The sequence below is a fragment of the Rana temporaria genome, chromosome 5 (assembly GCF_905171775.1).
Source record: "Rana temporaria chromosome 5, aRanTem1.1, whole genome shotgun sequence".
Classification (NCBI taxonomy): Eukaryota; Metazoa; Chordata; class Amphibia; order Anura; family Ranidae; genus Rana; species Rana temporaria.
In genome coordinates this window covers 200,901,002-201,045,180 of record NC_053493.1, presented here as the reverse complement: position 1 = coordinate 201,045,180, position 144,179 = coordinate 200,901,002, and the positions used below count along the sequence as shown (strand labels likewise).

The window sequence follows — 144,179 nt, the reverse complement described above, 5'->3', positions numbered from 1 at the left end:
GTGTCTAGCGTATTTTGCGCTTCAAGATGCGCCGGTGTAATCATTTTAAGTAGGACAGAAAAATCTGGATTTCAGGCGTATTTCGTTTTGAGGATCAGGCGCAAAGATACGCGCGGTGCATTTTTCAATTACGCCACGCAACTTTAGATACGTCGGCGTAAGGGCTTTGTGAATCTGGCCCTTAGTTTGCACTAAGCGGGCAAATAAGGTAGAGTAAAACCTTGGATTGCGAGCATAATTTGTTCCAGAAACATGCTTGTAATTCAATGCACTTGTATATCAAAGCAAATTTTCCCATAAGAAATAATGGAAAATCAAATGATTCGTCCACAACCATTTATTCAAAAGTTCCTTCAGTTTATAGTCAATATAAAAAGATTATAGCAATGTGACCAGGTTGTTTAACCATAAAATGTCCATCCACAAATGGAAGCCTCCACAAGGGATTAGAAGCAAAATCCAGCAGAAGCTACAGAGAGGCGCCTCTAAGGCCCCATACACACGGGAGGATTTATCCGCGGATACGGTCCAGCGGACCGTTTCCGCGGATAAATCCTCTCGAGGATTTCAGCAGATTTTAATGCGATGGAGTGTACTCACCATCGCATTGAAATCCGCGCCGAAATCCTCTGGCGATGACGTGTCGCGCCGCCGCCGCGATTATGACGCGGCGACATGCGCGACGCTGTCATATAAGGAATTCCACGCATGCGTCGAATCATTACGACGCATGCGGGGGATCCCTTCGGACGGATGGATCCGGTGAGTCTATACAGACCAGCGGATCCATCCGTTGGGATGGATTCCAGCAGATGGATTTGTTTGGCATGTCAGCAAATATTCGATCTGCTGGAATCCATCCCAGGGGAGAAATATCCGCGGAAACAGATCCGCTGGAGTGTACACACCATAGGATCTATCCGCTGAAACCCATTTGCTGGGATTTTTCAGCGGATGGACTCTATCGTGTGTACGGGGCCTAAGTGTAGCAATATGTTGCTAAATGTTGTACCTTCATTAATTGTAACCATATTGCTACACTTAAAGGCGCCTCTCTTCTCTTTTATACTCGCGTGTATATCAAGTCCAAATTTATTTACAAATGTTGCTTGTCTTGCAAAACGCTCTTAAACCATGATACTCTCAAACTAAGGTTTTACTGTATTAACTTTACAAGTCTGTCATTAGTAAACTTTTGTAGAACCAAAAAATATCAAACAATATTGCGCAAACCACTAGTTGTCGTGGGTCAGGCTGCCAACATAACAAAGTGGATACTTCGTGAAAACAATGTGAAAAAAATGTAGCGCCAAAAAATAAAAAGTGAAAAAATAAATAAAAACAACTAAAAAAGATAATATAAAAGTGAATGTGACAGTCAAACGACTTGTATCATCGACTGCTCTAGTGACACAAAATTGTATAAACCTGTGAGGTAAGATCAAACACATGTAACTCAAATGAAAATACCAATGTGGATAGTGCAAAAAAGATTACAAGTGATCTAATCAACTACAAATGAATGAGACTAAAGCATCTGGTCTCTCATGAACACACACTAGTATTGGATGAATAGTACAGATATCACTCAAATGTACAAAAAATCCTTGGCTATATAAACCATACGTGATAATGAGCTTAAAATAATGCCCAAAAAGGGTCAGTGTAGGTACACCTTAAATGAATAAATGACTGAATGAATCAATACAAAAGTGAACAAAAAAAGTCCTTAAAAGCACATATATGTTCTTCAAATGTTGGGGTGGAGCAAGAAATCTTCAACACAAATGACTCTCTTCACACATGGACATCAATTAAAAGGGTGGGTACTCTTACCAGAAAAGATGGACCCTCAACCTCACCATACGGTGGGAGGGTCGTCAGGGCTTTGACAGACTATCGTCTGAATCTGGGAGTCTCCACTTGGGATGGTCTGATCCAAAGGTAACCTCAGAAGGTCTTGATTGTCCGGAGAGAGTGTTGCAGAAGAAAATCAGCCCGTCAAGGTTGCTCCAAACACCCCGATTGGTATGCAAAAGAAAAACAATATAGAGGTGCTCCTCATAGTGTAAAAAGTTATTTATTATAAAATTTCAAATTGCACACAAGTGGCAAAAATCAAAATGAAGTGAAAGGCTGGCAAAGCCACACTTAGGTAAAAAAATGTAAAACAGCAGCAAACTTAAAAGTCAATAAAAAACCACAGCAACTGAAAAAAAGCAGCAAGTGCTCCCACCTTGGAAAGGTAAAGGAGAATTCCAATAAGTCAGCAGTAGAGTTGCAAGAGAGCTATCACCCGACCGGTTTCGTCGCTAGAGGACTTCAACTGGGGATAGCTCTCTTGCAACTCTACTGCTGACTTATTGGAATTCTCCTTTACCTTTCCAAGGTGGGAGCACTTGCTGCTTTTTTTCAGTTGCTGTGGTTTTTTATTGACTTTTAAGTTTGCTGCTGTTTTACATTTTTTTACCTAAGTGTGGCTTTGCCAGCCTTTCACTTCATTTTGATTTTTGCCACTTGTGTGCAATTTGAAATTTTATAATAAATAACTTTTTACACTATGAGGAGCACCTCTATATTGTTTTTCTTTTGCATACCAATCGGGGTGTTTGGAGCAACCTTGACGGGCTGATTTTCTTCTGCAACACTCTCTCCGGACAATCAAGACCTTCTGAGGTTACCTTTGGATCAGACCATCCCAAGTGGAGACTCCCAGATTCAGACGATAGTCTGTCAAAGCCCTGACGACCCTCCCACCGTATGGTGAGGTTGAGGGTCCATCTTTTCTGGTAAGAGTACCCACCCTTTTAATTGATGTCCATGTGTGAAGAGAGTCATTTGTGTTGAAGATTTCTTGCTCCACCCCAACATTTGAAGAACATATATGTGCTTTTAAGGACTTTTTTTGTTCACTTTTGTATTGATTAATTCAGTCATTTATTCATTTAAGGTGTACCTACACTGACCCTTTTTGGGCATTATTTTAAGCTCATTATCACGTATGGTTTATATAGCCAAGGATTTTTTGTACATTTGAGTGATATCTGTACTATTCATCCAATACTAGTTCATGAGAGACCAGATGCTTTAGTCTCATTCATTTGTAATTGATTAGATCACTTGTAATCTTGTTTGCACTATCCACATTGGTATTTTCATTTGAGTTACATGTGTTTGATCTTACCTCACATGTTTATACAATTTTGTGTCACTAGAGCAGTCGATGATACAAGTCGTTTGACTGTCACATTCACTTTTATATTATCCTTTTTAGGTGTTTTTATTTATTTTTTCACTTTTTATTTTTTGGCGCTACATTTTTTTCACAAACTTTTGTAGAATTCAGTAGATTGTACCAGGATCAGGTCATATATATTAATGGCAGTCTGCCATTTCCTTGATAATTAGTTTATTGTGTTTGGGACTATGGCATTGGTTTACTAAAGGCAAATAGGCTGTTAACTTTGCAAGTGATGTTCCCCAGAACTTAGTGAATGTGATGAAACTTTACTTTGCAAAGAATATCCAATCACGTGCAAGGAAAATAGAAAAAAAATATTTTGCTTATCCCTTTCACGCCGAGCGTACGCATATTATTATGCTTATTATTATTTGCCATGAGCTAACGAAGAAGTCAGGAGAGCATCTACAATCCTAAGTGCGGTCACACATAATCTTCAACGTAATGCCCTGAAAAACACTGAAGGACAGGCAGCCCTTCCTACTAATGGACAGTGAAGTTAAAAGACAATTATAAAAATAATGTTTTTTGGTCAATTTTATTTTTACATTGAGAGTTTACAAATTTGTATAATCTGCAGATAAAGTACACAACTGTTTAAAATAGGCTACAGCAATAAACTACACACTTTGGAATCTCTACTCAAGCATCTGTGGAGCCTCGCATCCTGAGGTAATACATTAAGGAAATGCTAAGAACCTTCTTTTTGAAATACTTTAAATAACAAAAAAATACAGCATACTTGTTTTGAATTGGTCAGACTTTGGGACATCAGGACATTGTTTGCAATACTGCACCTAAACAAACATCTATAATCCTGGATGCCTTTCAGTTTGTATTCGCTCTATTTATATTTTATACAGGTACGTACCAAATATTTTTTCAAATTATATACATAGTTTCTACCCTGCCACCATTCCTTGTATCCATTAATTTTCCATACAGAAATGTATAGTGCTTTGAGAATATTGTTGTCTTTTCTGCCTACCTGCCTACTGTTAGTCAGGACTGTCAACTGGTATCCTGTGGGACTGCTTCTGCAGCTCATAAGGCAGGGACTGGCAGAGCCTAAAGAGGCACTTGCAGAAGCCTCTCTGACCCCTCATCACCCAATTGCATTGTGCAGTTGTGGGGACAGACCTGTCAAACTGAAAGATTAGCATGATTCTCCCTTTGTAATCAGTGGCACTGCATAGGATCAAAGGAGCAGAAAGAACACATGTCATGAAACCCTCATAAGTACGCATGGAGAGAATGTGATGATAATGAGGTCTGGACCACCCCAAATGCAAGTCTGGAACACTAGGATACCCTTATGCCCTGTACACACGATTGGATATCTGATGGAATCTAATCTGATGGATTTTTTCGTCGGATATCTGATGAAGCTGACTTTCATCAGTCTTGCCTACACACCATCTCACACCACTCCAACGTGGTGACGTAAAACACTATGAAGTGCTGAGAAAAATTAAGTTCAATGCTTCCGAGCATGCATCGACTTGATTCTGAGCATGTGTGGATTTTTGACCGATGGAGTTCCACACAGACGATCGTTTTTTTCTATCGTTTTTTTATCCATAGGAAGATTTTAAAACATGTTCTATTTTTTTCACCGATGGAAAACAAACCCGATGGGGCCCACACACGATCGGTTTGTCCGATGAAAACGGTCCATCGGTCTGTTTTTATCAGACAAACCGATCGTGTGTACAGGGCTTTACTCTGATAAAATTCATCAGGTTGTGATACAGCTTAGATTCCGATTGATTTCTGTCTGTAGGGGTAACATGGAATGGATTTCATAATCCCCTCAGAGAGAATACATCAGGACTACATATCCCATAATAAACAACTTTTTAGCAGCATATCAAAAATTCATTATGTGTACACTGACAGAACACAACAGAACCTCTTACCTATCTTAACTAACATCAAGACAGAGCCTGACAAAACAGATAGCCTTTTAAATTAGCCCAACATAAACTCTAAAAACAAGACCTAAGCAACTTAGGGAATAAGCATCTGGAGTTTGGTATTTTAAAGCAAACATAAAACATTCCAGTTTTCATTCTTAAGTCATTAGAACTCTTAAGTAGATATCACTCCTGGCTAATAGCATCAGGTTGACTTTATTGCCCTTTCATAAAATAGTTTAGCTTGTAGAAAACAGAATATGTATTCCTGACTGACTATCCCTTTTTTTAGGGTCAAAACTTGAATGTGTTTCATAACTTTTGAGCAGGAATAAGAACACTTGTATCTGTGTCAACTTTTTTCCAGCATTTTAGCCATAATACAACTATATTAGAAGGTACCAGCACATTCCATTCCATCACATTCCATTTCTCAGGTGAAACAGGCATTTGATACCCATTGCATTTGCATAGATTCAAAAGGTAGTCCCATTCTGGATGATATAATATATAGTTTATCAGAATGTAACCTGTAGGTATTTATATATATTAATACATGTAGAAAACTGCATCTGAGGGAGTGGCATCTGCATAATCATACACATTATGACCTCACGTTGGCCACTCCTCATGCCTCTTGATTGGTCAGGTAATTTCTGTCCACACCCACCAGAAAAAGAGGTTTCAGGGTGAGACGAAGAGTGTCTTCACCACTGGTGAAATTGCAATGTGAGTTGACACCATGTTCATCATAGAGATGTTCTCCCTGTGTAATCCATGAGAATGAGCTATCAGTTTGACAGTTAGGTCCTGCTCTGCATTAATCTATGAATTAAGCTACTGCTACTACAAATGTATTCTCACTTTGGCATCCTCTCCTTGGGTGCCTAAGAACCTTGTCCAGAAACTTCCTGCAGGCTTTGTATAGCATGAAAGAGAAGTATAGCAAAAGTGTTGATTAAAATGCAGCCTGCCGCTTAACATATAGATACAAATGTGGCCATTGAGTCCTGCTTCACGCAAGCACAAATCTGGGGATAGTTTGCTGTGTTCAGAGGCGAGTAAACACTGTCTCTGGATGCACTAACACTCTGTAACTAGTTGCGGGCAGTTTTTGTGGGGACAAAACTACTGACCCTGGACGAACATTGTTGCATCCAGGAGGCTTTATTCACATGTAACTGCTCAGATGACTCAGTTCTGAAGTTTCTCACCATTTTATGGGTGCACACAATTTAAAGCTTGACATGTTTGTTTTCTATTTACTCTTGGTGGCCTCATCTTTTCTGTTGCCAAAAACAGGTAATATATTATATTTCGGTGCACTAAAATTTATTTGTGTGTATTTTTGTTGAATCAATGGGTTTTTTAAACAGTATCAAGTAACATATAAACTGTGCTGCTGTAATTTTATTCTCCAGAGTCTTTCTGGTGAGTGTCCATTTCACTGGTGTGTGGTGGCTGATCTTGGAGCACTTCATTGGGTCACTTTTCTTCAACTCAAAATACACTAGTAATGTTATTGTACACTATTACACTGGATTTGCTTTCACATGCTTTATCCTTTCATGAGGATTCTGTGCATGAGCTTTTATGGTTCTGCTGAAAGGACTTTATATAATATTTTTTGGACTTTATTTTTTTCACCTTTTATCACTGTTTGTCATATAGGTAATTATTTGGCGCTACACATTTTTGAATATTGTTAATAAGCTAGGTATATTACTTATCTGTGGAAAAAGATTTGGGAGCAACTGCGCTAATAAACTAAAATATAAACAAATCAATGCTCATAAATAATGCCCATGTGTAAACAAGTGAAGCTGCACCTTACTGTGAGTATTGAACAGTGGTAACATAGGGAAAAAAACAACATGCGCTAAAATTTAAAAAACAGATAAATAAATCCAAAAATCATGTCACAATTGATTGTCCATGAGTATTGCAAAACGTGAAAACAGGAAAAAAGTGATCAAAGTCTTTAAAGGAACAATGTAGATCCTATTCACCAGTGCAATGAAAGGAAGAAAAGAAAGGTCCACAGATATTTGATCATAAACTGTAGTGACAATCCAGTAGAAAGAGATCCTCCACCATATGATTATTGCATCTGCTTACCAGATTTCCAGCGGTCCCTTAATCAAAAGAGGACCTCAAAAAGCATGTAGGTTCACACTGTGGCAATTGGAGTGTAGATGGGCCGAGCTTGATGCCAATCCCCGTCTCAAACCAATGGATGGAAAACTTGGTAACCGAGTATCATGGAAAACACATAAAGGGCCGCAATAGTGTAAACTCATAGATACATTTATTAAAAGAAGACAAAAACACACTTACATAATAGCAGTGTTAAAAAGGCATGTCAGTTTGGAGCTCCGGCCGGAAGCAAACCAAAACAACCCGTCCAATAGGTATGGAAATAGTGCAATCAACGGGGGGTGGTCCGATGCGACACACGTTCCGCCCAGGGCGGCCGGCCGGAGCTCCAAACTGACATGCCTTTTTAACACTGCTATTATGTAAGTGTGTTTTTGTCTTCTTTTAATAAATGTATCTATGGTTTTACACTATTGCGGCCCTTTATGTGTTTTCCATGATACTCGGTTACCAAGTTTTCCATCCATTGGTTTGAGACGGAGATTGGCATCAAGCTCGGCCCATCTACACTCAAATTACTTATCTGTGCCAGTGGCCATGTCATCACAGTACATTTTTTACTTTAGAACAAACATAATGCATGAGGGTTTTAAATAATCTTCAGGCCTTTTTGCATGTGTGCAAAAAATGAAAAAAACTACTAAACTACTTTTCATAAATTGAACTGTGGCATACATTTTCAACATCTGAACTGTAAATAGGTGCACACTTTTTGCATTATCATTTTGACCAATGATATAAATCCTAACATGTTTTGACATTTTAAGCAGAACGTAACTCTTGAAAGTGAGTTTGGCCTGTTTTAACCCTCTCAAATGATTTTTTTTCCGCTTACTCCTTTTTTTTTTTTCTGGTACTGCAGCCTTCTGGAATACTCACGTCACATCTCCCAGGAGGCTGGACCTTGTACATCATTGGAAGATAACTGGCTGCCTGAATCTGGAAGAGACAGCCAGCTAAGGTAGGCAAGATGCCACCTGAACAGGGAATTACAGTTAGACAATGTTGGATTTGCTGTGAAGGTGAGTATGTGTTTTGAACCCAGCAATACAGGTAAGAGTGGGGAAAAACATGGGGGAAGTTAAGTACCGCTTTAAAGGAGGGGGCAGAGCTGATGGCATCAGACATGTCCTGCTGAGGCTCCATTCTTCTCAGGTCTTCAAGGCTTCCACGAACACCTGAATGACAGGGTAATTAATCAAAACTACTCCATAATCTTCCCTAACGCCCTGGGAACATAATACTATGGTTTTTGGAGGGACCCGCAGGAAAGCCAAGACAAAACACACAAGGAAAAACCCCTCAGAGACTCTGTTGTAATGGATCTGTCTAATTCACCTCACACATCTAAAGCCTGCGCTGACAGAAAACAGCTGAGCTCTTCACAGGACTCAAATTACACAGAATATGAACAAAGTGCCTGTTGTTTATCACAACAAACTAAGACATTACACCCAAATATTTTTAAACAAATAGAGAAGATGCTTCATAAAGCTCTGCAACAGACCTCTGACCAAATAACAGAGAAATTGACTAAAGAGATTCGTAACTTAGACCAACGTACTGCAGACTTAGAATGCAGAATGGATGACATTGAAACCAATGTAGTTTCCCATGACAAAGAACTTGAGCTACTCAGAGATGAAAATTTTACTTTGAAAACGCGTTTGGAAGACTTCGAAAACAGAGCACGATGGTCAAACCTCCGCATAAGAGGTATACCTGAATCAATCACTGATCTTCAATCGTCCATGACAGTGCTCTTTCAGGAATTGTCCCCTTCCATCCCTATTGAGAGACTGGAATTGATAGAATTCACAGGGCCACAGGGCACCACGCAAAACAGAAGGACCTCCATGTGACATAATTATTAAATTCCATTTCTTCCGTACTAAGGATCAGCTTATGACCGCAGCCAGGATTAAAGAAACCCTCACTTTTCAAGGACATTCTTATCAAATATTTGCAGAATTATCGCCAATAACAATAGCCAAACGGCATGAGATGAAACCTCTACTTCAAAATCTCCAACACCACCACATCCCTTATCAATGGGGATTCCCATTCGCTGTTCGATTCACCCACCAAGGAACCAAATACACAAGTAGATCCACTGAAGAACTACAGACCACACTGCAAAAACTCCAGCTATACAACAAATCATCTACAAGTCCTCGCCGGCGCACACTATCCAGCTCTCCGCAAAATTCATCAAAACCTGAAACTGACAGAAGCAGACAAGCTACATCCAAAAGAGGTCACTTCAACTCCCCAGAATTGGATCTTCCAGACTCCATGGACTGAATAATCTCTACATTATACTAAGAACTCCCTCAACTTCATGATTATATTATCTAAACTCTAGTTTGGCCTATGTATTGAACTCAAAACAAATCAGTTAAGATTTCCTAATCACAAAGGTTAAGTATAAGAGTATATGTTCACATATCCCTTATTCACTTTTAATCCCTCCCTCTTTAATACCTGTCCCCTTTTCCTACCCCTTATTCCCCCTCCCCACTTAGCTCCCTAAACCCCCTCCCCTCCCCTCCTACTCCCCCCTCCCCTACCCCATCCCCTCTTTTTTTTTCATTATACTCCAAATGCTCCATCTACTTAATTGAATAATTTCAATGAATACTCTATCTATCACTAATCTGACTCCAAAAGTATACCCTACCTTTCCCACCTCTGATAACCCTAGGGCAATTAACCTAATACTTCTGAATAGAAGTATACGATAAAACACACATTACTGAACTAAAATAGTAGTATCTACTTTTTATTTAATTATTTTAGTCATTAAATTGTCAATTATCTATTTTTTGCTCTCATATAAGTTTTTATCTAACAATATTACCAAAAAGGTTGTCTAAGTTTAACTGTTATATTTTTTGATTTTTGCTGTGAAGAACCTGGGAAGCGTTCACTGCATCCCCTATTTTTCTGTCTTGGGACTCTCCTCCACTTCAGTTGTGGTGGGGGGGGGCTCCCCAGACAGACTTTGTGCCTCCAGGTCTGCTAGACATGCACACCTGGTACGCCAACATTTTCATTTTTATCTCATATTTAATTTACTACAAGTTGACTATATATATACTTCCTATTTCCTTCTTCTTCTTTCATATTCTGCTTCAATTTATTTATTTCTCTCTGTCCTTCTCCGGGGGAAGTCCAATGGTACAAGCTATATCTGATATGTTTAATTATAACATACTTAAGATTTATATATGGCTCCTTTAAATGTACTGACATTGAATGTACAAGGTCTAAACATTCCCCAGAAGCGAACGAAAGTGTTCAGGTCATTGTCTTCATCTAAAGCTCACATAGTGAGTAATAGACACATTTTACTGATTCTTCAACACCTAAATACTTTGGTTCAAGTTACCCCCTGGTTTTTACTGCCTCAGCCAAATCCAAACACTGAGGTGTAGAAATCAAGGATCCAGAAGGCCGTTACCTTATACTCACGGGTCATCTATGTGACATCCCAATTACAGTAGTCTCTTACTACGCTCCAAATAAGAAACCAACATCATTTCTCTCCCATTTACTTCAAGTAATAGACACTCACAAACAAGGTACACTCTTGATATGTGGAGATTCAAACCAAACACTATACCCTTACCTTGATAAATCCCCAACTCCAGCTACATCTAATTCTCAATCCAAATCTTTCCAAAGACTCCTCCTGAAAAAATTCATTAATAGACTCATGGCATGAAATTAACCCAACCAGACGTCAATTCTCATTTTACTCCCACCCGCATAGATCATTCTCACGCATTGACTATATATTAATTTCTATGAGTATGTCCCCAGAATTAATAGCCTCATCTATTAAACCGTATACTTGGACTGACCATTGTGCTATTATATCTACTTTAACCTCACCTAATCCCCAAAAAACATGACCCCATCTGGCATATTAATGACTCATTGCTGTCTCACCCGTCAAATTCCGCTGAATTAGAAATCGCTATAAAAGATTACATTGGCAACAATAAATCTCCAGACACATCTCCAATAACATTATGGGAAGCACACAAGCCTGTTCTTAGAGGTTATTGTATACGCCAAGCATCATATATTAAAAAAGAGAAACAAAAATTACAGCGAGAACTAGAAAATTAGTTTAATAAATACCACTATTATTTTTCAATCTAACCCTACTCCAACCACAAAGTCACAACTAGATAAAGCTAGCTTAAAACTTGACCTCTTCTTATCAGAATCAGTAGACAAGACACTACGTAAATCTAAACAAAAATTGTATTTTAAAGCAAATAAACCAGGTACCCTCCTTGCCTGAGACAAAGAAGGATCTTTTGACCAATCCAACGCAGAATCATTTTTCTCACAATTAAATCTCCCAACTCTATCTCAGACACAATACGACAGTCTTGAAAATCCCATTACCCCTAGTGAAATTGAACTGGCAATCAAATCCCTCAAACCACACAAAAGTCCAGGACCTGACGGGGTCTCAGCCCTCTACTACAAAAAATTCTCCCATGTATTAACTCCCATGCTGACAGAAGCATTCAACTCCCTTCTCAACAATCAATATTTTAGATCAGAAACCCTTACAGCAATAATAACTAGGGTTGTCCAGATACCGATACCAGTATCGGTATCGGGACCGATACCGAGTATTTGCGGGAGTACTCGTACTCGCGCAAATACCCCCGATACCTAAATAGAATACTTTCCCCCCCCTTTCCCCCCCCCGCCGCTGCCGCCGCATCGCGCCTCCGCATCGAGGGACATGGCTAGAGGGACATTGCTGCATATGTGAGGGACATGGCTAGAGGGACATGGCTGCATATGTGAGGGACATGGCTAGAGGGACATTGCTGCATATGTGAGGGACATGGCTAGAGGGACATTGCTGCATATGTGAGGGACATGGCTAGAGGGACATTGCTGCATATGTGAGGGACATGGCTAGAGGGACATGGCTGCATATGTGAGGGACATGGCTAGAGGGACATGGCTGCATATGTGAGGGACATGGCTAGAGGGACATGGCTGCATATGTGAGGGACATGGCTAGAGGGACATTGCTGCATATGTGAGGGACATGGCTAGAGGGACATGGCTGCATATGTGAGGGACATGGCTAGAGGGACATGGCTGCATATGTGAGGGACATGGCTAGAGGGACATGGCTGCATATGTGAGGGACATGGCTAGAGGGACATGGCTGCATATGTGAGGGACATGGCTAGAGGGACATGGCTGCATATGTGGGGGACATGGCTGCATATGTGGGGGACATGGCTGCATTTGGGGACACATTTAAAAAAAGTATCGGTATTCGGTATCGGCGACTACTTGAAAAAAGTATCGGTACTTGTACTCGGTCCTAAAAAAGTGGTATCGGGACAACCCTAATAATAACAATGATCCCTAAACCTCAGTCAGATGACTCAGCCTGTTCAAATTATAGGACAATATCTTTATTAAATTTAGACATAAAACTACTAGCGAAAGTTATGGCATTTCGGCTGAATAATATAATTGGTTCCCTAATCAACAAAGATCAAGTGGGTTTTATCCCTTTGCGCCAAGCTTCAGATAATGTCCATAGAACAGCATTATTGATCCAAGCAGCTAAATCTAGACGAATATCTACATGCCTTGTATCACTCGACATCAAAAAAGCTTTTGACACGGTATCATGGTCATATTTACATTTCGCTCTACAAAAATGGGGTTTTGGCCCCCACTTTCTAAGCTGGGTTTCATCATTATATAATAAACATAAAGCTTATGCTAAATACGCAGGATACAAATCTGACATGTTTGATATCAATAGAGGTACACGCCAGGGATGTCCTCTCTCCCCACTCCTATTTGCCCTAATAATTGAACCCCTTGCCCAATCCATTCGTGCAGATCCCTCAATCAAAGGTATAGAATTAGCAGGTCATCAACATAAGCTTTGCTTATTTGCTGATGAGATCTTAATTTTTATGACTTCCCCACATATTACTGCCCCTAATCTTATCAACAAATTAGACCAATTTGCCTGAATATCAGGTTTAAAAATAAATCTACAAAAATCTACAGCTCTAAATATTTCTCCAGATACATTACAGCAAGCGAAAACGTCCCTCCCTTTTACTTGGTCATCTACACACCTCACTTATCTAGGTATTACTTTCACTCCTGATCTCACCGACATATTCTCTGCTAACTATCCTCACTATTACGAAAAATTACTAATTATCTAAAACAATGGTCTACTCTCCCAATATCATAGATAGGCAAAATAAATGTCATGAAAATGACTAAACTCCAAAAAATATTATACCTTTTTCGTGTTTTACCCATTCCAATACTCTCATACTTCTTGAGAAATCTTCAACACAAAGCACAAGCATTTATATGGAACTCTCTAAAATCCTGCTTACCCTCACACACTCTATATCTCCCAAAATTGAAAGGTGGACTAGGCTTTCCCAATTTTACCACCTATTTCCATGCCGCACAAATAGCGAATATCCCCGAATATCATACAAAACATGAAATCCCTCTTTGGGTAGCAATTGAAACAATGGATAGCAACCCAACATCCTTACCTAATCTAATATGGTCTACCTCTTCTGACCATAAAATAATTGAAAATAAAATAACCAAACATACAATTACCATTTGGGATACATTTAAAATAACCAAAGGTTTGCAATCTCCACATACACTTTTAATATCATTTACCAGAAACCCCAAATTTTACCCAGCCCACATATACCCTAATACTTTAAAAAAAATTGACTTCTGCTGGCCTAACACAATTAGCTGATTTTTTAACATTAACCTCATTCAAAACATTCCCTGAAATATGTGAACATCACAAACTCCTGGCTTCTGAACTCTTTCGCTACTTACAAATCAAAAAAAATGTTGAACCTTATTTACATGATACTAATCAATTAAGTAATATGTCACAATTCAAACGTATATGTAAACAAGACCCTCATACCAAAGGTCTTATTTCAATGTTATATAATCATCTGATCACTACTTCTGACTCAGAGCTACCTTCATATGTGGAAAAATGGGAGAAAGAACTTTACAAAAATGTCTTCTCAAAATATAATTGCTTTGGAAACAAACTATAAAATAATCATGCACTGGTACTTGGTTCCTGTTAAAATTGCAAAATATGCTCCTCAATGCTCCCCATTCTGTTTTTGTGGCTGTGGTGGTCTGGGAATGCACTTACATACATTCTGGGATTGTCCGATTGCAAGAAAATTCAGGAATGAAATTTTCCTCATGGTATCTAAAATATTTAAGATAGCCATCATTCCAGACACGACTATTGCGCTTTTAAATATAAAACCAATTTATATTTCTTACACTCAATTTAGGCTCTTTCTCCAGATCACCACAGCCGCAAAGCAAACCATTGCAAAAGCTTGGAAAACCAATACAATAATGATCTCTGAAGCTAAAAACAGAATAAAGCAAGCAATGATCCTTTCCAAATCAGAAGCCATAACCAACGATACTATACAAAATTTTGAGAAAATATGGAATCCTTGGATGACGTATTTTTTTCCTATGATCCCTGACAATTCCCTATTAAGACCTTGATATACTATAATACTATAATATTATACAGCAATATGAGTGGAAACAAGTACTAAACATGAACATTTGTCTTCTGTACTAACTTAATAATATTCTTACAATATAGATGCTCCGGGGGAACTTTCTTACCCTAGACTCTTTTCTCTCTTTCTTACCTTCATTCTTTCCCTTTTACTATTACTCTGTCCTTTTGTTCTATTTGCCTATTTTTTTGTATTACCATATTTAAATGGTACTGTATTATACATAAATACTATATTTAGTTATTACTTACAATATTTATACATTTTTGAAGTTTTTATTAAATTAGTTGATTTCCAATTAGCTTTCTTTCCATGGTGACTATATATTAATTGAATATGCTTGGAACTAAGTGTATGAGCACATATTTACATATTACATTTTTCAATTGTTTATATTAACTTAACATTTCATTTTCGAGTTGATTACCTGTTTATGTAAAATATCTAATCTTCAGATATGTATAATTCCATCCAATTTATTATCATATACTTAACTAATATTACCATTTGTTGTAACTATTTATTACTAATTGTAACTGTCTTTATTATTTAATATTCAATAAAAAAAATTGACAAAGTACCGCTTTAAAAAAAAAATGCTGACAAGAATTGCATATAATGAAAATGAAGGCTCTTAATATAATACTATGCTTTTTATCAAAGCTTTTTATCAGAAATGAACTGTTATGTTTCATCCTTCTGTGTGATGTCTCTGAAGAGCATAGTTCTTGCTTTTATTCAGTAAGCAAAATAAAAGCAGATGTCGGGATAATTCCACCTGGACTGCTGAATCAAACATTGGCTTCTGTTTTCCTTTGATGACACCCAGTTTTGCTGCTATGAGAAATGTTACTCTTTGATGTCTGTATACAGAATATTGTCTAGGTAAAATGCTCAACACTTGCAATGAAGAACAAACTGAGTGATATTTACTTTCAAATTATTGGGGGGAAAAAACACAGGGAATATTGTGCTGAAACGTGTATGCATATGGTATTGTATGCATGCAGCTGGAATTGTGAGATATTTCACAAGACAGTATTGTGCCTTATTATAAATATAACTGAAGAGCAAAATTAAGAATATTTATTAAGCTAAACTTGTGAAAATAAAAATGTAAACCTTTCAAACACATTTGTATGTCTACTGAGCGGTGAGATCCAAGCTAAATTGAGAAAAAAAAACGGTATTATTAGTTCCATTATTCATTTTACATAAACTCTATATTTAATCATTCTTCTTTTTCTAAAATGATAATGGCTGGGTGCTCTGTGATTTACATTTACAAGTCTTTCAGACACCTCATTTACCCTTTCAATCCTTGCCATTTAGTATTTGCAGAATTATTTGTCTGGGACAGACTTCAATGTCATCTTGAAGGTAAGGAATGACTGATGAATCAAACATTAGAAGGTGTATAATGGGTTTATTAATAAACATGAAGACTACAGTTTAGATCAGCCTCACCTGGATGATGTTAAAAGTATGACACAGTGGTCCTTTGTATATAACATTGGCATTTTCATACCACAACACATTGAAAAAAAGCAGTAAATTTATTAAAATTTTTATTACAACAGGCTTTGTGCTATAAACTATTGTGGTCAATAGAGTTACAGAGACAGGTGCAGGTTGCACAATCAGCATAACATCTATATACATGTACTAAAAAATATTAATAGCTAGAGATAAGTGAATCAGTGCACCCAAATGGAAATCCAATTTAGACTGCTGTGATTTGCGGATAGAGGATATATTGTATCTCAAATCTTTTTGTTATTGGTTTAACTCTGATATGTAAGTTCTAGAGTTCACAATTAGTGGTAAACCATTTAACCTCAAAGTTTACTATTGAGTAATTTTTATAATAATGAATGACAGAAGGCATCTGGCAAAATTCAATGTCACTCATAACAGTTATAACTGTGCAGTCATTGGGTAAAGATGTGAACTAAACTTTTTAAAGTGTACTTCCACCTTAAACACTCCTCGCTCCCTTAAATGCCACATTTTACATGTCATGGGGGGGAGGGGAGTGGGTACCTTACTTCCTGTCCCACTTCCTTCTTCTTTGGCTGCCTATGCAACTCCTCCCCATCCCCTCCCTCTCTGCAATCTTCTGGGACACGTCATAAGTCCCAGAGGATTGCCTGTCTACTAGGAGAGTGCAGCGCGACTCCCTTCTTCTGGCCTTGTGCTTGACCTTGAGGCTTACCTCCTGAACCCTCTTGAACGGCGGAGGCCGTCACATAGTTACATAGTTACATAGTTAGTCAGGTTGAAAAAAGACACAAGTCCATCCAGTTCAACCACAAAAAATAAACAAACAAAATAAAACACACAGTACAATCCCATACACCCAACTCCTATACCCACAGTTGATCCAGAGGAAGGCAAAAAACCCCAGCAGAGCATGATCCAATTTGCTACAGCAGGGGAAAAAATTCCTTCCTGATCCCCCGAGAGGCAATCGGATTTACCCTGGATCAACTTTACCTACAAATCTTAGTACTCAATTATTTTATGTACATTTAGGAAAGAATCCAGGCCTTTCTTAAAGCAATCTACTGAGCTGGCCAGAACCACCTCTGGAGGGAGTCTGTTCCACATATTCACAGCTCTTACTGTGAAGAAACCTTTCCGTATTTGGAGGTGAAATCTCTTTTCCTCTAGACGTAAAGAGTGCCCCCTTGTCCTCAGTGTTGACCGTAAAGTGAATAACTCAACACCAAGTCCACTGTATGGACCTCTTATATATTTGTACATGTTGATCATATCCCCCCTAATTCTCCTCTTCTCAAGAGTGAATAAATTCAGTTCCTCTAATCTTTCCTCATAGCTGAGCTCCTCCATGCCTCTTATCAGTTTGGTTGCCCTTCTCTGCACTTTCTCCAGTTCTCCGATATCCTTTTTGAGAACTGGTGCCCAAAACTGAACTGCATATTCCAGATGAGGTCTTACTAATGATTTGGGCAAAATGATATCTCTGTCTCTGGAGTCCATACCTCTCTTAATACAAGAAAGGACTTTGCTCGCTTTGGAAACCGCAGCTTGGCATTGCATGTTATTATTGAGCTTATGATCTACCAAGACCCCCAGATCCTTCTCCACTACAGATCCCCCAGTTGTACTCCCCCTAGTATGTATGATACATGCATATTCTTAGCCCCCAAGTGCATAACTTTACATTTATCAACATTAAACCTCATCTGCCACTCAGTCACCCAATTAGACAGAGCATTGAGGTTGCTTGTAAATTGGCGACATCCTGCAAGGACGTTATTCCACTGCATAGCTTGGTGTCATCTGCAAAGACAGAAATTTTATTTTTGATCTCAGACCCAATATCATTTAAAAATATATTGAAAAGTAAGGGTCCCAGCACTGAACCTTGGGGTACTCCACTGATAACATTGGACCATTCAGAGTAAGAATCATTAACCACGACTCTCTGAATTCTGTCTTTCAGACAGTTTTCTATCCATTTACAAACTGATATATCCAATCCCGTAGACTTTACCTTACACATGAGCCGTGTGTGCGGAACTGTATCGAACGCTTTTGCAAAATCCAAGTATACCACGTCCACAGCCACTGTCCAAGGTTTTACTAACCTCTTCATGAAAGGAAATCAGGTTTGTCTGACAACTTCTGTCTTTCATGAATCCATGTTGTCTGCTGCTTAAATAGTTTTTTTTCCAGCAAGAACTCATCCATGTGGTCTTTTATTAAACGTTCCAGTATCTTCCCAACTATAGAAGTTAGTCTAACAGGTCTATAGTTACTTGGTAAAGACTTTGTTCCCTTTTTAAATATGGGCACCACATTGGCCCTGCGCCAATCCAGTGGTACTATTCCTGTCATTAATGAGTCCCTAAATATTAGATACAGCGGCTTTGAAATGACAGAGCTCAACTCACCTAGGATCCGTGGGTGGATGCCATCAGGTCCAGGTACAGTCACGACTGTAGGCTGTCACACCTGGTGTCGGGGAGGAAGAACGTTTAAATAAAGGACGTCTACTTCTTCTTTTAACTGGTAAAAGGGCACTTTTATCACCTGAAATCTTTTGGATATATTTATCTAAATCATCCACGAACAACCTTTCCCCATGAAAGGGAAAATTTGCCAATAGCTTTTTGTGTGGCAATTCAGCTGACCAATGCTTTAACCAGAGAATTCTATGCATATGCACCAAATCCCTATTGCTCCTACTGCAGGCTGTGCTGCTGCACCAGCCACAGCAAAGGAAGCTTTAAGCAAAAATTCCAGCTTCTTGTCGTCTGGATCCTTAAAAACCTGAACATTGTCTACTGGACAAGTCAGACTCCTATTCACAGAAGAAATAACAGCATCTACTGCTAGCAAGCTCCACTTCTTAGTGAACTTTTCCTCCATAGGATAAAGAAGAGAAAATCTTCGAGGGGGAACAAAATATCTATCTGCGTGATCCCAGTCAGCATATATCAAGCGTTCCAGCAATGGGTGTACAGGGAAAGCATGTGGGCCCTGCGGAGGCCTCAAAGAACACAAAGCGGAAAAGGGAGCCTAAGTCACCTGTGCTGGGGGCAAATTGTATCCAGAATGGACCAACTCCGTAAGGGATTGAATTAGCAATTTTTGAAATTACAAGGCTGAGAAGTGCTCCTATGATACTGAATCCTCAGAGGAGGAGTCACCTGCCTGCCCTTCTTCCTGGTCACCCAACGGTACCTCAACATCACCTGCCTATTCCTGATCTAATACTGGAAGGCCAGGAGGAGGAGAAGGGGATTTTTCTTTCTTCCCGGACTGGGAGGAAGACGCGGACATGTCGGCTATTTTTCCTTCCAAACCAGCTAATTCTGAATCCAGATCGTCCCTGGTGATGTAAGCAGAGGCTGAAATGTTGGCAGTAGCCACTATGCCTGACAACCTAAATTATTCAGACTGGCCAGCCACCTCTGGTCTTTCAGGGGAGGATAGTACTGTAGAAGTGTGACTAGGATCCTCCCTGCTGTAGTCCCCCTACCTTTATTTTGGGAAGACATATTTCTAAGCACAAAAAAAGGCAGAGGTACCTACAATATGCATCCACTGCCGAGCTATAGTCCACCAAAGAAATATATACCGATATTACTGCTCAGCCTGACACCGGGTAGATGTGCCTTTAAAAATGCCTGTATCCAACACCCATACAGTGCTTACATGCCCTTGTATGCGCTGTGTCCCTCTGCCAGCCACCAGACTCTTCCCAGAGCCCTAACTTTATAGGCAGTAAGCCTTGAGTCTGCACCATGTATTACATGCACGTTCGTTTCCACGTGCTTGCCGGCCGCGCCTAAGCCACGCCCCCGCATCCTACAGTGACTCTGAACAGAGCTGATTTCCCTGCGTGCGCACGTGGACAAGGTGGTCCCGGCTATCGGGGCAGCAGGGGGGAAAGGGCTACAAACACCAGGGGGATGCCTACCACCTCGCTCAGGAGGTGGGCGATCCCCAAGCCCTTTGGCGGCACTGCAGTGCAGGATAAGAGGCATAGCTATCCACAGATGCGCTGCCAGACACTGAGACAAAAACAAAAGGGAGACATGGTAATGTTAAACACCAGGTATGTTACAATACACCCTCTAGTGGTAACAGACAGGCAAGGCCGCAGGATACTGCTGGAAATACAGCCAGGCCCAATCTTCACCCATCACAGCGGGCCAAGTCACAACAGGCCTTCAAAGACCGGTCCCCCTGCATACTGGGGTCCACACCCTTGGACCTGTATAGCACCCTGCCAGGACAACCTTTGGTTTAGCCATGTTATCCAAGGGCCTGGATCCCAGGGTCCAGCACTCAAAAGAGGAGCATTACAAGCAAAAAACCTTAGCATTACAAGCAAAACGCTTCTTGCTCCTCGACGTTCGGGTACCATCCATCTTTGGCCATTTTTTTTTTTGCAACTTTGAATGGATCCGACTGTATAGCCCCTTGATCCTGCTTAAGGATTTCCACAATGGGGCTGTTCTTTAGAATAGCACTTCATCTACCATGACCAACACCTTGAGACACTGGCAAAAAAACCGAGGTACTTCCTGTATGGGAGGGGTTATATAGAGGGGGACTCCCTGTCTTTTAGGTGTGGTGTATAACCCACACAGTAATGCCTGTGTCCATTCACCTATAGGTGGTGTATAACCCACACAGGTGTGCCTGTGTCCATTCACCTATAGGTGGTGTATAACCCACACAGTAATTACTATGGCTGCTCTGTGTCCCATGATGTACGATAAAGAAATAGGTAATTGTATGGAGAAGACCGAATAGACACATGTACTGAAATAATATTTGTTTCTCACACCGCCTTGTAATGAGAATCAGTTTATCATTTGCTTTCTATAACAAGTCCAATATATTTAGTAAACTTTAACCCACAATGAAGTTTAGAGGACTCACCGCTCCAAAGATACGGCTAGCAAGACATTTTTTACCGTCCTGCTAGCGCACTGCTCCAGTGTGAAAGCCTTCAGGGCTTTCACACTGGAGAGACAGCAGCGGCTGTTTAGGGTCGGTTTGCAGGCGCTACTTTTAGCGCAATAGCGCCTGCAAACTGCTCCAGTGTGAAAGGGGTCCAATACTATAAAACTGGAGAATGCAAAATCTGGTGCAGCTGTGCATGGTAGCCAATCAGCTTCTAACTTCAGCTTGTGAAGTTGTTCACCCCCTTTCTGCGCAGACCAATTTTCAGCTTTCAGGGCTCTCACACTTTGAATGATAATTTCTCACTCAGTCATGCTACAATATAACCAAACAAAATTGTTATCATTTTTTTTATATATATATATACAAATAGAGCTTTCTTTTGGTGGTATTTAGAGTTGAGCGAACCCGAACTGTAAAGTTCGGGTTCGGTACGGACTTTGGGTTTTTCCCGACCCCGGACCCGAATAATTGCTGAAAGTTCGGGTCCGGGTTCGGAGTTTAGGTCTGGTATGGATATTAAGGGGAACCCCGCCGTCAATTTAAAAAAAAATGACGTGGGGTTCCCCCTAAATATCCATAACCAGACCCGTTATCTGAGCACGTTGCGGCCCCCCTCTCCTGAACCGCACCAGGCCACATGCCCTCAACATTGGGAGGGTGCTTTGGGGTGCCCCCAAAGCACCTTGTCCCCATGTTGATGGGGACAAGGGTCTCATCCCCACAACCCTTGCCCGGTGGTTGTGGGGGTATGCGGGCAGGGGGCATATCAGAATCTGGAAGACCCCTTTAACAAAGGGGACCCCCAGATCCTGCCCCCCCCCTGTGTGAAATGGTAATGGGGTACACTGTACCCCTACCATTTCACAAAGGAAGTGTAAATTCTTGTAAAAAAAACACACACACACCGTAGAAAAAAGTCCTTTATTAATAAAAAAAAAACTCCAGCGGTGATAATTCACTCATTCCCGGCTTCCTGCTCCAACGTTGTCCTGATCCAGCGACGGGTGCGGGTGAGGGTTGTGGGGATGAGACCCTTGTCCCCATCAACATGGGGACAAGGTGCTTTGGGGGGCACCCCAAAGCACCCTCCCAATGTTGAGGGCATGTGGCCTGGTGTGGTTCAGGAGAGGGGGGGCCGCACTCTGTCCCCCCCTCTTTTCTGCGGCCGGCCAGGTCAACGTGCTTGGATAATGGGTCTGGTTATGGATATTTAGGGGGAACCCCACATCATTTTTTTTTAAATTGACGGTGGGGTTCCCCTTAATATCCATACCAGACCTAAAGGGTCTGGTTATTGAATTTGGGGGGACCTCCGCGCATTTTTTTTTACTAAAAGTCCATGTCCCATTGACTTCAATGGGGTTCGAGTTTTTTTTTAAAGTTCGGGTTCGGGTCCGAACCCAAACATCCAGGTGTCCGCTTAACTCTAGTGGTATTTAATCACCACTGGGCTTTTTTTTAATATAAGCAAATAAAGATGCATCATTTTGAAAAAAAAAATAAAACTTTTTTAACCACTTCCAGACCTGCGCACGACGATGTACGTCCTATTTTTAAAGATGGATATCTCGGTAACGGCAGCAGCTGCTGTCACAACCGAGGTATCCATTTTTAGTGTGCGCGATCTGGAATCCGATAATGGCGGTCTCCGCGGCGGATTCACAGCGAGATCGCCGTTATCGGTGGCGGGAGAGGGGCCCCCCCTCCCGCCGCTCTCCCGCGCCCTCCGCCGCTTACCGGAGCCGTCGGTAGCGGCGGAGGCGATCGGATGCTGTCGGCTGGTGAGCGGGGACGAGACTGAAGGAAAAATCTCCTTCGCCCGTCCCCATAGCTCGGCTGGGCGGAAGTGACGTCAAAACGTCAGTCCCGCCCAGCCTCTTAAAGAGACAAAAAAAATTTTTGGTCATTTGAAAAAATGAAATTTTTTTTTTTTTTTTTTTTTTTTGCATTTAAGCCCAAATATGAGATCTGAGGTCTTTTTGACCCCAGATCTCATATTTAAGAGGACCTGTCATGCTTTTTTCTATTACAAGGGATGTTTACATTCCTTGTAATAGGAATAAAAGTGATCAAATTATTTTTTTTTTTTTCAGTGTAAAAAATAATAAAATAAATAAAAATAAATAAGAAAACAAAAAAAAAATTTTTTAAAGCGCCCCGTCCCGACGAGCTCGCGCGCAGAAGCAAACGCATACGCGAGTAGCGCCCGCATATGAAAACGGTGTTCAAATCACACAAGTGAGGTATCGCCGCGATCATTAGAGCGAGAGCAATAATTATAGCCCTAGAGCTACTCTGTAGCTCAAAAAATGCAATCTCTAGAATTTTTTAAACATCGCCTATCGAGATTTTTAAGGGTAAAAGTTTGACGCCATGCCACGAGCGGGCGCAATTTTTAAGCGTGACATGTTGGGCATCATTTTACTCGGCGTAACATTATCTTTCAAAATATATAAAAAAATTGGGCCAAATTTATTGTTGTCTTATTTTTTAATTAAAAAAAGTGAATTTTTTCCAAAAAAAGTGCGCTTGTAAGACCGCTGCGCAAATACGGTGTGACAAAAAGTATTGGAATGACCACTATTTTATTCTCTAGGGTGTTAGAAAAAAATATATATATAATGTTTGGGGGTTTTAAGTAATTTTCTAGCAGAAAAAACTGTTTTAGTCTTGCAAACACCGAATCTGAAAAACACCTAAGGTCTGGAAGTGGTTAAAGATTCTATTTTAGAATTTTTGCAAATAAGTAATTTTTCTTCAGAAATTTAAACCAAAATGTATACTGCTACATATCTTTGGTAAAACATAACCCAACCTTGTGTATATTATTTAGTCTGTGTGAAAGTTATAGAGTCTACAAGCTATGGTACCAATCATAGAAAATTGACCACACCTGATGTACTGACTGACTTTTTTTTTACACAAAATTGTCATATTAACAAGTTATTTCTCAAGCACAGCATAGGCATACTTACAATTACACCCAAAAACACATTTTGCTACTTGTCATGAATATGGCGATACCACATGTGTGAGACTTTTTCACAGCCTAGCCACATACAGAGGCTCAACATCCAAGTAGCACCTCTAGGCATTCTAGGGACATAAATTACACATCCAATTTTCTGTCTACCTATCACATTTTTGAAGGCCCTGAAGCACCAGGACAATGGAATTACCCACAAAATTACCCCATTTTGGAAAGAAAACACCCCAACGTATATTCTATTAGGCCTTATTAATCTTTTGAACGCACATTTTGGAAACTGTGGGGGAAAAATGAAAACGTTGTTTTACACAAAATTGTCAATTTATAAGATATTTCTAACACATAACATGTACATAGCAAAAATGACACCCTGAAATACATTCTGCTATTCTTTCTGAGTTTGGCGATACCACATGTGTGAGACTTAAACACAGCCTAGCCACATAGAGAGGCTCAACATCTAGGTAGCACCTTCAGGCGTTCTAGGAGCATAAATTACACATATAATTTTCTGACAACCTTTCACATTGTTGAAGGCCCTTCATATTTTTAACACATAGCATGTAAATACCAATTACACACTAAAATACATTCTGTTGAGCAAAGGGTAAACAAAAGAATACCTGTGGTTTTAGTAGTGCAGTGGTCCACAGAGGAGAGCATTGGTCCAGGCAGCAGGCAGAACGGTGGACAGCAACAGCGAAAGGATTGTTCAGGCAGCAGGCAGGAATACATAGTCAGTGCAGGCAGAGATATTGTCAGCACAGCGAAAGCATTGGTCCAGGTAGCAGGCAGGGATGTGGTCTACAGCAGCGAAAGGATCGTCCATGCAGCAGGCAGGAATACTGTCCATAGTCAGTACAGGCAGAGATATTGTCAGCAAAGCCAAAGCATTGGTCCAGGTAGTAGGCAGGGATGTGGTCAACAGCAGCAAAAGGATCATCCATGCAGCAGGCAGGAATACTGTCCATAGTTAGTATAGGCAGCAGGCAGAGATACGGTCAGTACCAAAGTATTGGTCCAGGCAACAGGCACATGGTCCATAAAAAGCCCTAGGTCAGCGCAGGCAGAGATATTGTCAGCACAGCCAAAGTATTGGTCCAGGCAGCAGGCAGGAACGTCAAGCTTAGAGCCTCAGTTGGGAAACAATAGGGACAAGGGTAAAGGCTTCTCCCAACCAAATCACAGCATCCGGACTCTAGACCCTGTTCTGGGAATTGCAAAACCCAGAGAAAACCAAAAACTGTTTTTCTAAACTCAGACTGCTATTCTGAAGCAGATACCACTGTATCATCTTGAATACCACTACTACAGTAGCAGAGCGAAAGATCAGTCCAAGTGGAAGGCAAAAAACATTGTTGATTACCATGCAGTTGCAGGTAAAAGGCAGAAATAGATGGTAGGCAGAGGCATAGTCGATAAACATTCCAGAGTCAGTTCACGTGAAAGGCAGAAACATGGCGGATAAACAATGCAAAGGGCAGGCAGAGGTATAGTCAATAAACAGGCCAGGGTCAGTTCACATGGAAGGCAGTGGTATGGTTGGTTGAGGCAGCAGGGAAATAATCAGCACAGAAATTGAAAACGGGGAAATGGCAGTCTGTTAGAAATATGGGCTAATAGTTTAGGAGTGTGACAATGTCTGAAGCATTTTCCGATGCATAGACCAGGTTGGGAGGCACATTGGGGACAATGAAAACTTGTGTCTTTCTTAACTCCTTATTTGCTGCACACCCGAGATTTTTTGGGCGTCTTCTTCCAGTTTCTGATGGTGGTATATTGTCAGGGAAATGGCGCTTATGCAGTCTATGGACATAATCGGAGCGAATACTTTCTGGGGGGGATCCTTAATGGTAGATCAGGGCAGTGACAATATCTTCAAAAAAATGTAGGAATATGTTGGGTATTTCCTTTGATTTTTGATGGGTGACGTATGCGTTATAAATGGCCAAATGGAAAAAGTAAATGGCAACTTTTTTATACCAGAAGAGGACTTTCATGTTGATAGATAGGGATAAAGCATTTGATAGTTTATTGTAATCGTGGGTAAACACAGGCTTTTGAACAGGACCGTGTCTTCTGTAAAATTCAACCAAGGTGTCATTGTGGATGGTGGACATAACGTACGCATCTTTCCTATCCCTCCACTTCACGGCCAACACTTCCTCGTTCCTCAGGCTTGCTGATTCCCCCCCTTCATAGCCTTGTGGTGACTAGTTGCTGTGGGAAGCCCTTCCTGTTTTTTTCTTGCTGTACCACAGGCCTGTAGAAGGAGCTGTAGTTTTGAACGCATAGCCTATTCAGCCCATTCCCTGTCTGCTAAACCCGGACATTTGTTGTTCCGGTAACATCATTTCCAGCCGTGTTCCACACTGGTTTCTGGCCACAGGATATAGCAAGGATTTTTCATCTCTCCCTGGAAAGCCCTGAAAATGCCAGAGAGCCTACATGGACACTGAGGCATGGCACCCCAGCTCCACTCTGGATTTGATGAGCTTGAAATACCTTGTATCTTGTAAGTGAATTTTATCCTTGTGCATTAAAAGATTGTTTTAACCACTATACTTAGGTGGCACTTCCCTTCTCTTCCCCCTTCTTGTCTTGACACAGAGCTGGCTATACTCTGAGGATAGCTGCTGCCTTCTATGTTATACATATACACATAGATACATGTGTATTCATTCCCCATGTTTTAAAACAGACTAATACGGACTATTTACATACCATTTGATTTAATTGTTTTTAGATTCAGCTCTGACTCTACGACAGGACACTATGCAATTTTGACTCTGATGGGTTCACAGATAGATACTCTGATGAGCTGGTGACAGGTCCTCTTTATTTACTGGGGCAATATGGGCACAGTAATTCACACTGTAATATGATAACCCACTGTTTTGTGATCTCCTCCTTACACTGGGTTGGTGTGAGGAGGAGAACCCGGTAACAGGCAGTTACCCCGGTTTGTTTACATTTATGACCAGATGTGATTTGATACAGCCAATTATGCGGTAAAAGACCAATTTCATTGGCACTTTACTCTGATCGGGATGGGCTTTGTTAGATCATCCCAGATCGCCCCCCTGGAGGCACGCACCAGCGGTGTTCACAGAGACCTTGCACGTGACCAGCTGTGATTGTACACAGCCGGTAATGTGGTAAAGAGACATTTTTATTGGCTGTTTACCCTAATTGGGGATGAGCTGTGTGCGAGTCACATGCCTCTACCCAGATCACTGCGCGCCCCCGGGAGCATTCACTAGTGGTGAGAACGGATGGACGTCATATGACCCCAACCCAGAGGGGGAGCTGTTCCTGCTGACTTGCTATTACAATGCGCCTGTAGGGAAGTGGTTAATCTTCAATTGCATAACACCATTTCTGAACTCCTGCAGCCTCATTTTTAAATGCAGGCACGCCAGTAACTACTGCATGTAGGGCAGGTTTCTTGATGGTGACAACAGTTGAGCATGTCTGTGTGTTGGTACAGTTGCTTTCAATCTCCATTAGAATAGTGTGTTACAGATGGACACACACTTTGTGTGTCCTTCTGTACAGAATGATACAGTGTGTTACAGAAGGAACACAATTTGAAGACAGGGACAGAGTTAAGCTGGGTACACACATAATAAACTGTCACCACTTCAGCAGGAACCAGCAGAATTTGTAGCCCTTTTTGTTCAACAGAAGAAGCAACTGATCACTGTATTCTGAAAGTTAGATGGGGGGGGGGGGTGACCTACTGTCAGAATACAGTGATCAGTGGCTTTTGTTGAAGCTTGTGTGGATGCAGGAATCTGTGAGTTTTTTTCATTCAGCCCCCCTGTAAGCAGGTGCTTACTAAGGTGTTACAGTGTTGGCTGTGTTCAGTATTTCTGGGGTTAACGCGTTACTAACTTATGGACCTTGATTTGTGCACTGGTCCGAATCATTTGGTGGAGGGGGATTATGCCGTGGGGTAGTTTTTCAGGGTTTGGGCTTGGCCACTTGGTTCCAGTGAAGGGAACTCTTAACGCGTCAGCATACCAAGACATTTTGAACAATTTCATGCTCCCAACTTTGTGGGAACATTTTGGGAATGGCCTTTTCCTGTTCCAACATGACTACGTGCCAGTGCACAAAGCAAGGTCCATAAAGACATGGATAAGTGAGTTTGGGGTGGAAGAACTTGACTGGCCTGCACAGAGTTCTGACCTCAACCCGATGGAACATCCTTGGGATGAATCAGAGCAGAGACTGCAAGCCAGGCATTCTTGAATAAAATCAGTGACTGATCTCACAAATGCGCTTCTGAAAGAATGGTCAAACATTCCCATAGACACACTCCTAAACCTTGTGGATAGCCTTCCCAGAAGAGCGAAAGCTGTTATGGCTGCAAAGGGTGGGCCAACTCAATATTGAACCCTACAGACCAAGACTGGGATGTCAATAAAGTTCATGTGTGTGTAAAGGCAGGTGACCCAATACTTTTTATCTAAATGCGTCTAAACCTGCGTTAACGCAGGAGCAAAAATACAGGGAAAAGTGGTCTGGGAAGCATAAAAGTTGTTTATACTTCCAGAGAACTTCTGTGTTTAGAAAAACTAAGATCTATTTCTCTTGCATCTAGATGTATTTGTGTTTATGTGTGTTTTCATGCGTTTATACATATTTCGCTGCAGAAAGTCAGGCTAAACTGTTCCATGAAGCACAAAATGTTTGTTTGTGTAAACACCGCAAGACTGAATGTACCTAGATACAGCTGAACACCTAGGTGCGAATTTAAACATAGCAAAGCATTACACAATACCAGATGCTTAGAAATGAGCTCCAAACACATCTGGATGCCTTCATTTTGTAGCCTGTGTGCATGGGGCCTAATAATAGTTTAGATACGCTTTGAGCAATTGGGTTTTCTTATCCTTTAGTATAAGGAAACATTTACACAAAGCTTCCTAACCCTTTCCCAAGCAGATGTTGTCTATGACTTTCTAATTGACTTACTTATACACCTTATGGCCACCCACCTAACATTGAGTATGGCCCCCTTTTTCTAAAACAGCCCTAACCCGTTGAGGCATGGACACCAAAGTAACAGTCACATGAATGGCATGACACAAGGTTTCCCTGTAGAACAAAACATCACACTGCCTCCGATGGCTTGTTTTCTTCCCATGGTGCATCCTGGTGTCATCTCTTCCCCAGGTAAGTGATGCACACGCACCTGGCCATCCACGTGATGTAAAAGAAAACTTGATTCATCAGACCAGGCAACCTTCTTCCATTGCTCCATAGTCCAGTTCTGATGTTCATGTGACCAATGTAGTGGACTTCAGAGTCTCGTACACTGCAAACTGCAATGCCCATTTTTTTGCTTTCACCACATCAACTTCTTGAACAACATGTTGGCTTCCTGCCTAATATATCCCACCAATTTTCAGATGCCAGTGTAACGAGATATTTCCTTTACCCGTCAGTGGTTATAATGTTATGGCTATTCAGTGTATATAAGGTCTCATAAACATAAAAAAAAAAACAAAGGAACGTATGTATTATACAATCACATCTTTGAAAGCAGATTTTAATTACATGCATTAGTGGTTACATTTTGTCTTTTTGTACCCACACAGTACATTAAATAATAATACAAGACAGTTATTGCATCATGCCTAAATGCTATATATCAGGGATCCTCAAATTACGGCCCAAATTACACATCCCATGAGGCATTGTAAAACTCTGACATTAACAGACATGACTAGGCATGATGGGAATTGTAGTTCCTGAACAACTGGAGGGTCATAGTATGAAGATCCCTGCTATATATGATCTCAAAACGTGACTGATTTGAAAGGTTTATTTTATTGTAAAAAAAATGGGTTGTGTTTTTTTCACATTTGTTGATAATGCCACAAGATAGAAATATAATGACGCTACACCACCAAGGGTGTTTGGAGTCACTATATGTGTATATTTTGCTAGTTTCTAACATCCACTGTGAGCAGTAAAAAAGAACGATGGTCTGTAAAACACTGCAGAATGACATGAAAATGGTACTTCATTCATGATTCATTCTGGTGGGGACCACCGCTTAGTTTTAGGAAATATATTGTGGTGGAATATTACGCACAGTCTAGCCCTGAGTCTGATCTATTTGATGGAGACAGTAAAAAAAATATTACCCACACCCATTTGTTCTGTGATCTCATTCTTTTAGAGGAACTTCCAAGTAAGTGACATACATGATGAGTATACATGATATTTCTGTGAGGGAAGTTTGTACAAAAATATCTTATATTTGTGTTTACACATTATGAACTGGATTTATTAAAGAATGACACTTTTTAACAGTTGCTAAACTACTACTACTTATGAACCCCTGCCAATATTTACTATACCTAAAGCTCACAGCACATTAGCCTGGTGGTCAATGTTTTTTACATTGGTGGTCATGGGAGAATATATAAAAAGATCATTGATGGCAGTTATATATCTGAGAAGCAGAAATATGCTTATTGCTCAAGGGACCATTAGTAACCCCTGCAGGAAACCTAGTTAAGAAAAGTTAAAGTGGAGTTCCACCCATTTTTTTATGTTTGTCTGTGCTGCATGCTCTAATCTCATAGTGTTCAGAATGGACAATTTTTATTTAATTTGTTGCTTGTAAATACCTGTATTTTGTAGTCCTTCATTACTTCCTCCTCCTTATTTGCCTAGGCTATTTGCAAGGGTTTCTGGGATAGGCATCATGTTTCCCAGTAGTCCTTGCAAACCTGACTGAAACCTATTACATTGCTTGTGCACTGAGCATGTGCGAGATATGCAAAGCTGAAATCCAGGAAGTCATACAGTCTGGTTTCATGATGCCCACACTTAAGATGGCCACGGTCTATTTCTAGATTATAAGCTAAATGCTGTAACAACCTAACAAAACGGACCTTAGTTTACAGACTAACTTTACTAGAATACATTAAGCTTGTGTATTACAGGGGTATTTATATTTAAAAAGTGAAATTGTGGGTGGAACTCCCCTTTAATACATGCAGTATTTATTTTTATTTGTTTTAAAATGTAGACTTTTTAAACCTAATGGTGCCCATACACTAGACCAGGGATCCTGAAACTATGGCCCTCCAGCTGTTACAGAACTACACATCCCATGAGGCCATGTAAAACTCTGAAGCCTCGTACACACGACCAAGAAACTCGATGGGCGAAACACATCGTTTTGCTCGTCGAGTTCCTTGTTAGGCTGTCGAGGATCTCGGCGAGCCAAATTTCCCCATTTCCGTAGAGGAAAAAGAAGACATGCTCTCTTTTTGGCTCGACGAGATCCTCGACAGTTTCCTCGTCGAAAAGTGTACACACGACCGGTTTCCTCGGAAAAAAAAAACAGCAAGTTTGTACGAGGCCATGACATTCATAGACATGACTAGGCATGATGGGAATTGTTGTTCCTGAACAACTGAAGGGCCGTAGTTTGGAGACCCATGCACTAGATGAAAAATTGTTTGAAAATATGCCATTTGGACAGTTCTATTGTTTTTTTGTCCAGTTTATCTAAAATCTAAGGAAAAGTTTGAAAACTTCTGCCGAACGGATGATAAATTGAAAGGTTAATTTGTTTCTCGCCCATTAAAAAATGAACTGTTGGTACTGCACATATGTGACCCAGAAGGAAAAAACAAACAAGAAACTGATTCATTTATGTCCATTGAACGATTTATCGTTTTAGAAATTTGGTCATTACATGATGACAATATCGTTCGCTCCCACGACCATGTGTTCTCTTTCCGAAAACAGATTTGATTGATCTTTGGCATGGTGCATGGCTAGCATAAGTGTATTTGAAATAACACACAAACATCAGCACAAGGGACATCCATAACTTACAGTCAGTAGGATATGTTCCTCTTACTGACAACTCTTCTGTTAGCTTAAATCCTCCTCAGCCCCTACCCCTGCAATCTTTAAGTGTAGCTGGTGTTTTTAAAACTGTAGGAGCCATCACAGATTTTCAACAAACACAAATTTCACATATTGAAGAGGAGCGTCAGCCAGGTTTCCAAAAATGTATAATTAGTGGCTATAAAAACAAAAATTAATGGTGGCTACAAAAACTTTTAATAAAGAGACACTCACCTTTCCAGGGATCCAGCACCGTCTTTACCTTCTTCGCCGGTCTACAGGTCCGCCAGAGACCTGTAGACTGGCCAGGGACTGGCTTGTTAACTGTGGGATGCTGGCTGTAACTCCTTGCAACTTCCCAGCTGACTTTCCACTGAAAATGCACGACTTTACATACCACAAGCAGCATACAATACATACCACATACCACAGGCAGCATACAATACATACCACATTGCATGTAGTATATAGTCAGGTGCTTTTTATTATTTGTGGTTATTTGGGTTGTATTTATGAGAAATCTGCAGTAAGTCAAAGAGATTGATTTACTAAAGGCAATGAGATTGTTCACTTTGCAAATTACCGTATTTATCGCGGTATAACGCACTCTGGCGTATACCGTGCACCCCCAAAGTGGCCCCCAATCCTGTGGGAAAAAAAGATTTTTTGTTTTTTTGTACTTACAGTTTTGGTGTCTTGCGCGGCGTCCATCTGCGGCCTCGTCGGGTCTGGCGTCCTTCTGCGGCTTCGGGTGTCCTCTTCGGCGGGTCCGGCGTCAGTCTTCGGCGGGTCGGGCGTCCATCTTCGGCGGGTCGGGCGTCCATCTTCGGCGGGTCCGGTGTCCATCTTCGGCGGGTCCGGTGTCCATCTTCGGGGGGTCCGGCGTCCTTCTGCGGCGGGTCCGGCGTCCTCCTGCGGCGTCCTCCCGCCACGACTTTGAATACTGCGCCCGCATATAGCGAGCGCAGTACACTCGTGAATCTTCGGGCAGGCTCGGGCGCCTCTCGCACTGACGTCCTGTACGCTCAGGACGTCAGGATGTCAGTACGAGAGGCGCCGAGACTGCCCGAAGATTCACGAGTGTACTGCGCTCGCTATATGCGGGCGCAGTATTCAAACTCGTGGCGGGAAAGCGGGTATCGGCGTATATCGTGCACCCACGATTTTGCCCTGATTTTCAGGGCAAAATAGTGCGCGGTATACGCCGATAAATACGGTAAGTTGTAAAACAGTTTTTCCCTGCACAGGTATTCTTTGCAAAGTGAAATTTCACCACATTGAAGAGGAGCGCCAGCCAGGTTTCCAAAAATTAATAATTAGTGGCTACAAAAACTGAAGCTTCTGACTTTTAATAAACAGACACTCACCATTCTATGGATCCAGCACCGTCCTTATTTTCTTCACTGGTCTACAGGTCCCTGGCACTGGCACGTTAACTTTGGGATGCTGGATGTAACTCGTTGCAACTTTATAACTGGCTCTCCACTGAAAATGCACAACCTGTGTTGCGCCCTGTGAATGGGACATGTCCCAGAGGTTTTTGGCCAGAAAGGGGGGCTGAACTTCCACTTGGATCACCAAGAGACAGTGAGAGCGGGTACCTGACAAAAGTTTTCTCTATGAAATATTTATCTGAACATTTTTAGCATATTTCTAAGGTAACCATATTCCATTCTGCACTCATTTATTAAACATCCTCTCAACCCTCAAGTGGCAAATTGATACTTTAAAGGTTAGAGATTTGTGACCTGTGGAAAATATAGTTTTATAATTATCAGTGAGCTGCTGCACCTGCAGGGTACTAATGAGGCATTTGAGAGGGTCTTCATCCCTTTTGGATGTGATTTCCCTTTGTGAGTATCTCACCAAAAATGTCATTTTTGTTGCAGGGGATGCCCAAAATTGATTTGTATCTTAGTACTGACTATCAGCAAGCCAATAACACAAGCAAATTATATACCTGAGGGGGGGGGGGTTGTTCTGTACACCATCTGTGTACAGAATGCCTCCAGGTAGCCACATTGCATTGCATTTTTGCAGAAAATTACAGCAGCTCCAGATTGGAAGGGAAAGGTAATTTTTCATACCATTACTTGTGTTGTAATTGTATGTGCTTTATATTTTTTTTTCTGCAAAATTTATCAAATTTAAATAATAATGGGAATAATGCTATCCAGCATTGCATTTGAATCACCATCCCCCTTGCTCAATTATTCAACTAGCACTTGAATGTGACTTTTCGGGTACATTTTGATTCTCATTTAGAAACTCATATAACAATGTTCAACTTTATTTACATCATATAAAACAATTATATGTTAAAATCACAAGCTCTGGCATGTACATCTGTTTCTTCAGTTATTACCAATAGTTAAGGTTTGTAATCACCCCTTTTTTTACCCAGTTTCAACTTCACATTATATGTAATCTGAGATTCCAATAGAACATTTTTAATCAAAGTAGAACTAAAGCTTGCAATACTTCTCCTTCAATGGTCCAGAATCTATTGTAGACACCAGCATATTCCACCTGGCTTCTTCCAGGTGCTTGGCTACGATCGTCTTCATTGAATGGTGTGGGATGATGTCTCTCATGCACATGTAGGATCTACACTGGAATGTACAGGCAGGTTGGTTTATATTATGGCATAAGAGACATTGGGGATTATTTACTAAAGGCAAATCCACTTTGTACTACAAGTGCAAACTACAAGTGCAAAGTGCATTTGAAATTACATCAAAATTGCTCTTGGAAGTGCAGTCGCTGTAGATCTGAGGGGGACATGCAAGGGAAATAAAAAAACAGCATTTTAGCTTGCACATGATTGGATTATAAAATCAGCAGAGCTTCCCGTCATTTCAGATCTACTCCTCAGATTTACAGCGACTGCACTGCCAAGTGCACTTTCAGTGCAATTTCAAGTGCACTTTGCACTTGTAGTGCAAAGTGAATTTGCCTTTCGTAAATAACCCCCATTGCGTGTGTCTTCTGCAATAAAGAGCCTGCCTAATTAATGTTTTTTTAAATTAGACTTTAGTTTTGCTTTAAAGATTGCAGTTCACTTTAGAAGTGACATCCTCTGTGGGGTTCCACCTCACATTCTTCCCCACTATTTGAGTGGGCTAGGTTCCCATGCAAGAATATAGTACAATTGTTTTTAGAGTGTCTGGTAACTGTTCTAGATTCATACCCACTGTCAACTTTCTTTCAAAGAAGTGAACTTGACTTGATTAATTGAACATATAAATCTTTATAGGAATAGAATATGAAGAAAAGCTTAGAAGTGAGAAAAAGTAGAATATTTCAAAGAAGAATATAGTTTTAAGTTTATTCAACTCATCAAATCTTTAACTCAACTTTTTTTTTCAGTGATACAATGATCAAGTCTGATGGAAGGGTGTTTTCATTAACTTCTCGATTATCTTGAAATAAATGAAAAATAGGTCATAAATTGAGCATTAAGCAGGTAAATGAGTATAAGTCCAATTTAGCAGACAAGCAATGGCACAATGTTCAGATTAATTTCCTGCACTAGGAAATGAAAATACTTTAATGGAAAATGTTATAAAAATAGAAACCTGAATAGAAAAATGAAAAAAAAAATGAAGAAAAAGGTCACGTTTTATTATAATTGCTAATACTGAGAAAATACATTTCTTATATGCAATTTATTTTTTGCAATATATGGATGGTTACAATATGTAAGCCAAAAGTAACAGTATAAAGACTCAGGAAATAAACATATTACCGTATTTATCGGCGTATAACGCGCACTTTTTCCCCATTAAAATCAGGGGGAAATCGTGGGTGCGCGTTATACGCCGATGTCATGTTCGTTTACCAGTGGGGGGGGCGGAGATTGGGCGGGAGTGTCGTTCCGGCCGTCCCACCTCGCATTGGACAGCCCGCCGGCTTACTAAGAATATTAACAAAATATTCCCTTCTCTCCTCTTCTTGCTCCTCCTCCCCCCTCCGAGTGTAGCTTCAGATTGGAGGAGGAGGAGAGGAGGAGACTGTTTGTTTCGCGCGGGAGACTGTGTAGTTTGATGCCGACCTGATCTGCTTTGCGGGCATCCGTGGGGACCCAATCCGGCTTGAACGGGTATCAACACCCGGAGACCTGATCCGACGTGATCGCTGAGACGTCGGGACTGCTGACACTGACGCCGGAGCTGGGTGAGTGGAGCGGCTCATGGACTGTGACAGGAGAAGCAGGTAGGAGGACAGTGTAATGTCATGTGCTGGAATCTGTTTCTAATATCATGTGCTGGAATCTGTTTCTAATATCATGTGCTGGGATCTGTTTCTAATATCATGTGCTGGAATCTGTTTCTAATATCATGTGCTGGGATCTGTTTCTAATATCATGTGCTGGGATCTGTGTGTAATATCATGTGCTGGGATCTGTGTGTCATATGTGCTGGGATCTGTGTGTCATATGTGCTGGAATCTGTGTGTCATATGTGCTGGGGTCTGTGTGTCATATGTGCTGGGATCTGTGTGTCATATGTGCTGGGATCTGTGTAATGTACAGAGGGGCTTTGGAATATAAAAGGGGCTGTTGAAAGTTTTTTTCCTAAAACTTCCCTCCTAAAATTAGGGTGCGCGTTATACGCCGGTGCACGTTATACGCCGATAAATACGGTACATTAATAGTAATGAGTAACATATTTTTGGTCGATGTTATTAGGCCTCTATTGCTGATATTCTTTGTTTAGTTACCACCTCTTTTTTATAAAATGCGTTGGTCTTCAAAGCCTAGTACTTAAAGAGGAGGTCCACATAAAAAGTGAACCTCCGCTTTTTGGGAATAGACTTCCGTGGGAGTCATGCCCCCCTCCCCCCGCTGTCTTCTGGGAAACACACTGGTCCCAGGACACAGCAAGGTCCAGTGAGGACTGTCCACGCCACTCGCGCTTGCGCAGTAGGGAACCGGGCAGGAAGTCGCAATGCTTCACTTCCTGATTCCCTCACCGAGGATGGTGGCAGGGGTAGCCGAGAGACGAGCAAATGTTAGGATTCGGCTGCCGACATCGTGGGCACGCTGGACAGGTAAGTGTCCATTTATTAACAGTCAGCAGCTGCAGTATTTGTAGCTGCTGGCTTTTAATATTTATTTTTTCATGCTTTAAATTTAGGTTTTACTGGAACTCATGGTAGACTCAGACCCAAACCTCATCCCTAGTTATGGGTTAAGGTTAAGGGGAAAGATTGTAAAGTCTCGTTTTAAACCCATGCTATACTTACCTCCTCTGTACAGTATTTTTTTCCCTCCTATCAAGTACCCCCACAGCAAGCAGCTTGCTATAGGGCCACTCAAGCCGAGTCACAGCTCCCTGTGTCCATTCAGACACAATGCCCTGACCCAGCCCGGTCCCCTATCTCCCCTGGTGGCTAACTGACTTTGATTGACAGCCACAGGAGCCAATGGTGTCGCTGCTGTGTCTCAGCCAATCAGGAGGAGAGTCCCGGACGTCTAAGACACTCATGGACATTAATGGAGAGAGATAGGGCTCAGGTGAGTAATTAGGGGGTGCTGGGGTGGATGCAACACACAGAAGTTTTTTTTTTCTTAATGCATAGAACATTAAAAAAACTTCTGCCTTTACAACTCCTTCAAGTTTCAAGATAAGGGTCACAGTTAGAGTAAAGATCAGTGATAATGAAGTTGCACAAAATATAATTTGCTAGAGATTTTCGACACAGAATGTAAATTTAGAGGTAACGAGAATTAAAGTTAATGGGAGATGAGCTTTGATAGACCAATGGGGACACCTGTGGAGCTGCTGGGCAAGCAATTGTCAAACAAATAGCATTGGGAAGCCAGGCACTGTTGTAGGGGACATTCGCCAATTGAAAAAAATTACAGTCAATCATTTTTGCCTTTTATATCTGCCTGGAGGTCCTGGACCTTTACCATTCTAAGGTATCACTACCTAGGTACTGTCATACCTGCTTGCTTGAAGTGCCTGTGTTTAAACTTTTATGTTATCTCAAATTATTTACCAAATGCTACTAGTGTCCTAAGAAATGATTATGCATTTTGACCATACTACACCATGGGGTTTATTTACTAATGCTGGAGAGTGCAAAATCAGGCTCACTTCTGCATAGAAACCAGTCAGCTTCTAACCTCAGTTTTTTTCAATTAAGCTTTGCCATTAAAACCTGAAAGCTAATAAAATACTCAACCCACAGAACATAGAAGATGTCAGATTGATGGATCCTATCAGAACCATCCACTTACATTTAAAACTTTGTCACGAAAACTGCACAGCAGAATCCACTATTATACAACCTCAATCTCCACCCTTCTAAGCCCTGGCCCCAATGTGGGTGCACTCATGTTTTTTGTGCGAGTTACCCACAGTTTCCCACAGACTTCTATCAGATTGCTAATTTTGCTGCGTTTTCTGAAAGCGCACCAAATGTCCAGCATGCTGCATCTCTGGTACGCTTTCAGAAAACACAGCATCTAATAGAAAAACCATGGATACACTGCACTGCAGCCAAACCGCAGGTATGGCAGAGGTTCTACCAATTCACCACTCTATCCAAAACAAAATGAAACTGTTATGGATAAAAATACACTTTTACATCACTCTTCATCAAAACATTTATTTTACATCTCTAAATAATAGTGGTCTCATCATATTCATGTTCTTCTTTTATTATTAAAAATGTTAGGTAACCTGTAGTTACAGAAATATGTTAGATGACAACGCTGAAAAAACTGCAGACCACTAAATCGGAAAAGAGTGAATTTTTTTTCCAACAGTACTACAGCATGGCAAATAGCACATGAGATCCACAATAGCAGACTGTATATTTCAGATCCACAATAGCACATTACAATTTTCTTTTTAAATATTCTGTGCCAATATGGAGTTATTTATATTGTTTTATCACATGCACACACAGCCCTCTAATCTTTTCATGCTAATAATGGTATTGATGTAGTTATCTCATCTACAACTTTTGCAATTACAGTGTGGTAACTTATGTGGGTTAATAAATGTGATAATGATCAGCTGTAATGTGAATGTGGAAAGAACATCAGTAGAGACATAAGCATAGGAACATCTTTTTGAGCATGAATATTTTTCCTTTTCTTTATGAAATGATCAACAGCCAGCAAGAAACATTTTATCTCACGCATGAAAAAATGATAAAATAAGAGAAAAATTGTTTTCAGGCCCTATGTACCAGATTTATAATAAAGAGAATTAAAATATAAGGAAAAATGATTGCTCTCAAATTACTTATTAATATATGAAAAAATAAAAAGGTTTATCAAGATTTCCTTCACGGTTACTCTTGGTGAAATGTATATATACAGTATAATTCATAGAGGATAATATTACAGTAATCCCAGTTGGTTTACTAATCCTTTACAAGGGCATAGGTCATTTCTTTAATAAAATGAGAGCCATTTTAGGCCTTTTATATCAGCAATGTAATTATATGCGTAGATAAATTCAACATGTTCATTTGTTGTACTGAAATTACTATTTTGCAAAAAATTTAATTGTGCAATATTGTCACTATTAATAATACATTTATTTTCATATGAAATTGTTCCATCACAGTACTGAATAATTGTAATACTTCTTCTTATATTGAAATATGCTAAATTTCATACTGCATTATTCAGAAATGCACATACTTGAACTTTAAGTGTCATAAAAGCATCAAAAGCTTAGAATATGATATGGATATATGATAATTAAGCTTTCCACTTAAAGCTGTTTTATTTATACCTACAGGTAAACCTATAATGAGGCTTACCTGTAGGTACAGTAAATATTTCCTAAATGTGTGATGCATACTAGCACATTATGCTCCTAACTTGCAGGGGGAAGATTTTCTTTTTGTTTCTTTTATGGTTTACTACCTCTTTTAATTACGGTAATAATTTTTTATTTATATAAAGCACCACATACAAAACAAAATTATACATTAAATAATAAAAGGTCTGAATAATAGACTTCCAGATAAATACAAGGTTACAATTTAGGAGACAGAAGAACATCAAATAAAAGTGAAAAGGTGCGTGGAGATTTTGGGACTTGGTTTCTCAGTGATACATAGTTAAGAGTATAGAGGAACATTCAGAAGAAGTGGGTTATGTGGAGAAGGTTCATAGTTAGTAAAATTAACTTGCTATAATTGCCTATACAACAGAAAGTGTACTGCTGTGTTGTCAGTGGCGATGGGTAAGTCAGAGAAGAGAAATTGAAAAAGCAAGAGAAAAACTAGGTGATCTGCAAACATGCAACAGTGTTACTAAGAGATGGCACAAGCAAAAAGAGAGATGGGATTGAATGGATAATGGTAATCTGTTAATAATGCATTTAACAAAGAATGTTTCATTAACCACTTCCTAAACCGGCTCTTATAGATATTCAGAGGCAGGGTGTCTCTCCTGCGTGAATTGACATACTGTATATGTGTCCCTTATTGAAAATGTATTTGATGACGAAACACGTCTGAGGGGGTACGTGCTGACGTCACCACATTCGCAGGATGGGAACTTTTGTATTGTAGCCGGACGGCTTAATTTTTACACACTATCCATATCGTGTTTTTAGTAAGTGTATTTACTTTTTTATATTTAAAGTATTGATGGTATTATACTATTAGTCCTTCATTTCTTCTTGGGTACTTTTCGCATCCACGAGTCATACGAAGGTTACGGTCATAGCAGTGAGAGTCTGCATCCATCAATACATCTATTAGCCTGCAGTTGTCCTATACACATTTATGCGCTTAGTTGCTTTGATCTTGTAAGGAAATTCCATGTATGGTGGCAGTTCACATTGCGGTGGATTTGTATGCCTTCCACTTGTTTCGTTCCTATTGCTGGTTAATATCCATTGTTTGGTAAGGAGACACTTTATGATGTGGTGGTACACTTATACAAATTGTGAACACTGGGTGTATTTGTGTCTCCCATACCCCATAGCATTGATCCTATCATAAGGGTCACCATTTTTGCCAGGATCACGCTATGTTTTTTCTTTTTCTACATGTCCTGTAGAGTCAATTCCGCATCTGCTGAAATCCATCAACATTGGAGTAGTTAGTACTGGTGTACTAGCCAAAGACCTGGGCTGGGTTATAGCCATCTGCCATATTGGCTTACTTTCTGGTAAGCATTCAATTTATCAGGTTGATTTAGGACCCAGGAAGACTTTGTGTTTTTTCTTACCAGCCTTTCCTATTGGACTCAATATTCCAGCACTTCTTTGGACTCATAGTGCAATTTTTTATTTATACTGTATATGTACACACAAATCACTGTTCTGCCAGGGGAGGAGAAACAGATTGTCTGTTCCTACTAAGTAGGAACAGCGATCTGGCTCCTCTTCTAATCAGTCACATCCCCTGACAGTTAGAAACATACCTAGGGAACACACTTAACCCCTTGATCGTGTCCCCCTTCAATGCCAGTGTGATTTATACAGTAATCAGTGGCTATTTTTAGCTCTGATCACTGTATTAATGTTAATGGTCCCAAAAAAGTGTCAAAAGTGTCTGATCTGTCCACCGCAATGTTGCAGTCCTGATAAAAATCGCTGATTGCCGCTATTACTAGTAAAAAAAAATGCCATAAATCTATCCCCTATTTTGAGCACACCAATCAATATATGAGTATTATGTTTTTTGTTACTAAAGAATGTAGAAGAATTCATATTGGCCTAAACTGATGAAGAAATTTGTTTTTGTTTTTTAAAAATTGGGATATTGATTGTAGCAAAAAGTTAAATATATTGTGTTTTGATTTTCTAAATTGACGCTCTAATATTGTTTATAGCGTAAAAAAAAAAAACGCAGAGGTAATCAAATACCACCAAAAGAAAGCTCTATTTGTGGGAAAAAAAAGGACATACATTTTGTTTGTTTGTACAACGTTGCACGACCACACAATTGTCAGTTATAGCGACGCAGTGCCGTATTGCAAAAAAATAGCCTGGTCAGCAAGAATAAACCCCCATTTTTCCGGGGCTAAAACACCATGTTATTAATTAAATTTGTCAGCAAAGTATAGGAAAATCCAAACATTTAAACACAAGAAGGTAATAAAAACAGAAGAGAAATTGATAAATCAGAAAAGATAAAACAAAAAGAAGGTGGTAAAGATGGTTAGCAGTAAAGTGAATCATCAGAGAAGCATGTAAGGTGTGATAGATGCGGGAACAGAGAAGCGTGTTGCACAGTATGCTAAAATGTTTAAAAGGAAATTGTTGGCCCTTCCCTTGGTCCCTGTCAAACATTACCAATCACTACCCTACCATTGCCGCAACAATAGAGGTAATGCAAAAACTTTCTCTCAAGGTGTTATGCCCTCATCCCTCTCCGTTAACACCAATGTTATTTAATACAGCTTCCCACTAGGTACTGATAATAGACAGCTATTGAGCTTAGCAGAGTTTGGTAGATCTAGATGCATACACTATACAACCCAATATAGCTGGAGGACATTACAGGACATTTGTGCCCTGGTTCAGCCTCCTCTGAACTCCTGGTCAGCATATCAATTGTGCCATTTTCTACAGTTGATACCCAATCCAGGCCTGTATACCAATATGGGTTGGGTATTGAATGTGTCTGTAAGCCCTGGCTATGTTTTTCAGTATTAGACAATGTTGTCATACTTTTTTTATTGAAATGTGGTGAAGTTGTTTGATGTGGTATTCATTTTCATATTTTTTTTTTAAATAAATGCCGCAGCCTGTTCCTTTATGGAGCTTCTTCTGATATGGACTTACCTTGGTTCTAATCAATTTTTGCTTAAAGAGGAAGTAAACTCAGTTTTTCTTTCTTCCCTGCATAAAGGCATAAGGTACTAGTATGCATTGCATACTAGCACATTATGCGACACTTACCTGCAAACAAATGCCCATGTTGTGCCACATCCATCTTCACCTGTCTTCTTTCAGGGGCCGCAGACTCCGTCTATGTGAAGGGCACGGCACAAACTTCTGAAGAAATGGCACAGGCTGCCATTCCTTCAGAGCGCATTTGCCGATGACATCATCGGCGCAGCATACAGTAAATCTCACCTAAACGGCAAACGTACAGTCCCTATAGGTATGCCTTATTCTAGGCTTACCTATATGTACAAAGTATACAGGAAGGTTTACTTCCTCTCTAAGCTGTATACCAGACTGATGACTCCCTTTGAGCATCTATGTCAGGGGTCCCCAACCACCGGGCCACAGACCGCTACCAGTCTATAGCCTGTCAGACACTGGGATGCTCTGACACTGGGAGGAGAGAGGCTGCTTGTTTACATATTCTTGAGAATCTAATGTCAGCTGCCTGCTGATCTGGATCAGTCGGCAGTGCTGGGGAGAGGCTGCATAGCCATACATTGAGAGGTTTTACTGCAAAGAGAAAATTACATCTGGAAGCAGGCTATGGGTGGCAAGTGACTCGTTGCATCTGGTGGCAGGCTATGGGTATCAGGTGACACACTGCACCCTATGGCAGGCTATGGGTAGCAAATGACACGCTGCATCTGGTGGAAGACTACGGGTGGCATGTGGCACACTGCATCTGGTGGTAGGCTACAGGTGGCAAGTGACACGCTGCATCTGGTGGCAGGCTATGGGTATCAGGTGACACGCTGCACCCTATGGCAGGCTATGGGTAGCAAATGACACGCTGCATCTGGTGGAAGACTACGGGTGGCATGTGGCACGCTGCATCTGGTGGTAGGCTATAGGTGGCAAGTGACACGCTGCATCTGGTGGCAGGCTATGGGTATCAAGTTTGGTGGCTGGTGGCAGGTAGGGATGAGCCCGATGTTTGAGTCGAACGTAAGTTCGACTTCAACATCGGGTGTTCCTCTGTTTGTGGAACACCGAACATTATGGGGCGTTCGCGATTGCGAGACCGCAGTGCATTGACGGCTGCTGATTGGCCAAAGCATACACCTGACCTGATTGGTTAAATGTAGGGTGGCTTTGGCCAATCACGGCTCAGAGGGCTGCGTCTATACTCCACACTACGTTAGGCTGCTTACATAGCGTCCGTACATAGTTTTATGAATGAGAGCAGCAAAATTACATTTGTAAAGGAATAAATGTAATTTAAAACTGCTCACGGCTGGATCCTAGCAATATACATAAACATCATTGAAAAAAAAACGGCATGGGTTCCCCCCAGTCCATTACCAGGTCCTTTGGAACGTCACATGATGTCAGAAGGGGCGGAGTCACCCGTTTAGGTCACCGCGTGGCCTTGCCCTCAGCAATATAATGGCTGTCATTTCAAAAAGTCTGCAGTTTCTTTCTCCTCGGGTCGTCGGCGCTTGGATCGAAGATAAATGGACATCGCAGGACATTTTATTTTTTTTATTTTTTAATAAAGGACTTGTCCCAAACCGTCTACTGTCATTTTTACCATTTCGACACTTTTTTGGTAAATGTATAGGGGTACAATAAACCCAATACCCATTCACATAAGTGGTCAGGGGGTCTCCTTGTTAAAGGGGGCTTCCAGTTTCTGATAAGCCCCCTGCCCTTAGACCCCCACAACCACCGGGCAAGGTCTGTGGAGAAGAGGTCCTTGTCCCCATCAACATGGGGACAAGGTGTTTTAGGGGAACCCAAAACACCCTCCCCATATTGAGGGCATGTAGCCTGGTATGGTTCAAGAAGGGGGGGCGCTCTCTTGCCCCCACCCTTTTCCTGCGACCTGCCAGGTTGCATGCTCGAACAAGGGTCTGGTATGCATTTTTATCTTATTTTGGCACAGGGATCCCCTTAAAATACAATCCAGACCTAAGTGGCCGGTATGGATTTTTTTTTTTTAATCTTAATAAAGTTTAATACATTTCTTGGTTCAGTGCTCAAATGCCATATTTCTTCTTTATTTTTTTTTATTTTTTTTTTGCAATGTCTATATATGTTTAGTTATTTTGCTTGAAGCTGCACCATTATTACAACAGAGTAACAAATATCCAAGCTGCAATCTGTGTGTACTTAGCACATGACCTGGCGTGCTTTAATTCGCAGGTTACACTTTATTTTTTATTTTATTTTTTCCAAATTCTTTTATTATTTTTTCCCTAGACATTACAATAAATACAACATAAAATCAACATATAAACTGACAACATACATGGTCTCGAATAGGTACCCCTTACCCTAAGAGAGATAAAAGAGATAAAAGAGAAGACATCTTCAGACAGTACTTCTTCTAGAATATTCCTTCCCATTTTGCCTCCAGGTCTAATTTTCCCATTGTATTCTCTATGGGGAACACCGGGGGAGAGGGCTCTAAAGCCCCTAGTGGAGGGGGGGCGGGATAAATGGGGGAGATGGGGGCATGGGGTAACGAAACATGAAAGAGATAAAAAAAAAAAAAAGAGGGGAAAAAAGAAGAAAGAGAGGGGAAAAAAAACATACATATATATATATATATATATATATATATATATATATATATATATATATATATATATATATACACACACATATATTCCAGTTCCTTCCCCTTCCATTCCCCCCTCCCCTAGATCATGAAAAGTGAGTACTCAGAAAAGATTATTCTAGGGGGAATAATTCCCCTTATTGTGTAAATACATTAAATGTGAAAGAGAAAAGAAAAAAATGAAAAAATATATCTAATAAGAAGGGGAGTAGAAAAAAGGGCAATTCCCCTATATTGTGCTAGACAAAAAAGGACATAATTAACATAATTAACATATGGGGGGATAATTCCCCTTAATTGTGTATATTCTACTAGAAGGGAGAGAAAAAAAAAAAAAGAAGGAGTTTAAACATCTCCCTTCTCTTTTCTCTTTCCTTCCCCCTTTCTTTTAAGGGAAGTCAAGTTCCCCTACATTGTGAAAGGTGAGAGGGGAAAAAAACATTATTCATAGGGGGAAAAATTTCCACCTATTGTGTAGAAGGGGTGAGGTGGGGGAAGGGACCAATCCATTATATGATATAATAATCCTTGTTGTGTATATCATCAATATTATTAAAGTGCCATATTTCTTCTTTAGAGCATCAAAAGAATCACTTGTCTTTAGTGACTGTTTTACAAAATTAAACAGGGCACGGACATCTTCTTTCTCAGATTCTGATAAAAACATCACTGCCATATCAAATCTTCTAAGTTCAGACAATCTTTGTAAAATTTCCAGAATTTTAGCTGCATCTTCATTTGCAATGTATTTAAGCCGTAGAATCTTTATCATTTCATTAAACACATCTAGGTCCAATGCTTTTTGGAAGATTTTAGTGTACATGGATGGTTAAATTTGCTTGATGTACTTGTATAACATTTCCTGGTTTCCCTTAAGACTCCTGAAATCTGATTCAAGCTGAAATGAACTTGTAGGGATGCCTGGAACGTCAGTGGTCATGGGCGGCAATAATGGTGGCACGTCATTTATTACTTTCGGCAGCGGTGTTTGAGGCGGAACATGGTTGTCTGTATTGCTCTGCAAGGTTGGTGCATCACCAATTTCCTCTATCTTTATGATCTTAGCACTGGGAATATCAGGCGATATCGAGATTTGTTCTTGAACATTCAACTTCTCTTTTTGAGGTTCCTCAACTTGGCTGACAATTTTCACATTACAGGGAGTATTTTCTGTCAAAACATTTACTGGATTTATGGCTATGCCTCCAAGTTCTTCAATCTCCACCCGCCTTAAAGGTTTCGTAGACCTCAGATCTGCAGGTTTTTCTATTGGTTTTACATATTTCCTTTCATCTTTCCCTTTACTTTGATTGGCAAGATCATTCTGGCTGAGCATTACTGTTTTGTCACCAAGTTCCTGAGATATTCTTGCCAGTTCTGATGCTGCTTGCTTGTTACCAGGCTCCAGTTTTAAAACCGTTTCAAAATCTTCTTTTGCTTCCTTCAGCTTTCGTAGCATTACCCTTGCAGTATGGATTTTTGAGGGGACACCCACGCAATTTTAATTAAAAATTTTGCGGGGTTTTGCGGGGTTCCCCTTAATATTTATACAAGACCCAAAGGGCCTAGTAATGGACTGGGGGGAACCCATGCTGTTTTTTTCATTGATTTTTATCTTTATTTATATCTATCTTGCCGGGATCCGACAATTCATTAAAAGCTGCAAACAGTTTTAAGTTACATTTTTTTTCTTTAGAAATGTCATATTGCTGTGGTACTGTTCCAAATATGGGAAAGAATAGGAATATTTCATTTTTATTGTTTCACTTTAAGCCCTATTAAAATCACTGCTCCTGAAGAAACAACCATTTTTAAAACTTTTTTTTTGCATTGATACATGTCCCCTGGGGCAGGACCCAGGGGACATGTACAGTGCCTTTGCGAAAGTATTCGGCCCCCTTGAACTTTGCAACCTTTTGCCACATTTCAGGCTTCAAACATAAAGATATAAAACTGTAATTTTTTTTTTGAAGAATCAACAACAAGTGGGACACAATCATGAAGTGGAACGAAATTTATTGGATATTTCAAACTTTTTTAACAAATAAAAAACAAAAAAATTGGGCGTGCAAAATTATGCAGCCCCCTTAAGTTAATACTTTGTAGCGCCACCTTTTGCTGCGATTACAGATGTAAGTCGCTTGGGGTATGTCTCTATCAGTTTTGCACATCGAGAGACTGAAATTTTTGCCTATTCCTCCTTGCAAAACAGCTCAAGCTCAGTGAGGTTGGATGGAGAGCGTTTGTGAACAGCAGTTTTCAGTTCTTTCCACAGATTCTCGATTGGATTCAGGTCTGGACTTTGACTTGGCCATTCTAACACCTGGATATGTTTATTTGTGAACCATTCCATTGTAGATTTTGCTTTATGTTTTGGATCATTGTCTTGTTGGAAAACAAATCTCCGTCCCAGTCTCAGGTCTTTTGCAGACTCCATCAGGTTTTCTTCCAGAATGGTCCTGTATTTGGCTCCATCCATCTTCCCATCAATTTTAACCATCTTCCCTGTCCCTGCTGAAGAAAAGCAGGCCCAAACCATGATGCTGCCACCACCATGTTTGACAGTAGGGATGGTGTGTTCAGGGTGATGAGCTGTGTTGCTTTTATGCCAAACATAACGTTTTGCATTGTTGCCAAAAAGTTCGATTTTGGTTTCATCTGACCAGAGCACCTTCTTCCACATGTTTGGTGTGTCTCCCAGGTGGCTTGTGGCAAACTTTAAACAACACTTTTTATGGATATCTTTAAGAAATGGCTTTCTTCTTGCCACTCTTCCATAAAGGCCAGATTTGTGCAGTATACGACTGATTGTTGTCCTATGGACAGAGTCTCCCACCTCAGCTGTAGATCTCTGCAGTTCATCCAGAGTGATCATGGGCCTCTTGGCTGCATCTCTGATCAGTCTTCTCCTTGTATGAGCTGAAAGTTTAGAGGGACGGCCAGGTCTTTGTAGATTTGCAGTGGTCTGATACTCCTTCCATTTCAATATTATCGCTTGCACAGTGCTCCTTGGGATGTTTAAAGCTTGGGAAATATTTTTGTATCCAAATACGGCTTTAAACTTCTCCACAACAGTATCTTGGACCTGCCTGGTGTGTTCCTTGTACTTCATGATGCTCTCTGCGCTTTAAACGGACCTCTGAGACTATCACAGTGCAGGTGCATTTATACAAAGACTTGATTACACACAGGTGGATTCTATTTATCATCATTGGTCATTTAGGTAAACATTGGATCATTCAGAGATCCTCACTGAACTTCTGGAGAGAGTTTGCTGCACTAAAAGTAAAGGGGCTGAATAATTTTGCACGCCCAATTTTTCAGTTTTTTGGTTTCAATGGTGTTTATTAAAGAATTTTCAAGTTTACAAAATTATACGTTACTTTCACAAAATTTGTTTAACAATACGACAGTAACCTCGCAGGAACAGCATACTGCGGTCCAAGTGGCCAAAAACGGCATTATAAGGCACAACCTCAGGGGCAGGCCCTGCAATAAACAAACTTGGCAAGTTCAAATTAATGTCCTCTGGGGTCAATTATCCCCCGGGACCAGCACTGCCCCTGCAGGGGCCCTCCCGACACTAGCGGACCCCTCCCCCCCACCCAAATGAGTAGGGGAGAGGAGCAAATCCCCCAGGCCGAGCAGGCCCAGAGCCCTTCGGGCAAAGCTAACAGCAAACCATTGTAACATTACTTACTAGATTATTAGGTAAGATAAAGAGTAGATGGACAAGAAAGAAACAAAGGAAAGTCGAGAGGAAGATAATAGAGTACCTGAGAGAAAGGGAGGGGGGGGTCTTGGTCCTGCACCCGTAAGGTTGACTAGGGATAAACTAAGGTGTGAGCCTGTTAGGGTCATTAGTTAGGTACGAAATCCATGGGTCCCACACTTTATTAAACAATTCCATGTTATCTTGCGACAATGCTGATAACCGTTCATTTAGCATCAACCAGGTAAGTTTACGTTTGAACTGGTCAAATGGGAGGGCTGCGGTCTTCCAATTCCTAGCTATTGTTATCCTTGCGGAAATAAATATGAAGGAGATTAGTTGTCTAGTGGTTTTTGAAGTATCAGCCACTCTGCTCCCCAGTAATGCTTGTTGTTCCTCTTTCCGCAGATTGACCTGCGTGAGCGAGTAAAGGAAGTTATAGATCCTGATCCAGAATCGTTTAACCTTTGTGCACGTCCACCAAATATGATGGGCAGTGCCTCTATGGCCACATCCCCTAAAGCACAGGGGGGATGCCCCCGAAACCAATTTTTCAGTTTTTTATTTGTTAAAAAAGTTTGAAATATCCAATAAATTTCGTCCCACTTGTTGATTCTTCAAAAAAAATTACAGTTTTATATCTTTATGTTTGAAGCCTGAAATGTGGCAAAAGGTTGCAAAGTTCAAGGGGGCCGAATACTTTCGCAAGGCACTGTATCCCCAAACAATTTTATGGCAATAACTGGGTGGTGTTCGGCTCATCCCTAGTGGCAGGCTATAGGTGGCAAGTGACTTGCTGCATCTGGTGACAGGCTACGGGTGGCAGATCACATGCTGCATCTGGTAGCAGGCTACAGGTGGCAAGTAACAACAAAACCTGGGGAATGCCCAGGTAAAAACCAAGCCTACTTACCGACCAGCTTGCAGAACAACCAATTAACCTGTCTAACAGTATGCGTTAAAAACAGGGGTTTTGTCCTCACACATTTGCAAACGCATGCGTGAGCCACAGAGCCGCGCCAAGGCACCCTGTAATCTGTGGTCCTAACATTAAACAATGAGTGTCCCCACAATGGAGGCACATGCATTCTGATGGATAGATAGGGGCAGGTGGACTGAAGGGGAGCCACCCCTCCTTAAAGGTGCAGAAGCACAGCAAACACCCAGCATGTAGCACAATGGCTGCAAAGGTGTTGGTGCGCTGCTGGACCAATACAAGCACCACAGGTGAAACATAAACGTGTCCACCACCCCATCTATAGCTGGCCATAGCAGTAAGTAACATTGGAAGGCTAAAGCAGATAACAACAAAACCTGGGGAATGCCCAGGGAAAAACCAAGCCTACTTACCTCCCAGCTCGCAGAACAACCAGGTGGCAAGTAACACACTGAATCTGGTGGCAGACAACAGTGGTAAGTTAAACACTGCAAAGGGTGGTCAAGACTACCTGATGAAGGCCCCAAACGGGCACAGAAAGTCACAAAGTGACAAAGAAGAACAACTTGTTGCAGAAGAGAGTGCACAAGGAGTGATTGATTATTTAGTGCAAGAATGACTGGGTCCACAGTGGGAACCATTTGTTTCTTCTTAAACTCCCCTTCTATAGGATACAAGTCATAAACATTATCAGGAGAGGGGAATCACCTCTCTGAGTTGAGCCAACCATTATAGTCCCAATAAGCTTTACTAAGGAAAGGCTTTCTGAAAATATCCTTCTTTTTGTGCTACAAAGAATATGCACAGCCTTTGCTGAAAAGTCTCCTTGCCATCTGCAAATGAAGCAGAGATTAAAGGGGTTGTAAAGGTACAATTTTTTTTCCCTAAATAGCTTCCTGTACCTTAGTGCAGTCCTCCTTCACTTACCTCATCCTTCGATTTTGCTTTTAAATGTCCTTATGTCTTCTGAGAAATCCTCACTTCCTGTTCTTGTGTCTGTAACTCCACACAGTAATGCAAGGCTTTCTCCCTGGTGTGAAGTGTCATGCTCGCCCCTCCCTTGGACTACAGGAGAGTCGGAACGCCCACTAACACACAGCTCCTTTCTCTATCTGCAACGTAGAGAGCGTCCTGACTCTCCTGTAGTCCAAGGCAGCACGACACTTCACACCAGGGAGAAAGCCTTGCATTACTGTGTGGAGTTACAGACAGAAGAACAGGAAGTGAGGATTTCTCAGAAGAAATAAGGATATTTAAAAGCAAAATTGAAGGATGAGGTAAGTGAAGGAGGACTGCACTAAGGTAAAGGATGCTATTTAGGGAAAAAAAATTGTACCTTTACAACCCCTTAAACTTCCCATAGTGAGCTGGAAAAAAAGACACTGCTAGATTTTAATAGGTAAAAGCTATAATAATGGTGACATAGCACCCTCCTAGAGTAGGGTGCTGTGATTGTTTATCCTGGTCTGTTAAGTGTTTCGCAGGCTGTGAGTTTGATTGTGTCTCCCTGTCTCTGGAAGAAGCTTCCAAAGCTTAGGAAAGGAGATGCAAATAACCAGTCTGAATATTTGTTGTGCTCCAGCTAAACACTAGAGATGAGTGTCCAGTAGGGGTCTGGAAAGCTGATAAATAAGTCTATAGCACTGGAGAGCTGGGTTCTCTTTCCACAGGAGGGTTCCCCAGCCTGAGGAGCTGCTGTCTTCATGCAGACCACGGACTATGCAGCTGTTTAGAAGCCTCAGCGGTGTCAGGGCTAAGGGCCTGGATAGACCTTATTTGAAGTAGATTGCAGGACCTCACCACAAGGGATATAGGACTGTCTCATTCAATGGACCATGTCTGGAAGAAGCTGGAAGGTGACAGCTGTCCTGAGGACTTGTGACTGTGTAGTGTTCTGGAGATTGCACTGGGTATCAGCAGTTGTGCATTGGAACAAAGTAACCAGATGCCAAAGAGACTTGCCTCATGGTCTTCAGCTGTGAGGCCTTAGAATAATTGTTTGAAGTATCTCATGCCTTAACCCCTCTCCTGTCAAAGTTTCTTTAAGCGATACATCTTGAAAAGACATGCCTTAGACTATGTTATTTAAGCCAGTGTGAATAGACTCATGCTTGATGGGACAGGCAGCCTGTCCAGGGAAGAGCCAAGTAATACCAGCAGCCCCTATGGGAGTAGCTCTATATTACCCACATAGGAATTGACCACACTTTTAACTGGTTAACAGCTATATCAGCAAGGGGAAGGAACTGCTGAGCAGGATAAGTTCAATAGCGTCAGGCAGCACTGCAGTGCATGAACTATAGTCCAGAGTAGAGAGACTCTACTGTAATCAAGAGCTTTTCAACTGCATTTCCCAAAGAGAAATTACCAGGAGGGCAAAAAGCTGCATTTTCTCAGGCTGTACAGGATACAGCTTCCTTTTTTGCCACGAGGAAGACTGGAGAGTGCACATTGCTGTCCAGTGTGCACCCTTACTGCTGCATATCTGTGGCCTGAGCAGGATCTGGCATGCTGAGTTTGGGAGTGCCAACATCCAGAGTCACCTGGGTGCAGAGCAGAGAGTGTACTGATCACTGTTTGTGCCTGGATGGTGAGCTACAATATTGCTGAGACTGGTGAGCTGCTGCTGTGGGAATTTACTAACTGTTGCTAGAGAGACTGAACCCTTTAGGAACTGACCATACAGCTATCTAGTAGCCTTATTTCTACCTGCAGGCTTGACTGGGACTGTTTTGATGTGCATCAACAGTACAACTGGGCCCCAATGCTACTAGGATAAAGAGTTAGGACTAAAGACTGTTCCTTTCCAACTGCTAAACAGGGATCTTCACCTATTGCTTATGCTTAAAAGGTACATTGTAGGGGACATTGCACCATACCCTAGCCATTCTCTGAGGCTACACTATAGACTAGGTATAGTATTATATATTAAACTTGCAGTTAATGCTTATATACATTGTAAAAATTTTGATTTTGCTGATTTATGTATTAATTTCAGTCTAGTGGTCAAGCAGATTGTGTTTGGACCTACCTTCTGTATACTTTTATGCTTTAACCACATTTTATTCTAACCTGTACCAGTACATTGAGTTAATTTATCACTAAAAGGTCTTGTGTCTATTTCCTGGTTGCTGCCTGCAAGCTTGACGGGGACTGTTTTCATGTGCCTCAACAATACTACTGGGCCTCAACGCTAATAGGATGAAGAGTTAGGACTAAAGATTGTTCCTTTGCAACTGTTAAACAGAGATCTTCACCTATTGCTTATGCTAAGAGGTACCTCTTAGGGGACATTGCACCACATCCTAGCCATTCTCATAGGCTACACTATAGACTAGGTATAGTATTAGTACTAAACTTGCAGTTAATGCTTATATGCATTGTTAATTTTTGATATAGCTGATTTATGTACAGTATCAATTCCAGTCTAGTGGTCAATCAGAGTGTGTCTGGACCTACCTTCTGTATACTCATATATGCTCTAACCACATTTAATTTTAACCCGTACCAATACATTGAGTTAATTTACCACTAAAAGGTCTATTTCCTGGTACTAACCCACAACCAAGTTAATGCATCTATATTAGTGCTTGCGGTAACATTCATTCAACCACGTGTGTTAGAGGCTGAGGTTTCTTCAGGGGGTACATATTTATGTTGATCTGAATACTGCAATGTTTGTGCATTATAATGCTACCATTATAAATCTTTTCACTCTGTATCTCATGCTTCTTTCTCATTGTTCTTTCTGTCCTTGAATATATCTATCACTGTGATTTTGTTGTGATTCTGTACAGTGTATGTGTTGTTTACTGCTACACCAAAGATCTGTTACTATACTTGTTTCTGACTACAACTATTTTTCCATCTTGTTTTTTTTGTCTCTTCACTCTCTAAACCTTGGCATATTCTCAATTAAGTTTTGTTCAAAGCTAACATAATCAAAAGCCTTTCAGTTTTTAATGTGTTGATGGCACCATGAATGTCATTTGCATTCATGGACATTCATCCCATTCGAATGAAAATTTTAAATGCAGAATAGGGATGAGCTGAACACCCTCCAGTTCGTTTCGCATCAGAACATGTGTACAGGCAATACATTTGTTCGAACATCCGAACACCGATAAAGTCTATGGGACTCGAACATGAAAAATCTAAAGTGCTAATTTTAAAGGCTTATATGCAAGTTATTGTCATAAAAAGTGTTTGGGGCCCGGGCCCTGCCCCAGGGGACATGTATCAATGCAAAGAAAGTTTTAAAAACTGCAGTTTTTCCGGGAGCAGTGATTTTAATAATGCTTAAAGTGAAACAATAAAAGTGAAATATTCCTTACATTTTCGTACCTGGTGGTGTGTATAGTATGCCTGTAAAGAAGTGCTTGTTTCCCGTGCTTAGAACTGTCCCTGCACAAAATGTAATTTCTGAAGGAAAAAAGTCATTTAAAAGTACTCGCGGCTATAATGAATTGTCGGCTCCCGGCAATACAGGGAAAAGTCATTGACAAAAAAAAAATGTGCGGGGGGTCCCCCCAAATTCAATTACCAGGCCCTTCAGGTCTGGTATGCATTTTAAGGGGAACTCCGCGCCAAATGTAAAAAAATAAATGGCGTGGAGTTACCCCCAAAAATCCATACCAGACCCTTTATCCAAGCACACAACCTGGCAGGCCGCAGGAATAAAGGGGGGGACAAGAGAGCGCCCCCCCTCCTGAACCGTACCAGGCCACATGCACTCAACATGGGGAGGATGCTTTGGGGGTCTGTGACCCCTGAAAGCACCATGTCCCCATCCCCACGACCCTTGCCCGGTGGTTGTGGGGGTCTGTGGGTGGGGGGGCTTATCGGAATTTGAAAGACCGCTTTAACAAAGGGGACCCCCAGATCCCGGGCCCCCTATGTGAATTAAAAATAAAAAAAAGATTCCAGCGGTGGTAATCCACTCTCGGTCTCCACTCCAGCGCTGTCGGTATCCTGCGATGGATGATCTCCTCTCCAGCGATGATGTCCAGCGCTGCGAGGAACAGCATCCTGTCTCCACCGGAGACACCCCGGGAATAACGTTGCGACAGCCTGACAGGTCTCTTATGTAGCTGAGGACGGTGCCCCCCGCCACGTGACCCTGTCCCCCTCTGATGTAAGGGGAAACCTGGGCTTACCCAGAGACGTGACGGACGACCCCGCCCCTCTGATGCAACGGGAAACCTGCGTTACATCAGAGGGGGCGGGATCACCCGTCACATCACTGGGAAAGCCGGGGTTTTCACCTTGCGTCAGAGGGGGACGGGTCACGTGACGGGTGGCCCGTCCTCAGCTACATAAGAGACCTGTCAGGCTGCCGCAACGTTATCCCCGGGGTGTCTCCGGTGGAGACAGGATGCTGTTCCTCGCTGCGCTGGAGCCTGAAGAGGAGATCATCCATCGCAGGATATCGACAGCACTGAAGTGTAGACCGAGAGTGGATAACGACCGCTGGAATCTTTTTTTTTAAATAAAGGACTTATCCCAACTGTCTGTGTGTTTATTTTTTACACTTTCTTTGTGAAATGGTAGGGGTACAATGTACCCCTTACCAATTCACATGGGGGTGTGTGATCTGGGGGTCCCCTTTTGTTAAAGGGGTCTTCCAGATTCCGATAAGTCCCCCGCCCGCAGACCTCCACAACCACCAAGCAAAGGGTTGTGGGGATGAGGCCCTTGTCCTCATCAATATGGGGACATGGTGCTTTGAGGGGTCACAGACCCCCAAAGCATCTTCCCCATGTTGAGGGCATGTGGCCTGGTACGGTTCAGGGGGGGCGCTCTCTTGTCCCCCCTCTTTTCATGAGGCCTGCCAGGTTGCGTGCTCAGATAAAGGGTCTGGTATGGATTTTTGGGGGGAACTCCACGCCATTTTTTTTAAAATTTGGGGTGGAGTTTCCTTTAAAATCCATACCAGACAATTCATTATAGCTGCTAATACTTTTAAATTACTTTTTTTCCTTCAGAAATTACATTTTGTGCAGGGACAGTTCTAAGCACGAGAAACAAGCGCTAACTTATAGGCATACTATACACATCCCCAGGTACGAAATTTAAAAGGAATATTTCACTTTTATTGTTTCACTTCAAGCATTATTAAAATCACTGCTCCTGAAAAAACGGCAGTTTTTAAAACTTTTTTTTGCATTGATACATGTCCCCTGGGGCAGTACTCGGGTCCCCAAACACTTTTTATGACAATAACTTGCAAATAAGCCTTTAAAATTAGCATTTTAGATTTCTCCCATAGAGGGTGTTCCGCAGCTTTTCGAATTTGCTGCAAACACCCCAAATTGTTCGATGTTCTGCGAACGGGCGAGCAGGCAATGTTCGAGTCGAACATGAGTTTGACTCGAACTCAAAGCTCATCCCTACTCCTCACACAGCGAGTTACTGTACAGGTCTTTGTCGACAGTCATGATGGGCTGTGATTGAACACAGTGATCATGTGGTATAAAGCCAATGTCACCCTGATTGGTGATGCGAGGGACACAGCTCACTGAGGAGCGCATGAGCGATGAGACTGGGAGGACGTCATATGAAGTCTACCCGGAAGGACGAAAGCCCCCCCAGCTGTCAATCTGCTAAAGGTTGGGCGGGAAGATGTTAAGAATTAGACGAGAGGATCAGCTACAGTAGAAGACCACTTTTTAGTAAACACCTTTTTCACTGTATAGGAAAGAATTTTGGAGAAGTGAAAAAAAAAAATTCTGGGGCGATCCATTTCTCATAGAGTGCACATTCTATTTTTTGATGAACAGGTAATGTATTTATGGATTTTACAGGTCTCTTTGTACCCAAGATAGAGAATCAAGTTGTACTAAGTGCCTAGGCTTATCCACATTCACAAGCATGCTGCGTAAAGCTCCCACTTCAGGTGTAAAAGTCTTCTGCAGTCTCCCCTAATGCCGCGTACACACAACCATTTTTAATGTCATGGAAAAAACTTTTTTCTCGACGTGATTCTTGTCAAGCTTGCCTTGCATACACACGATCGCGAAAAAAAAAATGCTTGAGCAAAGCGCGGTGACGTAGAACGGCACTATAAAGGGGAAGTTCCATTCGGTGGCTGTCTCGGCTCCTCCCCACTAAAGCTAACCCCCTCTGGGAAGCTCTTTCCCGAAGGGGTTAGCTTGCGGGCGCGCTCCCGTGTCATACAGTTGGCTGCCCCCCGGCGTCCGCGTCATTGAATGTGATTTACAGCAGCAGGAGCATAGGATGCATTAAGGTGAAAAAACACAAATCTTTACAACCCCTTTAATCTGTGATAGTGGGCATAGCACAAAAGACTCTTCAGGGCTGGGTTTCATAGACATGAAGTGTGACATGAAGAGGTGAGTGCCCATGCAGGATCCAGTGCCCAGAGCAACATTACAACATTACAGGCCATTCCCACAGTGTGGGGTCCAGATAGGGCTCCTAACATTTTATCGAGGTTATTCAGGTCCGGATACACGGTTTTCTATTTTTGGCAAATAAAGGTATTAAAAGGAGAAGTTTGAATAGTTGATTGAAGAATACAAAGATGATATAGTAAACTAAGAAAAGAGTGAATTCTTCACAAGTGAGAAATAGTAGATCAGCTTAGGACTGGAGTGGAGCAGGGTTATAGGGGAGGCATCCAATCACCTGAAGGTATGAGCCTATAATCTAGGCTCTATAAAGACTCTGCCTTTGTACCATACAATAGGGGTTTAACCTCTGCATTTGGAAAGGCTTCCTCATAGTGACATGAGGTTTGAGGCTGGGTTCACACTGGTGCGACACGACACTAGGTACTACTTTGGATCCGACTTTGCCTGTGACTTGAAGCTGAGATACGTCTGACTTTCAATGAACAGGGACCCGACTTGGATCCCTGTCAATACCAAGCACTGTGTTTGATATGAGTCTTGAGGGGAAACTCCACGCCAAATTTTAAATAAAAAAAAAAAACGGCATAGGTCCCCCCCCCCCCAAGAGCATACCAGGCCCTTGGGTCCGGCACGGATTTAAAGGGGAACCCCTACGCCGAAAAAACTGCGTGAGGGTCCCCCCAAAATCCACAGCAGACCCTTATCCGAGCATGTAGCCCGGCCGGTCAAAAAAGGGGGTGGGGACGAGCGAACGCCCCCCCCATCCTGAACCGTACCAGGCCGCATGCCCTCAACATGGGGGGTGAGTGCTTTGGGGCAGGAGGGAACCCTACGGCCCCCCTGTTCCCATGTTGATGAGGACAGGGCCTCTTCCTGACAACCCTGGCCGTTGGTTTTTGGGGCTCTCAGAATCTGAGAGCCCCCTTTAATAAGAAAGCCCCCAGATCCTGGACCCCCACCCTATGTGAATGAGTATGGGGTACATCATACCCCTACCCATACACCTGGGGAAAAAGTGTCAAGAAAAAAAAACACACACTACACAGGTTTTTAAAGTAATTTATTGGGCAGCTCCGGGGGTCTTCTTCCGACTTCCGGGGTCTCTTCCGACTCTCCGCTCTCTTTTCCGTGCTTTTTGCCTTCTGCTGGGCCCCTCCACTATCTTCTTGCAGCTATTTTACTAGCGGGGGCCCGGTCTTATCCGGCGTCTTCTTCCCTCTTCTCTTGTCCCGATGTTGACTCGACGATCTCTCCCGCTGTAATGTAATGTGCGCGGTGCGCAACCATTTATATATGCATGAGGCGTAGTCACTGGGTGATGTCACCCGGTGACCCCACCCATATGTTGTCACAGTCTTATCATGCCCCGGGACTGTGACGTCATATGGGCGGGGTGACATCACCCGGTGACCACGCCTGCATGCCTATATCAATGGTTGCACACCGGGCACACGGAATTACAGCGGGAGAGATCGTTGAGTCAACATGGGGACAAGAGAAGAGGGAAGAAGTTGACGGAGAAGACCGGGCCTCCCGCTAGTAAAAGAGCTGCAAGAAGATAGTGGAGGGGCCCGGCAGAAAGCACGCGAGAGCGCGGAGAAGAGACCCCCAAAGTCGGAAGAACCCCAAAGTCGGAAGAGACCCCCGAAGTCGGAAGAAGACCCCCGCACCTGTGTAGTGGGTTTTTTTTGTACCCCATACTCATTCACATAGGATGGGGGCCGGGATCTGGGGGCCCCCATATTAAAGGGGGCTCCCAGATTCCGATAAGCCCCCCGCCCGTAGACCCTGACAACCAACGGCCAGGGCTGTCGGGAAGAGGCCCTGTCCTCAACATGGGGACAGGGTGCTTTGGGGTGGGGGGCCCATGTTGAGGGCATGCGGGCTGGTACAGTTCAGGAGGGGGGGCGCTCGTTTGTCCCCACCCCCTTTCCTGACCGCCCGTGCTGCATGCTCGGGTAACGGTCTGGTGTGGATTTTGGGGGGAACCCCCACGTCGTTTTTTTGGGCGTAGGGGTTTCACTTTAAATCCGTGTCAGACCCAAGGGCCTGGTATGCTCCTGAAGGGGAACCCATGCCGTTTTTTAATTTAAAATTTGGCGTGGAGTTCCCCCTCAAGATCAGCAGAGCACATGTTGCATGCCAAAGTCGGATCATGCAAGATGGCGTTCCGACTTTGATCCAACATGCTATTCAATGGAGTGAAGTAGGATCAAAGTCGGACCAAAGTAGTACAGGAAGCATTTTTAAAGTCGGTCCAACATGTGTCGGACCAGTTAAGACGGCTCTCATAAGGAAACATTGATTTTCACACGTCATGCGACATGAGCTCCCAATATCGGAGCGTTTGTCGGACCAGTGTGAACCCGGCCTAAAAATGTGGAATGGATTCCCTCAGAAATTAATTCTGGCCATCTCTTTGGCCGAAGAAAAACAGGAGTTGGATGCATTCTTTAACCTTTTCACTACCAGGGCAATTTTTGCACACATTTAGGAAAATCATTTTAGGCCTGAAGATTAGTTAAAACCCCAAACATATATTTTCTAAGAAGACACCTTAGAGAATAAAATAGCAATAGTTGCAGTTTTTTTATGTTACAAGATATTAGTTCAAAGGTTTTTGAAGCAGAATATTTCAATAAAAAAATACACAAGTTAATTTTAGAGCACATTCACGCAATATATTAACCATTTATTGTACATTATTAAAGATGGGATGGCTCAGAGTAAACAGATACCGAACATGTCAAGGCTTAAAATTGCATGTACCCTTGAAACTGCACCAACCTTCAGAACCCTATCATTTCCACAGGCAACAGTTTAAAAAGTTTAACACTACACAATTCCCAGTTTCCTTACAGTTTTACACTGAATACTATTTTGGAAACCTGTAATAAGTGAGGCTAGAGTATCAGTCTAGTACAGGGTAAACCTGTCTTATCTGTCCATGCTGCTGGTCCATAATCAAAGGTTCAGGCTTTGCCTGTAACGGTGGGTATAGCCCTGGAGAGGTCTTCAGGGTCTGGGTTTCATAGGGATAGACCACAGCCCTGGACCTGTAGAGCATCTTGCAGTTAACTACACATATCATACAAAGTGTCAAGGTGAGAGTAAAAAAAAAAAAAAAACACACAGGTGCCTGAAGCAATATTACATGCTGTCTGTCCCCCACAACATTTAGGCTAGATACAACACCCAAGGTTATATTGAGGTTGCATCAATCCATATGCAATGCTTCTAGTGTTGATTTAGAAGATAGTGAGGAGCTGATTAAAGAGTTGATTGAAGAATATAAAGTACATCAATAAAGTGTTAAAGCAAGTCATTTCGGGAGAAGAGGTCCATCACCTCAGCAGCAGTCTTACAAAATGGGGTAGAGCTATAAAGGTAAACCCACAGGCTGTGTCCAAAGCTTCGCCAGTGTCCAATCACCTGACAGTATGAGCCTATAACCCAGGGTCTGTGAATACTTTGCCTACCTCCTATACTGTACAATTAAGATAAGGCTTCATCACAGTACGAGCTGTGAAAATGTGGAATGAATTCTCTCAGGAACTCATTCTGGCAATCTCAGTTAGCTGTTTTAATAAAAGAGCTGGATGCATTCTTTAATGCACAGAATATAACATAATTTTACCATTTATAGGGAAAGAACATCCAGAGATTCTTGATCCAGGAAATATTCGATTGACTTGGAGGATCAGAAAGGATTTTTTCCCTCCCGCTAGAGAAAACGGGACAATTCTTCATAGGGTTTTTTGACTTCCTCTGAATCAGTAGGTATAGGGTTCTGTATATGGAGGCTTTTCTATTTGTTTATTCATTTTTTTATTGGTTGAAATAACATGTCTTTTTCTATATGTGCCTCCCCACTTCAAAACACATAACCCCCACAGTGTTTGGTGCCTGACCAACCAATTTCTGTTACACTGAATTGGGGTGTGCAGCTTCTTAGTCAAAATTTGCATATCACTAACTTCAAACTTGCACATATTTTTTTTAAGTGGCCTGGCAATAGAGGAGCATGGCAAAGGCAAGTGCAGCTTATTTACACAGCAAACCTTACTTTGCCTAGTATGCTGGTGTACACTAAGTTCAGGATTGCTGAATTGGTTGGATAGCTATGAAGCAAGACATTGTCCTTTTTTTTTATATACCGTATTTATCGGCGTATAACACGCACTCTAACTTTAAGAGGGAAGTTTCAGGAAAAAAACTTTCCGCAGCCCCCTGCGTATAACACACAGGCACAGTTTACCCTCCATTTTCAGGGTAAAAAAGTGAGCGTTATACGCCAATAAATACAGTAAATGCCCGACTCCTGTTTTTATTAACAATCTGTACAACGTGATTCAGTAGAACCTCAGCTGAGATTTTATTGCTGCCCGTGTCCATAATAGGGACATTATGTTTTGTCCGACTTCCTGTCCCGATAACAGGATGTAGGGATTCAACCAGTGTTCTAATTCTTCCCTCTAAGCGGTGTTACTGATATCTTTTTCTTTTGAAGACATTTTTGTTACTTACTTCTGAGACAAAATAAATCTTCTCGCACCAATAAAAGCTGAGAAAGGTTTTCGCCCTTTCCATTTTAGCAAAAACGTAAAAAATAAGAGAGAGAGAGAGAGATCTCTCGTGTATACCCCATTTGACAATATTTTTCCCACTCAAACTGCTTTGCAAGTACGACTAATTTTTAATCATTGAAGGCACTTTCAATTGCCTAAAGTGCTAATTTTCAAAAGTTGGTCAGGTGAATACATTCTAAAAACATTGTAATGACTAAAGAGTGAAACTATACAAAAAGGGATTTACTTTTAATAGTAGTTTAGGGGAGATTTACTAAAACTGGTGCACACAGAATCTGGTACAGCTGTGTAATAACCAATCTTATAACTTCAACTTGTTCAATTAAGCTTTGACAATAAAACCTAGAAGCAGATTGGTTACCAGGCACAGCTGCATCAGATTCTGTGTGTATCAGTCTTGGTAAATCTCCCCCATTGTGTTCATATTGAACTGGTACACATCAGATTATGGCTCTTGGACCAAAGGATATCATTCTCAAGACCAGTAAAATGTATTTTCTGTACATCTATGTTGTGTGGCTTATTATTCTATAACACACGTTTAAAAAAAACGATCCTGCATTTTAATTTACAAGGAGCATTTAAAGTTCAACCCTAGACTTTGTTTTAGAGAAGGGTATTTTTCACTGAGTTTTTTTCCCCATCACTTCCTGATGCTGTGACAAAAAGGACAACTAGTAGGGTAGCAGTTGTCACCAGGGCAATAAGTCACACAAACAGCAACACAAACATTAGAACTCTTCCCCAATATGCAAAAAATGTGGTTTTGTCTATGTGCCAAGGCACAGACTAAATGGTGATGTGGGCAGATGTGCACTGAGTAATGGCAAGTATGTGGGAAATGTTCAAAACTAAACATTAAAAAAAAAATACAGCCTGACAATAAAGAAATGTAAAACCAAGTGAAGTGTGAGCGGTGTATAGTTGTATCATGAAAAAAACTGTAATGTTAAAGGTGTTGTAAAGGTACAATTTGTTTTCCTAAATAGCTTCCTTTACCCTCATGCAGTCCTCCTTCACTTACCACATCCTTCCATTTTGCTTTTAAATGTCCTTATTTCTTCGGAGAAATCCTCACTTCCTGTTCTTCTGTCTGTAACTCCACCCAGTAATGCAAGGCTTTCTCCATGGTGTGGAGTGTCGTGCACGCCCCCTCCCTTGGACTACACAGGAGAGTCAGGGTGCTCTCTACATTGCAGATAGAGAAAGGAGCTGTGTGTTAGTGGGCGTCCTGACTCTTCGGTAGTCCAAGGGAGGGGGCGAGCATGACACTCCACACCAGGGAGAAAGCCTTGCATTACTGTGTGGAGTTACAGAGAGAAGAAAAGGAAGTGAGGATTTCCCAGAAGAAATAAGGACATTTAAAAGCAAAATCGAAGGATGAGGTAAGTGAAGGAGGACTGCACTAAGGTAAAGGAAACCATTTAGGAAAAAATGATATATTGATATATTATTTTTTTCAGACACAGTAAGACTACATTGCAGTTTTAGGTTTGTTTTGGCATTAATCTAATGGTAGAAGTAATTAATTTAGGACACAAAAAAATGGTGAACCCAAAGGAAAAAAATAAGGAAATCATTTAATGGTATACATGTACAAATACATATACATTTTACAGCATAAATTCTATAATACAGAATATTTTATAATAAAAAAATTGCATTTCTAGATGTCACGATACTATACTGGTTGCTTTTCTTAGTGCCAAATATCCAGTGACAACATCAGTGGGAAGCATCCTGATGTAATTGAATTCTTCAATTGTGCTGAATCGAAGCTTACTTTGAGGGTCAGTATAATTGGCCTAGGAAACACAAAGAAAAGTAAAAAGGTTGTATAATTCAGCTTTATTTAGAGATCATTTTAGCAATTTAGGAGTATAATGCTTTACACACCTACTTAACCACTTGCCAACCAGGCCAATTCTGAAATTTCTCACACATAAAAATCTGCATTTGCTGGAAAATTACTTAGAACCCCAAAACATCATATATTTTCAAAAAGTAAAGTCCTTGGAGAATAAAAGGGCGGGTTTCACAATTTTGTGTGTCACACAATAATTGGGCAGCAGTTTATCAAATGCATATTTTCAAGAAAAAAATACACTTTAATGAATGTTACTGCACACAAACACAATATAAAATACCTCGTTTTTTGTCAAATCTAAAAGTAAATCGATACCCAACATTTCACACTTTAAATTTGCGCATGTCTGGAATAGGGGAAAACTATGGTACATTAAATTATCCATAGACATCCCCTTTAAAAGCCTTCACAGGTAGAGTTATACAAGATGTCTGGTGCTAGAACTATTGCTCTCACTCTGACGTTCACAGTGATACCTCAAATGTGTGTTGCAATCACTGTTTACATATGCACATGGGACCTAGGCCCACATTCACATTTGTGCACGAGATGGGGGGACAGGGGTGATTTAATCTCTTTAAAGTTGAACTTTAGACTGAAAATTAAATACGGATAGTTCAAACTCGCCCCCTTTGCAGGTATAGCCATGTAAAAATAAAAAGAAGTGCCTATACAGTTTAAAATCCAGTATTGTACCCTGCTCTGCACATGCTCAGTTGCTCTCTATCCTCAGCACTGTGCCTAAAATTAGAGCCACTAGAAGCCGATCAGCTGACAGCTTTAAGATTTACTATTGCTGAAGATTAGGGAGGGAGAAAAGAAAACCAGTTTTTGAGAGCAAGGAGAGAGGAGAGTTTCTAATAAGGAAGTAACTGCTCTGGGTTTCAACAAAATGGCGGTCTCCAGCAAGAAGCAACAGTAGCAAAGCTGGAGACAATTTAGATCATGAACACTAATTTTGGTAGCATAAATATTAATCTGGAATGCAAGTTCTTTTATTAAAGAACAGTACTTTTTATGAAACTGTTGCTATGTATAAAGTTCTGCTTTAATTTTTTTTTTAATTAAACAATATTGCTATTACAAGGGATGACCAACAACCCTTGTAATAGCATGGGGACATACAGGTTCTCTTTATGGAAAGGTCTAGGATCTTTTGGCCCCCAGATCTCTTCTTTGTTCTGCAAAGCTGCTGATAAAACGGTTTGATTGGCTGCTTTAAAAAAGGTAGTAACAACCAACCAAAACCTAAAGTGATGAAATCCCTGCTTTCAGGTTTCTAACTTTCGGAGGGGGGGGGGGGGGAAGAGAACAATGGAAGTTCCTCCCACTCTTTCTAGTGCATCGGATGTGACAGGTAGCATTGGTCTCGTGCTCCCTGTAGAACCACTTGGATCACATTTACATGAAAGCTTATCGTCTGCTCTAAAAAATACCACAATTATGGCTGCAGCCATGATCCCGATATCACTGCACCTTTCCAAAGACATATACAGTGCTCAGCATAGATGAGTACACCCCTTTTGAAAAGTATGATTTTAATCAATATCTCAATGAAAAGTTTGCAACATCTATCTTTTTCCATTCTTTAAGAACAACCTCTTTTAGAACCTGGATGCTGGATGCGAACATGCCTCCTGTAAAACCCTGTGGAGAATGACTGACAACAGCTGCTGTCACCAAAACTGGTCGGATGCCATGGCCCCTGCTCTTCTCATGAACGATAAACTAGGGCTAACACTAACACCAAAAAAGTAGGTGTTTGGAACACTAGCATGTATTTACTAAAAGATAAATAAATACTGTAGGTTGTTCATTTTCCAAGATACATTTTGCCAAGAGCTTAGTGAATGCGGTGAAATATCACTTTACAAAGAATACCCAAATCCTGTGTAAAGAAAAAAAATAAAAATAAAGCAGCCAGCCGGATGCACTGTGAACACAAGAGGTTGGTTGCTCATTCTGAATTAATGCAACACATTCTCTAATTGGTCAAGGTAGAGAGCAATTTTGAAATTTGCCATGACTGTCCCAAGCTCTCACTAGAAAAAGGATACTGACTGATAAAATCTGTTAAGCACCCTTCTAACAGTCATATACATAGGTGTTGTTAATAGGGGGCTATTGTTCCTTTAAAGTTGAACTTCAGTAATTTTTTCCACCTATTAAATTGTCTGCTCTTGTTTTAACCCAGGGTCTGTGAATACTTTGCCTACCTCCTATACTGTACAATTAAGATAAGGCTTCATCACAGTACGAGCTGTGAAAATGTGGAATGAATTCTCTCAGGAACTCATTCTGGCAATCTCAGTTAGCTGTTTTAATAAAAGAGCTGGATGCATTCTTTAATGCACAGAATATAACATAATTTTACCATTTATAGGGAAAGAACATCCAGAGATTCTTGATCCAGGAAATATTCGATTGACTTGGAGGATCAGAAAGGATTTTTTCCCTCCCGCTAGAGAAAACGGGACAATTCTTCATAGGGTTTTTTGACTTCCTCTGAATCAGTAGGTATAGGGTTCTGTATATGGAGGCTTTTCTATTTGTTTATTCATTTTTTTATTGGTTGAAATAACATGTCTTTTTCTATATGTGCCTCCCCACTTCAAAACACATAACCCCCACAGTGTTTGGTGCCTGACCAACCAATTTCTGTTACACTGAATTGGGGTGTGCAGCTTCTTAGTCAAAATTTGCATATCACTAACTTCAAACTTGCACATATTTTTTTTAAGTGGCCTGGCAATAGAGGAGCATGGCAAAGGCAAGTGCAGCTTATTTACACAGCAAACCTTACTTTGCCTAGTATGCTGGTGTACACTAAGTTCAGGATTGCTGAATTGGTTGGATAGCTATGAAGCAAGACATTGTCCTTTTTTTTTATATACCGTATTTATCGGCGTATAACACGCACTCTAACTTTAAGAGGGAAGTTTCAGGAAAAAAACTTTCCGCAGCCCCCTGCGTATAACACACAGGCTCAGTTTACCCTCTATTTTCAGGGTAAAAAAGTGAGCGTTATACGCCAATAAATACAGTAAATGCCCGACTCCTGTTTTTATTAACAATCTGTACAACGTGATTCAGTAGAACCTCAGCTGAGATTTTATTGCTGCCCGTGTCCATAATAGGGACATTATGTTTTGTCCGACTTCCTGTCCCGATAACAGGATGTAGGGATTCAACCAGTGTTCTAATTCTTCCCTCTAAGCGGTGTTACTGATATCTTTTTCTTTTGAAGACATTTTTGTTACTTACTTCTGAGACAAAATAAATCTTCTCGCACCAATAAAAGCTGAGAAAGGTTTTCGCCCTTTCCATTTTAGCAAAAACGTAAAAAATAAGAGAGAGAGAGAGAGATCTCTCGTGTATACCCCATTTGACAATATTTTTCCCACTCAAACTGCTTTGCAAGTACGACTAATTTTTAATCATTGAAGGCACTTTCAATTGCCTAAAGTGCTAATTTTCAAAAGTTGGTCAGGTGAATACATTCTAAAAACATTGTAATGACTAAAGAGTGAAACTATACAAAAGGGATTTACTTTTAATAGTAGTTTAGGGGAGATTTACTAAAACTGGTGCACACAGAATCTGGTACAGCTGTGTAATAACCAATCTTATAACTTCAACTTGTTCAATTAAGCTTTGACAATAAAACCTAGAAGCAGATTGGTTACCAGGCACAGCTGCATCAGATTCTGTGTGTATCAGTCTTGGTAAATCTCCCCCATTGTGTTCATATTGAACTGGTACACATCAGATTATGGCTCTTGGACCAAAGGATATCATTCTCAAGACCAGTAAAATGTATTTTCTGTACATCTATGTTGTGTGGCTTATTATTCTATAACACACGTTTAAAAAAAACGATCCTGCATTTTAATTTACAAGGAGCATTTAAAGTTCAACCCTAGACTTTGTTTTAGAGAAGGGTATTTTTCACTGAGTTTTTTTCCCCATCACTTCCTGATGCTGTGACAAAAAGGACAACTAGTAGGGTAGCAGTTGTCACCAGGGCAATAAGTCACACAAACAGCAACACAAACATTAGAACTCTTCCCCAATATGCAAAAAATGTGGTTTTGTCTATGTGCCAAGGCACAGACTAAATGGTGATGTGGGCAGATGTGCACTGAGTAATGGCAAGTATGTGGGAAATGTTCAAAACTAAACATTAAAAAAAAAATACAGCCTGACAATAAAGAAATGTAAAACCAAGTGAAGTGTGAGCGGTGTATAGTTGTATCATGAAAAAAACTGTAATGTTAAAGGTGTTGTAAAGGTACAATTTGTTTTCCTAAATAGCTTCCTTTACCCTCATGCAGTCCTCCTTCACTTACCACATCCTTCCATTTTGCTTTTAAATGTCCTTATTTCTTCGGAGAAATCCTCACTTCCTGTTCTTCTGTCTGTAACTCCACCCAGTAATGCAAGGCTTTCTCCATGGTGTGGAGTGTCGTGCACGCCCCCTCCCTTGGACTACACAGGAGAGTCAGGGTGCTCTCTACATTGCAGATAGAGAAAGGAGCTGTGTGTTAGTGGGCGTCCTGACTCTTCGGTAGTCCAAGGGAGGGGGCGAGCATGACACTCCACACCAGGGAGAAAGCCTTGCATTACTGTGTGGAGTTACAGAGAGAAGAAAAGGAAGTGAGGATTTCCCAGAAGAAATAAGGACATTTAAAAGCAAAATCGAAGGATGAGGTAAGTGAAGGAGGACTGCACTAAGGTAAAGGAAACCATTTAGGAAAAAATGATATATTGATATATTATTTTTTTCAGACACAGTAAGACTACATTGCAGTTTTAGGTTTGTTTTGGCATTAATCTAATGGTAGAAGTAATTAATTTAGGACACAAAAAAATGGTGAACCCAAAGGAAAAAAATAAGGAAATCATTTAATGGTATACATGTACAAATACATATACATTTTACAGCATAAATTCTATAATACAGAATATTTTATAATAAAAAAATTGCATTTCTAGATGTCACGATACTATACTGGTTGCTTTTCTTAGTGCCAAATATCCAGTGACAACATCAGTGGGAAGCATCCTGATGTAATTGAATTCTTCAATTGTGCTGAATCGAAGCTTACTTTGAGGGTCAGTATAATTGGCCTAGGAAACACAAAGAAAAGTAAAAAGGTTGTATAATTCAGCTTTATTTAGAGATCATTTTAGCAATTTAGGAGTATAATGCTTTACACACCTACTTAACCACTTGCCAACCAGGCCAATTCTGAAATTTCTCACACATAAAAATCTGCATTTGCTGGAAAATTACTTAGAACCCCAAAACATCATATATTTTCAAAAAGTAAAGTCCTTGGAGAATAAAAGGGCGGGTTTCACAATTTTGTGTGTCACACAATAATTGGGCAGCAGTTTATCAAATGCATATTTTCAAGAAAAAAATACACTTTAATGAATGTTACTGCACACAAACACAATATAAAATACCTCGTTTTTTGTCAAATCTAAAAGTAAATCGATACCCAACATTTCACACTTTAAATTTGCGCATGTCTGGAATAGGGGAAAACTATGGTACATTAAATTATCCATAGACATCCCCTTTAAAAGCCTTCACAGGTAGAGTTATACAAGATGTCTGGTGCTAGAACTATTGCTCTCACTCTGACGTTCACAGTGATACCTCAAATGTGTGTTGCAATCACTGTTTACATATGCACATGGGACCTAGGCCCACATTCACATTTGTGCACGAGATGGGGGGACAGGGGTGATTTAATCTCTTTAAAGTTGAACTTTAGACTGAAAATTAAATACGGATAGTTCAAACTCGCCCCCTTTGCAGGTATAGCCATGTAAAAATAAAAAGAAGTGCCTATACAGTTTAAAATCCAGTATTGTACCCTGCTCTGCACATGCTCAGTTGCTCTCTATCCTCAGCACTGTGCCTAAAATTAGAGCCACTAGAAGCCGATCAGCTGACAGCTTTAAGATTTACTATTGCTGAAGATTAGGGAGGGAGAAAAGAAAACCAGTTTTTGAGAGCAAGGAGAGAGGAGAGTTTCTAATAAGGAAGTAACTGCTCTGGGTTTCAACAAAATGGCGGTCTCCAGCAAGAAGCAACAGTAGCAAAGCTGGAGACAATTTAGATCATGAACACTAATTTTGGTAGCATAAATATTAATCTGGAATGCAAGTTCTTTTATTAAAGAACAGTACTTTTTATGAAACTGTTGCTATGTATAAAGTTCTGCTTTAATTTTTTTTTTAATTAAACAATATTGCTATTACAAGGGATGACCAACAACCCTTGTAATAGCATGGGGACATACAGGTTCTCTTTATGGAAAGGTCTAGGATCTTTTGGCCCCCAGATCTCTTCTTTGTTCTGCAAAGCTGCTGATAAAACGGTTTGATTGGCTGCTTTAAAAAAGGTAGTAACAACCAACCAAAACCTAAAGTGATGAAATCCCTGCTTTCAGGTTTCTAACTTTCGGAGGGGGGGGGGGGGAAGAGAACAATGGAAGTTCCTCCCACTCTTTCTAGTGCATCGGATGTGACAGGTAGCATTGGTCTCGTGCTCCCTGTAGAACCACTTGGATCACATTTACATGAAAGCTTATCGTCTGCTCTAAAAAATTATACCACAATTATGGCTGCAGCCATGATCCCGATATCACTGCACCTTTCCAAAGACATATACAGTGCTCAGCATAGATGAGTACACCCCTTTTGAAAAGTATGATTTTAATCAATATCTCAATGAAAAGTTTGCAACATCTATCTTTTTCCATTCTTTAAGAACAACCTCTTTTAGAACCTGGATGCTGGATGCGAACATGCCTCCTGTAAAACCCTGTGGAGAATGACTGACAACAGCTGCTGTCACCAAAACTGGTCGGATGCCATGGCCCCTGCTCTTCTCATGAACGATAAACTAGGGCTAACACTAACACCAAAAAAGTAGGTGTTTGGAACACTAGCATGTATTTACTAAAAGATAAATAAATACTGTAGGTTGTTCATTTTCCAAGATACATTTTGCCAAGAGCTTAGTGAATGCGGTGAAATATCACTTTACAAAGAATACCCAAATCCTGTGTAAAGAAAAAAAATAAAAATAAAGCAGCCAGCCGGATGCACTGTGAACACAAGAGGTTGGTTGCTCATTCTGAATTAATGCAACACATTCTCTAATTGGTCAAGGTAGAGAGCAATTTTGAAATTTGCCATGACTGTCCCAAGCTCTCACTAGAAAAAGGATACTGACTGATAAAATCTGTTAAGCACCCTTCTAACAGTCATATACATAGGTGTTGTTAATAGGGGGCTATTGTTCCTTTAAAGTTGAACTTCAGTAATTTTTTCCACCTATTAAATTGTCTGCTCTTGTTTTAACTTTGGATAGTAAAACATTTTTTTTTCTGCCAGTAAATACCTTATACAGCCCACTTCCTGTTCGTCTGGTCATTAGCCTAGGCTTATGACATCATGCACAGCTCTCTCATTATTGTGAAAGTTTGCCAGAAAGGGAGGGGGGGTGAGTCCTAAGAGGGCCAATGAAAGCTGCAGAGCTGAGACGTACCTCTTTGTAAATTCAGGAAGTGAACATGCAGCAGCTTCAGCTGCCCACAGTTAAAATGGATGCAGACCGACTTAGTGGGGGGAGATTTCTGCAGCATATTTGGCAAGTACAGAATCACAGTATATATAAAATAACATGCAAAGTGGTTGGAGGGAAGCTTCAGAATGGAAAATAAGAAATTAATTCTCCCAGATGGACTTTAAAAAGGCATAGATCTAGAAAAATATGTAGAATGCACAGTATTATAATGAAAAAATATTTATTTATACAACAAGATAAAAAAATAATCGGAATGTATCCAAATCTGTATTAGAACACCTATAATCAAGCATAGAAGCAGATGTCGTCTTTCACCCGACGCGTTTCAAAGTAAACAACTTTTTCTTCAGGGGTGTGTTTTTAACAGACATAGGCATAAATCTACAACACTGTATAAAAATGTATATTCAGGTAACATTATTTTTGAGTCAGTTGAATTGCGCATTACTTGTTGTAAACACTTACATGCATTGTTTGGTGTTAACATAAAATTATTCCAAGTATCGTTTTTGTAGTTAAAACCAAAAGTAGAAAGAAAAAAAGGTAGTGTTCCTCAATGATGAATGATGAAGAAAAATTGTTATAGTCTGTTAAGATATTTCGTAAGACCTATATAAGTGGATTGCTCGACATGCCAGAGGGGTAGGTACAAAGACACTGAGGTCGGCAGAAAAACCTACAACTTAACTGATAGTATATATATTTATATTTTGACATGTAAATCTAGTATCATATAGTAAATAAATGTTATATATTAAATTATCCTTTACATCTTGACAGCATGATAGGTGAAGAACCAGAGACATACCTTAAGTTCAAACAGTTTTGGAGAGCAAACAGTCCTGACATCCAGCCTGAAAGGTGTGAATGCCAAGACTGCGTCAGGCCCCTTTCACACGGGGCAGTGGAGGTGCTGTGGCGGTATAGCGGCGCTAAAAATAGCGGTGCGGTATTAACCCCCGCTAGCGGCCGAAAAAGGGTTAATACTGCCTGCAGCGGCGCATTGCGGGCAGTATTACCGCGGTTTTCCATTGTTTTAAATGGGAAGGAGCAGTGAAGGAGTGGTATACACACTGCTCCAAAGATGCTGCTTGCAGGAGATTTTGTTTCTCTCCTGCCAGCGCATCGCCTCAGTGTGAAAGCCCTCGGGATTTCACATTGAGAATGCTGGGGCAGGAGTTTTTCAGCACTATACCGCCTGAAAAACGCCTCAGTGTGAACGGAGCTCTAATCTGGAGTATTTGAGTGTTTGGAAATCTGTGTTGATTGTTGTGTGAGAGGCCGTGTTGTCCTCTGCCACACCCCCTGAGCCGCGCATGCACCCAATCACACCAACCTCGCATGTGTGTGACATCAGCGCAGTGGGATAGGAGGAGGCGCGTGCGACCCACCGGCACATACAGCTTCTCCGCCGGAAATGTGCATGCCCACCAGAGGAGCAAAGATGGAGGACAAGTGCTATGGAGGCCCATGTGCTCGAAACAAGTGTGCCTCAGGTTATAAAACATGGGTATGCGCGTGCCGGGAGGCAAAGCACTGCCCATCCTAACACTGCCGGGTCCCGCTCTCTCCTGTGTATGATTTAAGTGTATAGGAATTGTGCCAAGCACAAATTTGCCCCCTAGAGGACAAAAAGTATATTGTAAAGACCAAGGAAATAAAAGCAATATATAAATAGTGGCGAACAAACATTGAGGAACTGAAAAAAAACAAAAAAAAAAAAAAAAAGTGAGGAAGAAAAGAAAGAATAATTATTATAAATAAAAGTTGTGCACTAATTACAATATAGCAGTCAAACAATACTTTAGAGCATAATGTCATGTTTTTTACTATAAAAAGATCAATGTCGTCTCCCTGGGTAAATAACCATAGGGATATGATACAAAAATGTTCTTACAAGTAGTGTGTCCATACTCAACAGGCACATCACAATGAAGAACATAGGGCTATATTGAAATGGAAATTTGGATAGAATGAAATATGAACAAATCATTTTTACAAAATATCAACGTTGTTTACATATTTTTTCATGCCACCCGAGGTGAAACCCTCAAGAAAGGGTTTGAAGCAAATTTAACCTTGGGGAATTTTCCTCCATGTACTATTGATGTATGCCGACCAAGCGGGAGTTCTGGATCGGAGACCTGCATACTTCTGATGTGCCTGTATGCACGTCTCCAGAACTCCAGCTTGGCCTTCCCAACATAGAAGCACCTGCAATCGCAGCACAAAAGATAAATAACGCCTATTGTCCTGCAATTTGCAAAATCTTTTGCCCGAAAGAGTTGGACATTGGGGAGAATATGATTCCTGGTAGTTCACATGAATTTTAAATAACTGCAGGCGCCACATATAAAAGGCACCACTACGTTTGCAAGAATCTTTTCGAAATTCCCCTTTAAATTTGCTTGTTACAAAAGGTAAAGGATGGATGTTGGGGGACAAATTGACCGAAGAGTGGGTCCAAGGATAACATATGCCAGTACTTGGATACAATAGATTTTATTTTCTCTTGTTGATTAGTAAATTTAGTAATTATTCTCAAACAGTTAGTGTCTTTGTTAGTTTTTTGGTGAATGTAAGAGTCTTTTGTTTTGACCATAGCTTGTTTATAGGCTTGTTTAAATAAAGTGTGAATAGCCTCTTTGTAGCAGTCTGTGCTGTAATTTATTTGCTTCAATTTTATGTTGTTTCATCAGAGAAATTACGTCTTACTCGTAAGTATTGTCCATGTGGTATGGAATTCATTAGGGCTTTTGGTTTTCTGAAAAGACTGCTACAAAGGTTTTGGTGATTTCCTCGATATATTTTAATGTCTAAGAAAGAAATACAATTTTAAGCAAAAATCATAGTGAAACCCAAATTTAAGTCATTCTTGTTTAGTCTCACAATGAATTGGCCCAAAAGATCTGGTGGGCCATTCCATACGACGGAAATGTCATCAATGTAATGGTACCACGCCGCAATATGGTCTGTATACATCGCCATATCGTTGTCTGTGAAGAGAATTTGCTCCCACTCCCCCAAGATACAGGTTGACGTACGATGGGGCACACAAGTCCCCATCGCTAAAACACCCTGTCTCTGGAGGTAGTGGGACCCATTAAAAGTGAAGTAGTTGTGTTCAAGAATGAAGTCAAGTATAGAAATGATGAATTTGTTGTAAGCCCCATCAGGTGTGATTGCTTTACACAAAGTGTGTTTAATTGCTGTTATCCCTTTGTCGTGCGGGATTGAACTACAGGCAGTGCAGAATTATTAGGCAAATGAGTATTTTGACCACATCATCCTCTTTATGCATGTTGTCTTACTCCAAGCTGTATAGGCTCGAAAGCCTACTACCAATTAAGCATATTAGGTGATGTGCATCTCTGTAATGAGAAGGGGTGTGGTCTAATGACATCAACACCCTATATCAGGTGTGCATAATTATTAGGCAACTTCCTTTCCTTTGGCAAAATGGGTCAAAAGAAGGACTTGACAGGCTCAGAAAAGTCAAAAATAGTGAGATATCTTGCAGAGGGATGCAGCACTCTTAAAATTGCAAAGCTTCTGAAGCGTGATCATCGAACAATCAAGCGTTTCATTCAAAATAGTCAACAGGGTCGCAAGAAGCGTGTGGAAAAACCAAGGCGCAAAATAACTGCCCATGAACTGAGAAAAGTCAAGCGTGCAGCTGCCAAGATGCCACTTGCCACCAGTTTGGCCATATTTCAGAGCTGCAACATCACTGGAGTGCCCAAAAGCACAAGGTGTGCAATACTCAGAGACATGGCCAAGGTAAGAAAGGCTGAAAGACGATGACCACTGAACAAGACACACAAGCTGAAACGTCAAGACTGGGCCTAGAAATATCTCAAGAATGATTTTTCTAAGGTTTTATGGACTGATGAAATGAGAGTGAGTCTTGATGGGCCCTTGGCTGGATTGGTAAAGGGCAGAGAGCTCCAGTCCGACTCAGACGCCAGCAAGGTGGAGGTGGAGTACTGGTTTGGGCTGGTATCATCAAAGATGAGCTTGTGGGGCCTTTTCGGGTTGAGGATGGAGTCAAGCTCAACTCCCAGTCCTACTGCCAGTTTCTGGAAGACACCTTCTTCAAGCAGTGGTACAGGAAGAAGTCTGCATCCTTCAAGAAAAACATGATTTTCATGCAGGACAATGCTCCATCACACGCGTCCAAGTACTCCACAGCGTGGCTGGCAAGAAAGGGTATAAAAGAAGAAAAACTAATGACATGGCCTCCTTGTTCACCTGATCTGAACCCCATTGAGAACCTGTGGTCCATCATCAAATGTGAGATTTACAAGGAGGGAAAACAGTACACCTCTCTGAACAGTGTCTGGGAGGCTGTGGTTGCTGCTGCACGCAATGTTGATGGTGAACAGATCAAAACACTGACAGAATCCATGGATGGCAGGCCTTTGAGTGTCCTTGCAAAGAAAGGTGGCTATATTGGTCACTGATTTGTTTTTGTTTTGTTTTTGAATGTCAGAAATGCATATTTGTGAATGTTGAGATGTTATATTGGTTTCACTGGTAAAAATAAATAATTGAAATGGGTATATATTTGTTTTTTGTTAAGTTGCCTAATAATTATGCACAGTAATAGTCACCTTCACACACAGATATCCCCCTAAAATAGCTAAAACTAAAAACAAACTAAAAACTACTTCCAAAAATATTCAGCTTTGATATTAATGAGTTTTTTGGGTTCATTGAGAACATGGTTGTTGTTCAAAAATAAAATTAATCCTCAAAAATTCAACTTGCCTAATAATTCTGCACTCCCTGTATATAGGGTTCCTATATCAATTGTTATTAGCAAAGAATGCTCAGAGATAGAGAGGTCATCAATAATTTTTAACATATGTATGGCATCCTTTACATGTGAAGTTAAAGCAATAACATGGGGTTTTAGGGTTTCGTCAACAAGTTTACTGGCATTGTCGCTAATGGGCCCCCGTCGGAGATTATCGGTCTGCCTGGGGGATCACAAGCGTTTTTGTGAACCTTTGACAAAGTGTAAAAAGTTGGTACTTTTGGGAAATTAGTTCTGATAAAGTCCCAGGTGACTTTGGTTATGGCCCTATTTATATGTTGAATCAACCATGGTATAAAATTCTCTGTTATATCTTACCACAATGTCACTAGTAATGCGTCTATACCAATTGTGGTTTAATATTTTATAGCACATCGAGATATGTTTCTCATTATCTAATATGACAATGTTCCCCCTTTGTCTGCAGCTTTATTTGTGATGGAATGATTATCTGATAGTTGTTTAAGTGCTGCAGCTTCTCGTGGGCTGATAGTAGAATTTTTTGTAGTGTGAATTTTGAGTTGTTCTAATTCTTGATTCGTCAAATTTAGAAATGCTGCAGCATTGGAATTTGTGCTCGGGGAAGGGCAAAATTTCGATTTTTTTCTTAAGAGTTGCCCTCCCCCGAACACAAATTCCAATGCTGCAGCATTTCTAAATTTGATGAACTGAACTTTAGGTATGTCTCTGGTTCTTCACCTATCATGCTGTCAAGATGTATTACCACAAAGCTTAGTCAATTATGATTAACGACATCTGCTTCAATGCTTGATTATTGGTGTCTTAATAAAGATTTGTATACATTCCAATTTTTTTTTTCATTATAATACTGTGCATTCTACATATTTTTCTAGATCTATGCCTTTAAAGCCCACTTGGGGGAATTCATTTATTTTTTGTAACTTATATTGGATGTGGCATTTGATCTAGTAGAACACACCCACCGACCATCCCTTTTTCTTGTCTCAGAATGGAAAATAAGTTTTATACAAATTATGTCAGTAGACTGCAGTTCCTCTTTAAAGCGGGGGTTCACCCTTAGAGGGCACTTTTCCCCCTTAGATTCCTGCTCGTTATTACTAGGGGAATCGGCTATTTATTTTAAAATATGTGCAGTACTTACCCGTTTACGAGACGCATCCTCTCCGTCGCTTCCGGGTATGGGCTTCGGGAATGGGCGGTCCTTCTTGATTGACAGGTTTCCGAGAGGCTTCCGACGGTCGCATCCATCGCGTCACGATTTTCCGAAAGAAGCCGAACGTCGGTGCGCAGGCGCAGTATAGAGCCGCACCGACGTTCGGCTTCTTTCGGCTACGAGTGACGCGATGGATGCGACCGTCGGAAGCCTCTCGGAAGAATGTCAATCAAGAAGGAACGCCCGCTCCCGAAGACCCATACCCGGAAGCGACGGAAGAAGATGCAGCTCGAAAACGGGTAAGTACTGCTCATATTTTAATATAAATAGCCGATTCCCCTAGACCGAACGAGCAGGAAGCTAAGGGGAGATTTTTTTTTTTTTTTTTAAATGGGTGAACTCCCGCTTTAAGAAGATGCAACACGTTTTCTTAATGGCGCCTGTGCCGAACACTCAGCCTCCTATGTTCACAATGAAGGAGAACAGCTGATTGGCGCGGGACCTGGAAGCAAATAGAGATCACTGAAGTAGTGGTGTCTACTTCGGTGAGTTTCAGCTTCCAAGGGCATCAGCCAGGTATGGTACAAAATGTACAGGAGATTTTAGTCAACTAAAATGTCCTCAAGATTTAGTCGACTAAAACAATTGCAGAAGACCAAAATGGGACTAAAACTAAAATGCCATTTTAGTCCTAAGACTAAAACTAAATCGAAATGTTCCTCCAAAATTAACACTGCACTAGAGCATGGAGATCAGCGGAATCATATCACTTGATATTTATTCATAAGAACTACAAGGTATGGTATATACATAGTGACATTGGTCCAAGCTTGACCAATGTAACTATGTACAGCAGGTCTCGACAAATCCCAGGTGCCAGGGTGCTGTTGCGACAAAAAAATTGTGCACCAACTCCTAGGCTTTTATCAGTGACAGGGTGCCTCTGCTATAGGGCAGATTGTGGGGTCTTGGCTGGGAAAGTGGAGGTGACCCGGGACCTCGTAGAGCACTGTCTGGTAACGCGATTAGCGGTGGTAGCGGGGATGGCGCAGCAGCCGCTGACACCGCGGGAGGAGCGAGCAGCCAACAGAGTGAAATCCAGCTGAGGATCCCCAGTGGCCTGTCATCACCACTGCTGCTGCCCTACCCTAGGTTATTGCGGAAGGCAGAGGCCCAGTTTGGGAACATGGGGGGGGGGGGGGGGGGGGATCTGAAGTTTTGGTCTCCCAGCACCAGAGCGCCCTGATCTTCTAGCTGGGGGAGAGGCTGAGAGGTAATCACATGCCTGCCAGCGTGTCCAGCCCGGCCACACACTGCACACAGCAAATTGTGTCTTTTTTTTTTTTAGCTGGATGCAGAATTTTTTTCCCTACTTTATCACATTCTATATTTTCTTTTTATTACATAGTTAATTTCTAAATTTTCCTTTTGCAGAATGGAAATGTACAGTATATGTATATATCACCTATACCTTGTGCAATGTATCAAATATTACTTAATTCATGTGCAAAAAAACACAACACAATATTGCTTAGTTCACAACAAAAAACAATATATCATTCTCTAATAGAGTGCCTTGTGCTAATATAAACCAAAGTGCATATATAAAGAAAACGTCCAATTATAAAGTCCAACTATTTCATGCCAAAAAAATATCAAGTGCTGCAGACCACTAATAGATGGGATTAGCGCTGCCCCCCCCCACACACCTTTTTTCACACTAACATTTTTTGATGTTATCAACAGGATAGCAGCTGTTCCCTTATCCTTTTTTATATTTAAAGGTTTGGAATTTTTTCACAGGGCTGTTGATACCCAGTGTAGTCCAGTAGTGCAAGTTTTCCTCTCTTTTAACACAATGTTAGCCCCATGTATGACAGCATGGCATACAGCCCTGTACATAAATTGTCCGATACCGATTCTGGGCCGGCTTCAGAGAGAAGGCGTCCCCCCAAACGTGCCACCAGCCTCTATGTGCAGCCTTCTCCACAAGGACTATATATGACCCAGATGTTAAATCGGACTGTTCCTCCGAGTGGGCTCGTCACGGAGTCATACCAAAGAAAAAACTGGCTCCTAACTTTTTTAGCTGGCGCCTAGTTTTCAGAGTACATTTGTCAAGCCCTGATGTACAGTATAATACGCTAATGCCTTTAATTCTTCTTTAATAAAATAATGAACACAAAACACCTTTGCCCCAGCACACCAACTAATTACCACTAGTTTTGTTTTAGAAAATTTCACAGCCATAGTAACATATTCTAAAAGTGGTTGTAGTAAGAAATCACTGGATTCTGGCACGTGTCGATACTTCTACTGAAAGCGGAACTTGAGTCATTTTTTCATCCATTAAATCTTCTGCCCTTGTTGTTTTAACGTTGGATAGTAAAACATTTAATTTTCTGCCAGTAAATACCTTATACAGCCCACTTCCTGTTTCTTGTCTGGCAAAAAGCCTAGGCTTATGACATCATGCACAGCTCTCTCTCACTCTTGTGAGAGTTTGCCAGGAAGGGAGGGGGGTGAGTCATAAGAGGGCCAATGAGAGCTGCAGAGCTGGATGTGTGCCTCTGTGTAAACACAAATGAATGCAGCCTGACTCAGAAGAGGGAGATTTCTGCAGCATATCTGGCAAGTACAGAATTGCAGTATATATAAAATAATATGCAAAGTGGTTGGAGGAAAGCTTCAGAATGGCAAAGATGTTTTTATTACAAATTATGTGAGCATAGTGCAGTTCATCTTGAAATAGGTGCGAGGCTGTCATGAATTAGGCACAGGTCATCTTAAAAATGAGCCATACTGCCAGAAAAGTGAAGTAACTGCTTTATTGAATTCCAGGCTGTCTTATATGAAGCTGCAGAGAACCAACTGCAATGAGTCGGTTTCATTAATAGCAATATGTTTTTCTTCAGCAGATGTTAGTATTTATTTAAATTAGTGCAGCCAGAGGAAGCCACAATTAGAAAAAAAGTAGAAAGAACTGCAATAAAATTAAAAAAAAAAAAATCAGCTTACAAATTCTTAGCTCAATACAGTTTAGCAGTTAAATACCACAAGTGAATAAATGTGTATAGACTATAGACAGACTGATTCTTAACATGACTGACATCCGTATCAAATTATCTGTAAAATGAACAAGTTACAAACAACATTCAGCAGATAAATATGATGTGTATATAAACTAAAACTTAAAATACAACCTACAGTTTTACGTAATTATGAAACAGCCAACCAAGGTGATAAAATACTCTGTGCCATAAACAGACAGGCTCATCCCCAAAGGATATGACTTGCAAATATATGGCTTCAGCTAAATTATATTTACGTCTCATTAAAATGTCTGAACAGTACAAGCAGGATACATGGCCTTCAAATAAATTTATGCCACATAACTAAACTATGTTTTGATTGCCATCTCTGCTTGTATATCAGGGAAATCAAAAGCTTTTCAGAGCCACCTTGTGATGTTAACATAAATAAATGTTTTTCTTAGTCAGGGAAAAAAAAACAAAAAAACAAAACAGAAAGCTGTCTTTCATTTAAGTGTTCGATACATTTTAGGGAAGGCTCAAAAAGCAGCGGATACTGTTTGCTTTAGAATCTCATGTCCCTTCAAATCTGAAGCCCTAGAAGAATTTCCTATAGTCACCAGAATATGGGCAAAAACCAAACAATACCACATAGCAAGTCAGACTAGGACTAAGGCCAGCCATAGATGGTTCAAATCATTAACAGGTAGGCTGAATGTACCAAGTTGATCGATTAACTTGGGTACAACCAGCCTGCCAGATTTGCGTGCAATTATCGCAAGCGGCTGCTATAGATGTTGGCAATATTCACTACCTTCTACGAAAGCCATCATCAAATTTATTTCTTGTAACCTGTGGTGGCCTATTATGATACCTGTCACAAAAGTAAAAGTACTCAAGTTAAAAGGTGTTTAAAGTAAAAAAAATTAAAAATAAAAACCCAGTGCCAATCACATGCAGCCTCCTCTCTCTAGCAAAACACACCAAACTGAGCTGGTGCAGCCTGACTCCATAGACTGCGTTATCAGGAATTTATTAGGAGACGGTGGGGGGGACAGAGAAGCCAAGATCAACCAGCCTTTTTACACAATGCAGAGGATTAACCCCTTAGGTTCCACAGTGAGTATAATAAGCATGCTTTACTGCATATACAGACTGATTTTACTGTTGTGAGTTTTGGAACACCTTTATTGAATAAGCTAAAGTTAGAAGCGGATTGGCTACCATGCACATTAGGTACACAACATCTCACAGAGCCCATTTATATATATGTGTGGTTCTTGAACACGTTATTTCACACAGCTTTAGTGCACTGTGGTGGTCCTATTCAAAACTAATTGCACCGCAATTCACTACAATGCAGATTACTAATTACCACAAAGCAAAAAGATATGAAGCGGACTTCCATGTTTTTAGCTTAACCCCTTACCACTAGTCCTTTAAGGGTTTCCTAGTCTTCCTGATCATGTAAGCACTTTAATTGGTGGTCACAATGGTTACATGATTGGGAGCCCGTCTTACCAGCTCCCAATATAAAACAGTGACAGTTAAGAGATTACTAACTTTCCGAGCTGTAAGTGAAAAATAGTAAAGATGGTCAAGTTTGCAGAGATAAAAAGTGGGAGGCTGGGCCCAGCAGTGAAAGAGATAAAAGCAGACGGCAAGGATGACATAACAGCTGTATAGGATTAGGAAATGTGGATCAGAGGGTTGACAACATTGCTGCAATTCAGCAGTGCTGTTGACCCACCATAGGAACCAAATGCTATACAGTATCACTAGCAGGATCAATGTGCATTTAGTAACACTACAAGGAGAAGAAAAATATAAATAAGAAATAAAATAAAAAAGGGTTTATGGACTGGATGTATGAAGCAAGTTATTTTACAAAAAAAAAAAAAAAAAAAAAATCGAAAATTCAAACTTGAAATAAAATAATTTACTAAATACATCAAAGTGCCTTTCTAACATAATTTGTCTGTTTTCAAGACAAGTAACTTATACTCACAGGAAGTCCTGATATATCAGAATACTTCTTTGCAGGTTTGCACGAAGGTGGTGCATCAATATTGAAATCTGATTGAAAAAATAAAAATGGAAAGATACATTAACATGACCATACATTTAGCAGAACATTGCAATCTAAAATAATTTGTGTGCATTTGTATAATGTCATGCTGTACAATAAGACTGTTAATTTAGACCCATATTGTACGTTGTGTCTAGTCACAGTGCAGAACAGCTGCTAGAGTTACATATGCTCCGGTTTTCCCTGTCTGTTTCTGCTCTTTCCTCAGCTCAGATTCTGTCCGGAGCCGATGGGGGATCTACAGCAGTATAAACATACACACACACACACATATATAATAAAAAGTATTGATTAAACTAGATGGACTTGTGTCTTTTTCCCCAAACTACTGTACGTAACTATATACATAAAAACGCCTTGGCTCTGCAGCTGCAGTGGTCTTCGTAGTAATCTCACTGCAGGCTAAATTGGTCGGATCAACTACACCACCTTGAAAGGCAAACAGCCAGCATACAGGTTTGTTAATGGGATCAGAAGGGGGGGGGGGTAACAGAGGAAGCAGCAGCAGATTCTCATCACTCTCATTCATTCATTCTCACGGCGCTAGCACCGAAATGCGTTGCATCCTGGTCCTGACGTCACTCCGCCTCACGCTGCGTCCCAGCATAGACCCGCCGTTTGCATTCCAGCTCTCTGTCTGGTAGCCGCAGTGACACCCGGAAACCGTCGTTTGGACAGTGAACCGGCACCCCCACATGCGGCGAAGCGCAGCCAGCACCTATAGCTGCAGGGACCATCCACACGAGCTGAGGATTGATTGTCATTCGGACTACCACACATGCCTGCATACAGTAACCACTATGTGAGTGATTTGAGACTTTTTTATTATTAAAGTGTACAGTTTTATCTAAGTGGCGCCTGCTCTCTGTTTCTCTTTTGTTGCATGCACTTGAGTCTGGCTTCGGCTCCCCCTGCAAGGCTGCCCAGACCAAAAGACTCATCTCACACAGAGCTACCATAGCTCAAAGGACTTTTTGTGGCTAAGCGTTTTATCTTATGTGTCAGCATGTGCCATTACTGTATATATTTACTATGACATACACCATGGCAAGACTGGGAACAGCATCAAGACACAAGGTAGATAGACTGCATCAGAAAGGTCTCTCCTAGGCAACAATTTCAACGCGGACTGGGGTTTTTAGGATGTGCTGTACAAGCTCTGTTGAAAAAGCACAAAGAAATGGGCAACGTTGGAGACCACAGACGCAGTGGTTGGCCAAGGAAACAATGCATCAGATGGATCATGCTTACATCCCTTTGACATGGGAAGATGTCCAGCATTGCCATCAGCACGGAACTGGCAGAAACCAGTACACCCATCTACTGTTCAGAGAATTCTGGCCAGAAGTGGCCTTCGTGGTAGAATTGCAGTCAAAAAGCCATACCTTCAACGTGGAAACAAGGCTAAGCTGCCCAACTATGCACGAAAACAAAGGAACAGGGAAGCAGAAAAATGGCAACAGGCGCTCTTGACTGATGAGTCAAAATGTTAAATATTTGGCTGTAGCAGGAAGCAGTTTGTTCTCCGAAGGGCTGGAGAGTGGTGCAAGAATGAGTGTCTGCAGACAACAGTGAATCATGGTGGAGGTTCCTTGCAAGTTTGGGGCTGCATTTTTGCAAATGGAGTTGGAGATTTGTTCAGGATCACTGGTGTACTCAATGCTGAGAAGTACAGGCAGATACCTATTCATCATGCCATACCATCAGAGGCGCATGCGATTGGCTCCAAATATATTCTGCAGCAAGACAATGGCCTTAAACATACAGCCAATGTAAAGAAGAACAAGGAGTCATCAAAGTGATGATTTCCCCCCCCCGATCTGTGATTAGTTCTACAAGATGTTTGGAACAACCTATCTGCCAAGTGCCTTTAAAAAATGTTTGCAAGTGTACCTGGAAGAACTGGTGCCTTTTTGAAGGCAAAGGGTGGTCATACCGAATAACTGATTTGGATTTCCCTTCTGTTTATTTACTTTTCATTTAGTTAATTGATCAAACTAAACTATTTACACTTCTATTTCTGAAAGCATTTTTTTTGCACAGTAGTGTATAATGCATTGCACTATTACATGGATTCCATTAAATGCAACACATCTAAAAGTGCCCACTAAGTTACTTCATGTGTTATATTCCTTATGACGAAAAGAGATTTTTTTTTTAATTTTCATGTGCTAGGTAACTGGAGCCCTACTTTCAGGTACAGGGAGTGCATTTGGTAGGAACCCAATTGTGAAAGGATTTAACTCTGCTGGGTGAAGCCTCAGCAGCCATGACCGCTAAGCTGTCTCTTCTATGAACATATTCAAGGACAAATACAACCTGAATATAATCAAAATGATATTCATAAGGAAACTAATACGGAGTAGAAAAAAACTATTACAAAAAGTTAAAGCATATTGTGGAGGAACAGAGGGATGTCAGACTGAGTGCAGTATTTCCAAGAATTTTAATTAAAAACTAGTAACTGATGTAGAATGAGGTCAGCATGTGAGAAGTTCGCCAGTCCTGAAAGCTCTAGAAAGCGTCTAGAGAGCGACCTGATCATCCTCTGCAGCCTGGGGCATGGATGGTGCGTTTGTAATCATCCAGGAAGCCTGAAGCAGCTGATCATGGCCGTGACCAGCGTGAACCACATGATGGCGCCGGACCGGATGTGATGTCATAGGAAATACCACTATTCACAGGTAAAAGGGGAGGTTCAAAGCTACAAGCTTCTTCATCAGACCGTGATTGGCTAACATGACTGACATTCTTAACCACTAGGCTACGATAAGCCTCTCGTTCTGGGAGGATGTTATACGACGTCTCCACCTTCCCGAGCCACAAGGGGGCGAGCGCGCGATGCCGCGTCACAGGGAACCCGATGCGCGTGGCCGGCCGCCGCAATATCCGCTGGGCACCTGCAATCGCCCAGTAACTGAGCAGGACAGTGGATCTGTGTGTAAACACACAGATCCACTTCCTGTCAGGAAGAGGAGACCAATGGTGTGCCCCTTTTACATAGGGAAACCGATCGGTCACCTCCCCCAGTCAGTCCCCTCCCCCTACAGTTAGAATCACTCACTAGGGTACACCCCACCCGGCATTACAGCGGGAGGAAGCATGGGGGGGCAGGATCTGGGGGCCCCCTTATTAAAGGGGGCTCCCGGATTCCGATAACCTCCCTGCCCGCAAACCCCAACAACCAACGGCCAGGGTTGTTGGGAAGAGGCCCTTGTCCCCATCAACATGGGGACACGGTGCTTTGGGGTGGGGGGGGCCACAGGGTGCCCCCCTGCCCAAAAGCACCCACCCATCATGTTGAGGGCATACGGCCTGGTACGGTTCAGAAGGGGGGGGGGCGCTCGCTCGTCCCCACCCCTTTCCTGACCGTCCGGGCTGCGTGCTCGGATAAGGGTCTGGTATGGATTTTGGGGGAACCCCCCCCCCCACGCAGTTTTTTTGGCATACGGGGTTCCCCTTAAAATCCATAGCAAACCTGAGGGCCTGGTATGCTCTTGGAGGGGAACCCATGACGTTTTTTTTATTTAAAATTTGGCGTTGAGTTTCCCCTCAAGATTCATACCAAACGCAGCTGACACAGTGCACTGCGATTACCTGTGTGCAGCTAGCTGTGCCAAATCGCTCCTGAAAGCAGTCAATTCAATTTTTTCTATCTGCACCAAACCGCAGGTAATGAAACCGCAGCCAAATGCAGTGTGTGAAGGGGGCCATAGGAAAGCATTGTGTGCTTCTAGCTGCGGTAGAATCCGCAGCTAAAAGCACCATTCTATCCGTCCGTGTGAAAGGGGCCTTAGGTCACAGTGCTGACCTCGTTCATTCCACTGGGCGACAGGGTGTCTAAGGTAAAAATCCAATATGTCTCCTGACGACACAACCTTTTGAAACGTTCTGCCGGTGAAAATTTTCTGGAATGGATTCCACAACCCAAACTTTTAAGTACTGGGCACTTATACACCTTCCGGCTCAGACCAATTTTCAGCTTTCAGCGCTGTTGCACATTGAATGACAATTGCGCGGTCATACAACACTGTACCCAAACTAAATTGTTATCATTTTGTTCCCACAAATAGAGCAAATAGAGCTTTCTTTTGGTGGTATTTGATCACCTCTGGGATTTTTATTTTTCTGCTAAAAAAAATTAAAAAAAAGACAGAAAATTTAGAAAAACAAATGCTTTTTTTTGTTTCCGTTACAAAACTTTGTAAATAAGTACGTTTTCTCCTTCACGGAGGATGGGCACAGATGGGGCGGCGTGGAAGGGCACAGATGGGCGGCGCGGATGGGCACAGATGGGCGGCGTGGATGTACTGTAATATATGGTACTGATTGATGCCAATCAGTAATGCCCATTGTGGGCACCGATTGGCATCCATTGTGGGCACTGATTGGCATCCCTGGTGGCATACCTGGTGGTGGGCATCCCTGGTGGTCTGGTGGCATCCCTGGTGGTCTAGTGTGGGCATCCTTGGGGGGGCTGCGCTGATAATCGATCAGCACAAACCCCCCGTCAGAGGAGCAGTCGATCGGCTCGTCTCTACTCGCGTCTGACAGACGCGAGTGAGGAAAAGCCGATCACGGCTGCTCTTGTTTACATCGTAATGAGCCGTGATTGGACACGGCTGATCACGTGGTAAAGAGTCTCCGTTAGAGACTCTTTACCTAGATCGGTGTTGTGGGGTGTCAGACTGACACCCCGCAACAACGATCGCCGCGATTGATGAAAAAAACTTTTTTTTTTGGACACTTGATAGTAAGGAATAATATGAAATTTCTTTCACTGCGAGTTTGCTTGTAACACAATTTTTATTTTATTTTTATATTCATAGTTGCATTTTTTAGCAATATTAATTTTCATCATTTTTGGCACGATCTCTACATTTGTAAGGTTCATTATCACACAGCGCTGCATTTTTTTGTCTTTTGTATACATAAGGCCTGATTGTCATCATAGAGATAGCCTAGTCTAGCAGCTAGAGGTCCTGTCACCTATTCCATACATGTTCGTGCTCAAACAATATAACATAAATACAGACAAAATAAATACATAAAGTAAACCTACTCCAATGTTATGTTTTCGAAAAATACAGAGGACTGATTATAATGCAGAAAGCATAAGCTCATGGTTTATGATGTAATCATTCAAGAAAGACCCAACATGTAGGCCTCATGCATACTGGACGTTATAATGTTTAAAACAAAGCCAGTAGCTTTGCAGTGAGTTTTTCATTTATTTAGCGGTTTCCCCCCCAATGGATCAAAAAAAAAAAATAATGAAAAAATAAATAAATAAATAAATAACTTTGGTGAGCCACATTTGAGTGTTAATACATATTTAGACTGAAAACAGTTGAAAAACTCCTCTCAGAAATCACTAATTTTTTTTGTTTTGTTTTTTTTACAGCCAAAAACAGTTGAGAACAGCCTATGCGGGTTATTTACGAAAGGCAAATCCACTTTACACTACAAGTGCAAAGTGCACTTGAAATTGCACTGAAAGTGCACTTGGAAGTGCAGTCGCTGTAAATTTGAGGGGTAGATCTGAAACAAGGGGAAGCTCTGCTGATTTTATTATCCAATCATGTGCAAGCTAAAATGCGTTTTTTCTTTTTTCTTCATTGCATGTCCCCCTCGGACCTACAGCGACTGAACTTTCAGTGCAATTTCAAGTGCACTTCGCACTTGTAGTGCAATGTGGATTTGCCTTTGGTAAATAACCCCCTATGTTTGCATTAACACATAGGATAACATGCTGGAGAGTTTATTGACTGAAGCCAAAAACAGCAGCTGTAAACATCCAAAACCGTCATGTACAGACATATCTATGCAAATTAGGCCTATGCCACTAACCAAACAAATGCAAATTATTACATAATCCGTAGGTATAATTTAGTTGCCAGCAACCAATACATATCTACAGTTGAGGAACTCTGGAGCCTCCAGGTGATATAGTAGGCCAAGGATGAGCACACCAATGGGGACGTATAGTAGATGCTGGTATCCAACTAGATGTACAGCTTCAACCTCTAAAACTGAACATAACCAAAGATCTTAGCTGGAATAGAAGCAGAATACTGCATAGCCAAATACTATATGTATATTCAAAGCATATACACATCGATTCACCAATAAACTGCAGTACACAGGAGTAGCTTTTCCAAGCCCACACTTGGGTAAGAAACAGTCTTAACCATTCAACTCATAAGGTCTTAACAAGGCCATACTTAATAGTAAATAACCAACCGAAGAAGTGGCAAACATATTAGCCTGGAGCTGTTAGCAGTGCAATCAGAAGTCCCATGCTGGCAAGCATTAAAGTGGAGCTTCACTCAAAAAGGGAAGTTATGCTTTAAGTCGCCCCCCCTTCCATGCCAAACGTGGCGGAAGGAGAGGAGCATTGGGCAGGGCTAACACTGCCCGATATCCTGTTTCCCTGAAAATAAGCCCTACCCCAAAAATAAGACCTAGCGCGAGTTTCTGTGATAGCTGCAATATAAGCCCTACCCCAAAAATAAGCCCTAAAGTCCTTGTAAAATCATGTAATCCGTTCTGTAAAAAGATTATATAATGTGTAATGTGTCTCCTTATGTAATTTTATTGTGGAAAATACCTTATTTACAGTGCCGTGGGGGCGCTGACGTGACCCGCTGGAGCTCTTGTGTTCTCCTCCCAGGTTGATGTCAGAAGTCCCTCCCTCCGTAGCGCTCGGAGTGGGCTGACGTTCCTCCCTCTGCAGTATTCAGAACAGGGAAGAAGACCTCCGGCGGATCACGTGAGTGCCCAGCAGCGCTGTAAATAAGGCATTTTTCACAATAAAATGACACAAGGAGACACACTGCACATTATATTTTTACAGAACGGATTACATGATTTTATAAGGTCTTTAACTAAGGTTTATTTTTGGGAATACAGAATTTCACAATGCTGACTCCTGAGCTGACGGGGGGGGACTTTTTGGTGCATACCATAAATAAGACATCCCCTGAAAATAAGCCCTAGTGTGTTATTTGTAGCCAAAATTAGTATAAGACCCGGTCTTATTTTTGGGGAAAACACTGTATTTCAGTGCAGCAGAGATAGTGGGGTTGAATTATTAAAGGCAAACAGACTATGTACTTTGCAAGTGCAGTTGATCTAGAGCTTAGTAAATAAGAGCAAAGTTTGCTTACTTCCATCCACCAATTATGTGAAAACAAAAATGTTTTTTTTTTTTTTTTTTTTTTTTTCCCTTGCATGCGATTGAGTATCCCTTGTAAAGTGATGCATTACCTCATTTACTAAGTTTCGGAGCACAGTATATTTGTCTTTAGTAAATCAACCCCAAGATATACAGAACTTGTGCACACAACAGACATGGTATGTATTGGCAGTGCTCATGACATAATATAAAGAAGAGATGTGCTGAATATGTTTTTTCACATACAGTATAAATAAAAGCAAGAAAGGGATGTAGACAGTAAACACATCAATGAGTTTGCATTTATTATTTATACTAAATGATTACTTTAATTATGCTAAATAATTTACATTTTGATGCAGCTAATAATTACCCAAATAGCATGACTTGTGCTTTCCTGCAAAGTCAATATAGCTACATCACTAAGTAATGAGGCAGCTCGTCATATATTCCCTCCCTCGGGGCCAAACTGTGTGTAAAAACTGCAGAGTAGCAACATGAGACCACAAATCCTACACACATTATTTTAATCTATTAAAATACTACAAAAAGAGCTAGTTGCACCATGGCTTATTGTAGGTGTGTCTGGAGTCGCAGTGGCAGACTACAAGCTCAATCAATGCATGAATTAAATATATACAAGATAGCCATTTCTGCTCCATATTAAACTAATCTAGCTTATACTCTAAAGACAATCAAATGCCTAACACACAGGAAAGCTATGTAAACCGGCATGGTTTCAGTGAAAGTTATTTGTTGAATTCTATTATTTATAAATACACGCTAAGCAGCTTACAGCTCGGATCATTTAGTTGCCATGGCAATGCCCTTTCTAAAGCAAGAATCTGTTTCAGGTTCTTCCAGGTCCTGTTCTTCTTGCCAGCTGCCGCTCCTCCGATTCCTGAATGCTGCCGAAGACAAAAAAAAAAATCTTAATGTTATGGACCTTAAAGGGGTTATTGTTATTACAGATCAGATTTCAGGTTATACAAGCAAACAACAAACCAGAAACAAACACATAAAACCAACATTTATGTTGTTCACAGCATAGGCAATAGTTAATGCATTTGACGTCTGCCTGGTACTATTCAACTTGAAGACAACATATACAGGTATTCCTTTAATAGCCCTAGTTCACACTGATGCTACTTTGAAATCGTGCTACTTTACTTGAAGTAGCGCAATTTCAAAGTAGCAAGGTCAGCGCGATTTCAAGTGCTACTTGAGACATTTGTGTGGCTTCATAAACAGATGTCTATAGAAATCGCACCTGAAAATCGACAAAAGTAGTGCAGGAACTACTTTTGCAAATCGGTGTCGCACCGATTGGAACAGTGCCATTGCCTCCAATAGGCTGCGACTTATCATGCGATTTGATCTCTCAAATCGCTCCAATGTGAACCTAGGCTAAAGAAAACTGTTTTCTGATAAACATGAGACATAAATTAGACTTCATGGGCTGAAATCAAACCACACCAAAAGTAGTGCATGCAGTAATCACTATGGTACCATGCAATCGGGGGCGGGTAAATTAACTGCCTTTGTGACCAGAGTTTGGGACGTCATTAACTTAAGATTGACACCTGCTGCAGATCGCAATTGCAGTGCAGTTTCCCACACCACATTCTTTTGTGAACTGGCCCTTTAAGAAGAAAATATACAAAATCTGTTCTGCTTACCAAGAAATTCAAGAAAAAAAAAAAAAGCTGTTCTTCGTGGACCTTAAAAAGACCTATTATCCAACTTCAGACTTGCCTCTGGCAGGTGGGATTTAGAATCCCGCCATCCTTTCAACAAACACCAGGTGATACAAATTGTTACATACCACTTGTTAGTGCTGGTTTACACTACAAAGACTTGGAATCCAACTGACATCACAAGAGCCAGGATACACCCAGATACTTGGGCTGGCGGTTGGCTCAGTGGGGCACCGAGAGCCTGAGCCAGAAGCTAACACCCCCTCCACAGCCCGGTGCTCCAGCGAGCCCTGGAGGGGCAGAGTAGAGTGTGGTGACTGATGGCACTCAGATCAGACCCCAGAACTGAGTAATCAGCAGTCTTCACATAATGCACAAAAGGTAAAGAAAACCGTCAGCCTTTACTACCATTTTAAAGTTGGTTGGGGGAAAACAATGAATCAGGTTTAGGACTTTTCCTAAGGAGATGTAGAAAAAAAAAATTCTTTGCAACACTTAATATTTCAGCCTTCGCACAAAACCCTATATAGAGCAGAAGTATAACTCTGCTTATAACACTGACAATACTATCCTTATAGGAAAGTTTGGCTGTGACAGAATCACAGGATCCTGCAAACATGGGTTTTCTGGAATGAGGCACGGGTCTCCAGTTGGAGAGCCAAAAGAAGTGTCAAAGGGCAGTAATTACCGTACTTGTATCCTATTGGGGACTACAAGTCTATCTGTAGCAGATGGCCTTGTAGTGCATAGTTTCACAGATCTCAGGTGGAGCCCTGCATATTTAAAAAAAGTGACAGCTGTTGCAGGGAGGAAGAAGTTTTGGAGGTGTGTGCCAGTATATGCCACTGAGCTGCCCCTGAGTTAATGGCACATGGTCACTGAGATGTCTGCAGATTGGCACTATTAAAGGGGTTGTAAAGGTACATTTTTTTCTCCTAAATGATTCCTTTACCTTAGTGCAGTCCTCCTTCACTTACCTCATCCTTCGATTTTGCTTTAAATGTCCTTATTTCTTCTGAGAAATCCTCACTTCCTGTTCTTCTGCCTGTAACTCCACACAGTAATCTGAGGCTTTCTCCCTGGTGTGGAGTGTCGTGCTCGCCCCCTCCCTTGGACTACAGGAGAGTAGAGTTGAGGAGTAAGCGGTGAACAGAGTGCAGAGCTCAGGAGTATGCAGCGCACAGAGTGCAGAGTTGAGAAATGTACAACATACAGAGTGCAGTGTTTAGGGGTGTGATATGCACAGAGCACAGGATTCTTCCACAGGCTGTCCACATCTCACTTCCACCCCTCTTCTGCTCTGACCTCTGCACCATTCTTTCCCCATCCCCCACCTCTGCATTCATCTCCCTCCACAGTCCTGATCTCTCCCATCCCCTCTCCCCAAAAAAACATCCTCGCATCTCACCTACCGTGCCTCGCTCTAGTACCTCCCGACAGTGTAGGCACTCTGCCTCTCTCTCACTTGCAGGGAGATCATTGGATGCCATCTGTCCCTGCCGTGCTCCGCCATGAAAGAATGCAATTTAGGCAGGAATCTGTGAGAGCTGACAGTAGTAAGCACAGTCCAGCTAAGAAAAAATGTCCTGGTACGAATTCCACATGAAATGGCCTGCGGGCCTTGCGTTTGCCACATTAATATGCAAAAAATACACACCTGATGTTCAATAAAGATCTATAGGGAGCTGTAAAAGAGTTATTTGAGATGTATAATCTACTTTACATTGCTCTTCTGAAAATCTTTTTGCTATGATAGCAGCTTGTTTGGCTCTAATGCTTCGTTCACATCTGCACGTTTTGGGAACACATGCAGAAATGCACGTTTTCCTGCGCGTTCTGGTAGGGGTGCACCAAATGGAAATTTTGGTGCCGAAACCGAAGAGGAAGGACGCACTAGGCTGAAAACCGATACCGAAAATGACAGTATTTATATTTTTATATACAATTGTATTATATTCAACTTTTTAATTAACCACTTAACAACCGCCCCATAGCCAAAGTACGGCCACAGGGCGGTTGCTTAACTCTGGGAGGCCTTTAATTAACGGCCTTCCAGAATCGCACACACACGGGAGTGTCCATGACCGCCGGGTCCGGACGGTAAATCGCTCTCTTTACCTCGCTCTGTTTACCTCGGTTTACCACGTGATCGCTCTGTCCAATGACGGAGCGATCACTTGTAAACAAACCGGCGTCATGTGATGACGCCGGTTCCTCCCTCTCTGTACCGATCGGTACACTGTGAGAGGAGAGAGAAGAGAGCGGATGTCAGCGGCAGTGCAGCCCCATACGCTGGGCAATACTGTGCAATACTCTGGGCAATACTGTGCAATACGCCCCCCTCCTGCTTCTACCGACAACGCTACGATCGAAACCAGGATTGTTTTTTTTTTTTTGTTTGTTTTTCAGGTTTCCCAGCCTAGAGGTGAGATGTGGGGTCTTATTGACCCCACATCTCACTGTAAAGAGGACCTGTCATGACATATTCCTATTACAAGGGATGTTTACATTCCTCGCAATAGAAATAAAAGCGATCAAAATTTTTTATTTTTTGTGGAAAAACATGTCAAACTAAAATAAATAGATTAAAATGAACAATAAAATATATACATTTTTTAAAGCATTTTTTAAAGCGCCCCTGTCCCCGCAGATGCAAGTCCCGCCCACATATGAAAACGGTGTTCAAACCACACATGTGAGGTATCCCTGCGAACGTTAGAGTGAGAGCAATCATTTTGGCCCTAGACCTTCTCTGTAGCTAAAACCATGTAACCAGTAAAAATATTTAAAGTGTCGCCTATGGGGATTTTTAAGTAGCGAAGTTTGGCGCCATTCCACGAGCGTGTGCAATTTTGAAGGGTGACATGTTGGGTATCTATTTACTCGGCGTAACTTCATATTTCACATTATGTAAAAACATTGGGCTAACTTTACTGTTTTGTTTTTTAAGCACAAAACTTTTTTTTTGTAAAAAACACATTCGAAAAATTGCTGCGCAAATATAGTGCGATATAAAACGTTGCAACGACCGCCATTGTATTCTCTAAGGTCTTTGCTAAAAAAACATACATAATGTTTTGGGGTTCTATGCAATTTTCTAGCAAATAAATTAGGATTTTTACATGTAGGAGAGAAATGTCAGAATTGGTCTGGGTGCTCTAGAACGCCTGATGGTGCTCCCTGCATGTTGGGCCTCTGTGTAAAAGTCTCACACATGTGGTATCGCCATACTCAGGAGCAGGGGTTGACAAATTTGCTTGGAATCTAGGAGCCAGGTAAAAAAGTTAGGAGCCAGAAAACGCGCCCATCCCGACGAGCTTGCGCGCAGAACCGAACACATACGTGAACAGCGCCCGCATATGTAAACGGTGTTCAAACCACACATGTGAGGTATCGCCGCGATTGGTAGAGCGAGAGATAATTCTAGCTCTAGACCTCCTCTGTAACTCAAAACATGCAACCTGTAGATTTTTTTAAACGTCGCCTATGAAGATTTTAAAAGGTAAAAGTTTGTCGGCATTCCACGAGCGGACGCAATTTTGAAGCGTGACATGTTGGGTATGAATTTACTCGGCGTAACATTATCTTTCATAATATAAAAAAAAAATGGGGATAACTTTACTGTTGTCTTATTTTTTATTAAAAAAAGTGTAATTTTTTCACAAAAAAAGTGCGCTTGTAAGACCGCTGCGCAGATACGGCGTGACAGAAAGTATTGCAACGATCGCCATTTTATTCTCTAGGGTGTTAGGATAAAAAATATATATAATGTTTGGGGGTTCTAATTAGAGGGAAGAAGATGGCAGTGAAAATAGTGAAAAATAACATTAGAATTGCTGTTTAACTTGTAATGCTTAACTTGTAATACCAACAGCCACCACCAGATGGCGCCAGCTTACACATATGGTGGTAATAACTTGTAATACCAACGGCTGACCACCAGATGGCACCAGCTCACAAAAAAAAAAAAAAAAAAATTTTTTTTTTGCCCCCCTTCCAAGCCAAGTCGCCAGGACCCTATTTCTAGTCGCCATGGCTACCTGGCGCCCGGGATTTGTCGAACCCTGCTCAGGAGGAATAGCAGAATGTGTTTTTGGGTATAATTTGTGGTATGCATATGCTGTGTGTGAGAAATAACCTGCTAATATGACAATTTTGTGGGGGGGAAAAAATCTTGATTTTGCAAAGAATTGTGGGAAAAAATCACCATGCCTCTTTCTAAATACCTTGGAATGTCTTCTTTCCAAAAAGGGGTCATTTGGGGGTATTTTTACTTTTCTGGCATGTTAGGGTCTCAAGAATTGAGATAGGCCATCAGTACTTCAGGTGTGATCAATTTTCAGATATTGGCACCATAGCTTGTGGACTCTATAACTTTCACAAAGACTAAATAATATATACCAATGTGTACTTATTTTTACCAAATATATGTAGCAGTATAAATTTTGGCCAAAATGTATGAAGAAAAAATACTAATTTGCTAAATTTTATAACAGAAACCAAGAAAAATTCATTTTTTTTTTTTACAGAATTTTCAGTCTTTTTTCTCTTATAGCGCAAAAAAATAAAAAAAAACAACAGTGATTAAATACAACCAAAAGAAAGCTCTATCTGTGTGAAAAAAAAGGACGAAAATTTAATTTGGGTACAATGTTGTATGACTGAGTAATTGTAATTCAAATTGTGAGAGCACCGAAAGCTGAACATTGGTCGGGTTATTAAGGGGGTTTAAGTGCCCAGTGGTTAATATCATCAATTTAAATTATTATGAATTTATTGTTGACCATTATTGGCACCTTTAGTGCAAGAAAAGCTAAAAAAAAAAAAAAAAAAAAAAAAAAAAAAATGCAGTCTAGAGTTTGACCGTCTCCTGCACCATGTCTGCAGTCCCTGACCGTCTCCTGCACCATGTATGCAGTCTCTAACCATCTGATACAGGAGATGGTCAGAGACTGCAAACATAACACAAGAGATGGTCAGAAATGCAGCCTGCCAGTGACCGTCATGCAAACCCAGATGAAGTCTCTTTAGACTAAATGCATCGGGTGAGCCCTGCTGATGTCATTGCGTTACCCACAAACTTCAATTTTAAGCGCTTTATCCACGTTCTCACTGAGTGTTGCCAATTTTCTTTCAATAAATCTTATGTTTATACAGATTCACACTATGTGGAGTATTTTATTTTTTGGTCATGCCATTTTGAACACTTGAGAGGATTCAGTCTGACAAGTTGGCTGCTTCTGAAGACTGTTTCTTGATGACATCTCTTGACCAATTGGATTGCCTTACAACTTGATCTGGAACCCAGACGTGGAGGTCCCATATTTTCGTGGTTGCACCATAAGCCTTGTTGACTCACTGAGCATATGCCCATTTGAGTCCTCTCACTCCGGTAAGCCTCTTGACTAACCGGAGGTGGTTCTATATTGTCTCTGTCTCTCACTGCAACACAACAAAATACTCAGCAAACTGCTTTGCCAAGTTTGTTACGTGTCATTGATTGAACTAGATCGACTCGTGTCTGTTTTCAACCTGACTATGTAACTACAGTTGTGCTCATAAGTCTACATACCCTGGCAGAATTTATGATTTCTTGGCCATTTTTCAGAGAATATGAATGATAACAAAAACTTTTCTTTCACTCATGGTTAGTGTTTACGCTGTGATTTTTCCAGGGTATGTAAACTTATGAGCACAACTGTATGTGTAGGGCAGCCCACTAAAAAAATAAAAAAAATCAATAGGCTGCCCTACTATAACTAGAAAACAGAGCTGGGTGGCCGCACTCGCCCTAAAGGATTGCCCAGGCAGCAAGGAACAGAGACCCCACTTCTGGGAGGGTAATGTGCCTAGAAATGAGCCACTGCAGGAGGAGAGGCCAATGGAAGGCAAAGGAAGCGAGAGATATAAAAGGGAGACCTAGGCAAAGGTAAAGGCAACCCTGTATGGCACAAGGGCCAAGAGAGAAAGGATGCATAGCCGGCCCCCTCACATTCCACAAACACTGCAGTCACTAATTTTAAAGGCAGATTTTTTTCCCCCAAGAGGAACCACTGCAGGCCCCATGAAAACCCACGGGAGGGGGTCCGAGGCTATTTAGTGCATTTAGCAGCCGGAGCACTGGGACTTTGCACTGCGAGAGGCTAAACCCAGACGGCTACAGCACTCAGGCAGAGGTGGGGACATAGAACTGCTTACTCTTCACTGGTGCGTGGAGGTGAAAAAAAAAAGAAGAATGGGCGGGGCCTAACTAGGCCTTTATTTATGCTATTCACTGGTCCTGTGGAGGAGAGTAGTGCAAGAGAGGCAGAGCTCCATCACTAGTATGCTGCCATAGTGGCGTCAGGATTTTTTTTTTGCCTATAATTCTTCTTGGTGTACGCAGCAACAAGGAAAAATTGTGTTAAAGCGCTTGTTAAACACCCCCCCCCGTTCCCTTAAAGCATGTTATACAGCACAGTGCATGTGCTGTGTAATTTGGACCCCCGTATCACCTGAAATACCCGGCTGATCCTGCTTGGCTATGCCCTCCCCCTGCAAACTGACCACGATAATCATGGCTGCTGTGCCCTGTCATGGTGGCAGTTTGCGCGATTCTGTCATCTGTAGCCTGCTGTCTCCTGTGTCCCTTCTCCCCTCTCTGCCTATCTCTGCTCATATCAGCTATTAAATACTCCCACCTGCTATGTACCATTATAATAATTGTCCCTGTGCCTGTGTTCTGTAAATAAAAGAAATCTGCCCGATTGTACCTATATGAGCGTGGCTCCAGACACTCAGCTGATGGTTGTCTCTCTCTCTCTCCCCTCCTCCTCCTCCCTAGCTGTCAGCGAGAGCGCTCGGCCCCGCTCACTAGAGCTGTGAGCTGGAGAAGAGAGAGAGCGCCGGAGCGGAGCTAAGATAGGTACAATTCGGCAGATTTTTTTCCAGAACACAGGCACAATTATTATTTTGGTACAGAGAGGATGGGAGCATTTAGTAGAAGTGGGTAAACAGCCACTTTAAGTGCTGTGATTTTTCCTTCTTACTGTTGCCTATAGTTCTACTTTGGGGGGGGGGGGGGGTGAATGGTGTGGTAAAATCTTGGCTCAACCACCTATTTGATCGCGCCCTAACACAAGCATCTTTTATTTAAGACTGTCACTTTAAAATTAAGTCTACTCTTGGTTTGTCAGCCAAATGTCTCTTTAACCGATTGCCGGCCGTATAACAAAATGTATACGGCAGCAAGGGGGCTCTCCTGTGCCAGATCATGTACTAGGTACACAATTTGTCACTTCTGCGTAGGGGGCATGCGCCGCTGCTTCCAAAAGCTGTTCTGTGATTAAGCCCTGGTTCACACTGGGTACGATTTGGAACGATTTGAGATGCGATTTGACATGTCAAATCGCATCTCAAATCGGCGGCATTTGCCGGCAATTGTCGGCAATGGCACTGTCCTAATCAGTGCGACGCCGCATCTGCGATTTCAAAAAGTAGTTCCTGTACTACTTTTTGCGATTTCGGGCCGCGATTTACATTAAATTGCAGCCAAAATCGCGGCAAAATCGCGCATTTTACCGCGATTTTGAATTCGCAGCAGTGTGAACCTAGGCTCAATGTCAATCAGTGGGTACCGGGCATGGATTACTGCTGGCACCCTAAATGTTTAACTCCTTCCCAGCCAGTGTCATTAGTAAAGTGACAGTACATATTTTTAGCACTGATAACTGTTTTAGTATCATTGGTTCCTAAAATGTGTCAAAAGTGTCAGTCAGTGTACGAATGCAAGCCGCAAGATCACAGTCCTGCTAAGTTACTGATCGCCACAATTACTAGTAAAAAAATAAATAAAAAAAGTTGCAGTATACAGTGAAACCTCAGTTTACGAGTTATGCTGGCCATACACTCTACGAAAAATCGTCCGAACGAACTTTCGAAAAACGAACATTCGGTCATTAGCGCAAACGATATTGCCATCATGTAATGACCGATAAATCGTTCAGTGGACATAAATAAAATAATTTGGTTTGTTTTTTTACATATACCTAGTGCAGAAAGTTCGGACAGGAAACACATTAACCTTCCGATTTATCGTTCGTTCGGCAGAAAATTTCCAAACTTGTCCTTCGTTTTTTCGGCTCAAAAACATCCCAACAATTATCAATTTTGTGCCCATTAACTGTTCGAAAAACGAAAGAACTGTCTGTCAAAATAACGACCGAATTTCGGACGATTTTTCGTATAGTGTATGGCCAGCATAACTCAGTTAACAAGCTTTTTGAAAGACAAGCAACTTTTTTTTTATAATTCTGACTCTGTTTGCGAGCGTTGTCTTGCAAAACGAGAAGAATTAAAGATAATGGGGCCTGCAATACTGCATTTGGCCTAAAATGGGGGCGGATCCGAGCAGAGCCGAACGCAGCCTGAGGATAGCTAGGCTGACCCCAGGAACAAAGTCTTTCTGAGGTCAGATGAAGTGTCCTCGGGCCTTTTCAGCCATTTGCGAGGCTCTACGCCCCCCCCCCCCGCCTCTGGCCACATGCGGTAATGCATGCCATTGAAGTCAATGCGGAACAAATTGTTTTTGTTTCCATTGACTTCAATGGGGAAACTCACTTTGATATGCGAGTACCTTGGATTATAAGCATTCTCCTGGAACAGATTATGCTCGTAATCCAAGGTTCCACTGTATACAGTAGCTGACAAAAGTAAGTACACCCCTCACATTTGTACATACTTTATTATATTTTTTCATGTGACAACACTGAAGAAATTACACTTTGCTACAATGTAAAGTAGTGAGTGTACAGCTTGTATATCAGTTTAAATTTGCTGTCCCCTCAAAATAACTCAACACACAGCCATTAATGTCTAAACTGCTGGCAATAAAAGCGAGTACTAAGTGAAAATGTCCAAATTGGGCCAAAAGTGTCAATATTTTGTGTGACCATTATTTTCCAGCCCTGCCTTAACCCTCTTGGGCATGGAGTTCACCAGAGCTTCACAAGTTGCCACTGAAGTCCTCTTCCACTCCTCCATGATGACATCACAGAGCTGGTGGATGTTAGAGACGTCGCGCCCCTTCACCTTCCATTTGAGGATGCCCCACAGATGTTCAATAGGGTTTAGGTCTGGAGACATGCTTGGCCAGTCCATCACCTTTACCCTCAGCTTCTTTAGCAAGGCAGTGGTCATCTTGGAGGTGTGTTTGGGGTCGTTATGTTGCAATACTGCCCTGCGGCCCAGTCTCAGAAGGGATGGGATCATGCTCTGCTTCAGTATGTCACAGTACATGTTGGCATTCATGGATTACCTCAATGAACTGTAGCTCCCAAGTGCTGGCAGCACTCATGCAGGCCCAGACCATGACACTGCTACCACCATGCTTGACTGTAGGTAAGATACACTTGTCTTTGTACTCCTCAGCTAGTTGCCACCACACACGCTTGATAACATTTGAACCAAATAATTGTATCTTGGTCTCATCAGACCACAGGACATGGTTCCAGTAGCCCATGTCCTTAGTCTGCTTGTCTTCAGCAAACTGTTTGCAGGCTTTCATGTGCATAATTTTTAGAAAAAAAAAAAAAAAAAAAAAAAAGAAGTATTTCTTCTGGGACGACAGCCATGCAGATCAATTTGATGCAGTGTGCGGCGTATGGTCTGAGCACTGACAGGGTGATCCACCCCTTCATCCTCTGCAGCAATACTGACAGCACTCATATGTCTATATTTCCCAAAGACAACCTCTAGATATGATGCAGAGCACGTGCACCCAACTTCTTTGGTCGACCATGGCGAGGCCTGTTCTGAATGAAACCTGTCCTGTTAAACCGCTTTATGGTCTTGGCTCAGTTCCAGGTTCTTGGCAATCTTCTTATAGCCTAGGTCAATGTTTCTCAACTTCAGTCCTCAAGGCGCCCCAACAGGTCATGTTTTCAGGATTTCCCTCAGATGAAACGACTGGGGTAATTACTAAGCCAGTGAAACTGATCAAATCACCTGTGCAAAATAATGGGAAGCCTGAAAACATGACCTGTTGGGGCGCCTTGAGGACTGGAGTTGAGAAACACTGGCCTAGATCATCAATTCTTTTTTTCAAACCTTTAGAGAGTTCTTTGCCATGAGGTGCCATGTTGAACTTCCAGTGACCAGTATGAGAGAGTGAGAGCGATAACACCAAATTTAACACGCCTGCTCCCCTTTCACACCTGAGACCTTGTAATACTATCGTGTCAAATTACACCAGGGAGGGAAAATGGCTAATTGGGTCCAATTTGGACATTTTCACTTAGGGGTGTACTCACTTTTGTTTCCAGTGATTTAGACATTTTGAGGAAACAGCAAAATTTACACTGTTATACAAGCTGCACACTCACTACTTTACATTGTAGCGAGGTGTAATTTCTTCAGTGTTGTCACATGAAAAGATAGAACAAAATATTTACAAAATCTGAGGGGTGTACTCACTTTTGTGAGATACTGTATACCATAGTTTGTAGACAGTACAACTTTTGTGCAAACCAATCAATATTAGAGGTCGACCGATATATCGGCTGATATTTGGCCGTTTTGGAGAAATTGGCATCGGCCAATTTTTATCCAAATTAGGCCGATATTTTACATGGTCGCTAGCGGTGCCACGGATCCGGAGCTAGGCAATGCCGCGGCCTTCCCTGATGCTGTGACCGCGGCGGCAATCCTTCGGCCTAGCTCCGGAGCCGCGGCCATCTTGGTACACCCAGCGCGGCGGCCCTCCTCTCTGTTTACGCCCACAGAGGAGGAGGGGCCGCGCTCGTGGGACACACACCGCTCTCTGGTGTCTGTAGCAGGGGGAGGGGGGTGTCTATACTGGAGGGAAAGGGGGTCTGTACTGAGGGTGGTGACACCATTTTTTTTGCACCAGTGCCACCTGCCAGTGCCAATTAGTGCCACTTGCCACCCAGTGCCATCTGCCAGTGGCAATACCAGTGCCACCATCCAGTGCCAATTAGTGCCACCTTCCATCCAGTGCCATCTGCCAAAGCCACCTGCCAGTGCCAATTAGTGCCACCTTCCATACAGTGCCACCTTCCATCCAGTGCCACCTGCCAGTGCGATCCAGTGCCAACTAAAGCCATCAGTGCCACTTGCCAATGCCAAACAGTGCTAACTTTTGCCACCCAGTGCCAATTAGTGCCACCTGCCAGTCAGTGCCACGTGCCATCTGCCAATCAGTGCCACCTGCCAATCAGTGCCATCTGCTAGTACCCTCTTTCAGTGCCATCAAGTGCAACCTGCCAGTGCCAATAAGTACCTTCTGCTGGTGCCATCCAGTGCCACGAGCCAGTGCCACCAAAAAAAAATAAAATGCAAAAATCGGCATCATATATCGGCCAGCGGCCGCCCAGATTTCGAAGTATCGGCATCGGTCAGAGAAAAACCCATATCGGTCGACCTCTAATTAATATACACTTATTTGGATTTGTTACCAAACATATGTACCAGAATGCATATTGGCCTAATATTTATGAAGAAATTTGAATTCTTCATTTTTTTTTTTTTTTTTATGGATATGTTTTTAAGCAGAAAGTAAAAAACAAAAAAATCTAAATTGACGGTCTTATTTTGTTTATAGTGCAAAAAAATAAATAAATAAATAAATGTGGAAATAAAAAAAAAATAAAAAAAAAAAGACATCAATTTAGTTTGGGTACAGCGTGGCACGACCATGCACACGTCGATATACATCGGCATTTTGAAGAGGGATATCTTAGATACGGTGCAGTGTCATATTCTGCTCCCTATCACAGAATGCAGCCTAAGTCACGTGGCGGCAAACTGCGCATGCGCAATGCGTTCCAATGCCAAATGTGATGCGTTCCAGGGGATTCACGACACTACCCCTCAGTGAACCCATCACAATTTGTCACGGAAGTGACGAGCAACCATAACGAGGAGGCATACACAGAGCGGGGGGGCGGGACAGAACATGCAGATCCAATGAGAAACCTACAAAGAGCGGGGGGGAGGGGGGAGGGGAAAGAGACATGCAGATACATTAGGCTGCATTCTGTGATAGGGAGCAAACGGTGACACAGCCCCGCCTCCAGCCCCGCCCCCAAAGCAGAGGCTTATTGAGGTCCGTAAAAAACATAGACTCTCTGGCTTTTAAAGCATCCCCCATGTATAATAAAATGTCACATTGTTTTGGTGTGCGCAATAAAGACTGTGAAGAAAATGTGTATGTAGGAGGAGAGCTTCTGAATACCAACAAACACATTTCCATTTTATTCCTCATTTCAATGGGAAAGTTTAAGGTGGAACTTTAGGTTTGATTTATCTTTGAAGTGAAATGTTACCCAAAAAGTAAAGTTCCGCTCTTCTGTATTTTTTTAGGCTCCATGTACACGGGACCATCCTCCCCCCCCCCCCCCCACCGCCATCCTCCCAGCTGTACGAATCCCCCACCGCCATCCTCCCAGCTGTACGAATCCCCCACCGCCATCCTCCCAGCTGTACGAATCCCCCCCCCCCACCGCCATCCTCCCAGCTGTACGAATCCCCCCCCCCCACCGCCATCCTCCCAGCTGTACGAATCCCCCACCGCCATCCTCCCAGCTGTACGAATCCCCCCCCCCCCACCGCCATCCTCCCAGCTGTACGAATCCCCCCCCCCCCCACCGCCATCCTCCCAGCTGTACGAATCCCCCCCCCCCCACCGCCATCCTCCCAGCTGTACGAATCCCCCCCCCCCCCACCGCCACCCCCCCAGCTGTACGAATCCCCCCCCCCCCCACCGCCATCCTCCCAGCTGTACGAATCCCCCCCCCCCACCGCCATCCTCCCAGCTGTACGAACCCCCCCCCGCCCTCCTCCCAGCTGTACGAATCCCCCCCCCCCCCACCGCCATCCTCCCAGCTGTACGAATCCCCCCCCCCCCCCACCGCCATCCTCCCAGCTGTACGAATCCCCCCCCCCCACCGCCATCCTCCCAGCTGTACGAATCCCCCCCCCCCCCACCGCCATCCCCCCAGCTGTACGAATCCCCCCCCCCCCCACCGCCATCCTCCCAGCTGTACGAATCCCCCACCGCCATCCTCCCAGCTGTACGAATCCCCCACCGCCATCCTCCCAGCTGTACGAATCCCCCACCGCCATCCTCCCAGCTGTACGAATCCCCCCCCCCACCGCCATCCCCCCAGCTGTACGAATCCCCCCCCCCCCACCGCCATCCTCCCAGCTGTACGAATCCCCCACCGCCATCCTCCCAGCTGTACGAATCCCCCCCCCCCACCGCCATCCTCCCAGCTGTAGGGATCACCCCCCCCCCCAACACCATCCTCCCAGCTGTACAAATCACCCCACCCCCCACCGCCATCCTCCCAGCTGTATGAATCACCCCCCCCCGCCCCCCCCCATCATCCCAGCTGTACGAATCACCCCCCCCCACCGCCATCCTCCCAGCTGTACGAATCACCCCCCCCCCACCGCCATCCTCCCAGCTGTACGAATCACCCCCCCCCCACCGCCATCCTCCCAGCTGTACAAATCACCCCCCCCCCCCCCGCCATCCTCCCAGCTGTATGAATCACCCCCCCCCCCCCCCCCCATCCTCCCAGCTGTACGAATCACCCCCCCCCCCACCGCCATCCTCCCAGCTGTACGAATCACCCCCCCCCCACCGCCATCCTCCCAGCTGTATGAATCACCCCCCCCCCACCGCCATCCTCCCAGCTGTACGAATCACCCCCCCCACCGCCATCCTCCCAGCTGTACGAATCACCCCCCCCCCAACACCATCCTCCCAGCTGTACGAATCACCCCCCCCCACCGCCATCCTCCCAGCTGTACGAATCACCCCCCCCCCACCGCCATCCTCCCAGCTGTACAAATCACCCCCCCCAACACCATCCTCCCAGCTGTACGAATCCCCCCCCCCCAACACCATCCTCCCAGCTGTACGAATCACCCCCCCCCCCACCGCCATCCTCCCAGCTGTACGAATCACCCCCCCCACCGCCATCCTCCCAGCTGTACGAATCACCCCCCCCCACCACCATCCTCCCAGCTGTACGAATCACCCCCCCCCCCACCGCCATCCTCCCAGCTGTACGAATCACCCCCCCCCCACCACCATCCTCCCAGCTGTACGAATCACCCCCCCCCCCACCGCCATCCTCCCAGCTGTATGAATCACCCCCCCCCACCACCATCCTCCCAGCTGTACGAATCCCCCCCCCCCCCACCGCCATCCTCCCAGCTGTACGAATCACCCCCCCCCACACCACCATCCTCCCAGCTCTACGAATCACCCCCCCCCCCACCGCCATCCTCCCAGCTGTGCGAATCACCCCCCCCCCCCAACCGCCATCCTCCCAGCTGTACGAATCACCCCCCGCCCCACCGCCATCCTCCCAGCTGTAGGGATCAGATCTGTAGTAAAAAATCCTCGGACCTGTGAAAAAATCGTACCGCGTCACTTCCAGTGCTCGTATGCCAGGAGCACAGCTGATCGCGGGTCCACGGCGCATGCGCAGCTGCTTTTTCTTTGGTCCGTGAATATCCTAGACTGGGGTAGGTCACTTGTGCCCGTCATACGCAGCCAGTGTGCCCACTATTTGCAGCCACTTGTGCCCATCATACGCAGCCATTGTGCCCACCATATGCAGCTACTTGTGCCCATCATACGCAGCTATTGTGCCCACTATATGCAGCCACTTGTGCCCATCATACGCAGCCAGTGTGCCCACTATTTGCAGCTACTTGTGCCCATCATACGCAGCCATTGTGCCCACTATTTGCAGCCACTTGTGCCCATCATACGCAGCCAGTGTGCCCACTATTTGCAGCTACTTGTGCCCATCATACGCAGACATTGTGCCCACTATATGCAGCCACTTGTGCCCATCATATGCAGCCATTGTGCCCACTATATGCAGCCACTTGTGCCCATCATACGCAGCCAGTGTGCCCACTATATGCAGCCACGTGTGCCCATCATACGCAGCCATTGTGCCCACTATATGCAGTCACTTGTACCCGTCATACGCGTCACTTCCTTCTTCTTCTGTAGCGGCGGCTGTGGCTCCTGTGTCCGCTTGGCTCCTCAGGCTTCCTCCGTCATGTCTCCTTTTCCGCCAATGCGTTAGGCATCCAATAGGATCGCCTAAAGCTTTGGCCAATCGGGAGACAGGTTTTACTGACCTGCCTGCTGATTGGCAAGGAGGAACTTTAGTGTGAAAATAGCTTCTGGCTCTTATCACGTGCTTCGAAATACACACCCCGCCTATTCCCGCCATAGTATTTCATGTGTCCGGCATCCTAAAAGGGGCCAGGCACATGAATAGGGAGGGCGGCAGAGGTGACGGGGGCGGTGCCCATGCATTGTGGGCCCACCATGCAACCATGCAGGGGCCACCACTGGTCTTTGATCTCTGTCAAGTGCTGGGGTCTGGATCGTCTCCGCTGCTTTTCCTCCAATCGGGCCAAAGAAGCTGAGTGCGAGTTTACCTATAGCCCTCACACTGGAGACTTGCACACCATCATCATGGCATCCCAGGACGGTGGGTATCAGGTCACAGGAGGGCAGAGCGCATGTGTGTCCCGCTTTGGGGTCACTGGTGGCTTAGGGAGAAGGAGAGGGCCCCTGGGTGTCCGTGGCAGAAGGAGAGGGCACCCCTATCTCCCCCGGAGGACGGGGACACCCTTCTCTCCCCCGGAGGACGGGGACACCATTCTCTCCCCCGGAGGACGGGGACACCATTCTCTCCCCCGGAGGACGGGGACACCATTCTCTCCCCCGGAGGACGGGGACACCCTTCTCTCCCCCGAGGACGGGGACACCATTCTCTCCCCCAGAGGATGGGGACAACATTCTCTCCCCCGAGGACGAGGACACCCTTCTCTCCCCCAGAGGACGAGGACACCCTTCTCTCCCCCAGAGGACGAGGACACCATTCTCTCCCCCAAAGGACGGGGACACCATTCTCTCCCCCAGAGGATGGGGACACCATTCTCTCCCCCGAGGACGAGGACACCATTCTCTCCCCCGAGGACGAGGACACCATTCTCTCCCCCCGGAGGACGAGGACACCCTTCTCTCCCCCGGAGGACACCCTTCTCTCCCCCGAGGACGAGGACACCATTCTCTCTCCTGGAGGACAGGGACACCAGGGCTGGACTGGGACAAAAATATTGCCCTGGACTTCATAAACTTTGACAAGTCTCTCCCATGGCGGCCGGCCCCCATGCGCCTCTGTCCCCCTCTCTGCTCCTCTGGTTCTCCCCCTGCTTCTCTGTTCCCCCACATGCTTCTCTATCCCCCCCCCATGCTCCTCTTACCCTCATGCTTCTCTGGTCCCCCCTGTGCTCCACTGATACCCCCCCCCCCCTGCTTCTCTGTTCCCACACATGCTTATCTGTTCCTCTCCTGCTCCTCTATCCCCCGTCCCTCATGATGCTCTGTTTCCCCGCAGCGCTCACCTCTTCTCCTTGTCCAGCCCTGGTGTCCTCGTCCTCCGTGGGAGAGAATGGTGTCCTCGTCCTCCAGGGGAGAGAATGGTGTCCTCGTCCTCCGGGGGAGAGAACGGTGTCCCCGTCCTCCGAGGGAAGAATGGTGTCCCCGTCCTCCGGGGGAGAGAACGGTGTCCTCCTCCTCCGGGGAGAGAATGGTGTCCCCGTCCTCCGGGGGAGAGAACGGTGTCCCCGTCCTCCGGGAGAGAGAATGGTGTCCCCGTCCTCCGGGGGAGAGAATGGTGTCCCCGTCCTCCGGGGGAGAGAAGGGTGTCCCCGTCCTCCGGGGGAGAGAACGGTGTCCCCGTCCTCCGGGGGAGAGAATGGTGTCCCCGTCCTCCGGGGGAGAGAATGGTGTCCCCGTCCTCCGGGGGAGAGAAGGGTGTCACCGTCCTCCGGGGGAGAGAAGGGTGTCCCCGTCCTCCGGGGGAGAGAAGGGTGTCCCCGTCCTCCGGGGGAGAGAATGGTGTCCCCGTCCTCCGGGGGAGAGAACGGTGTCCTCCTCCTCCGGGGAGAGAATGGTGTCCCCGTCCTCCGGGGGAGAGAACGGTGTCCCCGTCCTCCGGGGGAGATAGGGGTGCCCTCTCCTTCTGCCACGGACACCCAGGGGCCCTCTCCTTCTCCCTAAGCCACCAGTGACCCCAAAGCGGGACACACATGCGCTCTGCCCTCCTGTGACCTGATACCCACCGTCCTGGGATGCCATGATGATGGTGTGCAAGTCTCCAGTGTGAGGGCTATAGGTAAACTCGCACTCAGCTTCTTTGGCCCGATTGGAGGAAAAGCAGCGGAGACGATCCAGACCCCAGCACTTGACAGAGATCAAAGACCAGTGGTGGCCCCTGCATGGTTGCATGGTGGGCCCACAATGCATGGGCACCGCCCCCGTCACCTCTGCCGCCCTCCCTATTCATGTGCCTGGCCCCTTTTAGGATGCCGGACACATGAAATACTATGGCGGGAATAGGCGGGGTGTGTATTTCGAAGCACGTGATAAGAGCCAGAAGCTATTTTCACACTAAAGTTCCTCCTTGCCAATCAGCAGGCAGGTCAGTAAAACCTGTCTCCCGATTGGCCAAAGCTTTAGGCGATCCTATTGGATGCCTAACGCATTGGCGGAAAAGGAGACATGACGGAGGAAGCCTGAGGAGCCAAGCGGACACAGGAGCCACAGCCGCCGCTACAGAAGAAGAAGGAAGTGACGCGTATGACGGGTACAAGTGACTGCATATAGTGGGCACAATGGCTGCGTATGATGGGCACACGTGGCTGCAAATAGTGGGCACACTGGCTGCGTATGATGGGCACAAGTGGCTGCATATAGTGGGCACAATGGCTGCATATGATGGGCACAAGTGGCTGCATATAGTGGGCACAATGGCTGCGTATGACGGGCACAAGTGGCTGCAAATAGTGGGCACAATGTCTGCGTATGATGGGCACAAGTAGCTGCAAATAGTGGGCACACTGGCTGCGTATGATGGGCACAAGTGGCTGCAAATAGTGGGCACAATGGCTGCGTATGATGGGCACAAGTAGCTGCAAATAGTGGGCACACTGGCTGCTTATGATGGGCACAAGTGGCTGCATATAGTGGGCACAATAGCTACGTATGATGGGCACAAGTAGCTGCATATGGTGGGCACAATGGCTGCGTATGATGGGCACAAGTGGCTGCAAATAGTGGGCACACTGGCTGCGTATGACGGGCACAAGTGACCTACCCCAGTCTAGGATATTCACGGACCAAAGAAAAAGCAGCTGCGCATGCGCCGTGGACCCGCGATCAGCTGTGCTCCTGGCATACGAGCACTGGAAGTGACGCGGTACGATTTTTTCACAGGTCCGAGGATTTTTTACTACAGATCTGATCCCTACAGCTGGAAGGATGGCGGTGGGGGGGGGGGGGATGATCCCTGCAGCTGGGAGGATGGCGGTGGGGCGGGGGGTGATTCGTACAGCTGGGAGGATGGTGTTGGGGGGGGGTGATTTGTACAGCTGGGAGGATGGCGGTGGGGGGGGGGTGATTCGTACAGCTGGGAGGATGGCGGTGGGGGGGGGGTGATTCGTACAGCTGGGAGGATGGTGTTGGGGGGGGGGTGATTCGTACAGCTGGGAGGATGGCGGTGGGGGGGGGTGATTCGTACAGCTGGGAGGATGGCGGTGGGGGGGGGGTGATTCGTACAGCTGGGAGGATGGCGGTGGGGGGGGGGGTGATTCGTACAGCTGGGATGATGGGGGGGGCGGGGGGGGGGGGTGATTCATACAGCTGGGAGGATGGCGGTGGGGGGTGGGGTGATTTGTACAGCTGGGAGGATGGCGGTGGGGGGGGGTGATTCGTACAGCTGGGATGATGGGGGGGGCGGGGGGGGGTGATTCATACAGCTGGGAGGATGGCGGTGGGGGGTGGGGTGATTTGTACAGCTGGGAGGATGGCGGTGGGGGGGGGGGGGTGATTTGTACAGCTGGGAGGATGGTGTTGGGAGGGGGGGTGATTTGTACAGCTGGGAGGATGGTGTTGGGGGGGGGGGGTGATCCCTACAGCTGGGAGGATGGCGGTGGGGGGGGGGGGGTGATTTGTACAGCTGGGAGGATGGGGTGGGGGGGGGGGGTGATTTGTACAGCTGGGAGGATGGTGTTGGGGGGGGGGGGTGATCCCTACAGCTGGGAGGATGGCGGTGGGGGGGGATTCGTACAGCTGGGAGGATGGCGGTGGGGGATTCGTACAGCTGGGAGGATGGCGGTGGGGGGGGGGGGGATTCGTACAGCTGGGAGGATGGCGGTGGGGGATTCGTACAGCTGGGAGGATGGCGGTGGGGGGGGGGTGATTTGTACAGCTGGGAGGATGGTGTTGGGAGGGGGGGTGATTTGTACAGCTGGGAGGATGGTGTTGGGGGGGGGGGTGATCCCTACAGCTGGGAGGATGGCGGGGGGGGGGGGGGATTCGTACAGCTGGGAGGATGGCGGTGGGGGATTCGTACAGCTGGGAGGATGGCGGTGGGGGGGGGGGGGATTCGTACAGCTGGGAGGATGGCGGGGGGGGGGGGGGGATTCGTACAGCTGGGAGGATGGCGGTGGGGGATTCGTACAGCTGGGAGGATGGCGGTGGGGGATTCGTACAGCTGGGAGGATGGCGGTGGGGGGGGGGGGGATTCGTACAGCTGGGAGGATGGCGGTGGGGGGGGGGGATTCGTACAGCTGGGAGGATGGCGGTGGGGGATTCGTACAGCTGGGAGGATGGCGGTGAGGGATTCGTACAGCTGGGAGGATGGCGGTGGGGGGGGGGGGTGATTCGTACAGCTGGGAGGATGGTGTTGGGGGGGGGTGATTCGTACAGCTGGGAGGATGGTGTTGGGGGGGGGTGATTTGTACAGCTGGGAGGATGGCGGTGGGGGGGGGGTGATTCGTACAGCTGGGAGGAGGGGGGGGGGGGGGGGGGTGATTCGTACAGCTGGGAGGATGGTGTTGGGGGGGGGGTGATTCGTACAGCTGGGAGGATGGCGGTGGGGGGGGGTGATTCGTACAGCTGGGAGGATGGCGGTGGGGGGGGGTGATTCATACAGCTGGGAGGATGGCGGTGGGGGGGGGGTGATTCGTACAGCTGGGAGGATGGCGGTGGGGGGGGGGGGTGATTCGTACAGCTGGGATGATGGGGGGGGCGGGGGGGGTGATTCATACAGCTGGGAGGATGGCGGTGGGGGGGGGGGTGATTTGTACAGCTGGGAGGATGGCGGTGGGGGGGGGGTGATTCGTACAGCTGGGAGGATGGCGGTGGGGGGGGGCGATTCGTACAGCTGGGATGATGGGGGGGGCGGGGGGGGGGTGATTCATACAGCTGGGAGGATGGCGGTGGGGGGTGGGGTGATTTGTACAGCTGGGAGGATGGCGGTGGGGGGGGGGGGTGATTTGTACAGCTGGGAGGATGGTGTTGGGAGGGGGGGTGATTTGTACAGCTGGGAGGATGGTGTTGGGGGGGGGGGTGATTCCTACAGCTGGGAGGATGGCGGTGGGGGGGGGGGTGATTTGTACAGCTGGGAGGATGGTGTTGGGAGGGGGGGTGATTTGTACAGCTGGGAGGATGGTGTTGGGGGGGGGGGGGTGATCCCTACAGCTGGGAGGATGGCGGTGGGGGGGGGGGGGATTCGTACAGCTGGGGGGATGGCGGGGGGGGATTCGTACAGCTGGGAGGATGGGGGGGGGGGGGGGGGATTCGTACAGCTGGGAGGATGGCGGTGGGGGATTCGTACAGCTGGGAGGATGGCGGTGGGGGGGGGGGGGATTCGTACAGCTGGGAGGATGGCGGTGGGGGGGGGGGGGATTCGTACAGCTGGGGGGGTGGCGGTGGGGGGGGGGGATTCGTACAGCTGGGAGGATGGCGGTGGGGGATTCGTACAGCTGGGAGGATGGCGGTGGGGGGGGGGGATTCGTACAGCTGGGAGGATGGCGGTGGGGGGGGGGGGATTCGTACAGCTGGGAGGATGGCGGTGGGGGATTCGTACAGCTGGGAGGATGGCGGTGGGGGATTCGTACAGCTGGGAGGATGGCGGTGGGGGGGGGGGGGGGATTCGTACAGCTGGGAGGATGGCGGTGGGGGATTCGTACAGCTGGGAGGATGGCGGTGGGGGATTCGTACAGCTGGGAGGATGGCGGTGGGGGATTCGTACAGCTGGGAGGATGGCGGTGGGGGGGGGGGGATTCGTACAGCTGGGAGGATGGCGGTGGGGGGGGGGGATTCGTACAGCTGGGAGGATGGCGGTGGGGGGGGGGGGGGGGGGATTCGTACAGCTGGGAGGATGGCGGTGGGGGATTCGTACAGCTGGGAGGATGGCGGTGGGGGATTCGTACAGCTGGGAGGATGGCGGTGGGGGATTCGTACAGCTGGGAGGATGGCGGTGGGGGGGGGGGGGGATTCGTACAGCTGGGGGGATGGCGGGGGGGGGGGGGGATTCGTACAGCTGGGAGGATGGCGGTGGGGGATTCGTACAGCTGGGAGGATGGCGGTGGGGGATTCGTACAGCTGGGAGGATGGCGGTGGGGGGGGGGGGGGATTCGTACAGCTGGGAGGATGGCGGTGGGGGGGGGGGGGGGGGATTCGTACAGATGGGAGGATGGCGGTGGGGGATTCGTACAGCTGGGAGGATGGCGGTGGGGGATTCGTACAGCTGGGAGGATGGCGGTGGGGGATTCGTACAGCTGGGAGGATGGCGGTGGGGGGGGGGGATTCGTACAGCTGGGGGGATGGCGGTGGGGGGGGGGGGATTCGTACAGCTGGGAGGATGGCGGTGGGGGATTCGTACAGCTGGGAGGATGGCGGTGGGGGGGGGGGGGGGGATTCGTACAGCTGGGAGGATGGCGGTGGGGGGGGGGGGGGATTCGTACAGCTGGGGGGGTGGGGGGGGGGGGGGGGGATTCGTACAGCTGGGAGGATGGCGGGGGGGGATTCGTACAGCTGGGAGGATGGCGGTGGGGGGGGGGGGGGATTCGTACAGCTGGGAGGATGGCGGTGGGGGATTCGTACAGCTGGGAGGATGGCGGTGGGGGATTCGTACAGCTGGGAGGATGGCGGTGGGGGGGGGTGATTCGTACAGCTGGGAGGATGGCGGTGGGGGGGGGGGATTCGTACAGCTGGGGGGATGGCGGTGGGGGGGGGGGGGATTCGTACAGCTGGGAGGATGGCGGTGGGGGATTCGTACAGCTGGGAGGATGGCGGTGGGGGGGGGGGGGATTCGTACAGCTGGGAGGATGGCGGTGGGGGGGGGGGGGGATTCGTACAGCTGGGGGGATGGCGGTGGGGGGGATTCGTACAGCTGGGAGGATGGCGGTGGGGGATTCGTACAGCTGGGAGGATGGCGGTGGGGGGGGGGGATTCGTACAGCTGGGAGGATGGCGGTGGGGGATTCGTACAGCTGGGAGGATGGCGGTGGGGGGGGGGGGGGGGATTCGTACAGCTGGGGGGATGGCGGTGGGGGGGGGGGATTCGTACAGCTGGGAGGATGGCGGGGGGGGATTCGTACAGCTGGGAGGATGGCGGTGGGGGATTCGTACAGCTGGGAGGATGGCGGTGGGGGGGGGGGGGTGAGGATGGTCCCGTGTACATGGAGCCTAAAAAAATACAGAAGAGCGGAACTTTACTTTTTGGGTAACATTTCACTTCAAAGATAAATCAAACCTAAAGTTCCACCTTAAACTTTCCCATTGAAATGAGGAATAAAATGGAAATGTGTTTGTTGGTATTCAGAAGCTCTCCTCCTACATACACATTTTCTTCACAGTCTTTATTGCGCACACCAAAACAATGTGACATTTTATTATACATGGGGGATGCTTTAAAAGCCAGAGAGTCTATGTTTTTTACGGACCTCAATAAGCCTCTGCTTTGGGGGCGGGGCTGGAGGCGGGGCTGTGTCACCGTTTGCTCCCTATCACAGAATGCAGCCTAATGTATCTGCATGTCTCTTTCCCCTCCCCCCTCCCCCCCGCTCTTTGTAGGTTTCTCATTGGATCTGCATGTTCTGTCCCGCCCCCCCGCTCTGTGTATGCCTCCTCGTTATGGTTGCTCGTCACTTCCGTGACAAATTGTGATGGGTTCACTGAGGGGTAGTGTCGTGAATCCCCTGGAACGCATCACATTTGGCATTGGAACGCATTGCGCATGCGCAGTTTGCCGCCACGTGACTTAGGCTGCATTCTGTGATAGGGAGCAGAATATGACACTGCACCGGCAGCAGCTAGCTTCTTCAGTGAGCGGTCCTATCTATATATATATATATATATATATATATATATATAAAACTCCGTGTGTGTATGTATGTTCCAGCATCACGTCCAAACGGCTAAAGATATTAACATGAAACTTGGCACACGTTACTTATATGTCAGCAACAAACATAGGATAGGTGGTTTAACCCTTACCCACCCCCATTTGCCATGGTCGGGGGTTTTCCTTTAAAGTCCCATTCAACTCTATGGGAAATACATCTTACTTCATAACTTCCAAACGGCTGTAGATATTTCGATAACACTTGGTCACATGTTACTTATATGTCCACTTAAACTATAGGATAGTTAATTTATCCCTTAACTACCCCCATTTGTGAGGGTCGGGGTTTTTGTTTAAAGTCCCATGCAAATCAATGGGAAATGTATGTTCCCACATAACTTATGTACGCCTGGAGATATTTCAATAATACCTGGTACACATATTTCTTATATGCCAAATAAAAATATATGACAGTTAAATTAAACCTTACCTACACCCTTATATAAAAGATGGGTATATTTATATTACTATGATTTTCCTCCCCAAAAGGTTAAGATAGGAAGACCGGGCAACGCCGGGTATTCGGCTAGTTTCAGATAAAAGTGGTCTCTGTTGTGGATTCACCACACGATTACTTATCGGTGGCGGGAAAGGGGCCCTCCGCTTACTAGAGTCATTGGCAGCGGCAGAGGGGATTGGATCCTTCTTCCTGCTTGACATGGAGCTGAGTGACGGGAAGATGGCCACCACCCAGCTCCATACCATTGCAGGGCAGAAGCGGTGTCAAAACGTCACTTCCGCCTATAGCTCTTAACCACTTCAATACCTGCCCATTGTAATATGACATCCACAGATGGGATCTCCCATCCTGGGTGGACGTCATATGACGTCCTGGGCTTTGTGGGGGGATATCTGAATGATGCCTGCAGCTAGAGGCATCATTCAGATATCCTTCTCTTCTGCCGGAGATTCAGTGCAACATAAAAATGATCATAGCGGCGGTTCCGCCGCTTGATCGTTCTTATAGGCGGCAGGAGGGGACTTCCCGCCGCCATCCGGTGCTTCTCCGGGCTCTCCCGTGCCATCGGGGGCCCGGAGAAAGAATCATCCGGCGCTGGCAGGAAGCATAGAGATGACTGGTGACCAGCTAGTCACCAGTCATCTCTCTGACCGTCGGAGGACCCGGGCGCGATGTGATGACGTCACGCCCGGGTCCCCGTAAGTAAACAAAGCCGCGATTGCGGCTACTAAGCAACAGTAATTATGAGATCAGTGGGAAAAAAAAAAATCAGCGATCTTAGCGATCTCATGCTTTCCAGCCTGGAGGAGTGATGCAGGGTCTTATTGACCCCGTATCTCTCCATAAATAGGACCTGTCACACACTATTCCTATTACAAGGGATGTTTACATTACTTGTAATAGGAATAAAAGTGATAAAAAAATAAATAAATATATATATATATATATATATATATATATATATATATATATATATATTTTAAAACGCCCCTGTCCCCGGTAGCTTGCGTGCAAACGCACACACAAGTCCCGCCGACATATGTAAACGCCATTTAAACCACATATGTGAGGTATCGCCGCGTGCGTTAAGAGTGCCAGCAACAATTCTAGCACTAGATCTCCTCTGTAAATCTAAACTGGTAACCTGTAAAAATTCAAAGCGTTGCCTATGGAGATTTTTAAGTACCGAAGTTTGGCGCCATTCCATGAGTGTGCGCAATTTTAAAGCGTGACCTGTTAGGTATCTATTTACTCGGTGTAACATAATATTTCATATTTTACCCAAAAATTGGGCTAACTTTACTGTTTTGTTATTTTTTTAATTCATGAAAAAAAAATTCCCAAAAAAAAGCATTTGAAAAATTATTGCGCAAATACCGTGCAAGATAAAATGTTTCAATGACCGTCGTTTTATTCCCTAGGGTGTCTGCTAAAAAAACATATATAATGTTTGGGGGTTCTGCGTAATTTTCTAGCATAAGAATGATGAATTGTACATGTATGAGAGAAGTGCCAGAACAGGCCCGGTATTGAGGTGTGTATAAAAGCCCTGTATGGAAGTGGTTAAAAGGGAAAAAAAATTCTTATTGCATTTTAGTGTAAATATGAGATCTGAGGTCTTTGTGACCCCAGATATCATATTTAAGACGTCCTGTCATGCTTTTATATTACAAGGGATGCAATAAAAAAAAAAAAAAATCACTTTTATTCCTAACCACTTGCTTACTTTTTGCTATAATAAATATCCAATTTAAAAAAAAAAAAAAAAATTTTCCTCAGCTTAGGCCGATACTTATTCTTTTACTTATTTTTGGTAAAAAAAATTTTTTTTCAATAAGCGTATAGTGATTGGTTTGCCCAAAAGCTATAGCGCCTACAAAATAGGGGATAGAATTAAGATTTTTTTTTTTATTATTTTTTACTAGTAATGGGGTTATCTGCGATTTTTGTCAGGACTGCGATATTACGGCGGACACATCGGACACTTTTGACACTATTTTGGGACCATTCACATTTATACTGCGAACAGTGCTATAAATATGCACCGATTACTGTATAAATGTTGCTGGCTGAAGCCTTCCTTTTAATTTAAGCCTGGCTCTACAGTCTTGATTTATTTTCTGCAGGTTCGGTTTATTTTCTCTGGTTGCTTTACTGGTGGATCGGTGACCCCTTGGAGGATCGCTTCAAAAGACAGGCTACATTCCAACATATGCGATCCAGCGATTTCAGCTTGACTAGATCCGTTAGGATCTTCCATTCTGGTAAGGGTCAGCAAGCTATAGGTATCATTGGACCCAGAGTTTTTTCTTCACGTTTGCAGCAGTGTGCTAACACTCAAATTCGACACATTGTTGGACTATTAATTTTTTATTCCACTTATTAATTTGTTCACATTTTTTGATATTTATTGGACTCATACCTAGCCTTCTTATAAATTTAGATGGTATATGAAGGCCTTTTCACTCTTTAGCGCTACTCCACCGTTTGTTTATGATTTGTATGTTGGTATAACATTTTTGAGTTAGCTGCTTTATTTTTAATTTCACTTTTTTATTTGGTAAGTGCACTTTTTCACTTCTTTTATATACTGTATAAATGTGACTGGCAGGGAAGGGGTTAACACTAGGGGGCGATCAAGGAGTTAAATGTGTTCCCTGCTAGGTGATTCTTACTGTGGGGGGAGGGGACTGATGGTTGTCCCTATGTACAAGGGACACAGCATCGATCTCCTCTCTCCCTGACAGGACTTGAATCTCTGTGTTTACACACACAGATCCACGTCCCTGGCTCTGTAACTGCCGATCGCAGCCGCCAGGCACGCGCATCGGCACCTGAGTGACACGCGTGCGCCCCCCAGTGGCCGGGAGGAGCCGAGGACATCAATAGACAGCCTCCCGGACCTGTAGAGTCACCTTGTGGCCATCAAATTACAATAGCCGGGTCTCAAGAAGTTAAAGAACAGTGTAAAAATAAAAAGTAAAATAAATAATAAAAAAAAAAAAAAACATTATTTTTAACACACCCTGTTCTGCCGAGCTTGCATGCAAAAGCGAACAAATACATGGAGTAGCCCCCCGCATATAAAAACGATGTTCAAACCACACATGTGAGGTATCGCCGCGATCGTTCGAGCGAGAGCAATCATTCACTAGCACTAGACCTCCTCTGTAACTCAAAACCTGCAACCTGTAGAATTTTTTTAAACATTGCCTATGGAGATTTTTAAGGGTAAAAGTGTGTTATTCCACGAGCGGGCACAATTTTGAAGCGTGACATGTTGGGTATCAAATGTACTCGGCGTAACATTATTTTTCATAATTTAAAAAAATTGGGCTAACCTTACTTTTGTCGTATTTTTTTATAAATTTTAATTTTTTTTTAAAAGTGCGCTTGTAAGACCGTTGCGCAAAAACTGTGTGACAGAAAGTATTGCAACGACCGATATTTTATTCTCTAGGGTGTTAGAGAAAAAAAAAAAAAACAATATATTATGTTTGTGGGTTCTAAGTAATTTTCTAGCAAAAATAATGATTTTAACTTGTAAACAGCAAATCTCAGAGTGAACCTCCGCTTTTCGGAACCCCCCTCCAGTGTCACATTTGACACCTTTCAGGGGGGAGGGGGTGCAAATACCTGTATAAAACAAGTATTTGCACCACTTCCGGGTATTGACTCCCGCGGGAGTCCGGCCCCTCCACGTCAGCCCCCCCCCCCCCCCCGCTGTGTTCTGGGAAACACTCGGCTCCCAGAACACAACGGGAACCAGTGGAACTGCACAGCACGCCTCGCGCATGGGCAGTGAATCCGCAGCGCTTCACTTCCCGATTCCCTTACAGAGGATGGTGGCTTTGGCGGACGCGCTGGACAGGTAAGTGTTAATTTTTAAAAGTCTGCAGCTGCTGTATTTGTAGCTGTTGGCTTTTAAAAAAAATTTGCAGGTGAACCCTCGCTTTAACCACTTGCTGACGGCCGTACGACTTTGTACGGCCTCAGCGCGGCTCCCAATCTCTAACAGGCCGTCTTTTTACGGCCGCCCCTTTGCACGTTCCCCGAGCGTGCAGCGGGGAACTGCTGTGCTGGCCGTGTCCCTTGGACACAGCCAGTCACAGATCGCCGTGAACGGCCAATCGGAGCGGCCGTTTCCTAGGCGATCTGTGCGGCCAATGAGAGATGATCTCATATGTTTACATAAGAGATCAGTGCTTTAACTGGGCCGGAACGCGGCGGTACTCAGTACCGCCACTTCCAAAAATGGCCCTGGAGAGTACCAGCACCTCTCTGTGCGCCCAGTACGTGGGTTTACAGTACCGGAATGCAGCCGGTGGGCTTGTCGAGTTGCGGGCCGGTAATGTGTGTCAGACAGGCAGCGCAGTCACAATAGAAACTGTATGCCGCCCCGCCGGAGCCGACTCACTGCTGCCGAGTGCGCTCCTGGCTCCCTTTCCTCTGTCCTGTCACTCCTGTCCTGTGCGTTTCCTCGACCCCCCCATGGAGGAGAGTTGGTTCATTCCGAGGCGTGCGCCGCGTGACGTCACGCCGGAGGCGAGGTGAGAGGTGAGAGGAGGACTCGCACGAGGAGCCTCAGCTCAGCCTGCGTCTACAGTTCCTAGTGCTGCTACTGTCTGGATCCTGGACTCAGGACTGCAACAGAAGAAAGTAAGAAAAGAATTGACTGCATATTGGACTGAGGTGACCATCAGTTTTTAAATAAAAAAATGGCAGAAAAAAATATTTTTGAGTTATTTTGAGCTTGCCTTCTCTAACTAAAAAAAAACCCCCATTAATTGCAGCCTCACTGTGCCACCAAACGCAGCCACTGTGCCCATCAAACGCAGCCACTGTGCCATCAATTGTCGCCACTCTGCCCATCACACGCAGCCACTGTGCCATTACATGCAGCCACTGTGCGAACACACGCAGCCACTGTGCCATCAATTGTCGCCACTGTGCCATCACATGCAGCCACTGTGCCAACTCACACTGCCACTGTGCCATCAATTGTCGCCACTGTGCCATCACATGCAGCCACTGTGCCCATCAAACGCAGCCACTGTGCCATCACACGCAGCCACTGTGCCATCACACTGTGCCACCATCAATTGTCGCCACTGTGCCCATCTAATGCAGCCACTGTGCCCATCAAATGCAGCCACTGTGCCCATCAAATGCAGCCACTGTGCCCATCAAATGCAGCCACTGTGCCCATCAAATGCAGCCACTGTGCCCATCACACGCAGCCAAGGGTATTTTCATGTTCAGTATTGGGGGGGGGGAGCACCGGCGCCTAATAGAGTACCGGCACCTCTTTTGGCCCACTTAAAGCACTGTAAGAGATCATCTCTCATTCCCGGCTCTCGCAGACAGCGGCGCTGTCAGGGGAGAGAGGAGACCGATCTGTGTCTCTTGTACATAGAGACACAGATTGGTCACCCCCCCCAGTTAGAACACTAATATTAGGGTACACATTTAACCCCTTCCTCACCCCCTAGTGTTAACCCCTTCCCTGCCAGTCACATTTATACAGTAATTAGTGCATATTTATAGCACTGATCGCAGTATAAATGTGAATGGCGCCAAAAATGTGTCAAAAGTGTCCGATGTGTCCGCCATAATGTCGCAGTCCCAATAAAAATCGCAGATCGCCGCCATTTCTAGTAAAAAAAAAAAAAAATAAAAAATAATTCTGTCCCTTATTTTGTAGGCGCTATAACTTTTGCGCAAACCAGTCGCTTATTGCGATTTTTTTTTTTTTTTTTTTTACTAAAAATATGTAGAATACGTATCGGCCTAGACTGAGGATAAAAGAAAAACGTAAAAAAAAAAAATTGAGCTATTTATTATAGCAACAAGTAAATTTTTTTTTTTTTTTTTCAAAATTGTCGCTCTATTTTTGTTTATAGCGCAAAAAATAAAAACCGCAGAGGTGATCAAATACCACCAAAAGAAAGCTCTATTTGTGGGGGAAAAAAGGACGTTAATTTTGTTTGGGAGCCACGTCGCACGACCGCGCAATTGTCAGTTAAAGCGACGCAGTGCCGAATCGCAAAAAGTCCTCTGGTCAGGAAGGGGTTTAAGTGCCCAGTAAGGAAGTGGTTAAGTGGTTAAAGTACCGCAGTACCACAAAAAAAAAATGGCCTGGTCATGGTAAATCTTCTGGAGGTCAAGTGGTTAACATCAATGATATACCTGAAGTGCAGTTTTTCCCTGTATAATCTCAACCTTCTGTAATACAGCGGAGTATTCCTACAATATCCAGAACAATGGAATGTCACACAATACTCTTGACTTATACGAAGTAGTGTACAGAAAGCCAGCACTAAACTCCACAAACAAACCGACTTCAAATTGCACTTACAAGGAAATGCGCTTGTTTAAACGGCAGAGGTTTGCCAGTTGTCTCCGTTTGTGGTGCCGTTCCTTCAGCTGCTACAGCTTTGCTGTCCCCCATTCCGGTATAATAACATTCACCGTCCACAACACGAGCAATGCTCTTCCTGGATGCCAATGACCCTGCCTACCCACAGCCGCCAATCACAGCTCATCTCTCAGCGCGACTCTCTTGCGTGTTACTGAGGCCATCGGCGATTGGCTTATTGCGGCTGTGTGCGTGGTTAGGAATAGGCGTTACCTCAGTGTATTGCTACTAGAGTGAGCGTGCATGGGAAGGCAAGCGAGAGCTTCTCACATTCCCTCTTTCTCCTCAGAAAACTTTCCCACCTTTGTAGGATAAAAAAAAAGGTTACCTTTTTTTCCCCCAACGAATACCAAAATTGTCATAATGTAACTCTTTGTCTTCTGGGGCTTTTTTTTGCCAAGACTGCAACCACTTGCTACCCAGGTAAATTCTGACACTTCGCTTCTACTACTACTAGGATCATCATTTTTTTTGCTAGAAAATGGCACAAAACCCCCCAACATTATAACATTTTTTTTTTTTAGTTTTTTTTTTAGCAAAAACCCTAGAGAATAAAATGGCAGTTGTTGCAACTTTTTACCTTGCATGGTATTTGCACAGTCGTTTTTCAAACTTATTTTTTGGGAAAAAAAAAAAAAAACAGTAAAGTTAGCCCATTTTTTTGCATAATGTGGAAGATGATGTTACGCTGAGTAAATAGATACTTAACATGTCACGTTTTGAAATTGCGCACACTGGTGGAATGGCGCCAAACTTCAGTACTTAAAAATCCCCATTTTTACAGGTTACCGGTTTAGAGTTACAGAGGAGGTCTAGTGCTAGAATTATAACTTTCGCTCTAACGCAGGGGTGCCCAACCTTTTGAAGAGCAAGGGCCACTTAAAGCGGGAGTTCACCCATGTATTAAATTTTTTTTTTTCTCCCCTTAGATTCCTGCTCGTTCGGTCTAGGGGAATCGGCTATTTTTATTAAAATATGAGCAGTACTTACCCGTTTTCGAGCTGCATCTTCTTCCGTCGCTTCCTGGTATGGGTCTTCGGGAGCGGGCCTTGCTTCTTGATTGACAGTCTCCCGAGAGGCTTCCGACGGTCGCATCCATCGCGTCACTCGTAGCCGAAAGAAGCCGAACGTCGGTGCGGCTCTATACTGCGCCTGCGCACCGACGTTCGGCTTCTTTCGGAAAATCGTGACGCGATGGATGCGACCGTCGGAAGCCTCTCGGAAGACTGTCAATCAAGAAGGAACGCCCATTCCCGCAGCCCATACCCGGAAGCGACGGAGAGGATGCATCTCGTAAACGGGTAAGTACTGCACATATTTTAAAACAAATAGCCGATTCCCCTAGAGAAAACGAGCAGGAATCTAAGGGGAAAAAGTGCCCTCTAAGGGTGAACCCCCGCTTTAAGTGAATTGGTAACCGGTCGCCAGCCACAATGAGCGGAGTGGGTGGACTCGGCTCTAAAAAAGTCCACTCTACTGTCAGCACACCAAACTCGCAGGTAATAGAAGTCTATGGCTCAGTGCAGGTAACCCTCAATTGCACTTCTCTGCCCCTGCGGATCAGTTTGAAAGCAGCCCAGTAACCACTGCAGAACAGATATGCCCATATATACACTGCAATTTTAGTATTAAACTTACCTTCAATAACAGCATTTTATTCCATCCCAAAGCAGGAGGTCGCGGGCCACATCAGAGGGCTCCGCGGGCCACTGGTTGGGCATCCCTGCTCTAACGTTTGCTGCGATGCCTCACATGTGTGGTTTGAACGTCGTTTACATATGTGGGCGTGACTTACGTATGTGTTTGCTTCTGGTAACAGGGGCACTTTAAAAAAGTTATATTTTTTTATTGTTTGTTTAACTTATTTTTTTTCTATTTTGACAATTTTTTTTATTTTATTTTTACTTTTTTTTGGGATCACTTTTATTCCTATTACAAGGAATGTAAACGTTCCTTGTATAGGAATAGTGTGTGACAGGTCCTCTTTACAGTGTGATCTGGGGTCAATAAGTCCCCACATCTCAGTACTAGGCTGGGAAACCTGGGGAACAAAAAAGATCCTGGCTTCCCAGCCGAGGCGGCAGCAATTTTTTAAATGCAGGAACTGGAACTGCAAGCACTGGTGTGAACTATGTCATTGAAAACCGTATAGCCTACTTTCCATGCAGTTTTGATGCAGAAAAAAATGCACTGGACTGCATGTGGTGTGAACTGGCCCTATAGGTTTTTTATTATTTTTAAATAACAAACACGTTATACTTACCTGTGGTTTTGCACAGAGAAGCCCCAATGCTTCTCTTCTCGGTCCCCCGCCGGCGCTCCTGGCCCTTTCCCCTTGACCAGTACCCCCAATAGCAAGCTCCTCGCTATGGGGCCACTGGTGCATGCTCGCACTCAAGCCCCTATGCATCCATAAGACCATACCTCCCAACCCGCCCGGATTCTGCAGGAACTTCCTGCACAGACTGCATGTTCCTGCAGTCCCGCGAAGGGGTTAATTATCCCGCACAGGAAGGAGAAGAAAGGTCAAAGGGGAAACATGCTTACCATAGCCGGTGTGTGGACTGCGGCAACTGAAGTGAAGAGGAGATCCGACTGGCTGTGTGTACAGGTGAGAGAGAACCAATCCGCACGGCACCCCCCCCCCCCCCCCTCCGCTCAACAACTTCTGCGATCCGCGGCCAGCACCCACCCCTCGCTCAACAACTTTTGCGGCAGCTGAAGTGAAGAGGAGATCCGAACCCCGCTCAACAACTTTTGCACCCGCCGCCGCCCCCCCCCCCTCAACAACCTCGATCACGATCCGCGGCAATCACCCCCCCAACAACCTCGATCTGTGGCTGTCACACCCCCGCCCCTCAACAACTTTGATCACCAACTCCCCCCCCCCCCCCCGCTCAACAAGAATGTCCCGCTGTGGATTTTTTTTTCAGCTTTTACAACCGCTTTAACTACTTCAGCCCCAGAGGATTTGGCTGCCCACTGGCTGGGCCATTTTTTTGCGATTTGGCACTGCGTCGCTTTAACTGAAATTTGCATGGTCATGCAACATTGCACCCAAAGAAAATTGACAGAATTTTTTCCCACAAATAGAGCTTTCTTTTGGTGGTATTTGATCACCTCTGCGATTTAAATTTTTTTGTGCTATTAACAAAAAAAGAGCGACGATTTTTTAAAAAAAAGCAATACTTTTTGCTATAATAAATATCCCCCAAAAATATATAAATGTTTTTTTTTTCCCTCAGTTTAGGCCGTTATGTATTCTACATATTTTTTGTAAAAAAAAAAAAATCGCAATAAGCATATATTGATTGGTTTGCGCAAAAGTTATAGCGTCTACAAAATAGGGGATAGAATTATAGCATTTTTTTATAATTTTTTTTATTAGTAATGGCAGCGATCTGCGATTTTTATCGTGACTGCGACATTATGGCGGACACATCGGACACTTTTGATGCTATTTTGGGATCATTGTCATTTATACAGCAATCAGTGCTATAAAAATGCACGGATTACTGTGTAAATGACCACTAAGGGGCGAGGAAGGGGTTAAGTGTGTCTTAGGGAGTAGGGATGAGCAGAACACCCACCCGTTCGGTTTGCACCAGAACCTGCGAACAGACCAAAAGTTTGTGTGAACTTTAGAACCCCATTAAAGTCTATGGGACTCGAACGTTTGAAATCTAAAGTGCAAATTTTAAGGGCTAATATGCAAGTTATTGTCCTAAAAAGTGTTTGGGGACCTGGGTCCTGCACCAGGGGACATGTATCAATGCAAAAAAGTTTTACAAACTGCAGTTTTTTCGGGAGCAGTGATTTTAAAAGACGTTTTATCCTTCAGAAATTACACTTTGTTACCATTCAGGCTGCGTTCTCATTTAGGGCTCTTTCACACGGAGCGGACCGTTTCCGGGTCCGCTCCGTGTGTCTCCGTCGGCTCAGCTGGGATCCCCGCTCAGCTGTCGGCGGATAGGGCGGTCCCCGCACACAGTGCAGGGACCGCCCTGTCTCTGCTCCGCTGTCCCCTATGGGGAACCTAATGCAGACGGACCATCTGTCCGTCTGCATCAGTTCCGCTCTGCTGAACGGAAGAAAAATAGGGTTTCTTCAGTTCAGAAAAGCGGAACCCGACTGACGCGGACGCTAGCGGATGCTCCATCCGCTAACGGACGCGTCCCCATAGGGATTCATTACAAGTCCGTTAACGGACTTGTAATGAGCGGACAGACGGAGCGGACGTCTGAAAGGGGCCTTATACGTTTCCAAATGCAACCAGCACAGAAAACATACACTCTGTCAAGCATTTCAAAAACACCTAGCAATGCATGCATGGCAACCCGCACAAAAACATGCACTTTGCTGCACATTTTGAAAATGCACAGCAACGCGCATCATGCTTGTGTTACCATTCGTTTGCATCTTTGCAGTTCCAAATGCACAGAAACTCGCAGGAAAATGCACGCTTTGGTGAGCACTTTGAAAATTGTATTGCTATTTGTTTGCATCTGTTTGTTTCTGAGCGCATAGCAACCTGCAATAAAAAAATGCACGCTTTCCCATTCATTTAAAAAACGCGTAGCAATGTGTGTCACGTCAGTGTTATCATTTAGGCTGTGTTCTCGTTTACATGTTTCCAAACACACAGCAACCAGCAAAGAAAACGCTTTGTCATGTGTTTCAAAAACAAACGGCATGGCTCGACGCGTCAATCCACAAAAAACGCACAATGCACTTGTAATATCATTCATTTGTATCTACGCATTTCTGAATGCCTGACAACCTACAAGAAAATACACCATGCTTTTCAAAAATGTGGTACCCCATTAGTTCACATCTGTGCATTTCTAAATGCACAGCAACCACAAGAAAATGTATGCTTTTCAGTGAATTTTTAAAATATGCGGCAATGCGCAGTGCGATTGCATCACCATTCGTTATCATCTGCATTAACTTAAGACCCATCTCCCTGCTCCCTTTTGCCTCTAAGCTCATCAATTGCCTTGTCCATGACCAAATAAGTCGCTACCTCACAGACAACAACCTATTTGACCCCCTACAGTCCAGCTTCCGCCCACAACATTCTACTGAAACTGCCCTACTAAAACTCACCAATGACCTACTAACTGCTAAAATCAATGGCCATTACTCCATACTCATACTCTTAGACCTCTCTGCTGCCTTTGACACAGTTGACCGCCTGCTCCTCCTCAGCAAATTCCCTTGGTCTTCGTGATTCTGCTTTATCCTGGTTCTCCTCCTACTTATCTCAGCGCACTTTCAGTGTCACTTACAACTCCATCTCCTCCGCTCCTCTTTCTCTTTCTGTTGGGGTACCCCAAGGCTCCGTTTTTGGGCCTCTCCTATTCTCCCTCTATAACTCTTCCCTGACCCAGTTGATAACCTGCCATGGCTTCCAATACCACCTCTATGCTGACGACCCTCAGATCTATCTCTCCACTACTCAACTCACCCCCTCGATCTCCTCACGGATCTCAAACTTACTGAATGACATATCGGTATCGATGTCACACCACTTGCTCAAACTCAATCTTTCTAAAACTGAGCTTGTTATATTTCCTCCTTTACGTCCCCCCCTAATGACTTTACCATTAATATCAACAACACAACCATTGGTCCCTCCACACGTGCCAGGGTGCTGGGTGTAATCCTTGACTCTGACCTCTCTTTCAGCCCCCACATCCAATCATTGGATAATTCCTGATGTCTTAACCTCTGCAACATCTCCAGAATTCGACCCTTCCTGACTAATGACACCACAAAGCAACTTATTCACTCCTTGATTATTTCCCGTCTTGACTATTGCAACTCTCTCCTTAATGGCCTACTCCTAAGCAGGCTATCCCCCCTTCAGTCTTTTATAAATTCTGCTGCTACACTAATACACCTCACTAACTGATCTGTGACTGCTGCCCCTCTCTGTCAATGCCTCACTGGCTTCCCCTACCCCACCGTGTACAATTCTAAATGCTAACCATAACATACAAGGCCATTCACAACATCGCCCCCATCTACATCACCAACCTCATCTGCAGATATCGCCCAAATCGTCCCCTCCGCTCCTCCGAGGACCTCCTGCTCTCTAGCTCCCTTGTTACCTCCTCCCATGCTCGCCTTCAGGACTTCTCCAGAGCCTCTCCCATCCTCTGGAACTCCCTGCCGTGGTATGTCCGATTAGCCCCTACCCTGTCCACCTTTAGGAGATCCCTAAAGATCCATTTATTCAGGGAAGCCTATCCCACACCCACCTAACAACTGTCCCCGAGCCACCTCCATCAAATCATTCTCTGCAGCTATTACCTTTTGTACCACCACCTGCTCCCTTTAGAATGTAAGCTCTATGAGCAGGGCCCTCCTGTACCTTTTGTATTGTACTGTAATTGTGCTATCCCCCCCTATAAATTGTAAAGTGCTGCGTAAACAGTTGGCGCTATATAAATCGTGTATAATTATAATAATAATCTGCACGTTTCCAAATGCACAGCAAGCTGCAATCAAATGCATGCTTTGTCATGTGTTTTAAAAAACGCGTAGCAATGTGCATCACGCTTGCATTACCATTTAGGCTGCATTCGCATCTGCACATTTTCAAAAGAGCTGCAACTCGCACAGAAAACACGTGCTTTGCTGGGCATTTTGAAAATGCATGGCAACGCTTGTCAGGGTTGGGTTACCATTCATTCACATCTGTGCATTTCTTGCGGAGCAAGAGAAAGAACACATTTTCTGTGCGTGTTCTAGTGCTACTTTGGGGAATTTGACGCATTGATGGGCAGTTAATATAAGTGCACTTTTACACTTGAAAAGCACACAAGAAGTGTGAATGGAATGTGGAATGCTTGGAAGGAAGTTTTTAAGCAGCAAGAATGACTGGGAAGGAGAGGTGAGGGTGAAAAAAACACTAATCCATCAAAGTTGCGTAGGAATGATAGTCGCGCTAGTAGTTACGTTACTTTCATATGGTGCTAGTGTGAACCAGTGCTATCTATTCAATCCTTCCCAGAACCATCACAGTTAGCTTTCATAACAGGCTGTGTATAATATATGAAGGACTTTCTTTTTTGATTAATGCTGTGATCTGTGAGGTGGGACTTGGGAGGTTTGGACGCTTCCTGTAGCTGTGACTGGGCAGGACTGAATACTAATTAGGATGTATACACTTCTCCCCAGCATCAGAGCTGTGAAGGAAGTTATATCATTTGCAGAGCCTGAAAGACTACAGAGGGGTGTGTTTTAGGCTCTACTGTAGGTGCTGCAGGAAGTGGCGGTGGAAAGGATATAGTCTATAGCAGGATATACTGTACACCAGGGGTGCCCAACCAGTGGCCCGGGGGCCACATGTGGCCCGCGGAACCCTCAGATGTGGCCCACGACCTCCTGCTCTGAAATATAATAGGATACTGTTATTAAAGATCAGTTTATTACTAAAATCACAGTGTATATATGGGCATATTTGTTCTGCAGTGGTTACTGGGCTGATTTCAAACTGATCCGCAGGTGCAGAGCGGGTTACCTGCACTGAGCCATAGACTTCTGTTATTACCTGTGAGTTTGGTAAGCTTTCTGAAAGTGCACCAAACCTGCAGAATATAATAGAAGTATATTGCAAAGTGCAAGAAAGCCAAAGGTACACTGCGTTGCACTCGGGGTGCGGAAAAACTGCAGCACATCAGTGTGAAATCTGCCTTGGGCCCCTTTCACACGGTCAGTCCGACAGTCCGACCAATTGGACCCTCCATTCATCTCTAAAATAGTGGAAGACAAACAAACTTGTGTCCTACCTCCAATACAATCTGCTAAAAAGTATAGTGGGCTGTGTCAGTGTCTGCTCTGCATATGCAGAGCAGACACGGACATGCCATCCACCCACTCCGCTCATTGTGGCCCGCGACCAGTTACCAAGTCGCTTAAGTGGCCCTCGCTCTTTAAAAGGTTGGGCACCCCTGCTGTACACAGTGTCAGATATAGCCACAACTAAACCCAGAATATCAGGGGATCTACAGACAACAAAGCAATATGGTACAGAGGTATGATCTATGCAGGGATTGATCATTCCATTCAGTTCTAGTGAAAAGAAAGTTGGCGTTTAGGTCCCAGTGTCAGACACCTCGGTTTTACAGCTTGGAAAATTGTTCTGCAAACAAAGTCTATACTGTACAGAACAAATTAAAGCAAAGACACCTTTCAGTGAGATGAACAATGAAAAGATTGATTTCCAAAACAAAATAAGCAAGTTGACACAAATCCAATCGTCCAGCTGAGATTTCATTGTTCTGGCAATAAGGAAAAGCACTAAATTGAAGAGATTTTATGGAACTATTCACTAAGTTACAGGTGGCCATTATTTTCAAAGCTGGAGGACATTGAAAACTTGTTAACCAATAAGTCAACATGTGAGAAACAAGGATTAATAACATTTTATAAAAATAAAACTTAATATTTTTGAGACATCTTAGGAAATTACTAAAAGAAATTAAAAGTATCAAGACACTTGTCAATCCATATGTATACACTGTATATCTTGGATACATTTTCATTTTCTTTAAAAATGACTAAAAAGGACGCTATAATCTTATCATATTTTTGATTTGTTGTCATTATCAATATTACTAGAAATGTATGTGTTTTAATGTAGCCATACCCAAATAATAGTTTCAAGTAAGAAAATTATTTTATGTATGTTGTTAATTATGAAATTATGCAATCTCTGTAGCTAAAAGTTTCCATTTAAATGCTGCTACACCAAAAAGAGTATTTTCCACAAATTAAAAGGATGTCGATCATTGGGGCTTTTTCTGCCTCTAAGGTAAAATAACACATTTCAATCTGTATAGAAAAAGATTACTTTTATAAGAATTAGTTGCTACAAAATTTAGATTTGCCCTGATAACCCAAGGATAGACATTTTTAGTCCCAGGGTGCCTTCTGGCAGTCAGTTCGGTTACTGATTGATTACACAAAATGTTAATATATAAGCTGGTCTACCAATGAGAAATATGGTTACCTTCTAGGTACTTTTTATGAGTTGTAACGTCTTCTCTAAATATATGACAGGCCAGGTAGACAGAAAGGGGTCATGCTTCCTCCTCATCAAGATATGCATGACACACCTTATCAAGATCATCATCACACATCCACACACCCATCATCTACAGCAGAGGCTCATCATCTGACCCCCTACTTCATTGAAGCCAGGTCACACATCTCCAGTATAGCTTGACTCCATTTTGGGAAAAAAACTCCACCCATTGACCGGTAGCCATCTTTTGAGGATCAGGTCTGCAGCAATTTTGAAGCCTACCTGGTATACTTGGAGGGTAACTATATTGTATTATGAGCTTGGTGATTTTTGTTTGCTTATTTAATAGGCTAGTTGCTATTTTTTTTTTTTTTTAAATGTCCTTTCTTTTAGCTGTATTGGCACACACGTTTGCATATTTCGACACTTATTCTTTCTGCAGGAGATTAACAGTTGGAACTCTGTAAAACACAAATTATTGTCTGCCAGGTAGTGACAAATGGTTATGCTGTTTATGAAGGGAAATTCATTATTGAACTTAATCTAATATATAATGTATACTGTCATTGCAAAATCTCAGTGTCTATGTCATTGTTAGGACCTAGTTCGCCTACTGGTGGCACTGGGGTGCTCTGGTCTGATTGCTGCAGTTCCAGTGTCCACCAGCAGTTGTCGCCTAGAGGCCAGCAGGCCCCAGTAATCAGCTCCAAATGGGCTCAACTGCTAGAAGGAAATATAATATTTCTTCCACTAGAATTCAGTGGTTTGGCTGTTTCTGCCCTGTATGCTGGTTGCCATGCTGCTGCTGCCTGACTCTTCAGCCATTCATTCTTGACCTTGCTCTTTCTCTGTCCTGCATCCAGCATCCTGATGTTGTGCTCCCTGCTTCTCCAGTTTTCCCCTGCCTTGTGTGTATCACATATGTATGTGTGTGTGTATATAGTGTATATTCCTAGTTTTTGGTTGCTGGTTAGGCATTTTGTCATCTAGTTTTGATCCTCATGCATTCTCACATTTATTGTTTGCTGGTGTGTGATTATCTTTCATTTACTGTAAATAAATCTCACTTTAAAAATATACATACATGGTCTGGTCCCAGTTTCCCTGTGTAGCTACATTTATCTGGTTATCCCTGTGCTGATTTCTGACAGCCAACCTCTTACCCACTTGCCAACCAGATGCCGCAGTTTTACTGTGGCAGCATGGCACAGCTGGGTGAAATAACGTTGTTACATCGATTCTCCCTGTGTCCGCCATAATGTTGCAGTCCCGATAAAAATCACAGATCGCCGCTATTACTAGTAAAAAATAAATAATAATAAAAATGCCATTATTCTATCCCCTATTTTGTAGACAATTTGGGCCAAATTCTCAAAAGAGATACGCGGACTTAACTAAAGTTTTCTAAATTTTACACGGCGCGTATATTTGCGCCCGATCTTCAAAACGAGTTAAGCCTAGATTTCCGGATTTTCAGTCCTACCTAAAATAATAACACCTGCGCATCCCCGGGCGCAAATTACGCTAGTCACGCCGCTGTTTTTGATAGGCAAGGATGCAAATGAGGGAGATAGGGCGATCCACAAAATTAAGTGTGTGCGCCGTAGATTACGCCCTGTGCGCACCTGTTAGTTTCCCTGGGCAAATTTACACATTATAAAAGCAGACCTAATTTTACACATGCCGTGTAAGGGTCTGCTCAAGCAACTGAATAGAGGTAGAGCTGACAACACATCTCTGCAGGACAACAATCTGACTGCCAAAATGCCCGGCACATCAATGATTCTAACGGCACTCGCCACTTTACAGGCACAAAGAAGGAGGAGGGCACAGAGGAGGAGGATGCGGGCACAGGAGAGGGTTTACCGCCCACGGCGCGATCTGTTTGCCATGCCTGATTATGAGGTGTATGGCAACTTCAGATTTGACAGGGAAGCCATCCTGGAGCTCACCCAAATACTTCAGGAGGATCTCACCACCCCAACCCAACGATCTCATGCCCTGCCACCTCTACAAAAAGTTTATGGCAACCCTTCATTTTTTGGCCACTGGGTCTTTCCAGCGTGCATCTGGAGGTCTGGCTGGGATGGTGCAGTCGACAATGAGCCGATGTGTCCATCAGGTGGTCCCTGCCATACTGCGGCGCATGGGCAACCAGTTTGAAAAGCCCACCCAGGAGGAGCAGCGTCTGCAAGCCATGACTGACTTCTACAACATTGGTGGCTTCCCACGGACCATCGGGGCAATAGACTGTACCCATGTGGCACTACAGCCCCCCATGAAACTGAGCACCTGTTCAGGAACAGAAAAGGCTGGCATTCGATCAACGTCCAAGCTATTGTCGATGCTCATGGCCTCATCTGGCACGTTTTGTGCCAAATTTCCAGGGTCATGCCACGACAGTTTCATTCTCCGGCAGACCAAGATCTACCAAGACTTGGAGCAGAATGTGTATGGAGACAGCTGGCTGATTGGTGAGTGACATTGGTGTCAGGTATGCCCCCCCCCCATGATGCAGACATCACAAGGGGCACATGCATGACTAATATCCTCCTGTCTTTTCCCTTACAGGTGACTCTGGATATGCCTTGGGACCCCACCTAATGACACCATTTAGGAACCCCCAAACACCAGGAGAACACAAATATAATGAGGTGAACATTCGCACCCGGTCAATTGTAGAGCGGACATTCAGGCTTCTCAAGTCCCGCTTCAGATGCCTTGACAAGACTGGGGGTACACTCTTGTATTCCCCAGACTTTGTCTGTCAAATAATTGGGGCATGTTGCATACTACACAATTTTGCAATGAGAAGGGGCCTGCATATTGAGTTATGTCCTGACCTGACCCCCCACCCCGGCCAACCCCCCCCCCCCCCAACCACCTCTACCCGGTCTGCTGAGGGCACAGCAATAAGGAGACGACTTGCTGAAGGCATCTTTTCCCAGTAAATGGACCTTCATTATCTCACTTTATTGTTTGGTTTTACACCATAAACACACAGATATTATGTGACATTTAAAATGTTTCTTTGCACAGTAAATGCACAATAATTATATGACAATGAGAATGTCTTTTTTCATAGAAAACGCACATTAATTATCTCACAATGAGAATGCTTGAATGCGCACCACTGTGGTCCCTAGCACAGACACATCACATGCACATCGAATTGGATTAGATCCAAGTACCCCCCCTTTGGTACTTGGGAGCAGTAACGCCCCGCCACGGCTCCAATTATGTCACTGTGCATTCATACACCATTCAGGAACCTGGGATGACTTCTCCCTGGTCCTGGGGATCCCTACTCCACCAAAACTGAGGGTGACACCCTTATGTTATCAGGAATGCCACCCCCCCACATTCACACATCATTCACACACATAAACCAAATCATAAGTACAGTATAATAAAAAAAAAAAAAAAAAAAGTACCCCTGCAACTTAGTGATGTTGCCGAGTGCTCCTTCTGGGCTGACCATGGGCACGGCCACGGCCACGGCCAACTGGAGGATCTTCACGGGGGGGGGGGCTGTGCAGGGGAGGGAGTATCTTCACGGGGGGGGGTCTGTGCAGGGGAGGGAGTATCTTCACGGGGGGGGGGTCTGTGCAGGGGAAGAAGGAGCCTCCCCTGGTGTCTGTCCTCCTGCTGGCCTGCCCTCCAAGGCCACGGCTATCCTTGTCAGACAGGCAGTGATGTCAGCCGTATTAGCCTGGCCAGCCCGGGTATTGGCCTGCACAGCCCGGGTATTGGCCTGCACAGCCTGGGTCAGGGCAGTCACCTCCTGGGCCACGCCTGTTGTGGCGTTCTTCATGTCCCACAAACAGGTGATGACCCCCACTGAGTTGGTGGCCACATCACCCAGTGAATCCCTCATTAAACCCAGGCTGTGCTCCACCTTGGTCATTGTTTTTTTTATTTCACCCAGACTGCGGGTCTGCCGGGCATTGTCCCTCAGCAGACTGACCGGCAGACGCTCAAACCCCCCCCTGGTTTCTGGGGTCGGCCTCCTACTTGCCCCTGAGGCTTGTGGCCTTGGAGGAGGGGTTGGAGTGACCCATGGGGGCTGCTGCATGTTGGAGGAGGGTTGGGAGGGGCCACCCCTGATGGTGGCCTGACTGCTGGGAGCCTCTGGGGTACCCTCAGGGGATGACTCAAAGGTCCTATCTTGGCCCATCAGGATTTGCCGGCCAATCACAATATTTTCATCCTCCTCCCCCTCATCCTCCTCCCACTCAACATCCAAATTAGGGGAGTTGTGGGCACTCCCCTCCCATGGCTAATCCTGCCCTTCTTGGGACTCAGCATCAGCCTGTCTTGGGGGTGGTGCAGCAGCCTGCCCTGATGGGCCAGCAACCTCCTGCCCTGATGGGGCTGCCACCTCCTGGGCTGATGGGGCTGCCACCTCCTGGGCTGATGGGTCTGCCACCTCCTGGGCTGATGGGGCTGCCACCTCCTGGGCTGATGACCCAGCAACCTCCTGGGCTGATGGGGCTGCCACCTCCTGGCCATCTGGGGAGGACACAAAACAATCACAGGTTGGTGGATCCACACACTTGGCACATCTTCCCTTCCCCCACCCACACATGCTAATCACCAGATAGAAAAAATAAAAGACTTCCCTGTCCTCACAGGAGCATCAGAGTCAAAGCCAGGCAGGCCCACCACCTGCTGTGGGTGGAAACACTGGGCCACTGCTCATTCCTCCTCACTCATCCTGACTGGGCAGGGTCCCCCTCCTCCAGTGCCCCTGGTATGGGCATGCAGCGTTGCCAGCTTGTTCCGGGACACGCTCTTTAAGTCGTTTATTTATTTTTTTGGATTCCAGCGATGGTCCTGGTCTCCCCCCCCCCCCGACGCATTGATCCGATCGGTGATCTTTTTAAGGATCTCCTTCCTCCTGGCCGGGGTGGTGTTCTGGCTCTCAGGGCCATGTAGAAAACGACCATATTTTATAATGCCCTGAGCAAGAATATGCTTCTCTGCCACTAAAAATTTAGCTTCCTGCGCTTGGTGGCCATCACAGACACCACCCAGCAACAGGAAACTCACCCAAAAAACAATCAACAATACACACACAACAAAGAAAAAAAATCACAGCAAAAACAAAAATAAAACACAAACAGACAGCTACTATAAATTCAAAAACAAACAGGCAAAAAACGGAAACAAAAAACAATCACACACCAAAAAATACTTTAGTGGGATGTGTTTTGTTGACTTTTCATGTCTGAGGTTTACAAGCACTTTTACCACTTCCTGCCCACTCTAAAGCTGAAAGATGGCTACAGCGTGGGCTTACTTTGCCGGGAGGGTGTACAAGGATGTCCCCCCGTGATGGCCCTGCCCGTGTGCCCTCTGTGGTCATTTGAACTCTGCAGATCACAGATTGGAGTAAAGGGACAATCACAGCTGCCCTTTACCACGTAATTTTCTGCCAGCATATTTGGAACATGATTCTTTATGGTCCTGTGTAGGTCCTAAGTGTGTTTGCACATGTGTTTAATGAGCAAGCTTTATTTCATGTGCTTTAAAATGTATTTACTTTTAGAGTCAATGGACTACCAACAGTTTTCAAGTTCTGATATACTTATGAAAGGTGGACTACCCTGCCATTTGTGCTTACTGTTGCCATTTGGGTTTCACTGTGGAGAAGTGCAAGGCGAGCACTATACTGTAGATAAAGAAATTGTAATGTGTCATTTAGCACTTTAGACAGATTAAGCCTATTTATTCTAGGCTAATCTGCTAATTTGAATGTTTGGCTGTACATTTGTAAGAAAGCAATATTTTTTTAGTAAGCCTTAGCTAAAATATAATTTAGAAAACAGAGCACTGTACTTTAGATTATGAAATAGACTGCATTGTCTAATTTATATACCAATAAGATTACAAAGGCCCGGATTCTCATAGCACTTACGCCGAAGTATCTCTAGATACACCGCGTAAGTGCACAGATGCGCCGTGGTATCTATGCGCCTGACTCTTAATGCAAGATACGCCTGAAATTTGGCTTCATCCGACCGACGTAAGTTTCCTACGCCGTCGGAGCCTGTGCGCATATTTACGATGGCCGCAAGGGGCGCTTCCATTGATTTACGCGTAGAATATGCAAATGACCAAGATATGCCGATTCACGAATGTACTTGCGCCCGCCGCAGTAGTATACACCGTTTACGTAAGGCGTACGTCCGGCGTAAAGTTATTCCACCTAAAGGAGGCGCATCCAATGCAAAGGTATGGACGACGGAACAGCCGTCGTATTTTACGTTGTTTACGTAGGACTACGTGAGTAGGGCTGGGCGTAGGTTACGTTCAGTGATTCGACGTATCTTAGGCGTTCGGTCCAACGTGATTCTGAGCATGCACACTGGGAAGCGTCCACGGGATGGCGCATGCGCCGTTCGTTCGGCCATTCATTTGCATGGGGTCACGGTTCATTTACATGGAGCAGGCAGGGAGCGAGTGCTTTGTGAATACTGTTCTTGCCCCTCTGAGTTACGTCGGCGTAGCGCAAATGAGATGTGCTACGCCGGCCGAAATATGCGCCGCTCTACGAGAATCCGGGCCAAAATCTTTTTTATTTATTCTTTGGAAAGATTCCAGAAAAGTTATTTTACCCCAAAAGTGAAAATTAAGTAAAAATGTCAAGATGCAGCATATAACATGATAACCTCTTGAGTATCCATTGCAATTAGTATGCAAATATAAAAAAAAAAGAAAAACAGAAAAGCCAACTGTTTAGCATGTTATGCCCCATACACGATCGGAAATTCCGACAGCAAAAGTCCGATGTGAGCTTTTGAACGGTGTGAAGGATATGTCAGTGTAAATCTCCCTGCTTGGTTAAATTGTGGGTTAGAGGTAAAATGGATTCATGTGTTACAAGCTATTGACATGTTAATGACCCGTCTGCAGCTAGTTCCTTATTTCAAAGGGATGTTAACCCTGTTACTGTGATTAGAGGTGACTCATGTTATGTATTCTGATTGCTTCATTATGCGGTGCCAGGCTGCCCAGCTAATGTGTTCTGTACACCTTGTAATTAACTTCCCTGATGTCATTATTTAAAGAAAATGTGTCTCAGGTCGGCTCCGAATTGTCTGGCTATATTCTGTATGAGAACTCCAGAGTGGGTGAAAAGGGGGTGGAGCTCCCATTGTTCCTTGATTAAGGATTTAGCTTGTAAAACTGTATTTATAACCAGCAGCAAGCTGCCAATAAATCAGTCTTGGTTCCAGCATTCAGTCTTGACTCATGTATGGATGATCCTGTGATGTTCTTGTATGGAGAGGAGGGAATGCTTGACGGGGATATCATACCGATACCGCCACAAACGGAAATTCCGACCGTGTGTATGCTCCATCGCACTTTTGCTGTCGGAATTTCTGCCAACAAAAGATTGAGAGCTGGTTCTCAAATTTTCCGAAAATCTGACCGTCTGTAGCAATTCCGACATGCAAAATTCCAAAGCATGCTCAGAAACATTAAACTTAATTTTCTTGGCTTGTCGTAGTGTTGTACGTCACTGCTTTCTTGACGGACGAAAGTTCAAAGAACTTTTGTGTGATTGTGTGTATGCAAGCCAAGCTTGAGCGGAATTCCGCCGGAAAAAACATCCAAGCCATTTTTGGCAATAGAGTGACATGTTGGAGTGTTATATTCCCAAAGAATGTTATGTTTCCAAATATGTATATGTTCCCGGAGACTGTGACATAAAACAGTTGTGATCCCACAGATTGCCAGTGCCACATGAAACTGTCATGTTACCAGAAATTGTCTTTGGGACTGCTATGCTTCCATAGAGACTGCAATGTAAAATATTTTTTTTCAGTTTACTGTGCATTTTCTTTCCAAATGTGCACAAACATTATATATTCTGCTCCGGCCCCAACTGTACTAGAATTATGTCTTCAGGCATCTCTTGTGATGTTCTAGGTGTTGCTTGTGAAGTTGCTTTTAGTGCCGAAAGCAGCCCTGCAGCTAAAGAGCCTGTTTGTTTGCATCCTTTGCAGTAAGCTGAAGATGACATTGAACTGCCAAACAATGGCATTGTCATTGCAGCCACAGACCTAAACAGTATCATGAGCCATGCTTTGCACATCTTAATACTACATAGACAGGTTAGTTGTTGCTTGAATTCTTAGCAATTACAGGTTTATGAGAACAAGCAGCAAAGGTATATATCATCCTTTAGACACATTTTATATTGCTCAATTAAACACTTATGCCGCGTACACACGATCGGTTCGTCTGATGAAAACGGACCGTTTTCATCAGACGAACCGATCGTGTGTGTGTGTGTGTGGGCCCCATCAGTTTTTTTCCCATCGGTGAAAAAACGTAGAACCTGTTTTAAAATTATCTGATGGTTAAAAAAACGATAGAAAAAAGTTGACGCATGCTCGGAAGCATTAAACTTCATTTTTCTCAGCACGTTGTGTTTTACGTCACCGCGTTCTGACACGATCGTTTTTTTAACTGATGGTGTGTAGGCAAGACTGATGATAGTCAGCTTCATCGGATTTCCAATGAAAAAATGCATCAGACCATTTTCATCGGATGTACCGATCGTGTGTACAGGGCATAACAGGGAGCCAAACTAAAAAGACAGATAAAAATCAAAACAGTTCCCTATTAGTATACAGAAAATAGTGAAGTCTCTGGCCTTCTTTCACTATCCCGGCGCTATGGAATTCACAGACTCTTAATAACTTAGGGCCAGATCCACAGCCAGCCGCCGTAACTTAAATATTCCCATTTAAGCTACACTGGCTGAAAATTTCTACCTAAGTGCCCGATCCACAAAGCACTTACCTAGAAATTTTCGGCTGTGTAACATAAATCCGGCCGGCGTAAGGCGTTCCCAATTCAAATGGGGCGAGTCCCATTTAAATTAGGCGCGCTCCCGCGCCGGACGTACTGCGCATGCTCGTGACGTCATTTTCCCGACGTGCATAGCGCGAAATTACGTTACGCCGAGCTTCGTGAATCGCTCCGGATCAAAAAAGTTGCGTCGGGAACAAAAACGAGTTGCGGCGGGAAAAAAAAAAAAAAGACGGCGTCGCTGGAAAGAAGGGTCTGCTTTTACAAGGTGTACTAACTTTACACTTTGTAAAAGCAGCACTAATTTTACGATTGCAAACTAATACTTACGGAGAAAAAACGAAGCTGAAAAGCTTTGTGGATCTCCGTAAGTGCTAATTTGCATACCCGAGGCGGCATTTCGACTCGAAATGCCCCCAGCGGCGGATGCGATACTGCATCCTAAGATCCGGCAGTGTAAGTCCCTTACACATGTCGGATCTTCTGTCTATCTCTTGGAAACTGATTCTGTGGATCAGTTCCAAAGATAGAAACAGGGATACGCAGGCGGAACAGCAGATCCGCCTGCGTATCTCTTTTGAGGATCTGGCCCTTAGTATTAAATATAAAATAATGTTACCATTAAAATTATCACAAATATAAAATTTGGCAGCTGCTTTAAAAGCAATAAATGCACATAAATAAAACAAAAATAGTAAAACAAGTCTTTTCAAGTCTTGTAAATTACTAAAGCAGCGCTAATTGTCACTCCTCTAAACATGACCAATCTTTCTTATAATAGTTCATAAGAGGTATGGAAGATAAAAGATGTGTCAGAGTCCAGGTAAACCCACAGGTGCTTCTAGACTACGAGGTGCTCTTCGGTGCAAATAGCTTACCCCCTTTCGGGTTTATACGCACCAAAAGGTTGAGTTTAGAAGGCACTGACAAAACAGTGTATTCAATCGTAATAAATAAAGAGATGTACATGGGAATATTATAGGAATGTAAAAATGTTGTATAATGCATGTTAATTGAATTGCAATGGATGCCGAATAGGCATATCTATGTATGAAATAAGAAAAGGAAAATAAAAATAAAGTGGATTTAAAAATCATATACCAGTAAATAAAATCATTCCAAAATAAGATACCCTAATTTAAAAGGCAATATCAATATTTACAATATCACTATGTCAAACGTAATTTCCGTTCCAAGGCTAGTAACTATAAAAATTGGATGATTATATACGTAAAGCATTGTATAACCACTAGATAAAGCATCCAAATACTCATTATGTTAATAGTAACTAATGAAGCAATTTATATCGAGCTCGACATTTAACCCCTTGGGAGTGAGTGTATCTAATAGGTAGATCCAGGTAGGTAGATGTTTTTAATGTGTTCCCCTAGTCTCACTTTTAAACATCTCTTTGTTCAGCCTACGTACATCAGCCCGCATGGACACAATAAGACATAAATCACGTGTGTAATATTGCACTCTATAAATTCCTTGATGGCAAATTCCTTTTTGTTCACAGAGGATATAAAGTTATCAATTACTCTCACTGGTTCTGCTACCTCTCTACAGGTTTTACACTTTCAACAAGCGAAAAAAACATTCTTATCCCAAAAGGATGATAATCTCGTGGGTGGGTCAAGCACCTTCTTCACCATTTTATCTCCCACATTTGGTGCCTTACAGTATATACATTTAGGAACTTCAGGGAGAACTGGTTTTAAGGTCTTATCCAAGCATAATATATGCCAATGATTTTTAAGAACAGTTTCCACCTTTATTTTGGGCGTGAAAAGATGAGATAAAACCCCATTCATGATTGCCAGTAGTACCGGCTTTTACTACATCCTTCAACACCTCTGCCTGTGGAATCACCTTTATCTCTTCAGAAATTCTGTCCAGCTGCCGGGAATTATATCCCTTCTTTCTGAACCGTCCTTTCAATATTTCCGACTGAGATTCATAATTTTCAACTGTAGAGCAATTCCTTTTCACACGCATTAATTGCCCCTTCGGAATGTTTTTAAGCCAAGCCGGATGGTGGCCGCTCTGTATGGGTAAAAAAACATTCCAATTGGTAGGCTTAAAGAAAACCTTAGTTTCTAATTGGTCACCATTTCTATATATACTCACATCCAAGAAATGTATTTGCTCCCGACTCCATTGGCTTGTGATACTTTAATAGTATTTGGATTTTTATTAAGATACCATATTTGCCGCTGTATAAGGCGACCGGGCGTATTTTACATTTTTTCAAATATCTTTTGCCTGTACTCACCGTATAATACGACCCCCCTTCCGAGGCTTCCGACGCTTCATATTTCTTCCTTCTGGAGCCATATTCCTCTTCATTCTTGCTGGAGCCAATCACCACGAGCAATGTATTCTATTAATGAATAGTGTTGAGCAGAATATGCCATATTCGATTTCGCGATATATCTCGAATATATATTCGAGATATATTCGCTAAATTCGAATATTCGTGATATTTTATCGAAATTAATTGATTGCGATTTTTCGCTATTGCGAATGCGAAAATAATTGCGATTTTTTTATAACTGCGGTAGGAGCGCTCTGATTGGCTCAGAATATTCGTGATATTTTATCGAAATATCGCAACATGCGAATGCGATATTTATTGCGCAATTTCGAGATATGCTGGAGGAGCGCTCTGATTGGCTCAGAATATTCGTGATATTTTATCGAAATATCGCAACATGCGAATGCGATATTTATTGCGCAATTTCGAGAAATGCTGTAGGAGCGCTCTGATTGGCTCACTCTGAAATCGAATATTCGAGATATTTTAACGCAATTTCACAAAATGCGAATGCGAAATTGATTGCAGATATTTCGAAAACTGCTGTAGCAGCACTCTGAAATCGAATATTTATGATATTCTAACCAAAAAACATATTGCGATTGCGATTTTTCGATCACGCATGCGCAATCGCGCGAACAACACGCGACCATTTCCTGGAGCCTTGCCAGTTTCCAACTTATGATCGCAACGCAATCACAGAGCAAGATGGTTGGAAGCAATTTCACTGTATCTGAGGAAAAGATGCTGATTTGTGTAAGTATTTTGACCACTGTTATTTCATTATCTTCAACTGCATTTTAGTCTAGTTTAAAAGTTAGTATATATGATCAGATATTAGTATTTCACAAAAAATGTGTCTCCTGCTTTTACAAAACTACAAGTCCCAGCATGCCTGGACAGCTGCAGACACCCTGGTTGGCAAATGTGTATTTAGGCACTTTTCCTTGTTATTTAGCATAATGAATTTAACATTTTTTTGGACATAGGACGTATGCGAACGTCCTGACTTCAGTGTCCTCAAGGCCCAAGGACGTTCGAATACATATTGCCCTTTAGATGTTGCAGAACTACAACTTCCAGCATGCCTGGGAATGCTGGCACTTCTAGTATTGTAAGTTCTGCAGGCCCACATTTTTCAGGCCTTTATGCACGGGTCTCTAAACTGTGGCACCCTAGATGCAGCAAAAGTAAAATTCTTAGCATGCACTGACAGACCGTGGCTGATGGGAGTAGTAGTTTTGCAACAGCTGGAGGTGGACTGGTCTTGAAACCCAGAGTTAGGTAACAAACCCGTAGTGTTTTGCAACCATTCTGCCTCCAGCTGTTTTTTTTCTGTTGAAAAGCCTGTGGCGTGCAAAACACAACCCAAAAACTCCACCCGGTGCAAGGAAAAATTTGCACACACCTAAAGAGTGACATCACAAAAAACTGCGACGGTTGCATACGTCAGTGTTCCTCCGAAAAGGTCCCGTCTCTGACCCCCCGGGGCGTTAGGCTCCTGACAGGGAAAAGAGTTACTGTGGTCCATACATCCGAAGCCATATGGACCCATCTCGGTCCAAGCAGCGCAATCGCGCGAACAACACGCGACCATTTCCTGCACCCTTGCCAGTTTCCAACTTTATGATCGCAACGCAATCGCAGAGCAAGATGGTTGGAAGTAATTTCACTGTATCTGAGGAAAAGATGCTGATTTGTGTAAGTATTTTGACCACTGTTATTTCATTATCTTCAACTGCATTTTAGTCTAGTTTAAAAGTTAGTATATATGATCAGATATTAGTATTTCACAAAAAATGTGTCTCCTGCTTTTACAAAACTACAAGTCCCAGCATGCCTGGACAGCTGCAGACACCCTGGTTGGCAAATGTGTATTTAGGCACTTTTCCTTGTTATTTAGCATAATGAATTTAACATTTTTTTGGACATAGGACGTATGCGAACGTCCTGACTTCAGTGTCCTCAAGGCCCAAGGACGTTCGAATACATATTGCCCTTTAGATGTTGCAGAACTACAACTTCCAGCATGCCTGGGAATGCTGGCACTTCTAGTATTGTAAGTTCTGCAGGCCCAC

At 43.6% G+C, this 144,179-nt stretch overlaps 1 protein-coding gene and 1 pseudogene across 1 annotated transcript; both read right to left on the bottom strand.

Moving 5' to 3' along the window:
- Positions 1 to 45,067: 45,067 nt before the first annotated feature.
- On the bottom strand, positions 45,068 to 47,204 carry LOC120939614 (annotated as a pseudogene).
- Positions 47,205 to 69,112: 21,908 nt separating this feature from the next.
- Positions 69,113 to 122,072, bottom strand: INO80C (INO80 complex subunit C). Its single transcript, XM_040353477.1, has 4 exons — positions 121,862 to 122,072; positions 90,847 to 90,958; positions 82,793 to 82,860; positions 69,113 to 69,319 (listed from the first exon to the last, which is right to left on the bottom strand). The coding sequence occupies exons 1-4, from the start codon at positions 121,952 to 121,954 to the stop codon at positions 69,188 to 69,190; spliced, it is 405 nt and encodes a 134-aa protein (XP_040209411.1). The 5' UTR covers positions 121,955 to 122,072; the 3' UTR covers positions 69,113 to 69,187.
- Positions 122,073 to 144,179: the final 22,107 nt, after the last annotated feature.

Excerpts from the sequence above, each read along its gene's own strand:
- INO80C (XM_040353477.1), bottom strand. The coding sequence starts at position 121,954 with ATGGGGGACAGCAAAGCTGTAGCAGCTGAAGGAACGGCACCACAAACG. Across the intron at positions 90,959-121,861 it reads TTAAACAAGCGCATTTCCTT|CATTCAGGAATCGGAGGAGC; the intron begins GTAAGTGCAATT and ends TGTCTTCGGCAG. Across the intron at positions 69,320-82,792 it reads CTGATATATCAGGACTTCCT|GCCAATTATACTGACCCTCA; the intron begins GTGAGTATAAGT and ends TGTGTTTCCTAG.